General features: G+C 41.2%; 1 protein-coding gene across 2 annotated transcripts; it reads left to right on the forward strand.

The window, feature by feature from the left end:
• Positions 1–44,310: 44,310 nt before the first annotated feature.
• SEPTIN7 (septin 7) lies at positions 44,311–108,027 on the forward strand. Of its 2 annotated transcripts, XM_065628091.1 has the most exons (13): positions 44,311–44,404; positions 79,967–80,073; positions 87,228–87,328; positions 87,912–88,046; positions 90,975–91,092; positions 92,900–92,992; positions 94,196–94,292; positions 96,440–96,491; positions 97,393–97,518; positions 101,389–101,409; positions 104,184–104,319; positions 106,317–106,456; positions 107,009–108,027. In XM_065628091.1, exons 1-13 carry the CDS (start codon positions 44,395–44,397, stop codon positions 107,046–107,048), a joined length of 1,176 nt encoding a protein of 391 aa, XP_065484163.1. In that variant the 5' UTR covers positions 44,311–44,394; the 3' UTR covers positions 107,049–108,027. The 2 variants fall into 2 exon arrangements, with proteins under 2 accessions (XP_065484163.1, XP_065484164.1); XM_065628092.1 differs by lacking the exon at positions 101,389–101,409.
• Positions 108,028–144,179: the final 36,152 nt, after the last annotated feature.

Consider the following 144,179-nt stretch of genomic DNA (forward strand, 5'->3'; position numbering starts at 1 on the left):
TTGGGAAGCAGACGTCTGGAAACCTGCTGTGATTTTTAAAATTTTCCATACAAAGATCGAGTGTAAACTTGCAGTTTATTTTCACTTAGGAAACACTAAAATGCTTTTAGGACTTTTCAGTTAGGATAGTCTTGCTTGGGACATGACCATGAAGTGACAACAGACCCATCCTTTCCCAGCCACATTTCTGCTTTAAAGGACACTCAGGTAAGCACAAGTCTAAAGTTATTACTATCTAATAACTGTATAGTTGTCTGTGTGACATAACTTAATACGCTCATTAGTAAACAGGCATCAGTGTCATAAACTCACAGGCACTGTTAGCGCCTCCTGGCTAGGTTATCGCAGTGACTGACAAATGAAGCGGCGAAGAGAGTGAATTATTTTTCCAAGATGAAGCATTCAGAATAAAACAGACATGTGATGATCAGGATGAAGGAATTTAGAGGATGGCTTCCCCTCTTCTCAGATTAACAGGCTTCAGTCCGCAGGTTTGTCTTCCCGGCTCTATTCTCTGGAACTCACTCAACCATCCAAGGCGTGGACTACGTGAAGCAGCATTTCTAGAGTTCAGCAGGCAGGCTGCCAAAATAATCTCCTCTACTCCTATTTTAACATAAATTTCTATGAGTTGGGGAGACAAAATTAGGCAATCACATAAAAGGGAATTGCTGGCAGAAAATATTGGGGGGCTGGAGGAGGGAAGGAAACTGAAATGTCTCCTTTTGGATTTTAAATAGGAAAAGTATCCCAGAGACTCACAGGCTCAGGGATCCAAAGGTCAGTAGAAACAATAAGTAGTAAGCCTTAAAAAAATAAATAATCTAGCAGGGGAAAAAAGGGAAATTTGTAAAAATAAGCAAAATCAAGTTAAAGGGTAATTAGTGAGAGAAATAATACTGAATTCCAAAAAAATATTTTGGCTGACAACAAAGGGACACAAATATGTTTTTAGTGGAAGCCAACCAAAGATAACTAAAAATTGGTCCATGGGAGCATAATTGGCTTGATTGTCACAGCTATTTAAAGAAGAGTTTTGAGATTATGAACACTGTTGTGTGATACTGCTGAAAGGGCTCATTAAAATAAAGCGGGCATTTCTTGCATGCTGCTAATGAGAGTTTCCTAAGAAAAGGCTTGATTAGAGTTTGTTCTTGAAAACCTCTTTGCACAGCTTTTGGAGACCATTGTACACACTTGCAACCAGAGGAAAGTTGAATTGACTATCTACACTCTTCTCCCACGGTTTCATTGAAACCTTAACAAATCACAGTCTCTTTATAAAATCAGTGCTCATTTAAATTCCCCCTGCAAGTCTCACAAGCACAATCCGTGTTACACAAACAAGGATGACTACAGACACAACAATTATGTCTTAAGAAATATCAAGCTAGATCATCTTTCACCAGGACAAATAAAGACCAGAAAAGATAAAAGAATATAAAAGCACGTTATCCATTTTAGCAGATGTCAAGGAATAATCTGTGTTATAGTAGTAGGGCTAATCTTAAAGTGATTATTGTTGCGCAGAACAATACACTAGCAGACGTGTGGTATGAATTGGAATATACCAGATGCTTGTTCAGATGAATCTCTGCAAAAATGGAGTACGGTGCAATAAATTTTACAGCTTCAGCTTCTCAGAACATGCTTTGAACTACTGCCTGTAAATATTTGGTGGTTACTCTTGCAACATTTCTTACTTCCTGGCTGCAATCCTGTTAGTATGGTGTGATGTTCCCTGAGTCCAGCATCAGAGGGGACTCCCACTTGTTTTGTGCTGGCCCCATGGCAGAACACACTGGTTTTGGATGAGGCAAGCGTCAAAGGCATTTGAATGACAACTGGAAGGACCAGGTGGAAGCCCCTGGCAAAGGAAGGCCTGCAGGGGTGCAGCGGACACACAGAGCCTGAGCAGAAGGCAAGGAAAAGCTAGGGATGGACAGAAGACCAGTCCTGCCGGACTTTGTGCTTTAACATCACCTAAGTAACACCCAATGCTTTTGACTTAACTGTTCTTTCTTACAACTGCAACACAGAGAAGTTTTGCCAAAGCTTCACGTTCTTCATTACTCTTTGCCAGTGGAGAATTTAAACCTCACAGAAGCCAAGACAGTACTGCTGGCAGCAGAGTGGGGCTTGTATCTGATTTTTTTTAACTGTAGATGGAACTAAACTTTTGCTAATGTATATTGTAATTTCCAAAACTGACTAGTTGACTATCATATATTCCAACTTTATTTAATAATAACTCAGGTGTTAAAAACATAGAGCCACTTAACCATCTTGTAGCTTGCAAAGTTGTCTTCCCAACAGTTTATAGTTCATGCCCTCTACAAACATGACAAGAGTAAATCCCCAGAAGTTAAATGAACCACATCCTCTGTGAATATAATAGCCTCCAGCCATCTGCAGAAGGCCTGAGAAAACAGAGCTAGTAGTATAACCCAGAAGGTCAATAAACTGATTCTTTCAGACCTGAACTATGTTGGAGCTGGAGATAAAAGCCAGGATGTGAGCTGAGGCCATTGGTTCTCTGTCTATAGCTGCACATTCATAAACTGTCTAAGGACAATTCAGGGCTATGTAAAGTCTTCAGCTTTTCACACTTATTTGATATTTCCTAATTACAATTCCCCTCAGTGACAGGCCGATTGAAATTCTTATGATCCCTGTTGTAGTTGTTCTGCAGGCTTCCTTTATCTACATAAACATTTCCTGTTCTGCTTTCTCATCCTCCCCCAGTGTCCTATAATGGCTTCCTATCATCGTTTTTTTTACCATTTTTTTCACTTGAGTCCAAATTGTTTTCCACTGGTGACAGCTCCGTCTGATATTTCTTGCTTTAGAAATACATCACAGCTTCTCACCAAGTAAAGATGTTTTCTGTGTGCTACTAAATGCTTTAGATAAAATGTGTAGCATGACACTTAAATTTTTTTATTGCATCTTAATTTGACCAGAGCTTGGGCACATCTGGTTCATTGTAAGGTTGTGAGGGCACCACTTCTGCACGCACACAACATACAGAGGGTTCTTGTTGCACAAGAGATCCTCTCAAAACCAAAATTAACTTTCTCTTACCACTACTTTTTTCCCCAAAAAACTGCTATGCTAGTATTCCAACCCTGTTGCAGGAGGCATTCCACAAGTACAAGTTCTACATAACAGCTCATACTTTTTACATAATGTTCATACATAACGGTTGGACTCGATGATCTTAAAGGTCTTTTCCAATGAAAACAATTATATGATTTTACATCCTACCCTTTTATAATCTATTTATGCAATTCATTTTTACAGCTGGGTATGTTATTAAAATGATGTCAAAGTCAAGCCAAAAGAAAGGAATCTTCAGAAGGATCTTAAGTCTTTTTTACGTGGAATAAGGGAGGTAGTGCATCTTGAGGAAGGCCTGGGTAACTAACCTGAGTGACATTTGTCTATCCTCACCCTTACCGTTGTGCTCTGAACTGAAAATTTGCCTCCAGTGACTGCTTCATCCATTCACCTCTGCTCTCTCTCTTACTTTTATGGCCTTTGCTTCTTATTGTCTTTCTTTCAGCGATAAAATTTATTAATATCCCCCAGCTACCACCATTGGCCCTGTTCTCCTTACCATCTTCCCCAGCCTCTTGGTTTTCTGTGCCTTGCCCTTTGGGTATCATGACCAGGTGCAGTTAGTCTGTAGCACATTTTGCTGCCAGTCACCTAAACCTCAGCTACACTACAGCCCAGGGGGATTCTCCCAGTAGCATTTAAAGGGGCTTTGGGCTCTCTTTGGTGCTTTTCATTGCAAAAATGTACAAGCCCAGTCCTTTTCCCTTCCCTGAAGGCCTTTGATGAAATACTAGTTTGCAGCATGTAACTGCATCCTTCTCTGCGATGGTGAGGGACTCCATAGTATGCAACTGCAGACACTTCTGCTGTCAGGTCTCAGTTCTTAAGTAAGAGTGCTCATCGTTAACTCATATGAATTCCCATCATAATTGTCATTCTTGTGTATGGCCACCAAATAAAAGACACAATTTTCTGCATCACTTTACTAAAACAAGGGCTGGTTTTACCTCAGATGGGAGAGAAGATGTGACATGGCCGCTTTTCAGCATGCCGCATGTCACTTTAGAGGAAGATGTCATAAACATGGCTTCACCTAGCTCTGAGGATTCTGTTGGTCCATCTGCAGCTGGAATGTCTCTCCTATAGCTCTGATCTTCAGAGGAATTAGTGGATACAATATAGTTAAAGTAGGAGAGAAGGGAGGTAATTTAGCAGGCAATATATCACTGCTTCTGTTGAAGGAAGACTTAGAGTAGAACACAGAATAGACTATTTCAGTTGGAAGTGACCTACAACAGTCATGTAGTCCAACTGGCTGACCACTTCAGGGCTGACCAAGTTAAAACACGGTATTCAGGGCATTGTCCAAATGCCTCTTCAACACTGACAGTCATGGGGCATTGACCAGCTCTCCGGGAACCCTGTTCCAGGGTTTGACCACCCGCTTGGTGAAGAAATGCTTCCTAATGTCTAGTCTAAACTCTCACTGGCGAAGCTTTGAGTCATTCCCACACGTTCTGGCACTGAGTACGAGGGAGAAGAGATCAACATCTCCCTCTCCACTTCCCCTCAGAAGCTGTGGAGAGCAATGAGGTTGCCCCTCAGCATCCTCCTCTCCAAAGTAGACAAATCCTATGTCCTCAGCTGTTCCTCAGAGGACACATGCCTCCCAGCCCCTTCACCAGCTTTGGTGCTCTCCTCTGGATGCATTCAAGGACCTTCACATCCTCTTAAATTGTGGAGCCCAGAACTGCACACAACACTCAAAGGGAGGCAGCAATGCTAAATACAGCAGGATAATCACCTCTTTTAACCAGCTGGTTATGCTGTGTTTGATGCCCCCAGGATGTGGTTTGCCCTCTTGTCTGCCAGGGCACACACTGCTGACTCCTCTTGAGCCTCCTGGCAACCAGCACCCCCAGACCAATTTCTGCAGGGCTGCTCTCCAGCCACTCCTCTCCCCATTTAGGCTTGTGTCTGGTGTTACTCCATCCTAAGTGCAGATTCCGGCATTTGGACTTGTTAAATTTCATCCCATTTATCAAAGCTGAATGCTCCAATCTATATAGATCCCTCTGCAAGGCTGCTTCTCCCTCGAGAGAGTCAACAGCACCTCCCAGTTTGGTATCATCAGCAAACTTGCTAATGGTGCATTCAGCTCCTGCATCCATAGCTGTGATAAACATATTGAACAGACCTAGCCCTAGACTTAAACCCTGAGGAACAGCCCTGGTAGTCGGCCACCAGCCAGATGTAGCCTGATTCTCTACAACCCTTTGAGCTCTGCCCATCAGCCAGTTAAATCTTGAGTAAACAATATGCATCTTGCAATCTTTTTTTTTTTTTTTTTAAAAAAAGCAAGCAATGACCTTCTGCTTTTATTTTTTTCTTTGCCAAATGAATTTATGTAGCAAATGCATGTTCTTCACACTCAGGCTCCTCAACTGAACTGAGTTTCATTTCAGTCACGACAATTACATCATCCCCTCTCAGCAAGTACCCTTGAAGTGGTAGGGAGGGAAATACAGTCATTGATGGGGTTGAACCCTATCCTGTGGAAAGCCGAAAAGAGAAAGATCATTGTTCTGGTTTAAAGCAGCTACTGAATGTGGAGTCGCTAAGCTGCAGGGAAATATGTTCTGACATGTTCCCATTTTCTTTTGCAGCTCAAGAGATGCATAACTGCATGGTGGACTGGTTTACAGTTGTGAGCAGCTTTCTGCTCTGTTTTAAAGATAGAGAATTCCCATCTTCCATCTTAGATATAAAGAGTCACAGGGATAAATGCCACAGTCCCAAGAAGCAGGGTGGATTAAGATGGAAGGAGCGTAAAATGGCTTCATAGGTGTTCAAACACTGGTCAGAATTAAGTGTTACCTGAATGCTGATAGTCTTGACACTCTCTTATATATAATCTCTTCTTAGCAGCTGATAGAAGGAGGGGAAAGTCGTGATTTCCTTAAAGTGCTGTACCATCTGTCAGCTCATCTTCAAACTTATTTTGAGTTAGCTTCTTTTCTCCTTCTGACATTCACTATTCCCATGCTTGCCTATAGTTGGATGATTGTAGTGTTCAGTACAGATTATGAGATACATATAACTGTTCATTTAAAAAATCTGAGGTATCTCATCAAGTGGCATCCCATTGATGCAAATATTGACAACTAGCTTTCTACAAGGGGCTGTGAAGGAAGGAAGATAACCAATACGACCCTGGGGAGTGCAGATAGTTTTCATCTTAAGAATTACCCCACTGATCCCAGATAGCTTCTGTGGAAAAGCAGCCAGATCTTAAGTTCATTTGTGTCAAACACTGCTGCTAAACCTTGCAGACTTTTACCAGAGATAAGAGGACCATATTGCACTATGGCCATAAACCATGTTATGCAAGGTTTGGATTCCTCTGAAAGGTGTGCATTACTGAACCTGGATTTTTCATGTTTTTCTTGAACTCAAAAAATACAGTGGTCATACAATGCAACAAATATGATTCTTTCATATCTAAATGTGATTCTTTTGTTGAGTAACATCTGTATTATGTCTGTGGGAAGAAATTATGCAGCTCTTAAAATCCTGTGCCTGTTTTGTTAATTTTAGTTTTGCATATACTTTTTTGTCATTTTAATTTTCTTTTGCTGTCAATAGGACTTTATTTTAGGGTCTTAACTATTGGACTTCCCTCTCTGCAGTCTCTCTCTTCAACAGAGCCCTAACCCTCAAAAGGTTAAAATTACAAAAGACGACATATCCTCATACAATCAAGACGCTAAACCCAGCTGAGCAAAGCAAAGCAGAGTGCAGATGCAAGACAGAAATAAAATATGCAGCAAACTCAGAAGGGAAAGAATAAAGAAGTCAGTATGGCAAACAGTGAGAAACTAAACAAACACATTCAAAACACAGCCCACGAGGGAAACAAACACGCTCCAAATACAATGAGAAAGGAAAAGTCACGCTCAGGCTATCCCCACTCATTGGCAGCACATGAAGAGAGTCAGCAAATGGAAACTGCACGGGTTTCTCTGAAAAGGAAGGCTTGATTTTTCAGAAGCACTTTTGAGGATGGAATTTCCTTCCCTTGGAGCAGCGGATCACTTCATAAAAGTTAATCTCTCCAAAAAGTCAACAAAAATACCAGAATGTGGTTTAGCGTTTTGTCTTCTGGGGAAATATTTACCCCACTAACTGGGGATAATTGAAAAGAAAGTGTTATAAATTACCCATGGAATTTCAAAATTTATCTTTTTCATTGTGTCGTGTGCTGGCAGTAAAGCAGAAGTAACTTAACGGTGGTGGTTTGGGAGGGGAAAGCTGGAACAGGAAACATCAGGAACAGCTAATACATAATACATAATTCCCGATGTATGGATGTTATACACACACCTGGAGCAAAACATGCATATGTATGCACATGTGTATGTATGCACATACCTCTACCATACAGACATGGAGGCAAGAGGCAGAAAGACAGGAGAAACTAATAGCTTAAGCAGTCTAGGCCCATGTCACATGTGTTAGACCTCTGTCCCAAGCCCACCCACACTTCGCTAGTTTTGAAAAATCTGATGAAGAGCCCTGGCATGTGGGAAAAAAAGCTAGTGGTTTGCTAAAGCTCTCATAGGTTGGTCTGCTTTTTTAATTCTTCGCTAAATGTGCTTGCAGTCCAGAATACATACTTTTTGATGTTTTTCAAATTGAAACCAAAATAAATAAATAGCTAAAAGGAACTTGCTGGCAAATTTATATTATCTATGTGTTGTTATAATTCTGCTAGCAAATACGGAGTTTTTCAGAGGAGAGCAACCAGGGCTCAGGGCTTAGAAGAACAAAAAAGCAGAGATTGCCCAGCACCTATTACTAAAATTGTGATACAGAGGCAGCAATGACATCTTCTAAGCTCAGAAAGGTCTCTTATAACTCACATAGATGGAACCAACAAAATTTTAAAATATGTGTCATTTTAAAGGACAGTGAATAAAGATATATGTGCCTTGTTCCATATTCCAGAAACTAGCAGGTATTCAGAACGGGGAGCTGAATAAACCTATCACTTCCCATCAGTTTCAGTTCTTCTTCCACAGGTTTCACAGCCAGAATAGCTTAGTGGGAAAGCAACAGAGGTCACCAACGTAGCAAAAAGCTGAATGTTAGATGGTGAGAAAAAATCATCAGTGGCTGTAACATTATCAAGAAACTCAGAAGCGAATGCTATCTACAACCAGCTCTCACAGCATTTGAGCTAGGGGAACCGCTGATGCAAACGAGCCAAAGCAAAATGAAGTTCAAGTAAGGACCTATTGCCGAGGGGTGGAAAGGTTTAAGCACAACAGACGCCTCAGCTTGACAACGTAAATTCTGCAAAGACTCAAACAGAAAGGGGCAATTACTGCCTTATGTTCCAGTTCTAATCTTAAATTATAGGATAGTTTCCTAATGAGGGGGAACATTGCCGGAGCCAGCTGTGGTGGATGGAAGGGAACACTGCTGTAATTACAGATCCTTGCACATCGGTGACAGAAATTCCCAAACTCCATGGGGAAACACCTTCATAATGTTTGTTTTTGCAGAATCAAATAACGTTCTCAATTTGCAATGGAATGGAAACATTTGAGTATGTGAGCCTCTAAACTGGATTGCAGCCCTACGTGGTGCATGTTAGGAGCTAGACTAACTTGGCAGAGGTGAGCTGGTGTACTGGGATCCTAACTCAGGCTGAGGGTACAATAATGAAGGTCAACTAGAGAAATGCAAGATATGGCAGTGGCAATCGAGGGAGAGAAAACCAAAAAGCAAACAAGGACACAAGTCTTAGACAGAACAACTGATAAGGCAAAATCAAAACAAACTCATTCCCTTCTTTCAAGATTACTGCTAGCAGCAAGGGTGTTGAATGTTTCATATAGTTTCTTATTACACAGAGCACATTACTGGAAAGACCGGGAAAACAATTCTTGGTTTAACAGGGGTTTTTTGCCTTTGTGAGCTATACCGTCAGAGGCAGTAGTTTACAACATGTGGTCTACAGACTCCTAGGGTTCCATAGATGACTTCCAAGGGCTGTAGAAGAGGTAACTAAGGAACAAGCTGCTGTCTTGTCCCCAACAAAGAGCCTGCACCTCTCCTCCAAAGTTTATAGGGATCTGCATGTGAAGAAAGCTCAAGCCCACTACTTTTACACTATTACTATTACATGAAAAGAAATTGATGGTATTTTTCCAATTAGTACTTCCATGGGTGACTCAGCTCCTAGTAACGTGATTTATAACTGTATTTTCAGAGTAGCTCTGCTTCAGCCAGAACAAGAGCTGGGCATGTAATGAGCAACTGTTTAATGATTTGTGTTCTCCTGGTTGTTTAATGGGACTTCAGACTTTACTGTGCTGTATTATTTTATTTTGCTCTGAAGGAATAGTTGTTTGTTCCCCAAGGTACTTATTTACTGGCATTTAACATTATAAAATCTGAGTACGTCACAAATATATATTTTTTTTAAATAAAACTCCAAGCTGAGTAGATGAAAAATGGGGGAAAAGACAAATTAATTTTGGCGTCCAATTTGAGATACTAAAACCTGATCCTTCTAAGCACTTGACTTCTGTGGTTTTTTGGTATGCACAAAAAACATAGCCCCCATTGACTTTAGTCATAGCTCTGAACACTCAGCACTTTCTCACCTCAGGCATCACGTTGATCACCGGGGAAATGAGCTTCAAGGTAACCATATGCAGAGTTTGGCTGGTGTGCAAGGAGTTCTGGAGCAGTGGCACAGAGTCTAAGGCAGCATTTAAACCCCAGGAGCCATTTATCTGCACCACATCTTCTCCATGTCCTCAGCTTTAAGTGCTGTACCTCTGATTGAGCCAGTCCTCACCTCCGCTTCGTAAACTTCCCACCCGGTCCTAATCTTCTTGCTCAGCAAATCCTAGGCCTTAGCAAATCCAAGATAAGTGGACTGCAGACATCAGCCCCATGCACAGCTTGTGGCCTGGACCAGCACCGTTATCCTCTCACTGTCTCGGCATCGCTGTCCCTGCTGCCTTTCTCCTGTGCCACCCTGACAGGTTCAGCCCCCACCTCTGCTTGTGGGTACTTCCCAGGTCCCCCAGCTCTGATACTCCTCCCAGCTACCTCCCAACTTCTGCCTTGCAGTTTGCTTCAGAGTCAGTTTTCTCCTCGCAACTCTACTGCCAGTTTAAACCTCTTGCCCTTCCTCCTGCCACCTCCAGGACCAGTTTCCACCCTTCTGAGGTTCCTTCTCCCCAGCAGCTTCCTCTTCCCTCCACCGTGCCAGCCAGGGGATGCTGTCTGGAAACCAGGCTGTGCCCCCTGCTCAGTTCAGATCTCAACATTAGACTAGAATAGAATCATAGAATCATTTTGGTTTGAAGAGAACCTCAAGATCATCAAGTCCAACCATTAACCTAACAATGGCACTAAACTATGTCCCTAAGAACCTCATCTACGCATATTGTAAACACCTCCAGGGATGGTGACTCTACCACTTCCCTGGGCATCCTGTTCCAAAGCCTGACAACCTTTTCAGTGAAGAAATTTTTCCTAATATCCAGTCTAAATTAAATGTGACCTGCCACAGAGCCTCCTAGAAACTGTATGAGGGGGGAGATTGTCTTAAGTTTGGACTGGGGAATGCTCAAGGCAGACAAAATCATCAGGGAGGTTAGCTGCTAAAATTGTGAAGGTTTCTGTTCAACATGTGTGAGCTGCAAACCGTCAAAGGCCTCTCTCTGCTTGAGTTAACTGTGGCTGGATTTGCTGAAGGAGTGTCAGAGAGCCCTTTCAGAAACACCACTTTTCCCTCCTCCCCCCATACCTCCTGGCTGCAAAGGCCAAATCTTCACTCCAAACCCCTTTGATCTGAGCAAGAAACACGTTTCACTTTTCTCCCGTATCTGAAAAGTACAGCCACGTGTATGTAGGTGTACCCAGTACAGCCAGATGGCTCTGAATGGCTCAATTCTGGGAGCTGAACTCAGAAATTACAGCTGGCTTGAAAGAGAGCTCTGTAATAAAATGTACAGACAACTGTAATAATACCTGGAGCCACATGCCTCACCTACAATAACTGATTTCATTTGGAGAAATCTATACAAAAGCTGTTTTGGTCAAGCTTACAGTAAACAGGCTTTTATTTTATCCTCCTCCTCCCCATGTTCATTGTGACAGATACAGCCTGACATCATTGTAATCTGGTAACCAGATAGTTAGCAGAGGAATTTCAGCCACACCAGCACCTAGCTTTCATCTGACTTCCTTTTGCTCTTTGATCTCTTTAGCTGGCTAATTAAGAAGCTTGAATCAGCACCCTGCTGAAATAGGTTGTGCCTTTTTCCATACCTGTGTCCCTCAGAAAGAGCATCCAGTGTACTCACGTTCAGTAAGAAATGTATTACTTGTGAGCTTTTCAGCTCTGTTCATTTAGGTGACCATATAAATGTGTGCTGTGTTCTACTACGGACCCTCCTCTTTCTGCATTTCCTATTTTAAGATGAATTGAGGGGGGGAAAAATATAAGCCTTGACATCACGTTTTGCAACGGAAGCAAATGCACTCCTCCCTAAAGTCTAAATGAATGGCCTTTTAAGGTGACTGCTGAATTAAATTCCTGAATGATGAAATCAACAGGCATGAGAAGGTTCTTATTTCCGAAAAAGAAAAAAGCTGCAGGAAAAAAAAAACCCAGCCAGTACTGTGATTGCAGGGCTGAGAGCTGAATAGAAGCTGTTTACGCTGACTCAATAAAGATACTTTACTCAGCTTTGGTAGTAATGCAGCTTCGCAGGCTGAAGGGAAATGGGGATATACATATTCTGAGCCTGCTAAGCTTCTCTAATGTAAGACATGTGCATTTAGTTGAAGTCCTGAAATACCTCACTAAGAAGAAAGACGATTGAAACCCCAAGCACATCTTTCTGTTTATCTTACATTACATATTTCTGACATAATTTAAGCTGTACTGTATGCAGCTGACATTGGTCTTTATATATATGATATGCCTGTAAGGTATGCAGCTAAAACCCAGTTTCTGTGGAGACCTAATATACTCCTAAGATAGAGTGAAAATAATCTCATTAGGGGAATGGGGCACGTCTGGACATTCTCAGGACAGAAGCTCTACCTGAGCACAGCCTGTCACTCTACCCTTGCACGGGGAAATCACAGTGGATCGAACCACCATGAAACACAGAAATGAAACAATCTCCCTGTAACCTTGAAAAAAGAGCAGGCGACCTCCATGAAAGCCATAAATTCCGTAGAGCTCAGGAGCACACCGGTAGTTGATTAACGACCAAGCACTTTTATATAATTTTTCACAGGGATATGGCAGAAAGATGAGAACGCAATGGACATGAAATCTAGTTCCAGGATTTTCCCTCTCCTTATACCTGCTGCCCCAGTGTAATTTCAACACTTGGATCTACACCAGAATTTCCTCCATAACATCTTATGTTGTTGGGACTTCCCCTGTGGCTGGAGTGTTGATAGCAATTTGAGCTTTAGGGCAGGAGAGGTACTGTTAGGCATTGATTTTTTTTTTTTATTATTACTATGTCAACCAGACTTGCTTCAAGTAAGGTTAGACCACACTGTGATAAACGTTGATGTCTTATCTTAATTGTTCTCAGTGTTGCTACAGGCAATGGTGCTACACCAGAGATAACTGAATGTTAGGGGAGGGTGGCTATTTTAGACAAGCCTACATCTGCAGGAAGGAAGGGAATGTGACATGTCTGTAGGGATTTTGTTTTAAGGTTAAATGAAGCAGAAAGCAGCGATTTTCCTTTTTTGAACGTAATCCCTCCTACTATCATGGATTTACAGCTGGTAAATGAATTATTTGGACAGTTCAAATAGGGAATGAAGACAGAGCTGAACGATGGTTGAAGACCTTACATAGGTTAGTCACTTCAGTGGACTAGAAGGATGTCAGGGCCAGATTGTCACAATAGGTAGGGGAACCCTGCAGCCAAACCTACTATCTGTGTCATAACCTGGAGCTAACCCTGAACTGGATGTGTCAGCGGGGGACGCGACAGCACTACACTCTTTTAAGTTCTTTTGTCTTCTTTGCTCTCTATCTACTGAAAGAGTGAATTCTGAGTTTTGGACCCTACGTATATTTTATCCATAGCAACCACAACACTTCCCTCAGATTTGCTAAAAACCAAGTCTTTTAATTTAGAACAAGGAAGATGGATCTCCCCTCTGATACTCTGCTTCTGAGCTTGACTGAAATTTAGAAGTCAGCATCTTTGTTAGCATCAGGGTTTCCTGATGGCCCTTCCCATCTTAGAGCCTCCAAACTCTGTCTTAGCAACCCATGACCTTTCCTAGCAATCACTGGGAAAGCGCTGAAGAAAAATTGTTGAGTGATGACTCACTCTACCACAGTTTGGTTGCTTTATCATTTTCTAATGCTGCTGATGGGAAGATATTTTCTATTGTGAGAGGCTTGTTTTCCTGCTCCATAGGAACAATGATCCATAAGGATTTCCTGAGGAGTGACTTCTCCTTAGACTGTGTGAGATTTCTTGTCTCTTAGCTCCTGGAAGGCTAATTTAATTGCCCACCACCCAGTTACTTATTACCTTCCTGTTCCCTCTTGCCTTTTCAACACCTTCTTAAATGCAGAGGGCTCCTCATAGGACACAGGCACTGGGAAACAGGGTGTGACTACTGAAAAGCCATCATAAACAAACAGTGGAGAAGGAAACACATAGAACTGGGCTGAAGCAATCAGAGGCCACATATGGATGACAGTGTGGGGGATTGCACATGGACGGGAGCAACGCTGTGGGTTCAGTCCTGGCTCTGCTGGCCTTTTGTTCCTCCAGCTTGGAATGGCCATGACCCATGATGAGGGTCACAGCAGAGGACTCCTTTCTTCTCCAATCAGAAACAGCACTCGGGGCTTCATAAGAAAGCAAAAGTGCAACAGCAGTCAAAGTTTATCTGCTTGGGCAAAAAGCCCAAAGCCACTACATTCTTCTCCTTTTATTTACAGCCTTTGGTGAGGACTCTTCTCCTCTGATGATTGCAGATTGCAATGTTTCATTGCAAGCACAGCTGGCTGTTTTGGGCAGCTTACAGGCAGAGCTGCACCTGTTAGGCTAGATGCTAAGAAAGAAGACATGTTCTGACAAATACAGGGAGATTGTCTAATCAGTGATGGTTTGTATGGCTGAAAGAGTTCATTAAGACCCTCCTATGTGACCTTCTGCATTGACCATCCATTGGCTCCTGGTTGGGTGACAGGAAGTCTTTTAAGATGATACCAAACTTACAGAAATTGCTCTGATGTGATGGTGAGTATGGGTAAATAGATGTGTGTGCCTTGAAGTTGGCGGGGTAGAAGAGATGTCAGTCACACTGCATAGCTCGCTATTGTCCCCTTCTCTGCACCCAGGAGGCTGGGAGAAGCAGCTGTATTGCAGGGATGCCAACTGTCAGCAAAATACAGCAATTGTTTTATGAGTTTAATGCTCTTTATCTTCTAATTTATTTACCAGGAGCATGTGTAATGCTCAGTGAAAGCCAGTTTGCTGACGAGAAAAGTCTTAAAAACACCCTTCTGTTTGCTAATGTGTTATTTATTAATAAATGTGTTGTGTTTTAGAAAAATAAAGCTTCATTTGAAACAAAACAAACCCTAAGGGTGGGGAAGGAAAGGACAGACAGGCAAACTCCAGAATAGTGAAATACCTCCTCAGCTTACGCTGAGGGAAGACAGCAGCAGGTAGGTGGGGAAGCAGGTCTGCCAGGTCTCATCTTCTTTTTCTAATTACTTGCCCCAGCAAGTAATGCCCAAATGCCCTGGGAGTGTGTGGTCCCTGCCCCAAAGTCTCACATGTTGAAGGGGGAACAGTCGCTTTGTGTGACTGTACCTCAAGGAGTTCAGTCTGATCTCCACGCAAGTGCGAGAAAGCTGCTGGCTTGTTATTTGCTAGCTCAGGTACTGCTACCTCCTTCGTGCTGACGTACAGACTTCTGTAATGGCTGGGACCCCACGGCCAGAGCTGCCAACCTTTCTGCCAAGTGGAATTAATTGCAGGATAGGGGCCCACTGTGGAGCAGATAAGAGGGATCTAGAAAAGCGATGGAGGCCAGACAGCATTAGATAAATAGTGGTGAGAAAGCCTGCATTAATAGCACTAATGTAGCTGTGTTTCCTGAAAAAGAGAGCAAGAAATTCCCCAGTGTAGACATACTTCTTTTTGGCCAAAAAGCATTCTGAATTCCTCAACAATCAGGCAGGAAGTGGTAAAATCCGTCAGACAAAATGACCATTATGTTATTTTTTCCAATATCAAAAATATTTTTTAGGTCATAACTATTAGAGAAAAACATTTTGTGGCCAATCAGATTTATTTTTTCAGCCATACTAAATTCGTTGGTGATGTACAGCAAATGGAATTCCTGTACACAAAAATGTATTTTAAGAACTTTGTTTCAGTCCAGGTCAGTGCTTACCTTATCGGTGCACTATTCATAAGCACTCACTGCTCTTTCAAAAATTTGCACAAATAGAAATGATGTTTCAGTATTTTCCCAGTCAAGTAATCAGAGAGAAAAGCAGAATTATAATAACCACGGGTTTTGTGCTGCCTGTAAACAGCTGGAGTTTTTATCACAAACTGACACAAAACATATAAGGTAATTTCTGATTTAATTTCATCACTTCGTGTTACTGCTTTTGTCTAGTTTCCTCCATGACTGAAGTCCAAGTGTTGACTCTCTGTCACAACAGGTCTAAGGTCTTGTACGTCACTTGCTTTTGGTTGGCCATTCTGAGAACCTCCTGCCAAGATTTCCCATTGTCTCCATTTTAGAGGAGCTCTGTCTTTTCTCTGATGAGTGGAAGTTACTGGGACACACCTGGTGCTGCTGCCCGAGTTCAGTCAGCAGAGTAACACTGTGATTCCTTCCAGCTTCTTTGCTTGTAGATAAAGAGGAAGGAGGATGCTAGCTTAATAACTTCTCCCCACTGTGCCCCAGAGGTTAGGCACCTTGCCAGATACAGATGTTATCAAAAATGGAATCTTTTTATAAATAAACTGTGAATTAACAGCAGTCTAGATAAATGTATGCTTTGGTTCAAGACTGATGTATTCCATTATTTGAGAACATTCTCTAAATAAACTGAATGTTTTGATTTTGTACTTTATTATGATTTATCACATTGTGGTTTATTTAAGTCTTTCAATGCTCTCTCTTCCATTTGCTGAACTTTAGATACGGAATTAAAATACCCTTGACTGCACAGTCTTCCCTCTTTGTTCAAAGGAGAAGCCATGTAGCTATCACAATGGATTAAGACATCCTACATTAAAAACTTGTGTCCCTTTTGCAACTGTGTACATTTATGCAACAAGACATCAGTAGCTAATGGGTCTGCCTAAGACATTAAGTTGAATGGACACTTTTTTCATAGCTGTGGTAATTATGAATACTCTGAAAAAGGCTTCTTTGCCAACAGTAGCCTAAGCAAATTGAATACTGTTCCCTCACAAAAAATCCTCTGCAAGTATTTAGCCATCTTATTCCATTACAAAAACCAGTACTTGTTTATTCATTGGAAGTTACATGTACATACAGTAGATCTTTTGAAGGTCCATAAATGTCATTTTAGCCTGCTTTCTGTCAAAAGCATGGCCTCAAGCTAAGAACCTTCTCCATTTATCTCCTATGGGCAACCCATAGCACTAATAGATCCATGATCATAAAAATTCAATGATCCCAAATTCTTTCATATAGAATTACAACAGCTGCCTTTGCTCTCTGGACTCACCTACAGCAGAGTTGTGGGGTGATCCACCCATCCACAGGGAAAGGGTTTCTTTTGGGGGACATCCCCCAAAACATCAGGACCAAACTCCCAAACGTGCCAAAACCAATTATTTTGAGAACTAGAGTTTTCCAGGGAAGAATATCAATGGTGTTGAGGTATATTCACAATAAACACCTTCTGCTGTTACCAAACATATCAGTTTCCATTTGGTATTTAGTTATGCCTTAAACCATTTATTTACTGCCTAGTTATGATTCATATAACTATATATTGCTGCCAAGTGAATTCCATTACCATGGGGATATTTGCAGACATTTTAAATGGCTGAGATAAATACAATAAACATGAAAAACACCAAGAAATAAATTGGTACAAAATGGGAGATCACTGGCTCGCAAACTGAGATTAAATACAGTGAATTTTTGGACCAGCTAGTCAACACAGCTGTAACTGTATGAGCTACATAATAATATGCTACTGGTAGAACAATACTATGATTCTTTTTGCAATAAAAGTACTCAAAACACTTTTTAAAGAAGGATAACATAGGCAAATATTTGCTTCCCACACAACTGTAGGAAGTAACATTCGATTGTTCAGCTACATATTTCAAGGAAATAAAGAATGCACAGCAACTAGTCTTTAACTGTCATGCCCAATAGACAATTTCTATTGCAGTGTCTTTGGTGAAGACGAGTAATATCTAAAAACGGGCATGGGCACTATAAATGCTTGTGAATTCCTGAAACATGAAGTCATGCTACTAGGCATTCCAGATATTAAAACAATAATGGTTTATTTAGCATATTATGCAACAGAGGTGTTCCCATGCACTCTGTAGAGCACAAGATTAACCATCAAAAAGGACTATCAATGTATAACCAAACAGCACACACTTCACAAATATTCAGCCACAGCTTTTAACCACAGTTTTTACAGAACATTGGGCATTACATTAGACTGTTAGGAAAAAAAAAAAAAAAAAAAAGACATGTTGGCAAGAAGCTTAGAAACATTCTGGGTAGGAAGAGTCCACTCCTTTAGTTAGTCCAAGGACATTTAATGACCCCATGATCCAGAAGTGGGAAAAAACTGTCGTTTCATAAAACACATCTATGATATTATGCAAATAGCCCCAACACTGATTTTTCTACACTAACACAGATTATGTATGTTGCATTAAAATGTATACACTGGAAGAACTGAGCCTGAAGTCTGGCTCTGTAACAAGCACTTAATTTCTCTAAACACTCTCTAACACTCTACCCTTCTGTTATTACAGCAATACAAGAACTTTTCTTATCTAGAACACCAAGGATATGTCTCGGGTTATGCTAATGGATCTACTTTGAAATAAGCTCTTGAAATATTCTTGGCTTATATAGTGGATTCATCATCAAAAAGACCATTATCTTCCATTATAAATCCCAAATGTCTACATAACAGATTCTTTCAGAACTGTGCTCTGTTTCTAGTATTGCCCAGTCATCGTAGCAAAATCACCAAGTACTGTTCTCCTTATGTAAAAAAGCAGTTCAGCGTGATGCAATTCAGAATACGAATATGAAGAAGTAATCCGAGTTAAGTTTCAGCATTTTCCACATTATGGACCTAGAATTTAACTAACTAGGTTGAACTATAATGTGTTTCGAGTATTTCTATACTGTTACATTTATATTTTAGCTGTCATGGTTTTCTCAGAAAATATAGTTTTGAGATTTTTTTTTTTTCCTGATAATAGACAGATTGAACTTGTAGGAGATTATATAACCAATTGCAAAATTCCCTTTGTCATCAGTGGCAGTAGGCTTCGGACTATTCCACATGTAAACAGACACCAATCCTCATACATGGCTTTAAAAAAAAAAATAGGGTTTGCTTTTTTACATATGAATAAGTGTTTCCTATCACCTTTTATTGCAAGGGACAAGTGAGTGGCTCTATTGGATTAACTAGAGCTACATGCATAGGTGTGTTCAGTTTAATGGCTGCTGCTAGATGAACTACCACCAAAGCCCAAAAGACAGGTACAAATAAACCATCCTCTGACAAAAGCAGGAGACAGAGCCAAGCAGTGAACTGTAAAGATTATATTCATTGATTCCAGCCCAAGGGCTCAACAACAGGTTTTAAGCTGGAACCTAAAGATCAAAAGCATATGGAATATCTGAAACTGAAAAGTGCAACTGAATATCTGAAAAGTGACCTCCGGGAAGTGTAGGGCGTGTGTCCTCGTGCTGAGGCACCAGTAATTTTGTTCATACAAAGCAGCTGGTCAGAAAAAGACAGGAAGGATAGTCTGGCTACCTTGAGCAAGTTACATGTGTGTACATGGTGGATTAGACAGGTGTGGGGGTTCAAGTCCTCCTCTCTGTGAAGTGCTGTGCTCCTGATGGTCTCAATTAGCAATTCATTTTGCTTTGTGGATTCATTTTAGTGCCAGGTGCAGCCTCAAAGGGTGGATCTGGGAGCCCAGTCATGTGCCGGTCAGACCAGTAAGTGCAGCGGTGAACTCAAGACCCACCTACCCAGGGTCCAGGCCGGTCTGACTTGCACCACGAAGAGAGACACTCATCACTTGGGGATGAGTTTGGAGAGGACTCCAGGTTGTAGGTAGCCCAGTAACCATGTCAGAAGCTAGAGTCGCATTTTCACAGGTAAACGAAATGGAACAAAGTGACCAAGTGATTTAAATGCCAATAAGTAGCACAATCTGCAACACTTTGCCTCAGTCATTCAACATTTGTACCCAAGGCCTTGATGTGGCATGCTGCTACCTCAAGTCTAAGGTCAAGTACCAGGCTTACTATCGCTTTAGTGTTTGCAAGGACAAAGCCCAATTCAGTGTTCCTAGCATGATGTAGATGTCCTTTAATTGAAAGAGGGCAACTGGAAAATACAAAGCTGGACTGCTGGGACCACAGTGGCACAGGGTACACAGTACTTCTTTCCTATCACAACCTGTCATTGACTTTACTTTTGTAGAAACCATGTTCCGATAAGTAAAGAGAACAAAGAGCTGACTGCTGTACATACAGAATTAATCTGTTTTCGTTCTGTGATATTTTACTATTATTTATTCTATAATATTGTATTTCTGGAATAAAACCCAACCAAACAAAAAACAATCTGTCTAGCATTTACATTTTAAGCTCATTAATTCATTTTAAGAACAATTATTTTTCTTTTGGAAGACCTAACACCCTTCCTCAAATTTTAAAAATAATAATAAAATGCCACATTGCATTAAATGCCTCGTATTTTTTCCTAATGTAATATGCAAAGTATGACAAGCAGTACCTTATGCTACACTGGGAAGCACTCACTCATGCAAATAGGCAGTAAGCCCGACTATCCCAAGGCCTTGCTCTCGCAGTGGTGGCATTATGAGCAAACCCTTCATGCCTGTAGAACTCTGCTCAGACACAACGGTTCATTGGCGTATGTTTGGCTGCAGCACTGGGTATTAATGATTACACATTGGGGTATAAAAAAGGCCCCTAAGGATTTACCAAGACCTGCCCAACCCCAGTGGGGTTTACTTATTAACAAATAAACAAATGGAGGACTGGAATTACAGGACGCACGCCGCACACAATCGCTTCGCTCCTGGTCACTCCAGCAGCCGCTGCTGCTGCCTGCAAGCAGAGGGGTGGAAGGGCGACAAGGGCGTTCGCTCAAGGCTCCGACTCCCTGGTGTAGGAAATGTGTCTTTCAATCTGTCAGCTCACCGGCTTGCGTCTGCGAATGTTGTACAAACAACATATTAAGATGGGCATTTTTCAAATAGTTTAACATTACTGGAAATCTGCTGTGTTTCCCAAGCCACAGGTCCTTCACACGGATGAAGGAAACTACCGGGAAGGTTGTATCTCACCTCGCTTGAGGAAGTAATTGTTGTTGGTATGAGTATATGACTAAGGGTCAGGCTGCCTTCCTGCTTCTACTGATCTATATTCCCTGCCACACAACTATAATTGCACAAAGCAACCATTTTCTACCTTAAACAATAAGTGCATGTGTGTGCCTCTCACAAGGATCACATCATTGGGCCGTAATCTATCAAAGCCTCTTTCTTTAGATAATTGAAGTAATGGATGTATACCAGGACGATACAGTAAACACACTACAAAACAAGAGATGCTGTATTTTTCCCATAGCAATTGTTCAATAGAAGCCTGTGTTCATAACTTTTACAGCATTTTATAAGCATTTGCTGATGAATATAGCTCTTTCTTGTTGTTGCAGAGCATTTTTTTAAAGAGCAAATGGCAGCCTTAAAAGGGGGCCAAGAGGTATATATTTTATGTTGTGTCATCTGCATATTTGTAGAATAATTTTGTAGGTGGCAGACAAAGACAGCAGCCATGATGGCAGCAACGATAGTTAGGACAGTTGGTTACTGTGCTGCTTGTGAGTTTGCAAGGGTTTTCTGTTTCACGACGGCCTTCCTCTGAATACAGAAAAGTGCCACAAATACAGGTCCGATTCTGGAAACCTTTATTCAGGTGGCCCTACTGACTTGGTATGTTTCAAAATAGGAAAGAGTTGATGAACAAGACATCAGGACCGAATTAGATGTGACACCAGATGTCTCATACTATTGTTAGCATTTGTGTTACCATTGCGTTGGGCTGTTTCTTTTGCTAGCGAACACAAGAAAAATGCTGCAAAATGGCAGCATTTACAAAAAGATCACCCAATGTAAAGGGCAATGGATGTCAAAGAGGCAACAAAGTACAAGAGTGGGAAACATTTCTGGTCAGCATGACAAGCAGAGGTCAAAGAGTGGTCAAGATGCTGGTAGCATTACTGCAAAGCTGAGATTTAAGGATGACTATGAAGGAAGATACTGCGCTTATTATTTTGTGTTGAGCATCCTCAGCCTCCTATCTCACAAGAGCTGGATTGCTTATAGGAGTGGGAGTTTAGGACTTCACCCAGTTGGTATAATGAAACTGGTTGTTTCGGCAAGGGATTGCTTGGCATGCAAAGATCTGTTGCACTGCAGCTCAAAAGGATGGCGCCTACATTGTACTGACTGAGCAAGTGCAACTCGGTCTGGAGATGCATCATGTGTCCTACAAACCCAGGAGGTGTTGGCATTGCCATGCAGGAGCACATCAACAGGATATAAGCATGGTAATTCCACCACATCCCATGCTGGAGCTAATACCATGTGCAAATTCACCTAGTGAGTCACACCTGCTTGCATTAAAAAAAAAAAATAAATAAAATAGTCTTCCTATGTCTCACTGGCAAGAAGACACTGAAACTGGCTAGGCTGGTTGGGAATCAACTTGGCGGCAACCGTAGTTAGCAGGTTTTGTAAATAAGGTGAGTGGGGTTTGCTTCTGTATCTGAAGACAACAAGGACACTGATGGGTTCTGAGTTATGGCAGGAAGAGTTTCACATTGAGGTTTGCAAAGCTTTTTATTAATTTCATTAAAAGCAGTCACAAAATTGAATAGTCTTTCAAAAGAATCAAGTAAATAGAAACTAAAGAGTCTTGAAATTTACTTGCTGAGTTCAGTCTTTTAAAGTTAAGTGACAGATTTAGTGAAGTCTTTTCCTTTTGAAGGAAGAACAGCAGATCATTACAGGAGTGGAAAAGTTTGGATTTATTATATTGTACACAGAACACAGTATTCTTCCAGCCTCGGGGACCCATTTGCATTTGCTTTATTTCTTCTCAAAATGAACACAATTTTGCAAAATCTTCCTAACCCTGTAAATTACCGTATGAAAAGAGACCTCCCCCCCCGCAACTATTCACAACACATAAAAATGGGACATTAACCTCAAATAAAACCCATTGGCTTGCATCTTGTTTCCTCATTAAACCTGTGCCAGTTTAGCAGTAGATTTCAAAGGTGCAAGGTCACTTTTGTTTTTCCAGTGATCAATCCACAAAGTAATGTCACGCTTTAAAAAAAATTACTTAAAAAGCATCATTCCCTTTTTGAAGATATCCCCAGCAGTTACATACTATTTTCTCAACATTGCATATCTGAAAACCAAGAAAAATGTTTTTGAGCAATTTGAAGCCCTTACTACAAGACAGAAAACAAGTATTATTTGTATTGTTTTCTCACAATGTATTTTTATGGGAGAGCTGAAGAGACCATATTTTGTATTCAGTGAACAACTTCCGTGGTGTAAAATGTCTCTTTTTGGTATTTAAATAACCACAAATGCAATGTAGCTATATCTCATTGCCATGGACATTACCACCTAAACCAAACAGAATGAAAAAAAGGTTATTTCTTACCTCATCCATTGTGAAAGACACAGATTTATGAGATAACATTTGGCAGTCCTGTGACCAACAATAATAAAAATCTCTTTCCCTTGGGCATCTGAGAACCACAGTATATTGTAACACTTCCAGTTCTTAAACAGTACTAAACCACATTGTGCATACCTTTCTGAAAAGATGATGAGTTTTCCTTGTTTGTCGCAGAAAGGATTTGTTTATCAAATGCACCCAAAAAAGGAAAGTCAGACATTAGACAAGAAAGAACTGGATGGAAATTGGTGATAAACAAGAACAATCTTAGTGTCTTCACAGTTGCTCCTGTCTGCCTTGTAATGACTCTACCAACAGAAATCCTGAATTATTGAAAGTTTCCCTCTTGCTGCTGAAATGAAAATTGTTATTTTCATCCTTCTAGTACCAGGGCATGCTCTTAAAATGTACTCTTAATAACCGCAGAAACAAATTACATCGTAGGAACAATAAGTTTATGTATTTTTCCCTTTTTGCCAAATACCTTTCCCTACTAGAGAAGTGTACTGCGGCTTGCGTGAAAGAAAAGGCAACGAATGGACCATGCCCAGAAATCCTTAACACAAATTAAAGCATGCTAGGTTTCAAATCACACATCATAAATACAGGTCTCCAGTATTTCAGTTTGGGCATAAAATATCCCAGAGTTTAAAAAGACTCCAAAGATATCTGTCCCAAACTCAAAAGGGAAATATAACATTAAGAACTGTATTGGAATAGGAAAGGCAAAAGTCATTTTTTCTGCTTCTCTGGGAGTCTATCTTTTTTCCAGTGTCACTTCTTTACCGCAGCAGATGTTTACCCCGACTTGTACCATTTCAGAGGAGCCAATTCAGGGTCTCGGGGATGTGCCATACCGGCCCAAGCGGTAGGACTTGTCTGCATGACTCCCAGGGCGTACCAGCACCTCTTTAGCCTCCTGGGATTTTGTCTGCTGTCTGCCAACAGCTGCGTTCAAATTGCATTTTATTTTGTTTTTAAATGAGTCCTCCTTCATTCTGGGGGACTTGGGCATCACATTATCACTCGCCGATGGCAAGAAAGGCCCGGCTTTGCGCCCTTTTGCGGGCCCGACGGTGAAGGAAAACGACCAGCCCGGCAGCACCTTCACCGCCCGGCAGAGCCCACACCTGCCGGGGCAGGCCGGCCCCAAAGCCCCCGGTGTCCGGCGGGGAGAAGGGCCTGGTCCCCCGCGCCTCAGCGGGCGCAGGCCGGCGTCCTGGCCGCCGAGGCCCGCAGCCGCGGCGGGGAGCGGCTCCGGGCCCACCGAATGAGGTTATGAACGGAACCCAAGCGCCTCATTCGGGGGCGGGCACGCCGGAGCCGCGCCGGGGGGAACCCCCTCAACCGGGCGGAGGAGCAAAGGGGACGAACGCCCTGACCGCCCGCCCCGGTGCTCAGGGCGGCTGGCGGGCCCTCGCCCCAGCGCCCCCGGCCCCCAGCTGCCGCTGGGCCCCCAGCCCCTTTCTCTCCCCGCTTTCCTGCCGGCCTCTCGCACGCCAACAGCGTGAGCGGGCGGGCGGAGGGAGCGTAAGGCGCCGCAGCGCTGACTGGGCTCCGCGAGGCCCGTACGGAGTAGCGACGCTCCAAGAATCGCCCCGGAGAAGGGAGGGGGCGTCGTAACCGCCTCGCCCGGTCTGTCACAGCCGGCGGACATCTTTGTATCGGGCAAAGCCCCGGGGCCGCCGTGGGGGCTTTCGCGCTCCGGAGCGTGCCCGGTTCCAAAATGGCCGCCGAGCGGTCCCTTTTTTCTCTGACACAGAGCGGGAGGAAGTAACAGTCAGCTCCCGGGCTGGGAGCGGGGCGGGGGCAGGGACGTGGGGATCGCGGCGGAGCCGCACGCCGAGCGGAGGGGCCGAGCCGGAAGCCGCCCGCTGCGTGCTCGGGGAGGCGGGCAAGGAGCGAGACGGCGTGTGAGGAGCAGGGCGGAGGCGGTGAGGGAGAAGGAGGAGCAGCAGCAGCAGCAGGCGGCGGCGAGGGGAGCGGAGCCGCGCCGAGCCGCTAAGTCCGTCTGGCCGCCGGAGCGGGCGCGCGTAGGCGCTGTGCGGAAGGGCCGCGGCCCCTCGGCGGAATCGGCGTGGGGGGCGTTTGAGAATCGCCGCGGCGGCCGCCGGGTTGGCTGGCGGGAGGCGCGCAGGGAGGAGGGGGCGGCCCGCTCGCTGCTGCTCCTGCCGCCGCGGCTGAGGGAGGGAGGGCGGGAGGGACGGAGCGGCAGGCAGCCGGAGCCCAGCGTCAGCAGCGGCAGCGACAGCACCGCCGCCGGCCAGCGCCATGGGTGAGTCTCCAGCCCGGGGCCGAGGCGCGGGAGGGCCGTGACAGTCCGAGGCGGGAGGGAGGCTGCGGCCGCGGGGTCTCCATGATGGGTGGGCTGGGAGGAGCGAGCGGGGAGGGGGGGGGGCGCGCAGCGGGCACCGCCGAGACCTTCCATCCCGGTGGTGGGGACCGGCTGCCGAGCGGCGGCCCCGCCGCGGGGCCCCCCGTCCCTCTCGCTGCCCCCCGCCTTCCTCCTCCTCAGATGCGGCTGCAGCCCCCCCGCCTTCCCTCCCTCCCCACCCCCCCAGTCACTTCCTGCCTCGCCGAAATTGTAGAATGCCTGCGCCGAGCCGAGGAGCCAGGCGGCGAGAATGCCGGAGATATTTCTTCTCCCTCGCTTTTCTCCCCTATCCCCTGCTCCCCCCCCCCAATCCCTGTCCCTCCTCCCCTTTTTCTCCTTTTGCGCCCAAATTTGGGAGGGAGGAATTCGCTGCAGGAATTAAAGCAGGCCTTCAAATATGCGGGAGAGGAGCGGGTGGGACCGAAATCACGGCGCCGGGGGGAGGAGGAGGAGGAGGAGGAGGAAGGGGGCGCCTGTGCGCGGGTGGGTGCGTGTGTGGCAGCGGGAGAGGGCCGAAGGCACCGCGGCGTGCTTGCCCGCCAGCCGCCTACCCGCCTCTGCAGCCTTTTTGATTGATTTATTATTTTTTTTAAGGCTTTTTTTTTTTTTTTTTTTTTTTTGGAGAGCTTTATGCCGCTCGGGTCTGGCTTTCATTTGCTGGCCGCCTCCGCGGGGCGCCCGCTCCGCGCCCGCCCGCGCAGCCCCGGCCGGCTCCTCGGACAGGCAGGGCTTCGGCCGGTCGTTTTCGAAACAAAACGGGGGAAAAAAAAACCAAACAAACAAAAAAACCAACCAACCAAACCCTAAAAATGATAATTTACTAGCAGCTCCTCCGGAAATCTGTATGGAATGCTTTATGGGCCGTTCCTGTGTGATCCCCTCGTTTTGCCAACCAGCCCTGTAAAATAAATTGGAGGGTTGCTTTGTGTTTCATGAGGGTGACTAGGAAAAGGCGTGGTTATATACAAAGATTTTTAACGGGCAACTTAAGGAAAAGCAGCTCAACTGATTTTAGCGTGAAGTTGCTGACTTCATGCTGTACCAGTTATGTACCAGTGTAGTTCTGTGAAAGACAACGTTCAAGAATCTTCTGCGTGCGGTTTGTGTGCCGCCTCCTGCAGATGAAAAATCAGTGAACAGAAGGCTGTCAGAAGTGCCCATTCACTGGTTTGTTTTTTCTTGGACCTAAGAATCTCCCTCTGATTGACAGTGGCTTTAGGTTATGTTCAGTGAAAGAAATGGTTCCATATGTGGAAATCCTTATCAATATTAATATTTGGACCAAAAAAAGCTTGTATGAATATGCAGGCTCAGCTCCCTTGAAAGTTAGATGGGCCACTGCTCTATGTCAGAGAAAAGGTAGAACATGCAAGAGTTTTTTTTGTAGTAGTAGCTTTTCGGTGCTAAGCGGTAACTCAATTTCTGACTAGAACTTCCGCTGAGATATCAAACTAATATTAATTGTAAAGCATTTCTCCTTTATAATTCTACATATATTTTAAAGTTCTTGTCTGCTGAAATGTTAGAACATTGAGGAAGATGTATTTTTGTATAGTTTTTAGCATAATTCATTTAATATCTGCTTAGTTTGTAATGTTTGTGTCTTGTGTGCTCTGTGAGATTACTATCATCTTTAGCTGGTGATTTGTGAATGGAAGAGTGTTATTTTGTCCTGGCATCAGGTGACTGCATGTGTTTTTGTTTTGTTTTTTCTAGTTGACATGTGAATGATGAAAAACAATAAATAGGAATTTTACTTGAGAGAGCAGGTTTCAAAAAGCCATTGCTTTAAAGGCCAATTACTGCCTTGCCTGAATTGAAATACAAGCACATCACCTGTTCTGCATTTGCTACTGTGGGAGAATGGGCTGCTACTTAGTCATTCTGAAATTGAAGGCAAATGCACTCAGGACTGCGTGTATCAGTCTGTGCTGATAATAACTCACAGCGTTTCCTTCAGTTTACCCACAAGGACAAGCGGTTAGTTAAAATGATGCTTCTGATGTATACTCAGTGTGACAAACAAACGTATTTGTGTGTATATAGGGATGAATACTCAGTTGTTTATCTTATGCAGAAATAAAGGATGAGATTTGTCGTCTTTGTATGTTAAAATATAATGGGTTTTGCTTTCTTTTGCACAAAAATGTTTAAACCTGTACAGTAAATCTCTCTTCTTTTTTTCTTCAACTGGCTGGCAACTTAGTGGTACTTTCATTGCTTTCTTCCATGGGTCAGGCTCATACTTCTTGTACTTTGGTTTCTTCAGTTCTAGTAGCTTAACCCAGTGCTGCTGTGGTGGTGTCTTAAAATACCCATTAAGACAACAAATAGTTACAAAACGCAATGGCTACAAGTTCAAAACCTCACTTTAAACACCAAGTCAGTGAAGGAAAATTTGCCTTGCAGAAGGTGTAGGAGAGAGTTTTCTACTCAGAACTGTAGTGTGACATACATTTTTAGTTTTAGTTTATTGCCAGACTACTCACTTATCCTGTCTAGACCAGAGATGCGTATGTATGAGTGATGTTCTGTTTTCTGTAAGTTGGTGCTCTAGCTCCTGAAATAAGCTAGTTAATTGCAAATGTGTTCTCTGTAATTAGAATGGCATTTAGTCACCATTTAAGTAGTTTAGTTAAGTCTCGTTTAAATTAGTAATTCAAATTTGGGGTAGTGTTGAACTGTAGGCGGACACAAACTATTCCCTGGGAGGGTTTTGAATGCCTTGAACTGATGTTTATAGAATAGGTGTCTTACAGAGGCAGGGATGGTGGCATAGGTGAGGCAGGGACATTTCTCAACTGCAAGGGCCAGAAACTCGGCTCACAGAAACCACTGACTTCCTGTTCACCTTGCCAGGGTGAGTTTCACATATGTCGGGGTGAGTCAAATTGGATTTTTTTTCCAGCCCTGGTTTAATGGTAGTGTCGTGATAGCTCTGTAATGTCATCAGGTAGCTCTTCTCTATTTGTGTAATTTTTTTTTTTTTTTTTAGTGAGAATCAAATCAATATTTACTTGCATAACTTGTAGTTTTGCCTTCTGCTTTAGTTTAGTGCAGCTGCCCTGCAAAACCAGGTATTTGCTGCGTTGCATGAGCACGGCTGTGAAGCTACTGTAAGTTATAACATTCTTTGTGTTACATTAAAAAATTGAAAAGTAACCAGCAGGCTCATAAGCACTTCAGAAGACAGTATGTATCCACTTTCCTTTTGACAGAGTTTGGGCTAGAGGTATGTAAAACACATGCCTGGCGGTACCTTGTTCTGATGTGCATCCTGGACTTCCTTCCTGCAAAAGCCACTTCATCTTACTTTTGCTTTTTGTGCATCAGCGCTGTTCCACGCTTCTAAGTGTGCCTTACAGAAACCTGCTGGTCGCACACCGACCTCAGTGCCTGTGCGCAGAGCGGTGTGCTGCTCGGCAGTGCGTCTTAAAGCCGCCTATGGGAAGTCCGTTCCTCAGTGGTTCTAGCTCTGTATCTCATCTTCAAATAGCTCTTTGTGTGGCCATTTTCATGCCAGATTTCTGTCATTTCACGCGATGGTAGTTCGGAACGCATTTGCAAATAATTTTGAAAGTAGTATTACAGAACAATAACGCTATGGGTGTTACACTCAGAAGCACTTAAGCAACTAAAATAGAGCTGGATAATTTCTTAGTAGCACAGAAGATTTATAATTTTTTTTGGTCAATGTTGAAGATTGTGTCTCAAGATGTAGGTCTTTCAATTTCTTCTTTTTTCTTTCCTCTTTCACACTTAATGGTTGTGTGCTTTTTGTTTGTTTGGGTTTTCTTAACCTGAACAATAAAGATGCTAGGACTTACAAGCAGGGAGAGGATTGATTAAAACCTCAGGGAGCATTTCTCCCTCCTTTGACCCAGTGTAGCTTTAGAGGGATCGATATTAAGATACAGCACCTACTTTTGGTATCAGCATTTTTAAAACAGAGCTTTTAAAATGGAAAGATTGCATCATACAAAAGATGCAAGACCTGAAGAAATAACAAAAAAGAATTACTTTAGACTCATCTTTCATTTGACCACAAAAAAGACCAAGGGGTGACAGTGTTCTTAGAAGCCTGTTCTCAAAGGAGATAATATCACGTACTAAGCTTTTTCCAGTGCTATGGGGTAAAACATGACAGGAACACTGGCCAGGAAAAGATAAATGTAAACTAGATATACAAGGCATCCTCTTTAACATTGGTGAGCGTTGAACTGCAAAGTAGCAGTTTATAAAATTCCTGTAGAAATAGTCTTATTACATGTAGAAATCAGTCTATCATACAGTAACGTTATTACAAAGAGACCTTTCAGAAAGGCTGCAGAAGTCATTGATGGCAGAATTTCTGGTGTGACATTTGTCTGAAAAAAGCATTGCAGGTCATTGCAGTTGATGCTGAAAAAAATGCAAGATGTCATGAATGTTGGTTCTGGTGCCAATGGTCGCTGTATTATGGGCAGGCAGATTAATGGAAGAATAGTGTGTGAAAGATTACCTGTTTTTATATCTCGTACATTAAAAGACTATTCATGTAATGATTCAAGTTGAACTCAAAATGAAATTTGACCTACTGAGGTGGTCAAAATTGCCAAGAATGCTTAAGTTAATGTCAACATAAAACTTTAATCAAACCTTTGCCAGTGTTGGCCAGTTGGAGAGTTTTAATCTTATGTGTAATTCTTTCCCAGTTTGCAGGAAGTTTTAGTGTGTCCAGCAAAATTTTCAAGCAGTATCCTGTGCTAGCCTTTTTGTTCGTTCTTAAGAACCCTATCATGCAATTTCATAGCTTGTGCTGGTAGCTGGCCTGCAGCTGAAAAATCCCGTCTTGATGGTGTATTTTTTCTCTGTTGTGTTACCTCTAGTGTTTATACATTGGAATGATTAGATGAGCTTGCTGATGTAACAAAGTTAACCTTAGGGTAGAGTAGTTTTCAGCTGGATATGTGAGCTAATCTGGCTTGTTCCCTGGCTGCACAGTTAATAGAACTGGGATGTGAGGGAAGCTTAAGCTTACCCCAGATGGTACAGTTTTTGGGTGAATCTGTTTGTCAGCTGCTTGAAATGAGGCAATTCTGCTGCTCTCACCATCCTTGCAGTGGTGCCTCTTTGACCTGACAGTGAGTCAGTTCATGGAGCTCAGCTCACAGGAGCTGCCCGGTTTTTCTTTCTCAAGATTATTTTTCTTTGAGTTGAGCTTCCTGAAGCTTTCATATTACAGGATCATGGAAGCGTTGCCATAAAAAATAAAACATCAGTTGTGGTTTAGGTAAGAGATTGAGCTTCAGCAGACCATTTCAGTGGTAGACAGGTGTGTGCAATCCTGGTTTAGTGCCTGTTTTAGACTGGTGTAACATGGCACTGCTGCAAAAACAAGCAAGGTTGATTTGCTGTTCCTACCCTAACAATGAATCTTTAATTTAGGCTGAAGGTTGCGGTAGGTGTGCCCAAGGCAGAAAAGATACATGGTAGTTGATCTAGTTGTACAACTTGCTTATTTCTACCCTACCAGTGGTTAGGATAGGCAGAGAGGAAAACCCCATTCTGCTGGAGGAATGAATGCTGGTGGTTGAGAAGGTAGTGTTCTCCCCTCAGTGCTGAGCTGGTGGTGACTTAGATCAAGATAAACGCAACTGGGCAAAGTTTAATGGCCCTTGTTTCAGCCGCTGTCATTTACTCCTTGAGAACTGAATGGGTGAGGTGACTTGCTTTTTTATTATCTGCTGTTGCATCATTACCAGAGGTGTTCATGGTAATACTAATATTAGCATTAGGGCTTTCTTGAGTGATGTGCAAAACTAAAGCCCTGACTAATGATGGTTGCAGAAATCTGGCCGTGCAGAGGGTCTTGTGGTCCAGACCTAACTGTGATGATATCTTAAGTAAGTTGAGATACCAGCTTTAGCTGACTTGTCAAAGAAAAAAAGGCAGTTGTGAAGCATTAAAAACTGTTGCTGGAGAAATGTAATTTTTCTGGCAGCTTTCTGACAGCAAAGACGTTTCTGGCTGTGCAATCTTACCAATACTCTTTGTATCTTTTTAAAACAAGAATGCTAAACTTGGAGTACATGACTCAAAATCTGAGTTCCAGATGCTGGCCTAAATGTAATTGAACGGTTTCAAGTTTAGGACAGTGAGAATTTCCCAAGTAGAAGACGGCCAAGAAACCCATCTTGTTTTTCCCCTCCACCCCTGCTTCTGGAAACAAATTCTTCCTAATTGTGGTTAGTAAAGGTGTACTAACAAACCAAGAGATTCAAGATTAAATTAGTTTCCTCTTGGGAGGCTTTGCCAGATGGTGCGAAATCAAGGTCTGAGTAATCACTTGCTGCTGGGTAAAGGGGAGCCGTCCTGTTGCCGCCTTCTGTGCTCTTTATATTTTTAGCACTTAGTTGAGGGAGAACTTAAAGAGGGGAATAGTCTGCAGACTGCTGCAGCATTAGTTACTGAAGCTCACGGTTATCTCCTACTGTTCAGCTGTGCCAAGTATTGACCTTCAGTGCTCTTATTTGTGATTCTGTGGGCATCTGGAAACCCGTAAGTTTTCAGAGCAGTGGAAGGAACCTGTGGTTTGTAAACGACAGACTGAAGCACTGGGGCATAAGACCTTGAAGAGACTGGGGCAGAAACTAGAGGATATGGTTGCGGATTGTGAATAAAAGGAATCTCCTTTTTAATCAGTTGAAAGAAAAATGTCTTAATGTTACAAGTTCAAGACAATACTGAAGACTAGGTGTTTGAAAGGAGGAGAAGGTAGGAGTAATGAGCCCTCATCCTATAAAAAAATTGCAGGGAAAGCTGGGAATTTCAGCAGGGGAGTTTTTCCTTATCAGCACTTTCGAATTTAATTAGCAAGTTATTTTTGAGCTGGTTGATGTTTGCTCCTTTTTGTAAGACCTCTGTAAAAGGTCTTTAAGATTTGTTGTGTTCTGAATCCTTAAATCATTGAAGTTTTCAGCAGGTGATTTCAAAATTATATAGTACTTAGTATTATATATAGTATTATATATATAGTATATAGTGTGTGTATATATATAGTATATATAGTGTATATATATAGTATATATATATAGTATTATATAGAAAAGTTCAAAATTATATAGTGTTTTATGCAGATCAAGTGAAGTTACTTTGAGTGTTAATACCTTAGTAATGAAGAGACACTGACATCTTGCTTGTCCAGACATACGCAAGCATTGATTTTGGACAAGACTTTGAAAGTGATTAAGACACAGTGTCTCCAAATATATGCTCAATGGATGGCCTCTAACCTGGTCACTAAATGAATTTCACTTGGCCTTTGCTTTGTGTCTCTGGCTTCTTGCCTAGCAATATGCCTGCAAGACAGCCAATATCCCCTTAGCTAAAGGTATGTTTAAGTCTTTGTTGCTGTGGGTAGCAAAAATTACTCTGGATTTCTTGTTCTTTTGAATTGTGTTTCCACTTGTGAATCTTGGCCATCAAGTACCCTGGTGTGGCAGCCAGGTATGGAGGGGAGTTAACTCCTGCTCAGGAATTTTGCGTGCTGATCACACAGGGCGGCTGCTCTGCTGGTGTATGCATTGGACCACGTAACGCCTGGTCTTCACAGCCAGCTTTGTTGCTAATGCCAAAAACAACAGTACTTGGGAAGCTGAGAAATGAACAGATTTGGTGCTGTTCATCACCAGGGTGGTTCGCTTTCAAGCTGTGGCTTCAGTCCTCACAGTTGTTAGTTTTGTCACCCAAGGCAATTAGAGCGCTGGTGTTCTGGATGCTCTCAAGTGGGTTGCATTCCTCTTTGGAAAACATATGCAGTTAATGCCAAGTTAAAAATGAATTCCTTGACATGGAATAAATGAAATAAAAACTTGAGTTTTCTAACTGCCGACTTATACTACAGATGAGTGGTAATAACACCAGCTATATGTTGTAATAGTCTTAATATTAAACCTGGATGATACATTGTATTATCAGTATGGACCATTCTTTTGTATCAGTTGCCATTGCAACCCACAGGGAAACAATCTTAAGTTTTACTTACTGTCTTCCTTATACAGTAATAGGAGCTATCTTTCTGTGGTATCTCTCTAGCTTAAAAATAAAGACAATTAAAAACAATGCAGCCAGCCAGCTGTGTTTCAAAACATCTAAGTTTAACACGTGGAGAGATTTTTATTAGCTGGCATAATTCTTTAAAATAGCACCTGCATCTCTTTTTTTATCTTCTTGGTCTCATTAGAGTTCTTTATATTATAAATACAGAACTCCTCAGACAGTGTGGAAATACTTAAAACATAAAATCTTCTTAAGTATCAGTAACTTAATAATATCCTTAAGCACCTCTCTTGGTTGTGTTTGAACCTCGAAGTAGAAGTATCGAAACATAAAAATAAACATGATTTCAGACTATCTTGAAAATTCAGTTTATAATTATAAGTGTAACTTCTTTTTGTGTCATTAAAATAGTCTATTGTGCGGGCAAATAAATGCTGTGGAAAAATATGTAACCTGCTTCAAGTGATATAAAAATACAGTAACTTCCAACTACCACTATGCTTTTTTTCATAAAAATGTGTTTTAAATGATTAGTTGATAACAGCTTGTTAACAACGAGATAGTCTCAAGATGTATTTTAATTTTTCCAGAGAAATTGCTTGTCTGAGACAGAAGGATTGGTGCTTTCGGAAGCGCTTGGGTTTCACTATTCTGGGGTGCCAGTTTTTTAAGGTTTATTGTATTTTTGTGCTGTAGCAGACAAGTGACAGTGACATGTCTCTTAGAAGATTTTAGCTCCAAATGTCTTACATGGTGAAACCTGCAGGACTTCTGAAGGCTTCTAGAAGTCAGAGCTTGAAGTGTTCAGCATAGAAACTAGTACAGGAAAATAAGAGAATATACAGAAAAACAGATGGCTTCCATCCAGAATGAGTTGCCTCCACCATATAGAAAGGTGTGGTAAGAGCCCTTCACCCCAGTTACTTTAAATGAATATTCCTCATGTTAACAGAACCACCAGAGATGAAATACTGTAATTTCTCTCATGATTTTAAGGGCAACACACTTCACAGAGTATGCTGAACATACATTGGCTATTTCTGCGTGAATGATTCACCTCTCATTAGCATTTCTGCACCTACATATTCAGGAAATTTTGCTGGATCTGATAGTTGCCCGTGAGGCTAGAAATGTAACAGTATGATTTCTTGTATTGCCATCCTTATGGCTGCTTGATGAGGAGGATGGGACAGCCTGCTGGGGACTTCACTGCTGTCAGTATTTCAAGGTGTAGAACAGAAGGTAGCGCAGAGCGCACGCCTGCCAGTGCCTCTTTCTGAGTCCTGGGTTGAAATACTGCCAGTGGCATTGCAGCAATCCCCCTTCTTCCCCAAAAATTCACTCTTGTGCTTGCGTGGGTGTAAGGTGCTGTTGCTTCACCCAGAGATTCAGAATGGGAGAGGGAGTGAATTAGGTTTTTTGTGTGTGTTTTGTTGTTAGTTTTGTGTGTTTGTGTGTTGTGGGTTTTTTTTTTTCCCCTCCTTTTGTTTGTTTTATTTTGTTTTTTAATAGGTCTAAACCTGTAAACCACAACTTACCACCACCTGCTGAGGCTTTGTCTTAACTGACCAACCTGTATGCAAATTTTGAAGGAAAATGCAATGTTAAGGTGAACCTGAAGGAACTGAAAAATGCTGAGCAGTAACTTAGATTGAAAGGAAATGTCAAAGGAACTAAATGATGCATTACAGCATGATACTTTAATGTGTTTTTGAATACCTACTATGCTTTGTTGCTTCTTTCTACTATGTTTCCAGTGTTAAATAAGACTCTTGAAATGGTCTCCAGGTTGAGGCACTAACCTACTTTATAGAACATTTGTGTTTTTAAAAACTGCTCTTTCCAAACCCATGGTTTAGTTGATTTCACAGGAGGTGAAAGTAGTGTGAGGTAAAACTGCCTGAAAGTTCCCACCAGCTTTTTTTTAAAAAAATTACTTTTATATATATATATATATTTTTTTTTTTAAAATATTTTTAAACCTTTTATTTGCATCTCTTCAGGAAACTTCCACAAACTAAATAGACAAGAGACGTGCTAAATATGAAATGGAGTATATATACCTTTTAATTTTGTTTGTTGTTAGTGTGTTGTGGTTTTTGTTTGTTTGTTTGTTTGGGTGCTTTTTTTGTGTGTGTGTGTGTTGTGGATGTCTCACCCCCCCCTTCCCCCCGCCTTGGAGGTTTTGTAACAAGGAACCTTTCATAGCGTTTTTCAAAACATTTTTCCTTTGCATCTTTCATCTTCAACCCTTGTCTCAGCGTTAGCACTACAATAAACATTCATGGATAGCAAATCTGAGGAGGAAGTTAGGAAGGAAGGTTAAAAGTGGTGATAGACACACCAAGTGATGTGTGGTTGGTTCTTGACCTGCTGCTGTTTCTGACACTAGTTCCCTGTTTCCCGTTTTGGTGACCTCTTTCTGTAAGCTTTCCTGTCTCCTGTGCCGTTTCTTACTGTAGTCATTTTGACCCCTGCTTTCTGGAGTGGAAGATAATCGGTCACTTTACTGTCAAATTTGATTTCGAGTTGGTCATTTCAGTTAGACGCAAGTTGTTACGTGATGGTGGTTAGCATGCTGCTTTCCGCAAGGCTTTTTTAAAAGCCAGAATAAAGGGGAAAATGCATGAAAAGAACAAGAAGCTTTAAAATTGTATTATTATACTTTTAAATTGTATTCAAAGTGCACAAAAAAGGTTTACTTTTTCTTCAAGGAATTAGTTGTCTAGCTAATTCTAGTGGAGGATGAACTGTTACATAAAAACTGTCCATATGTGTGACTGGCCTGAATGTTTCATAAAGTCATCTAATATTTTGTGCTGTAGTTATTATACACGCTTGCTTTAGTAGTTGGACAGCCTGATGCAGTTTGTTTGTGCTTTTGGTTTTGTTTGGTGTGGTGGTTTTGGTAGTTCGTGTGTGTTTGGTTTTTTTCCCCTCCTCTCTCTCTCTTCTATCTATAGTTGGTTTTGTTTTTTCTAAATAGTTGACTGCCTTCATTTTCCCATAGTCGTCTGCTTTCTTGCACTTCTTTGGCCACTGTAAGGACTGCAGCACTGGCTGTGTTCCCTATAGCTGCTGTGGTCTGCACAGTTTGCTCAGGCATGCCCTTGTGTACTGTATACTGGCTCTGAAGGCTGCCCTTTTTTATTTTTGGGGTTTTGTTTTAAATATATAAGGTTTAGTAGCGTGCCTGCTACATCCACTTTTTTTTTGTTCAGAGTTTTCTGCTTTCTTTCTGGACACGCTGCCTGTAACTCATCAGATGGACCGTGCTGTCTGCTCTTTCTGATCTTTCAACAGTGCAGAATCCTTTTGCTCTTGGACATCACACATGTTTCTACAGTATCTGTTAATAAAACAGATAATAGTGTCTGGCATAGGAAAAGAGAGTTTAAAACCCACTCTTCACCTGTACTAACTCACTATGCATGGTGAGATTTTTGACGAACAGTGGAATTAAGAGTGCATTCACTGGATCAGCAAAGTTATCCATTATTGGCTTTATCAGCTTGCTCCTGGAGACTGAAAGATATTTCTTAATCATGGTTACACATTAAAAAAAAATATTTTGTGGGCTCCTTTTTGAGGATAGTTTTAATTTTTTATGATGTAGGCCAAGACCCTAGGTTCGCGCTTGGAAGCAAAGTTGTCTTATTATAAAAGAAGCATTTAGCAGGTACTGCCTGCAATTGATGCCTGTTTGAGGAAAAAAAAGTGCTGCTTTCCTTTCCATCAGTAGTAGACTTCTATCACACAGATTATAGTAGATGTTATTGACTTGAAAGATGTTTTACTTTAAATAGTGAAAGGAGAAACCTGTTTGTAGGTGTTCAGCATAAGCTTAACCTCACAGCTAGAGCTGATGAGTTTCCCCCTTTTGTATTGTTATTTCCATACTTTTAAAATTCAGGTTTTATTTTTCTTTAATGTGGATATGTTAATCTATTGTACTAACGAGTGCTCAGGGCTTGTAGAAGCACTGCCACACTAAATACTGCTACCTAAACCTCCTATTTTAACAGGTAACAAAACCTGTCAGTTGCAAGATGTGCAGTTGCTGTCTGCCTCTGGAATGTGACAGGACAAGATGGGGATATGTATTAGCTGGATCTTTTATCTATTGCCTCTGTATTGAAAATTGGAAAAAAATGCAGATTTTGTTAAACTGTAGAAAGGTTTTTAGGGATTTTGAAGACGTTGGCAAGGTAGATCCCTTGGTCTTCTTGCAGGTTTTGGAGGCTTGTAGTTACTTATGTGGAGACTTCAAAGAGCTAGCACTGGTAGAAAGAAGGAAATAAAAAGTGACTATGTCAGGTACTTTGGAGGAAATATAAGTACACAGTGTTTTATTGACTAGTCTTCCTGTGTAAAACTACAAACTCTGTCAAACTGATCTTACTCCTAGTATGATGGTATAAATACTGTGGCTAAAGAGCATGAAAAATTAGCTAAATGTTCTGAAAAGATGCCTAATGCAGTGGGTGTCTGTGCCCTTTCTAAGACTTTTATGTTCCTTATAGTTGTGGTCAAATTTCAACAATTCTTAGGTTTCCTGTGATGCTTCTGGAGGTTTTAAAAATAATGTTGTAGGACACTGGGGAAAAAATGTATTGCCTGTCCTTTTAGAATAAGTTTGATTGAGAAACTCCAAAGGGAACTTCAGTTGGGAAGTTCAGTGACTCCCCTGATGTCAGACTACTTTTCTGTTTTGTCTTTTTTTTTCTCTCCAGCTGTCCTCATTAGTATTTGCTGCTAGTTTGGCTAAGTCATAAATCATTGAAGAGTTTTCATAACATCACTTAACAGTCTGACGGTTACTACCAGCACACAGCAGCTGTGCTTAGCCCTGTAGGGTGTGAGCTGAGCTCTCAAATTCCGAGTAGTAGAGGTAAAAAATGGCTTTACCTCACCTTGGATTTGCATCCCCTCTTGCTGAGAGGGTTAAGGTATGTTGTTTTGTCAGGCAATGGACCTTATGCCAGAGACTGTCACCTTTTGGCCCAGATGGTATTACCTGAAGAATGAATTTTGAGTTATTGTTTCTGGACGCAGCACAGAATAAAGGGGAGATGTAAATTATGGTGCCTGGTCAATAATAAACATGATAGACTTGATAGAAAACAAGGAAAAGACTTTTTGGTTGACAGTGTTTTTCCTGAAAACTCCTTGGAAAGCCACCAATGGTGCCTCCTTTCTCTCTTTTTGCTCATTTGCGTAGTTGCAGCAGCCTGCTTCTGGCTATTAGTCCATTGATTCAGATGATGGATCTAAAACCACCATCTCTGCAGCTGCTTAATGTGGGCTTTGACATTTTGCTTGAGGGAAACCTAAATTAAAGTAACATTGAGCACACAGAGTGGACGCATCGGAAGTCAGCTAAGGCCAAAATTATAATTGCTTATATGGCTTGCCTTCATTCCTGCTAAGTTAGAGCAGAAATGATGGAAAACTACGAGGACTTAAAAATGTTAGAAGACTTGATATACAGTGATAGCTAAAATGCAGCCTAGGTGAACGTAAAGCGATATATATGCGGATTGCTTTCGTATGCTCAGTGATAAGCTGCGAACATCCATTAAAGCTCAGGAACAAAGTCTTGTGCCTGTGTACAGTTCACAGTATCATCAGCTCAATACTCAGGAGCAGTCAAAAAAACAAGTGACATGTTGGGAATCAGTAAGATAGGAACAGAGAACAAGATACTACATGATCAGACTGTGGATCTGAGACTTGTTTTGCATCTTGGATACTGTGTGTAGCTCTCACCCTGGCTTCTCTGGAAGGCTACAGAGCTAGAAGAGTGTTACGGCAGAGCAGCAGAGGTGATCAGAGGCATGAAACATCTTGTTTTCAGTGAATTATACTAGTTTATTAAGACGGTTTTCCAACACAGACAGTATTGTGCAGCAATGAAGCTAACAGGGAGTGATTTTGAAATGATAAAGTCCTCCCTTTAACAATGTACAGGAAATCAGAGGGAGCCCTTGGTACAGGGGCTTTTGTGGATGCTCTGTTTGTGTGATGCTAAGATGAACATACAAGTGCATGGAAGAGGAATCAATCAAGTCCTATTTGAGTGGAAAATTTCCCCCATCTTATCAAATACCTGAGAGGCAGATTTTGGTGCCTACAAAAGTGTTTAGAGAAATACCGCTGTCTGTTTACTCAGCTGTATGTGCTATCTTAGATGTATGGTTTTGGGTACTGTTGAAGGCAGGAAATTTGGCCTGATCCATATGGTGGTTCTTGCAGGATGATGGTTTTAAAACCATGCTGTTTAATATAATACTGTTTTCAACTAGAGAACCAGGCCTTGCTGTGTACTTGGTGAACTGATTGAGAAGTTCTCTGTGCTTGACAACACTACCTCATTTCAAAGTTGAAAGCAGCGATGTGCAACGTGATAAATGATAGTAGTATAGTGCTTAAGGTGGTTGATAGCAAAATGTTTGGGCATTCATACTGCCACAGGATTTTCAGTGTTAGTTGTATTCCAGCCTCTACAGCTTGCTGTAATTCTGCTGCATATGCATCTGTCCTCATAAAGCTGAGTGAAATGTCTTGTGCCACCTTTCTGCAGGGCACAGAGAGTGACTGGAACTGATTGGCAGTGCTTTGCTTTTTTTGTCCTCTCGAAGAGTGCAGCAGCAACATACCCAACGTGCTGAATTGTTATGGTTCTGGACACTGGCAGGATATGGAGGGACCGTAAGAACAGAAGGCTCGTATCCTATTAGTAAAGGAGAAGGGGACTTCAGTGCTACTTTGAACTGTAGTCTCCATCACAGTGTAAATTTTCTAAAAATAGGCTCTGAACCTCTGGGAGAATGGCATTGATTTGAAAAATTGGAAGTTAGGGCTTAGAAGCATCATTGACTACTGGCTTAGGATTTGGTATTGAGATTTTTTTTCTTTTTTTCTTTTTTTTTTTTTGTGTCGGTGTCTTGAATACTCAAGCACAGGAAGATGTTTAGTGAAAAACAGAAATAGAAAAGGTCTTTTTGATATGGGTTTGTAGTTAAAGTATTTTAAGTGCCATGTTGGAGAACTAGCATAGGTCACTTGTAATCCAAAGTTAGATGATGCCGAACAGACGCTTAACTTGTGCCCCCTAATTTGTTCTTTATTTTCTGGCTTTTCAGCAAAGTTATGCCCAAATGCGCAGCAATACTCTAATGCTGAGGATTGCAAATCAAGTGAATTGACACTGTTCACTGAATGTATGAAGTGCCATATAAATACAAAATCCTGAGAGACATTTACAATAATGATGGCTTTGATCTTTAGATCTTTTCCACTCTAAAATAAAAATACTGTGGAGTAGCTGGTGAAATGAGATTACATGTTCTGGTGAGCACCTGTGAAGAAAATAAATGCCCTTGAACCTATTACAGGTTCAGATAGCATGTGGTAAACAAAAAGCATGCTGAATAACTAGAATAAAAAGAACAATCAAATAGCTACCTGTATTGATCGTTAAATGGTGCGGAGGTCATGTAGTGTATTACTGTGAAATGAAGCTGTTGTATGTATAAAGCAAACTAAATGAAGGTTTCATAAAACACTGTATGCTAAGCATACTGGATTAAAAGTATTGTGGGTAACTTTGGTCAAATGTAATTAACTTTTTCTTTCCTTTTCTTTCTCTCCTCACACTGCCCCTCTTCCTTTGTCTGGAATGCTGCTGCACCTGTGTGGTCTCGTTGCTGCAATGGTTCAAATTCATCGTGTTACTGGACTATTTTGGATGTATTCTACTGATACCTTCAACCCTGGAAATGGTGGAAATGTGTTGTTTACAAAGTAGCTGTAAGTATTACTCTGATAAAAATGTATTACAGCTATTGTGGAAATAAAAGAAGCATTAGGGGTTTAATAGGTGGACTGAACTTGAGCTTAGGTAGCAGCTGGTTGAAAATCAGGAAGGGATAAAAGTTAAGGGGAAGCTATTGTAAGTATTAGAAACATGAGATCTCACCTGGCACAATGACCCAAAAAAAAAAAAAAAGTAACTTATTTTAAAAGCCATTGCAGGAATTTAAGTAACCTCAATTCGTAGTTTGCTTTAGTCTGTTTAAAAGTAGCACGTTATGAAACAATGCAACCTTTTAAAATCGGTATGTTGAAAGCTTCAATTTTAATTGGTATTGGTGGATCACAAATGTGAATCTGGCATTTACCTTGTGCAGTATAAATGCTTACATTAAATACAGCATTTATGCCAAGTGTAACACTTCATAAATCTTTCTGGTTAGTAACATTAATATGTCATGATCTAAAATTGTGGATGTAAATGCTATAGACCCACTTAACAGAGCAAACAACCTGTAAGTTGCCATCTATTCTTCTTTAGCATTTCATACTGAGCATTCTTAAAGTTCTTAGTAGTAAAGCTGTCCTAAATGTGGATCTCTATGTGAAGGGGAAGAGAAAGAAAATCAATTTAAATGAAGAATTACATTTAAACCTATTCTTTTAAGCAAAAGAACTATTACCTAGATTGAATGAGGGGGTGAGCTGTTTCTGGTAAGCATGACATACGTTAAAAGGTATGTAGACATTGAAAGATGCAGGTGGTTGACAAGTAGAACTATAAGGAGTGTCAGACTGTGGTTAGATATTTTACATCTGGTAAGATGAATAGCAGTTGCGTATTCTTAATAGTTAAGGACCTGCACTGTTAACGAGCTCTTTAGTATCTTAAAGAGCACTCATCATGTAATACCTTTGAAGCATTGGCTCCTGCTCAGGGTTTTGGAATGTGTTAAATTGTATTCCTCACATGTAGTTGTAGTAATAGTTTGGAAAAGTAAAACAATATTTTGATTTTTTTAAATTCCCAGCTGATTTTTTTTATCTTTTGAGGCCTTTTCGATGAGACTAATGCTGCACCTGGGGCTGAATTGAAACAAAAGCATCTTAAAAAAAAAAAGTTTCTCGATGACATAATGCAAACATTCCTATATTTAGAGAAGTAATAACATTAGTTGCATTGTGTGTATTTGAACTTGAAGCCATAACACCTAGTTTTAGCTGGCTGTCCTTAGATGTTACTTTCTTATTTTGTATGAGTTAATGAGTTCAAAGATACCACCTTTTTTTAAAACTTGAAAGATAATTGATACAGTGTATTGTGACTAAATGAGAACTGGTAATAATTTGCCCTAGGATTAAATCGGTCTTTTCAAAGTAATCCTGCTAAGTTTGGATTTTTCAGGTTTATTTACATTCGATGATGGCACCAGTATATCTTTGTAGGGGTGTGGCATTACGTGAGAAAAATAGTTTGTTTGGCAAATGGAGAAATAAGTTACGTGACTTAAAGCAGGATGTCAGTTCATTGACTAGTGCTGTTGGATTGCAAAGAAGCTAGTAGTTCTGGCATTTAAAGCTTTAAAAGGGATAGTATTTTTTTATATCTTTGAGAGGAAAGTTTGCTTTAATTTTAGAAAACTTAAGAATTGTTTTTTAACTCTAGGAGTTATTACTGTAAAAATTCATTCTGTCGATTCAGTATTTAGAAAAACATCCAAATAAGTATAAGGCAATCAAATATCAAATGTAAATAAACTGTACTCTATCCCATACAGAGCAGTTCTGAGGCAATAGTGCCTGTAGTAGACAGATTTTTTTTTTAAAAGTTTTTATTTATAATTCCTCTCTCCTCTCGAAGATAATATTAAGGAGGAGAGTTCAAACTTGTAGACAGCACTTCAGCTCTGTGGATGCATGTAACTCTTTTAAGCTCTGAAACGGAGGTAGTATTAGATCACATCCTCTCAACTTTGTATGGTCGTAAATCCTATGGTTTTAAAGGCTGAAGTCATTCCTCATGAGAAATGGAACCTTGTGTTGCATTTAGACAGTTGTCTCCAAAAATATTTTCAGATTCGCTGTAAAAGAACTAAATTGTCTCATCTCATGAAAAGATCAGCCCTGCTGTGGCATCAAACACATTTCTATGTTTCTACTAGAAGAATGGTTTAAAAGTATCATGGCTGATCTCTGGAGGGTTGCAGGGTCTGGTACCGAGAGGGAAAGGTATTTTAAGCACTTTCGATATTTTCATTAGTGTGGTGAGAAGGACTAATGGTGAACATCCAGAATTCTCATCTCTTTTCATAGTAGGCAATATTTTTAATAACTGCTTCAAAGTACCAAGTGACTGAAGTTTTCCCTTTTTGAAGGGTTTGTTGTGATGCATGCTGCCTTAGTGTAGGTCTAGATTTACCTTGAAAGAATTAAAAAAAAAAAAAATCCTTCAGTTGTGTGACTTTGAAGGAGAGGGTGTCATCTTAGTTCCCCTAATATTGAGTCAGTACCACCATGAGTCTTAGGAGTAATAGGAAAGGTACACTGGTGCTACTTGCCTGTGTTTCAAATAGGCATTGGAACAAAGTTGATTATATTTTAATCTGTTTGTTCTTGTACACTCTCGTTCTTGCACTGTCATAAATAATGTGGTAATTGCACTTGCTCAAAATAATGTCAGCGTAGCTAACTTTCTGTACTAGTCCTTTGTCAATTTTTCCTACTTATTGTTGCAATTCATTGCACTCTTTGATTTAGACAGCTTAGGTTGTTGAGAGGTTGGGTAGATACACCTTTCTGTAAATGTGAAAATGAAGTGAACATTTTAATAACTAAAAAAGCATACAAGCAAAGTTAAGTAGTTACAGGCTTTTATTTTAACTTTTTTTTTTTCCCCCTAATATCTCTTCCTTTAGCAACAGAAGAACCTTGAAGGATATGTGGGGTTTGCAAATCTTCCAAATCAAGTTTACCGGAAGTCTGTGAAGAGGGGATTTGAATTCACACTCATGGTAGTAGGTAAGTTTGAGTGTTCATCATTGAAAGTGTATTGACATAGTTCTTAAAATCTACGATGGTGGTGTAAATATGTTTTTCGTGATCTTGTGACAAAATGTGGATCTTCTTATTCAACACCAGGGGTGCCAAACTCTTTTTCACTGGGGGCCACATCAGCCTGGCGGTTGCCTTCAAAGGGCCGAATGTAATTTTAGGACTGTATAAATGTCGGAGAAGTTACATTTATACAGTCCTAAAATTACAATCTGCCCTTTGAAGGTGTCCGCCAGGCTGATGTGGCCCTGAATGAAAATGAGTTTGACACCCCTGGTCTACACTGTTAAATTTCTGGTGTTTAAAACAAACAAACAAAAACAAAAAATAACCCACAAAAAACACCCACAAAACCAAAAACCAAACAAATGCCAACCAACCGAAAAAAAACCCCCTGAAAACAACAACAAAAAACCAACCAAACAAAAACAAACAAAAAACCCCCACAAAAAACAATCAACCAAACAAAAAACAAACCAACTAAACAAACAAAAAACAAACCAAACAAACAAACAACAAGACCAAAAACCAAACCAAAAAAGCCCACCAAGATTTTGTCTGATGTCCAAGTAGGTGAGGAGGAGAATAATAAAGAATGAGAACTGTATAGTTCATACAGTCTAAGAAGGAAGTTTGGTATGGATCTAGTCTAAAATGTGACTTTCAAGTATGACATAATAGAAGTAATTTTAATGTGGATTTTCATTTGAATAAAAAAATGGAAATGCTTTTACAGTTGTGAGTACAATATGGCAAACTGGGGTCCAGAAGTAAAGTTGGAATCTTTCCTTGTGCATAACCAGGCAACAGAATCCTGTATATTTTGCAGTCCTGTGGCCGCAATACTTTGCTACGAAATCAAAGCTTTAATTTAAACAAACCTTTCTAGTTTGTATGGTTGCAAAGAAAACCAAATGTAAACAGTGTGTTCCCTATGGGCTACAGAGAATGGGAAACTATAGTTAGCATGGATGAATAATGCCATGCAGAACGGTTCATTTAGGCTTCAGTGATGACCCAAATTGTCACCTGTCCTGCTAGGACATCTGATTTCCTTTATTCTTCCTGTTTTAAGCACTTGTGTGATAGTACACCATTATTAAGGTTGGGTACATTTGTGTGTGACTGATACATACACACTGGATGTGTGACTCAGTTTTAACATGCTAATGGCTATAATAATGATGATAAAGGTGTTTTTATAATAGCCACTTGTCTCTTTGTTGATGTCTAGCTTTATCTTTTGTAATTTGGATAGCTTGATAATGCTTTGATGTTTTGTCATCAATACAATGGATATCTTTTACAGTCATTACACGCATGTAGCATGTTACGTAATAGTACTATTGACAGTTAGAAATCAAGGTCAAATTGGTGAAAACTCCTTGTAGGTCACTTATAATTTTCTTTTAATTACAAAGTGAGTTAGAATTTTGAAGTATGAGAGTTGCTTTTTTCCTTTGGAACTCAATTACATGTTCCTTTGTTATCTAGCATCCAAGTACATAATATATTATTTGGTACAAAACTGTTTAGTCGTAAAGAAAATTTAGTTTTCTGCTATCTACAGGAAAAAGGAAAGAGGGAGAGAACTGTCTTCATAAAGTATTCCAGAATGGGGTATAATTTGTACTTCCAAGTTTCATTCTCACAAAAAGCAAATCACTTAAAGCGCAACTAGTAGATGTGGTGATATATTACGACTGGAGAAAGTGTGTAAAATTACCTTAGTGTTCTTATGTTTGCCTGTAGTATGGCCTAATGCAGTTGCTTTTAGGGGAACTGTAGAAAATTGGGGCCACTGAGAAGAAAAGTTGGTCCAAAATTAGATTGAAAGTGAAATGTTGATCAGAAAAACTTGTTACTAGTTTTACTTGTAATATTTTTGTACTTATTACTAAGACTTCATTTATTTCCATGTGAGTTCGTGCCATTGTCTGAAAGTTTACTGATGGAACTGGCAGTAGTTTTCTAAATTAAAAATACATCTAGTTCTCTCCTTCCAGCCCCTGACTATAGAAATCAGATATTAGAAAGTGTTTAAACAAACTGATAGCTGATCTCTTGGTACTCTTAACATCTCGGGAGGGGCAGGGGGGAGAAATTTTTTTGTTCTGGGACTTCAAAGTGATGTGTCTGGTAATAGGATTTCCTGAAAAATGTATCTATTTTAAATACAAAGATGAAAAAGCTTGTGTATTATTGATTACTTTTGCTGGTAAACATTGTATTGTAATGTGCAATTAGATTCTTAGAATTGTAATTATCTATTACTGTGTACATCCTTTGAACATACTATGACTTGAAGTCTTTAGCTGACCTTATGATGTCATTCTGTAATAGTAAAGGGAATTACTGATAATCTATTTACTAAAACTTAAAAGTAGTGCTAATCTGTATATGGTCAGTGCTGGCTGAATAAGAATACTTTATATATCGTCTCTTGGAGATAATCTAAAATATTCGCTTGCTCTTTGTACTACCAAGAACCATGCACATATGGCTGCCTTTTGCTGTAGATCACACAATGACTAGTCTGCTGGTGCTGCTTTACTCATAGGTTCTTCAGTGCCAGCACGTTACCTGTTCTGAAATGAAAAATGTGAAAGCCAATACTTGTGGTTGCTAAACAGATACAAGGAAGAAAGCAGATTATGTTAGGAATCTGCAGTCTCTGTGTCCAGCTGTTTTCGGGAGTTTGTAAGGCTTGATGTTGCAGCTACTGCATTTGTATGGCAACTATTTTCCAGTTGTCCATTTAGTCTGGAATTATCAGTTAAACTTAATAGATGTGCATAGTGTGACATCTGGCTTCTGTGTCTTGAAATGTGTAGTATTCAAAAGTCATAGGACCAGTGTTTTGGAGGGGCATGCCAATATGGTTGTACAGCTGTACTGACTGTTGTAGAAACAGTTCAGTTCTCACTTTAACAATGTATTTGTCACTGAGGAAATAGTAAGTACAACATCCAACAGATCTGATATAGTTTCCAGTAAGAACTTTTGCAGGGAGATCAGTGTTACAGAATCTTTTCTGTGCATAAAGCATGAATGTACTCCATCAGATTCATGTTCCCCAGGCTGCTGAGTTACTGTCATTGCCCTGGAGATCGTGGCGCTGCCCATAGTAGCGTGTGGTGAAACCACCTCATGTCCCACACTTCTATTGTGCCAGCGAAGCTGGGGAGAGGGCTTTTAAATTTGGGTGTGCACGAGGCTGAGTAGTTGTTGAATAGCTTTGGAGCGTGGTTTCTGGAGCAGGTTTAGGACATGTGTGCTCCTTAGCTGATCTGGTCTAAGTTGATTGGGGGCATTACTTTGGAAGTGGCTCCATTTCAGCCACGTGTCCTGTAACTTCCTTTTGAGTCAGGACTCAGTAAGATTACTTTATGAGAGGCTTATAATACTTGTGAAGTCTTTCCTGTAAATATAGTTATAGATTTCAAGGTGTTCTGATGTTTACATTAAATGTAACTGAAGGGTGAAGTGTTTATGGACTGCACACATGTAAATATAAAAAGTCGATGTTGAGGTATCCTTTTTATATTTAACGTTTTAAGAATCATTGAAAAGTTAACCTTAATAGGAACTGTGGTTACTCTATAATATTTAGCCATAATAAACATATTAACATTTCTATCTCATTAACTGAACTTACGTTTTCTCTAGGTTCTGTTGTTTCCTTTGGTAGTATTTCTAAATTTTTCTTAAGAAACTGAAAACTGAGATAGCCCTTTGATTTTTTTCTTACTGATCAGTTGTCACTGGACATGGATTTCTCTTTAAAATCTTCATGAGACAATGCATTTCATATTGGTCACATTCTTAAAGGCTAATCAGTAGTTTAAATCACACGACTTCTGAAATGACTTGGTTTTGTAGAATAAAAACTAACAAGTGCCTCCTCTGAAGATAACACAAAGTAAGCAGAAGTATACATTAAACTGAGCTTCATCCTTGATGCTTTCAAAAGATGACATTGAAATAGTGGTTTAAAGCAAGTAATTCTACATCTGAAATATTAAAGCTCACCAGTGGAATAAACGTCAAGTTTGTCTCAGTAAGATGCTTCCTTCGTTATCTTGTGTAATCTCTTCAGGAATAAGATCATTGTTGAAGCACTTCAAAACCTGACTTAAATATTTAGTCTGTTTGAAATCCAAAGTGTAGTGTCTGTGTTTGTCTGCTGTATATATATTTTTTTTTTTGGAGGAAAGTACATGCTCAAGTCAGATGCTTAAGAAAACTTCCAAAAGTAGTACTACCATAGTTAATAGCTCACAGTTAAAGAAAATCTTAATTGTGAAATAGTTATGTCTGTTTATTAAAATAATTACAGTTGCGTAAGTAGTGGGCGTGTGTTTTTGTTTTAATGTAATGAGGTGTGGAACAGACAGAGTTGCTTTTCAGTGTGTCTTTTTTTTTCTAAACACTGAATCAGGAAATCCCTCTTTTGTTGTTCTTACATTGAAATTACATTGGTAATATATGATTTGAACCAACACCCAAGTAGATGCAAAGTCATAGTTTTAAAAAATTCTTTTTTCCTATAGACTTTATGTACTTCAGAACAAGTATTTGGGCTGGCTTTTCCTAGAGCTGTATACTTTAAGGTGATCAGGTGTCATGGCCTTATGAGAGGTTGGACTCTTAATATTTTTTTTTTTTTTTTTAAATCATCTGATTTGCAAGGTGCAGAACACTTACAGTCAAGTGACTTTCCAGAGGACCTTTCCACACAGTTCCTATTTCTCAAACAATTGTTTGGTAGCTTTCACTCTGAAAGCTGTTTTGAAACCTCTCCTGTAGTAAATTGTCTGTTTTGTTTTCTAATTGTCACTTTAGTCTTGTAGATCACCTGTAGATTACAACTTTAAGGAAAATGTCATGCAGTATTGTCATAGCATTTCATTTGTAATTATATGCACACTCAAATGTTTTGGTTTAAACATGGCTTTTTGGCATGGAATGGAAAGGGCTGTATTTTGCAAGACTTGAAGTTACGTTAAAGGAAAAGCACAATCAGATTTTAAAAAGCTTTTATTGTTCACTGAAGAAAACTTGGACTGGTTTAATACTGGTATTTTCTGGTGATGGATCGTGTTCTGATTAGAACTACACCTTTCATTTATTCACTTTCTGGGGCAGTTCATTTATCAAGCCAAACAGTGATGCCAAGAGCCTCAGATGCTCACAGCTACTTGTTCTTTGCATGTCTGATATCCTCCCCCTAATTTTAAAGCCAAACGACAATGACAAAGTCATTAAACATATGGCAGGAGAGGAAGAATAATTAAGTGAAAAATACCCTGTGGATGGGTAGTACAGTTTAGTAGGAAGCGTTTTGGGATGTTTAAGGTTCTTGTTGACCTGCCGTGATTTGAAATCCTCTTAATGTTTCTGTAGCTCCCCACTGCCACAGTATCTGAGTATGTTTGGCCTTCGTGACCTTCATACTTGGCTTCTTACAAGCAGTGAAGTATTGTTACTGAGTATTTGTTGCCTAACTTTGCCATTATTTTAAAGGTCTCTCAGCTCCCAGGATATTCTTTATGTAAGGAACAGTAGTAGTCTGGGTTCAACTGTTGTGTAGCAGATATGGCTCCCTTACGAAACTAGATTAAAATAAGGAGAGGGGGGAAAAAAAAAAAGGAACAAAATAAAAAAACCCCAAACAAACAATAAACCCCACCCAAATGCAAACACAGACAAAAACAAACAAAAAATCCCCCCAAACCAAAACACACCCAAACAAAACCCCAAACCAACCAAACAAAAAACAACAAAAAACAAACAAGAAAACAAACACACCTCCCCCCCCAAACAAAAACAAAAAGGAAACCAAACACACACACACAAAACCCAACCAACCAAAAACCAACCACAAACCAAACAAAAACCACAAGCCCCCCTTTCCCTACCAGTATTTCAAGTTGCAGGTATTCTGTTGACAGGGTTATGAGGTTTCAGTGAAGTACAGGAATAAGAAAAGTTCTTTGAAGAATTTTGTAACCTTAAAAAAAAAAAAAAGTTACTGCATTTCATGTACTGGTTCTGTGGATATGTGTTCCAGCAATGATGTCTACAGAGTACCAAAACTGATAGCTTAATACTTACATGTACCTAATGGGGCTGTCAAAGCAAAATATGTTGATTTCAGAAGAATAGGCAGAGATAAAAATGAAAGAAATAGAAAACTGGTGAAATTCAAAGTGGGGCCAGGGTATTCCTAGAGATGACACATTCCTCTGGAGTAACCTCTATTGATGGAATAATGCCTCAGCAATAGCACATCACTCCTTTTTGTGGAAAAAAGTTGATAAAGGTTTATTGAGAAGGCGGATAAGTTGAACTTTGAAGATCTTTCTGTGGAAAAGAATTGAATATCTCTTCAAGATGTGAAAGGTCAGTAATCTAACAGTCAGTTTACTGGCCTGCAATGCATAATGTGTGGTTTTCCACTGAGTTACTTTCAGGTGAGAGATCGAAGTATAGATCGATGTGACTATTTGGCTTCATTTAGAAAATCTTCTCTCATATGTCTTTGGTTATATAGGTGTTGTGTGGTTTGTGTGTTGTGTGGGGTTTTTTTATTTGTGGTGGGTTTTTTTGTTTTGGTTTGGTTTTTTGGTGTGGTGGTGGTGGTGTTTTCCTCTTTCTTTTGTATTGTAATGAAATACAGTTTGCAATGTGCGTGCTCTTGCCACTTTTATGGTATTCTCCTGTGCTTTTCTAGTGTTGGGGAAAGAAACCTGTGCAAAGTCTCACAACTGATGGAGGAAGAGAATCTTTTTAGAGTTTATTGTTGTTGAAACTTAGTGTTGGGGAAAGTAAGTTACTCTACCTGTTTGAGCTTATTTAGAAACCACAGCTCTTCAAATATTCTCACAAGTCGCTCCTAGTGTAGTAGTTTTTAATCACTCAATATGAAAAATAAAAAACCCAAACATTTTTTAATCTTTTTTTAAGCTCATTTTAAACATGTCCCTCACTGTGCAATAGCTTAGACTTGTAGTGAAGGATGCTTGAAGAGTCTAATGGCCAGAACTGAAGCTAGTATTTAAAATGATTGCTTTTCAATTCTTAATTTGTCATTGTTTGCAACTACAATGTTAATTGAAATTACAGTGCTTACTGGACAACTTTTAAAGAACTTTTGGGTTTTTATTTTCTTTATTAACTATATGGATGCAAAGCTTCTTGAGTAGATTGTATGAAAGCTGACTTGAGTATGGTATCTCTTGCTGGATGTTTGCTGTCATATGAATCTTGATTTCTGACAACTAACCTTAAGTACCAAGTATTATTATTTTAAAATATTGCTTTGAAAAAAATAAGGAAAGGTTTTGTAAAGCTTTGGTGGTTGTTCTGAACTGTTTCTTGTGTGGCAGCATTTTGGTCAGACTCTAATTTATCTTTTAAAATTCCTTGTTCCCTGGCAAAGGTTTTTGAGGGAAGAGACTTCTACCTAAGTGTGTGGATGTGAACCCATAGTTTGGCAAAAGTCTGCCTGTAACCTAATTGGCTTTTATTTCTTTAAATAAGTGATGATTCTGTTGGAAACATTTTTTTTCCTATTTCATATATAATTTCCTTGTCAGTCTCATAACAAATGGTATGAATTATTTTACGTCTGTCTGTATTTAAAACTGGGTCTCTAACAGATGAATTCAGGGAATTTAATGAAAACCATCTAATGAGATACTGTGCTCTGCATTGTGTAGGTGTTATCTTCACTGCCTTTTTTTAAGCCTTGTGGACTTTTTTCATTACCTACCTACATAATTAATCCTGTCATGGTATTAACTGTCTTAAGGTCAGTTGTAACTTTTGCTGTGTTTCTAAGTACATAAGTATTTTTTCTCTAGGGGGATTTTCTTATCCTAGCTTACCAGTTTTTCACTTTATTTCTAAATGAAAATGTCCTTGCTGATTTTACGCATCTGAATATGTGCACACATGCACACAAACACAGTTACTCTGTTGGTATTTCATATATATATGCTTGTTCATTATGGTGAGATCAGCATTTAAAGCTGATCCTTGTTCCTATTGGTGACAGATTTGTAGGTGCAATTTAACTGAAATGTATGAATTTTTTTTAATATTAGAATAAGAATAATTAGTCACTGCATGATGTTCTAGTTATGCTTTTGTAGATGCTTAGATGTAATGGTGTTTAATGTAATGCGTGAACTTAAACACTATCTTGGGGAAGGTACCTGACTAGTGGATACGTTTTACTTGTTAAATTGGTTATCAGCTGGCCAACACTTGTTTTGATTCTACCCTCAAAAGTCAACGGATTGTCCTGAGCTGTCATGGTCCATTGGTAGGATGTGAGCTGAGTGTTGCACGTCTTGTAAGGAGTGACCTGTTGTAAGTTGCGACTGCTGTTTTCTTAGACTTGGATAATCAGGTGCAAGTTTACTGCAGGGGTCTGGTTTTGGGGGCATCTTATAAGCCCAGAGCGAGATTCAAAGTACAAATCAGGTTTTTTTAATAGATAAATATGCTGTATGAGTTGAAAACTGCTTTTTTCTTCCTGTTGGCTGAAAATGTTAGGCTTGCCTGCTGTATCAAGAGATGCTGACAATTTCATGAATGAATAGGTGAATACTGTAACCAAAGTGGTATTCTTGGATGGAGTATTTTTGGTCTTAATATCCAATTGTAGTAAAGCCACTGTGACCTATTAAATGTAACTCTTCTGATTCACTACCCATGTTTTCCTTCTGGCTGATTTTGCAATAGTCATTTCAGATCTTCACTTTGAATCTGTTTGAAGCTGTTAAATTTTGTTGCCTTTTCTAGTGTTTTTCTGTATGTGGTATGGCCGTTGCACACAACTGTTACACTTTGGTTTTTGCATGTTTTTCTATTGAGCTTCTGAGCACATTTACTGACAAATTAGAGTTTATAACATACTCTTGCTAGTGTTTTTTTTTTTTTTTTAAAGAGGATTAACATCTAGGAAGAATTTTTTCTTACTTCTTTTGTAGTTGTAATCTGTTTTTTCCAGTCATTTACTGGAATTATCATAATACTGGAATTACCATAATACTTAAGGCGAAATATTTAGATTTTTCGGTAGTTGGAGGTGAGAAAGTCTGCTGAAGCTGGCTGTTTCATCAGATTAGTTTTTGTGTTTGAGTTCTTGTCAGCCTTTACTTCCATCCCAATTTTTCACTGTAGGTGGTTTTGTTACACATACCAAGAGCACAAATGTAAGAACTTTTACACTCTGTCTTGGAATGGTGCAAAGTTTCTGTCAAAGTGTTGATATAAGCTGTATTAAGTGTGTGATAATGCCAGTCAATGTAGTTCCTTCCCTCTATTCAGCTTGAAGTTTTTTGGAGGGTCCCATTTCCTAATTTCACAAGCAATTCTGGCTTCATGTCGCTGAAGTTTTGACTTCTGTCATTGATGAGGCTTTGAGCCAGAAATTCTACTGACATAAGTGAAACTATAAGTGTGTCAAAGCTAACGCAAAGTGCATCATTCTGATACTTCTGTCAAGGCTAAACAAGTGTTTTATCATGGGAAGATGCCTCTTCAGAAGGGCAAAAATGGTTTGGAATTTAAGAGAATTAAACTCTTGGCTTTCCACAGAATGAGAAGCGATGCAACAGAAGGACACAAATAAATGAGGGACGGATAAGGACAACAAGTGTCAGTTCTAACAGCATCTGACTCTAGTATTTTGCTGCTTGGGATGAGTGTAGTGGTGCCGCTTTATGTAAGGTGACAGCCTGCTGATTTGAATAGAACAGAATCTGAAGCATTCCAGGTAACATCTCTAAGTGCAAACAGCAGTGCTTTTTAAAATAACAATTTTGCACTCTAAAGTCATGATATGTTACATTTTGAATTTATAGGCTAATCTTGAGTCCATTTTCTGTTGCTATGTCAATTAAAAAATAGTAATTCAGTGGTCAGAAAGCACTTGTTGGATGTCTGTGGAGCACTTGGCAGTACAGGCCAATGAGCATTGTGTTAAAATGAAGAACTGTGAAACAGACCACTGCTAAAAAATATAATTGTCAGCTAAGCAGTTGGTGGCACTTGATAAGCTCGAATGGCATGGAGCAACAAAGGGAGTTAATTGCACATGCGCATCAATTGTTATTACTGCCTTGATCCACATTGCCCACCTCTTCTGTCTTTCAAGACAGAAATATTCTGCTTTGTATTCAAAAGCACGGTAGGAACCGGGTGTTCTAGAAGCAACTGGTGTTGATCTTCAGTTTGTTCCAGTGTTATAGAACTTGCTGCCCTTGATCTATTCTCGTTTAAAACCTGTATTTTTTTGATCTTAAGCATTGCTTGCCAGTGATGTAACGAAAGGTTATGTTGATCTCCTGTGATGGAAATGCCCATTATCAGGGCTCTGGTTGTCGCCACTCAGACCCAACAGTTCGCTAAGTTAAAGGATTTTGAACTGTTGCACCAAATGTAGTTGGATTGTTCTTTTGGAATAATCTGATTTTTGTTACAAATGAGGTAATCTCAGGAATATTCTGAAGTCATCTCATGAAAGATCTGAATGGTTCAACTGTGATACAATATTCTGGTAAAGCGCTAGTTGAGCTTTCGTTTATACCTATCTCCTCAAACCCTATGATGTAAATCCATAAAACATTTACTTTGTATTAAACTGTGATCCATTAATTTGCTTTCACATCTGCATGATTTTTCTCATGAGGAGATAATGGTAAAGTTTCTGTCCCACGCTGCAGAGTTAAAAGGGAGCGGTAGATTTTCTGAGAGTCAGCTTTTTTGTTTGTCTTGAAAGTAAGCAAGTCTCTTTTACCATCTGTTCCTCCTTGGTTTTAGGTATGAGAAAGTTTATTGTCAGTTTCCGGTTATTTTTGCTTCACTGTTTTCCTTAATAGCTATTTACATCTGCCATCGATGAAGAGGATTTGGTTTGTTTTCTTTTCTTCACCCCTGGGAAATGCTTTAGATAGCAAGTGGCACAGTCTTGTGAAAGAGGCCTTTGAGCAATTAATGTAGGACCTTGAAGTGAAAATACCATCGTCTTCATGGCACAAGTAAATAACAGGAGCTCTTTAAAGGACCTGAAGACAAGCTTGACTCTGAACATCAGTTTTCTTGGATAATGTGTGATGGTGTTTTGCTTAATGACTTGTGGAGGGGCTAGCAACATAAAATAGTGTTCAAGTTTAATTGTAATTATTTTTAGGGAGATTTCCCTTCTTATTACATTTTGGCCACCAGAATTCCAATCTTGTATCTCTAGACTTCTGGAAAAAGACTCGGGGAATGTAGAAACCTTTGAGATGGTTGCACAGGTTTGTGGCTAACAGTTCTGCTGTGTTCCCAGTAACAGAACTGAAGTCATGAAAAGGAATTATATCATCTCTTTGTGGACATTTACTAAATGGCATCCCTTGCTCTGAAAATGCCAAAGGTAACCATACAGTATTGAGTCTTCTGATGCAGAGTGTTGAACAAAATCCTGACCACCTTGTTTCCTTGTACTCTGAAGTCTCCGTGAGGGCACAGGCAGGGGTTGGCCTGAGCAGGATGAGTGAAGCCTCTTGTCCCACAGCCCAGGTATGTTCCACAGCGCTGCCGTTTATCGCCCACTGATTAACGTGAGTCAGACCCAGGCAATGTCTGACCTCAGGGAGCCCCATCTTGCCTGCTACACCGAATCGCCTTCTGTATGTAGATTTCTGTATCAATAAAAATAGCATTCAATGTTCGCTTGGTCTGTAAAGTTGTGCTGGAATTTTTCCATTTTTATTCTTATGATCTGGGGTGCTTACAGTATGTAAAATTTTTGTTTGACTGGTTATTTCAAGGGTATATTTTATTTCCTACTTTTTCCAGAGTAACTGGGGTTAAAAAACTAAAACGAGTTACCACTGCAGGGAAGTCTCTTCTATCAGTGATTTTCAAAATCAATACCTGTATCCGATACAATGCAGGTAGAGCTTAATCCAATAATGCACATTACTTATTAATTCACTTCATAGACTAACACAATCTAGTGTCTGGAAAACTAAGTCCATGTACTTTATTTCTGAGGAAGTACTGTGTTTCTAAAATACAGTTCTCAATCTGTACATTTTGGTCCTTTTGCCTGCTGCTGTTGAACTATTTAATAGTGAGGTCACTATGATCAAACATTTTTAGTGGCTGAATGCAAAGAAATGAGTTGAGTCTTGGATGATCGGGCCAGATTTTAGCCTCAGGTTTTCCTTGAATTGGAACAGTTTGGCTTGAATTATCACAGCTATTTCAATCTATACAATAAGTAAAACATGTGATTTTTATACACTGTTAGACTGTGGTTTGAACAGAGGGCAGTGTCCAAATTTTTATTAAACGGTGAATTTATCTACTTGGATCAATTTTTGTCAAATGGAAAAGCATTCAGATAACTGAATAAAATAAAACTGTCTCAGAGAAAGTATTTTGTGAACTTTGCAGGTACTTGGACTGTTGGAGGTTCTACTTAAAAAACAGCTTCTGGTTTAAATGACAACAAAAGCATTTATTCTATAACTAACTGCAAAAATGTTTTTATACACCTGTCTAATTAGGAAGGAGTTGAGACCTTCAAGTTCAAAATATCAACTATGTTAAGTAATCAACAAACAGACTTCTAAGCAGTGTGCGTATATGTGTATATATATCTATATATATATATATATATCTTCTTGTCCCTCAGTTTTGGTAATCTTCTCAAGTTTTCCATCTGTGTTTGTTTTTTTAAAATGTATTTTGTAATGCCTTTAAAATTGTGTTGAGTGGCTGACTGAGACCAGGCAAGGATAGAGACAGCAGGATAAGCAGAAAATACAGGAAGTTGGAAGGAGGATCAACATAAATGACAGTATCTGAAATCATGATGTGGTAATAATTTGGAGAAAGCAGGTATCTGTAGAGATACAAACTTTCAGAGAGAAATGGTATTTCAAGGAAATATCACTGCTTACTTGCATGGCTTTTTACAGAATCGTGTAATAGTTCAAGTTGGATGGGATCTCTCAAAGTTGTGTGATCCAGCCCCTGTTTGAGATGATTTCATGAGCTTTTTCATGAGGATGTGCTTTTGCCCTCTGTCAGCAGGAGGATCTTGGGTTAGAAAAAATACACTTGGTCCCATTCTGAAGTCAGAGTTGAAGACAATTTATGAGGTGCTGGTATATGGAACATTTGGTCAGACCAAAGGTTTTAAACTTTGTACATAGCCTTTTATTGAAAAGGGTTATTGAATTATTTTAAAATGTTAGTGAGCAATTGTCTAACTTTACGTTCATGCTGAAAGAACAGTTGTGCTTCAGGCTAGGTTTTTTTTTTTCTTTGTACTTGGGGTCACATTTGATACTGGAGTTTTCTGAAAGGTCTCTTGTATGTTACTTATAGCTACATAGTGTCTGGGGAAGCAACATAGGTTTTAAGTGGAGGAAGGCAAGGAAAAAGCAAAATCTGGAGTTTGTGTACCACATCGGTTCATTGTTCTATAGGTTATTTTGTTGTTGTACACCACTGTTTGGAAAGCCAAGGGTCAAATCCAGCAGGATCATCCTGCTGATGTTCACTGCAGAGTCATTCTTTCATACTATAGGCATGGTAGAGCATATTTGATCCAACATGTGCACATGTCTTACTGGATCGATTAATGTATACAGTGGTCTGGCATCTGTTGTGTTCTTGAACTTCTGATGACTCATAGGCTCTCCAGCGTGGTTATTAAAATTACTTGACAAATGTTTCTGTCAAATCAGTTTGTCATGTTAACTTGATAGTCCAAGTGTGTTCAGATACAGACAACATTATAATATAGAGATTCATCGGATGGATGAGATGCTGCGTAGGAGTCTTTACCATTCAGCTTTCTCATTTTACTCTTTAGGCAGTTTAATTTTGCCTCAAAAAAGGCTGAACTACAAAAATGCTTTTATACCATTTCAATCAGAAGTAGAGTTCAGGAAGATGGAAGTCATTGTTAGTTTTAAAGGACTCTGAAATCTTTGTGAATCTAATACCCTTTAGAATTTTTCTCTGGCTAAATTTCTGTCCTGACATGCTTTGCAGTTGCTAATCAGCTGAACTTAGGCCATTTCCAGTTTCTGGATACCATGAATATCTCATTTAAAAGTAGGTTTTTAACCAAAGATTACATAGGGTTGCCTCAGATAGAAACTAGCATTTGATTAAATTGCATATAATGACGGTGCCTATTTGAATGACACTAATTTGAATATGCAGAATGTGAAGACCTTTGGTATGTCTTTTTTAATAAACTGTTAGAGATCTTACAATTAATGAGTAAACCTGTAGTTGATTATCTTATTCACTTAACATTTTAAAACTGATGTGTTAGTGCATCATTTTTTGTGCAATTGGAAAGCAGGACAAGAAAGGCTTCTCTCTGACTACTAAGATGAGCTGATGGCAGATGCAGAGAATTTTTTTTCTGCTTATTCATTTAAGGTTATGTTTGTCAACATTGTTTATTTGCCAGTTTCCTTAACTGACAGCTGCTGTCAGCTTTAAAAAAAAAAGTAAAATCAATTTCATGAATGTTAAATGTGATTAATATTTAAATAGTTCATTACAATGAAATAATAATAAAGAAATAAAAAGCTCAACAACCGTGCTTCACTAAAGATGTTTTGTTCTTGTTTACATGCTTCTAAGTTGTCTAATTTAGATATCTTTCTAAGGTTAGACTATCCTTGACTTGCTGAGTGCAAAAATAAGCACTGAGTTTAGGGCCTAAGCCTCAGTAAAGATGAATCTAGACTGACTGCATTTTGTGGTTTTGGGGAGGCATTTCATAACTTGTTCCATGCACTGTTCATATTTGTGCTTTATGGAATGCTCCCCCTTAAGAAGTCATCCTCTCTCCCCAGGTAACTGGTTAAAGGCTTAATTTGCATTTTCATTCATATCTGTGGCGGTAAAACTTTTTAATTCTCCAAAACCACCCTCCTTGTCCAATGAATGAAGTGGTGGGATTTTTTTTGTTTTGTTTTGCCCTTTTCTTGTTGTTTTTCATATGCTTTCAATAAGGAGGAGAAAGCTGCTTGCTAATTGTCCAGCTACTGAGAACTCGACATTTGCAGATGTACTAAAGAGTCAGTACTTCTAAAAAAAGTGTCCTAAAAACTGGCTGGTTTTGTCAGGTAGACACATTGTTGTAACAACACCCATTGTTAATGTGCTGTAGATGAAGCTTGAGGCTGGGTCTTGTTGGATAAGGATTTGAGAGCCTCCAGTAGTATTAACTCTATAGAAAAGATAGAAGATTGACACAATTAGAAATATTGTGGGTAGTGGTATCTTTCAGAGAGGTGGATGTATATGCCAAATTTAGGTTGGTAGTAATTGTGGTGTATTTTCTCTCCTGAGTATTTTCTGTGTGAAGTATCTATCTTTTAAAAATACCTGTTTTTTCATGTAACACATTTCCGGTGCATATACTAGTACTGGCTGTATTGTCTTGAGTGACATGAACACCTCAGTAAATGTTACCTATTTCTTACAAAGAGGCATAAATACGCAGCTGCTTTTACTTGTAATGGACTGCAGTCTCATTTTGCCGTGTAAGATTTCTTCCCTGCCCCCTATTTTGGCTTTTTATATAAAGCCTCTTTATAGCTGAAGTTTTATTATAGGTTTTGTTACATAATAGACCAAAATGATTAAAAAAACTCAGCCGGGTTTTCTTGATACAGTGAGAAGCTTTTAAATGAGGTGTCTTTTTTTAAAACAATCAAACAAAACCCCCACAAACAGGAGAAATGAGCAACTGAATGAACTTTTATTTTTCAGCTAAGAAGACTAAGAGAACTAAAAGGACTATTTTTGTTTCCGTAGATGATCACGTGTGACTTTTTAGTTAATTAAGCCTTGATTATGTTCATATTTCTGAGAATGGAAGATCAAGGGCCATATTTTAGATGCCTTTCTACCTGTTTTGCTCAAGCTGCTGTGTCATAGCAGAACTGTTGAGTATATTTAGCATCAATTCAGGTCTAGTAAATTGTAGAGATCTTGTTTCTGATGCTTCTGGCTGCAGCCTTTTTGTTGATGTACTTTGGACCATTTCCGGAAGGCTTTTTGTTACTTATTGTTCAGAAACATCTTTAGCTCTTTCCACGTTTCTAACAAACTGACTGCAAATGTCAAAACATATGTATAGCTCCAGAGTTGTCTGCTTCTAGAAGCAAGCAAAAGCTGTGGTTCTTGAAGCTATTATTGGAGAAAGTGAGGGCTCGATATGCTGGGTGTGAAGGTGGGAAAGTACTGAAAGGGAAGGTGAAAACAGAAGACAAAAGAAGCTTCTTGTGTTGCTTGTACTCTTGAGATGTAAATTTTGATTTGCAAAAATAATTTGTAATTGAATTTCCATGGATAAAAAGGTGGAAAAATGTGACTGGGACAGATATTCCTGCTGTGTGCTGCCTTCTCGGATTGAATCCCACAATTCAGAATTATCACTGGGTGCTGCTGAAGAAGCGGAAACCGTGTGGCTGCCTCACGATAAGACAGGCAGGGACAGCAGAGAGCTGTGGTTCATGAAGAAGTTTCCTTGGTCAGGTCTGCTAACAAAGGTGAATTTCTGTTCAGCCTCTTGCAACGTGCTACAAGAGATGGTCAGATAGTACCTTGCTACCCAACAAGGTTTTCTCTGATCTCAAACCTGCTGAATGTCAGAGCTTCTTGTGAAGTTTCTTTGAGGTGCCTGAAGTCCTTGCAAATGAGGATAAGAGGGCACATCGGAATCAAGCAGTTCAATGAGGTAGAGGTAATACATAGTGTTTCCCAGAAAAGGTTGGGATAAATAGGTTGCCACTTAATGCAGTTTGCTACAAAGCAGATCTGTTAGGGGAGGCTTGTTGGGCCGAGTCGGGTGGGTACCGTGTCTGGGATATTGTGCATAGACACCGCTCAGAATGAGTGTGATCGCTGATGTTCCACTTAAGCTTTTGGAATTGGTCATATTGTATCATAAGCCCTTTTTGTAAGCATATATTCTTCTTCTTACCTCTTTCATCAGAAGCTTTTTTGCCATTTTTGTTCTATGTGAGCTCATTGGGTGTTTCCTCTTGAAGGCTTAAATGTGTTTTGGTCCTGCCCTTTCTGTTGTCAAAATATCACTGAGTACATTTGGTAATCCTCTGGCTAACTTTTTCTGACTTACATGATTCATATCTAACAAAGGTTAAGTGCAGAATTAATTCTTGCACAGATGCAGTGGTCTATTTTTTCACGATCTGAATCATGCTATGGATCTATTCACCGCTGCCACTCTGAAGGGTTTCTGGCTTTTTGCCTTATAGCTTGTCGAGAAGCTGCGTCAGTTTACTGGCTTCAAAGAAGGGTGTTTGGAATAAAACTTCAATCTGAAGTCTCCAGCTCAAACTGTAGATCATAATAAATCAGCTGCATCCAGAACACCAGAGCATACTGGTTTTCCTTTCAGAGTCCAAGATGGCCGTAAAGAATACAACAGAATACAGGGAAGTTATTCTAAGCTCTTGCCTGCCTTCAACTATTTTGAGATATCTAATTGCACTCTAAGCTAGTTATAAAGACCTTCAGTATAGGAGTATCGACTTTATATTTTTTCAGAAACAAAACCTAGATGTGGAAATTATGGTTCTGTGTTTTGGCTGTTTGTGGTTGTGTGTGTGTGTGTGGTTTTTATTTATTTTTTAAAGAATCTTGCAAAGTAGCAAAGAAAACTTTGAAGACTTTATACGCAAGAAAAAAGTTCCCAACAAAGTATAAGTTTTGCTAAAATATCGTAAAATTTTACCCTTGTTTTGTGTGTATAAGTTGTTCTGTGGTGCTGGTTTTGAAAGCTGAGTTTATGCATAGTGACTATGACTTGTACTATGTTGATAATTTAATTACTCAAGCTTGTCAAAACTCGCTTGCCTTTCAGAACAGGCTTCTTAATATTTCAGTTCTAAACCTAACTAATTAGTAGTTAGCATTGGTCATATATCAAAACTAGGGACTGTTTGTGTATGCTATGACTATGAACAGGATGAATTAATAGAGCTTTCTGTCTTGCTACATGCATGTTTTTCTTGGCACTTTTTGTTTGAGGGTATATGAAATGCAGTAATTGTTAGTGTTGATCCTACTCAGTTAAATGCACTGAGGTATTTTATATATGCTTTGAGTCCAATAGTGCTTTTGGAAAGAAGCAAGTGAAAAAGATAACCTTAAAGCTGCAAAATGGTATGGAGTTTTTTGGTTTTGTTTTTCAGTAATACTGATTTATTGAGTTTTATATAAAGCCTGTAGGTTCTCAGGTATGTTTTTAGGAAGTCATGAGAGATCTGGTGCATAATAACACATTTAAGGTAGGAGTATGTTTGCTATCCGTACTTTATTTTCAGAACTGTAAGGACAGAGTTTACATTAAGTTTCCTCCCCTATGATCCAAAGGTGCTAAATTCATTTTCTTGTAAGACATTCATATACACTTGCCAACATACTACTCAAAATAGCCTAACCATATTCTGCAGCTTGTTGCTACCTGGGTCAAGGAACTAATGTTAGAATTGTAAATAAAATGTATTCAGTGGGTTATGAAATCTCTGAGTGTAGGAATGTGGTTGCAAAAATTGCATGGTTTTACATAGGCTATTTCAGGTGTGTTTTCTTGGGTGCGATTCCTAAATAGAAGGTCAAGAGAACTGTTTCCTTGTCCCTTTTTGATAGTGCACTCAACTGGTTGCTCCCGATTCCACTGCCAAGGCACCAACACAATAATTTTCAGCTGTGGCTCTGGAAAGAGGAGCATCTCCTCTTTTCTTCGTGAATCCCGCTTCCGTGCTTGGCAAACACCATCGTGTTTTGATGGGGTTGGCGAAAGTGGCTCTTGACTCAACGAGGGCTTTAGGTAGTCTGAGGGGATGAGGACTAGAAAGTGCTGCTCTGCTGTAGGAGAAACAATGCTGCTACACTTGAAGGGAAAAGGAGTAAACAGACCAACAACAGGGCTCTGTGTAAGGAAGCTGGAGTCCAAAAGCATTAATACAGATGTATATAAAATACAATATAAGGAAAAAACTGTTTGGGGTGTGTTCCTCTCTTGGTTGAATAAAAGCTTACTTCTTCACTCCCATCTCTGGTTGTGAGAAGACAGACCCTTAGGTTTTGAGGAAAAGTGGAGAAGGAAGGATAGTTTCTCTTCTGGATTGAATATAAATTATACCCCTGTAATAGTTTGTCTAGGAGAAAGCTTTTAGATAACTAAGGCCAGCGGTGATCATGCATAAGAGCCCCTTGAGACTGGGAAAGTATTCTGCTTTCAAATTTTAAAATTAGTGCATTTATAGCCTAACTCCGGACTGTTGATGTCGGTGTAAAGTATCAGTGCTGTTTTTCCCCAGTGCCTTTTGTCTGGCACCAGGACACTTGTTCTTCCTCATGGGTGGAAGACACAGGAATCATGCTCCCTGTTGTCAGATGCCTTTTTACTCCACCACCTCACTAGGTGACACTGGGACCTCTGGAAGAATTTCAAAAGATGCCAAAGACTAGAAATGTCATGTAATGATACAGACACTGGTTTTGCAAGATTTTTATAGGATTGTTCAACTTTCTCTCCCTAGAGGACAACATAAACAAGCTTTATCTATTCTACAGTTGGTGTTAGCTGGCTGATTAGTTAGCACAAGTGTTACTACTGGCTAGTAAGTCTTGCTTGTGTTTCAGGTCAGGCAAAACAGTGTGCTACGTGGTTGCATCAACATGGGAGTTTTAGTTCTGATCTTCATTCCATTTTTGAAGTCAGTCTCCCAGTTGTTCCTATTTACTGAGCTTTCATTCACATCATGGGGCAGTCTGGCAGCATGCGAACTCAATTTCTTTGGGAAGAAATACTAAATCAGAATATTCTGTCCAGGATTACATTCAATAGGGTCCATTAGCTAATTAGCACTCAGTCTGTCTGCCTTGAGGCTTATGCCGAGGTTGCTTTTCAGGAAGATGAAGAGAGGCCAGAGGGCTGGAAGCGGAACCTGCAGTAACTGCCTGATGAGAAGTGACAGGCACTGGTACCTAGAAAACCTAACTTGGTTCTGCCAGCTATGGAACAACTCGTATGAGAATTATACATAAAATTTATAAATATTTTTGTAAGTATATACTTGCAATTAAGCCTGTTTTAACTGTTTACAAATTAAGACAATTCTTCTGAGCATAGCTCTTGTTCCATTAAAAGCGTAAATGTGCCCTTAGGTGTAGTCAAGTCTTAGTTCCTGTAGTACAACTTTTAATGTAAATTTTGCAGCATTTGGTTTTTCTTGTACATAGGAAGTAGTTAATATTTTCTGTGAAATGATACTGATTTCTATAAAAGGAGAAAAAGAAACAAGGTGCCTAGTAGCAAGTTTTACAAGTGTGGGGTTTTTTGTATGTGGAAATCTTTGAGAATACATAAAAGCACATGATGTATTGAAAGTGCTGGCTGTAAGATATAACTTCAACATTCCAAGTTAACTCGAATTAGCCAGACTAGTTCTGACCACTTTTTACCAGTATATTGCTTTGTCAACTGTTGCGAACTTTTCAGCAGTAAAAGCTTCAAGCTTGTTTGTCTGAATTCATAAATGTTGAGGTGTTTAGCATGGCCAGGTAGTACTTGAGGATCTGCGGTGGGCAGAGGAAATTAGCAGGTAGTTCTGTTTCCTTTTTGATGGATGGTGTTTTTTATTGGTTTCTACCTCCCGCACCGCCAACCCCCCAAATGGTTCCCATTTGTGACATCTGAAAATGGTCGGTTAAGCATGTAGAAGGGACAGGAGGAATGTACGTGTATTATGTCTGTAGCAGACTTGAGGGGCTTCCAAACATTTGCTGAATAAAGGCCGATAGGTGTAACGATCTTGAAGAGCAGGAAGTTGGTCCCAACTGCAAAAAGAAACCAATGGAATATCTTTAAAATCTGGTCGGTAATAAGGACGTGACCAATTTTTTTTTTTTTTTTTTTTAAATGCTTCTATACAAATGCTGTGAAATCAATGTAGCTTTGAGCAAATCTGACCTGCTGTAAAATAACAAATTGAATGCTAAGGAGTATCTTGTATCTGCTGTCAGAGACACTATAGCTGAGAATGACCTTTATATTTCTTCCTGTGCTGCAGACATTACTGTTGTCTGATCACTTTAAAGATTTTAATGTAGGTTTTTATGGGCTATTTATGTTTAAATAAATAAAGAATTATTTTTTTAAAAAAGTATACTTTGGGACTGGAAGAAGCCATCCAGGTCCTTTTATCTGGTCTCCCTCACTCATGATAACTTGTCCTTTTAAACATTGCAATGAAGCCTTTCAAATTAAAAAACACACGCCCTCCCTCCAAACAAAACAAAACACCCAACAAACAACCCACAAACAAACAAACCCACAAACCCAACAACAACAAAACCAAGCTTGGCCTATGCTTTTTTCTGAAGTACCTTCAGTAGGCCTGGTACAAGCACTTCAGGAGTGGCTGGTTTCAACTCAAATCTTTCTTGAATATGTGTTAAATGACTCCTTTCAGAATCATAGCTTGGTGTGTTTGAGGAAAAATTTTGACCCAGAAATATGCTGATTTTTATGTCCAGTCCTTCAGGATTGTTCGAAGCAGCAGAAAAAACTACAGCTCATGGTCATGATGGGGAAAGGGGAAGCCCTTAAACCTAAGAAGAGGCAAGAGTATGCTCTTTTTTTTTCTTTTTTTCTTTTTTTTCTTTTTTTTTTTTTTGCAGGGGGAACTAGGGTGAGGAGGGTGCTCCTTTTCCAGTAATTAGGAAGTTAGGTCATAGAAAAGAGTGGTGTTTGGTGTTTGTGTGGGGTTTTTTTGTTTGCTGGTTTTTTTGTTTGTTTTGTTTGTTTCATTTTGGTTTGGTTTGGTTTTTTTTTTTTAATGAGCTTACCTGTATAGTTGACAGAAAGTACAGTGTCCTGATAGAGGTTGCAGTGCTGCTTCTTCAGTTGAGGGGGTGGAGGATGTTGTGAAACATAATTCTAGTGGCAAAAGTAGCAAGTTATGTCCAATAATGAATAAATCTGTTGGTCATTTCAGTACCTGAAATATCTTTGGAGCAATTTAGGCCTATAATTCAAACGAAGCATTACTAGAGATGAGTGGGAAGTATAAAAAAAAAAAAAACAAACAAAAAACCAACAAAAAAACCCACCAAACAAACAACAAAAAACAAACCAAAAAACAAAAAAAACCCCAAAAACCCAAACAAAAAAAACTTCATGGAAATTTGGAAGGAAACATGATGTTTCGGAGAGGTGGTAGTGACAACCTTGATCTTTATTTTACAGTATAGATGAATTTAGATCAACCCGTAAAAAGTAGTTAACCTGAAACGCATACTGTAAAGAGGAAGTTTGTTGTGGTTGTTTATGGTAAGTTTATTTTTGGAAGGAATATTCTTGGGAGACCAGAGGGCTTATTGACGTACACTGTATCACAGCTCAGTGCAGCAGAGGTTTTTGCCGAAGTCTGAATCTTGCCTAAAACCATTTTCCACAGCTTTCTGATTGATTTTTGTGTAGGACAATTTCACTCCAGCATAATTGGGTGCTGTGGTGACTAATACTGCTTTCCTCGTATGATACTCAGTTTGAGACTCTCTTCCTTGCTTTCTTTCTGGCCAGCCTGCATGTCTTAAGTACGTCACTGTTGAGAAGTTTTGTGCAAAAGCATCGTAAATTGGGACTGCCTGTGTATAGCTATTATTTTCAGATACAGCTAGCGGTTTATTTTTCAATTTTATTCCAACTTCTTTGTACTTTTTGAAGACTTTCCAACTTTCTCTTCTCTCGATTCCCCTCATCCTGACCCCAGGTCTTCTGTTGATTCTGTTCTGTGCTTGTGTGCTCATTTTCCTCCCGATGAGTATCGGTGTTTGAGACACCTTACAGTGCAATTTAACTACTGAATGCAATGGCTTCTTCCATGTCATTCCCTGTTTTTTAGGCCGCTTCATTTAGGCCTTTATTTTTGTGATCTTGACTTGGCTGTTGTCTTTCCCTTTGCTTTTGAGAACCAAGTTCCCAGTAACACTCTGGATATCCAAGTCCAAAAAAACTTGCTCTGTTTTTTTCATCGTAGTAAGTTTGGACAATAACCGATGTTACTGAAACTGTAAAAGTACCCCTCCCTCTAACAATGACCTATTTTAGCCATAGCATTTGGAAACGGCTAGGAAAGAATCCAGACTTCCATCTTCCTTTTCAAAAATATTATAATCAATGCAAATTCCTTGGCAGTTGCTGCCTTAGCCATGACTCTGTTTTGCAGTTCTTTACCTCATCTGGCTCCTTTTTTTTTTTTCTCATATCAATACTAGTGAATTTCTTTGACATGGTTCTTTTTCCACTGACCAATCTGATGTGGCAAACCATCTTTTTCTAGTCCTACTTACATCATTTTAGTGTCCGTAGGGCTGTAATGTGACCAGCTTAAAGTTACCACTGGAAAATAACTAGAGCTGCTGTCTCCAAGATCACAGGTTTCCCATCGGAACATGGCAAGGATGATTAGCGTCACAGATGTTAATGGATAAAACACTGTACAGAAAACCACTTTTTTAGTATGGCACTGGAGTCAGTATTAGACTTATTTATTTGAAGGTGTTTTTTTTTCCCCCCCTAGCTTTCCGGTAATTGCAAATCATTAAAAATTGTAAAATTTCAATGAGTATTTTCATTTCAATATTGTGTGCTTGTGCAGCTATTTTCCCAAACCAGGTTATGGTGACTTTTAGGAAAATGAGACTTGAGTACTTTTTGTTGCTGGATGGAAAGGGGGAAAAACCAACCGGAAGGGTTTTCTTGCTTTAATGAACAACAGAACAAAGTGAAGGGGAAGACATTAAACAGTGTGTTTCATATGTCGTCAACCTCTTTTTGACTAGTTCTACTGTCGAGCTTTTTTTAACTGATTCTTCTGGTTTTTACAGTTTCTGGAATTCCCTTTTCATACTGTTTCTTAATATAGCAGGCAACCTTTTGAAGATACTTGAATGGGAAAATTTGGTTGATGTAGAGGGTGTCACTTGCGTAAATAGGAGTATGGAAATTATTCTCCATCACTTTTAAATACTTGAAGAGGCATACTGGCTTCAGCGGCATTTATGAAGTGTTGTTCTGGTTTAATTAGGAAAAACTGTGGTCTAGCAATAGCAGCTGTTCCTCTAGGCTGAAGTTCAGATTTCGACCTGGCGTAAGTTTGTGCTGCTGCTGCAAGAACTAATAGCGCTTGCCCCAAATTGGATTAGTGTGCAAATCCAGCTGGACAATTTTCTGGAGCTGCAAGGAAGGTTAGTCCTCAGTCTGTTTGTGGCATGGCAAAAGAAAAACCTTGTGTCAGCACAAAGAGGGGGTGGCATGGAGGCTGGCAATTTTATTTTATTTTTTTTTTGGTGGCAGTACTCTTCGATTGACTGTGATGAAGCATTTGTTTCAGCCACTTGTCAAAATTAGCCTTGGTCGCACTAAAATAACGCTTGCTTTTGGCTAAAAATCTTCAGCATTGTTATTATTGACTATATAGTGGTGTTTGTAATGAAGGAACTATTAATATGTTTATGTCCGAGATACCTTTCCTTAAAATTCCTCAAGACATCTATAGTTGGAAGAGCAGCTTATCCTCTGGATGCCTTCATACTAAGAGTACGAAATGAAGCTGTGCACAAGTCAGTCTTGTAGGATCTGAATGAAAAATATTCTTATGTTTAAAAGTTGTTGTTTGTGGATTCTGTATGTGTCTGTAATTTTTGAGAGCCCAGTGGAAGAGCACAACATGTGGCACTGCTCAGCTGAAGTCATGCGTCAGGTCAGCTGATGTTAATGGACGCATAACTCTACACTTTGACAAGATGCTTTTTGAGTTGACACTTCTTTGAAGCCCTGGTTGTTGCAGCTGCCCAGTGTGGTCTGGAATGAGGGAAGGTCTTTGTTCCTTGGCTTAAAAGTTTTGGAAATGACACATCATTTAGCAAACATACAGTCTTGGCTTTAAATCAATTGTTTAGGACGTGTGTTTCAAATGAAACATTTGTGGGGTATGAAAATTTCATGTCTTTGTATTTTTCGAATGAAAATGATTATTAAATGGGGAGATTTCATGTATGTTAAATTGTAAATAAATAAATGCATGTTAATTAGATGTATCCTATTTGGATATCCATGCATCACTGAAGCTTTTAATATTTTTTATAGTCTTACTAGTAGAATTATTATTTCAGTATGAACAAGTCTATTATGTACCACTTTCAACACAAACTTGAAGAGGAGTCTGACAACTACTCAAGTTCTTAAAGATGGAATGTGAGGAGTAGGAAGCACTTTTTGCTGTGGGAGAGTAACATGAGACTCTTTCAATTCAGATTTTGAAGTTCAGATAAAATGAAAATCCATAGTACTGCAAAGGCGGAATTCTCATATTCTAATTTATGGAATGTAGAAATTACTAGAATATTTTATGTGCTCGTAACACTACAAAAGGAAGTAACTTTAAAATTCAAAGTGAACTCAGAGCCTTAGAGGAGCATAAATATTGAAGTTGGAGATGAGGTGAGATTTTGTGACGTTTTGTATTAAAAAGACTCATTTAAAGGGATACTGTTACACTGTAGTGGAGGAGAAATTCTAAGATTTATTTTTGTAGGTCTTGGAGGCATACACTGCTGACAAAAATGTGGAATATATACAGAGCTGCTAATTTAGAGGAAACTGACTATTGACAAGTATTTATTCACCACTTTTCTGCTACATCAGTGCCAGGCATAGCAGAAATGAATAGCTGACCACTCAGCAGATGTTGAGAGAGAAAAGAGGATGTCAGATTTTCACTAACTTACCAAGTCAGTATTTTTTTTTTTTCACATTGCGTTTGACTGAACAATTGAAGAATTTATGTGAGAAAACATTTTAAGAATTGATTTTTTGTATTTATTTTTCCCATATTCATTGTTATATCATCCTCACCCTCTGTAAAGGACAAGCCTGTGACTTAACCGGTCCTGCGTCCTTGGCTCTGGGCTGTGTCCTCCCAAGCTGGCAGGAGCTCCAGAAGGAGCCCTGGTCCTCCTCCTGTGTCTGTCCTTCACACTCGTCTGCTGCAATACAGCAAGCTCACCGAACAGGTCCTAGGATTTCACCTTATCATCAGACCTATCCATTTTCCTTTCAGCTTTGTAAATATATGCTCCTGTTGTTGGCTACAAAAGCAGCTCAGTTTCCCACTAAGTAACTACTAGAAAACTAAATACTGGTGGCAGCAATTTGGAAGCAGTGGCTTAGCACTTGAGCAGAACAGTTTTTCTCACCATCTTAAAAAGGATGTAGTCTTGACAACACAAGATTATTCCAACCTATGTCAGCCTTCGTTAGAAATAAAATACCCATTTTTAAGATTACAGTAGAATCTGTCTCATGGAAACAAATGCATGTAACCGCCCTCACGTAATTGAGGTATCAAATTTGTGTATTTTTCCATGGTTGCCGAGAAGTGGCAGCAGCTTATCCAGCAGAGCACATCTCATGATCCTTGTGCTCCTTGTTTGACTAACACTAGACCAAATATTGAAAAGCAGAATTATCCTAACTTGCAGATAGTGTTGGCCTAACTTTTCATTCCTTATTGCCCAAAAATAATATCAGTGGGGTAAATTTGCAGAATTCTGTCAAGCTATCTGTAAGTTTCTCTTGCTACTTTTGCCAGTGAAGTGTCTCATCCTAACACAGTTTCCTTTGTGCTGCCTGCAAGAACAAGTGCTTCCAAAGACATTATGGAGAGAAGGCATCAAGAGACAAGGTATAAGGTGTTGAAAGAAATTTTGACTAGCAGTTGAAATCTTCTAAATTCAGTCCTCTGACAGATTTTTGTGCACTGGTTTAATAGCAGAATGTCCCACCTGGGATATTTTGAGAGTGCTCAACACTCACTTCCAGTAGGTTTTATTTAGTTAATGCATACATTTTCAAGGGAAGAGGTCATGCAGTGTTGAGTAAGTCAATCTAGGTGCTCTTTGTAGAGTTATGTAGAGACTCATTAGTTTCCATATAAACAAAAATAATTTTCTTTTTTGTACTTTTGAAATTTTCTGTGATATTCATGTCTTAGATGTATCAGTCGTTGGTTTGTTGTTGGTTTTGTTTGGTTGGTTTGTTTGGTTTTGGCTAATATCTTGCTTAATGTGCTTCACCTTTCTCTCCTTTTGGTTGAGTAGTTACAATACTACTTGTTATTAAGTATAATGTGAGTAATGCAAGCTGTACTGTCTTTAAGATGTTGACCCTGTATCTGTACCAAGTATTTTAGTCTTAAAAATTAAGGAAACCCAATCACACTTTAGTTTTCTCATCAGCACGTAGATAGCTCTGTGGGTTTTATTTCTGCCCAAGTAATGAAAGATCCTACTGTGACTAATAATCTGTGATCTGTTGGTTAATATACCTTTCATTTGCGAGTCAGCAAAATGTAAAAAAATATGTTCTAGAAAACCTGTACAATTTGTTGTCAGTAGTAATATCTTATTTCTTATATCCTATCTTGTTTCTCTCTCTTTATTTTAATTAAGGTAATTGGGGAATTTAATCAATTATATTTGTCACTTTTTCTCCAGAGGGCAGGTCCAGCTCTGCAGCTTTCTCTGGGCAGATAATTCTTACAGACCAAGCAGTGGTGGTCTCAGTTATATTTTTTCTTAGGAGCACCCTCCTTTAGCATCTTTCACAGCAGTGTTTGTTCCTTTTTCATTTTGAAGCAATACATTTGGGTTTTTTTCTTCACTTGGGAAGTCTCTTCGTTTTGCCTTCCTTAAAGCCTGTAAAAATGCAAGGTCCATGCTGGTTATGGGGTTTAACCACAGGAGATTTGTTGTCCTGAAGCTCTGCAGCTTCTGTCATTTCCCATTGAATCCCTTAACCCAGTTCTTTCACGGATAGCTTGTGCATTCAGATTTTCTATGTAGGTCAGTTTTGACAACTTCTTGTTGCTTGTAATGTCTCTGAAGCTGCATTACAGTATGACTACAGCTTGATCAGACACAGGAGTTTGCTTTTAACTAATGCAGAAAACAGAGTGAGGTAAGCTTTGGCAAGCCTGGGCTGCAGCCGCTAATTGCATACCTGTAATTCCATGCAAGCTTGGATGCTGAATCCCAGGTTGTCACATTGCAGCTGTTGTTGGTACTAGATATGAGTGAACTAATGCTGTGGGGTATTTTTTCATCTGCAGACATGTTGAAGAACTAAAAATGAGGAGAAAGTTGCGATTTTCGTTCCTTGGTTTTACTAGACTAGAACTTTTTTCTTTAAATGCTGGCAACTTGCTTGCTTTGCCTCATATTTGATTAAGATATGCTGTTTTAAATGGCTGCTTTCCAGATATGCTGTTTATCAAGAGCAAGCTCTGTATACACAATTAAATTAAATGTGACTTTCTTTGTGAAGTGCCATAAATTCTTTTACTTGTGAATTGTTGGTGGTTGTTTTCCTGCAGAGAAGAAGTCTGGTTTTAAATGCAGATTTTTGCATTTACCCTTCCCTCTTCTTGGAAACCTGTGGATTTGACTTCCTCGTCTGTCCGGTGTCTATTTTCCCATTCTCAAGCCCCTCGTGCCCTGGTTTGCTGGATCACTTCTTGCCTCATCATGCTGCATTATGAATTCTAGTGCAAGTGGTGGGTTGGGAGTTGGGGGCCATTTCTCTTGGCAGCAGCCAAAATCTCACCTGTGGAGTTAAGACATTGTTTCATGGCCATGTTAATCTGTCAGCTGTAGACAGCTAGAACTGCCTCTGCTTTGAGGGGAAATAATATTACTTAAAAAATGCTGGCTAGAATCTGTTACAATATTCTTCTGAAGTACTTCTCTTCCCTGCTTTTAATGGCTTTTCTGAATTATTTAAATGGCATCTGTGACAAGAATGATATGCCAAGAGTCTGTCTTCAGTTATTGCACTTCACATTTAAATTTTGCTCTAAGAAAGCTGATGAAATTGTCTTATTGTATCCTGAATGCTGAAATTTTGTTGCTGTTGATGCATTTGCTGATGGGCAAAAGTGACTTTATGGCTGGTAGACTTCCCTATCACTCTGTTTTTCTAGGATCAGCTTTGTGGTTCTAACAGATGTTATTCCCATAATTTATGCTCCAAATTCAAGTTGTGAAATGGTGCAGCTTTGTCTGTCTTTCCTTTATAAATGTCAATAACAGACAAAGTTGAACTTTTTGCAAGATTTCACATGACACTGTCCCACGTGGAGCTGTAAATACGTGGGAGCAGCTGTGCAGCATTGTGCTGCTCCTACCCCTCCTCCTGATGGGTTTCATTTGAGTGTTCTTGTATGTTTATTGAGATGTTGGTTTGTATTTTGTAGAGTGCTGAAGGCAGGAACTAACCTTTACGAAAGCTTCTAAAATCAGAATTAAAATTAAAAGCATCTTGTAGCCTCCATTTTTGTGGTCATCTATAATCACATGGCAGAGCATCATTCCTCCTTGGCGAGAGGACAGTTCCATCATACCACTTGGTGTAGTTCAGGCTCCTTGATTATTCATGTAGCTTCCCTTCTGTATAAAAGCAAAAAAACTGCATGTGACAGTGCCATCAAAGCTGCAGGTGCTGTCATGCGCATAAACTGTGAATTGGACAAGGATGAAAGAAGATGAAATACATTATTTTTATGTCTTCTGACAAGCCTTTTACCCCTTTTTGAGTCACCAGCATCAAACTGATGGGATTGTATTTTAAGCAAAAGCTGTCACAATAATTAGAATTTAGAAGATTGAAAAAATCCATGGAAAAAAATGGCTCACCTGCTAAAAATAAAATGTGCTTTGATGTAAACATTCTGTATATGTAAGTTGTGGAGAAGTACAGCATTTTTTTGTTGAATTTGATCTCTTTGTAATAACTTTTTGGGGATATCAAATACACTAAAAATCTCTGCCCCCTCACATCAGAGAAGAAACGTATTTTTGGATATCTTCATTCTGATAAAGTGGTAAAGCATCCACAGCTTGTGTTTGACTGTTTATATCAAGTAACTCTAAATGCAGGCTTTTACTTCGAATGCAGTGGAAGCTTTGGAAAAAAACAAATGTGTGATTTGTAGAAAACTCATTTACTGTGGGACAATAAGGTGTTGGTGCCTTGTCTCTAATAAGCTACAAGCCCCACTGGGATGAGTTACCTTACCTTCTCTCACCCACCGGAGCTGTTAGCACTTAATGCACTTTCTGAATCTGCAGTTCCTACCATTTTCATTTAATAGGTAAAGCAATAGAGACTGAGTCCTCTTCTTGATGACAATACACGAAGCAATTTAACTGAAGTCTCGGTTTATGATGCTGCGATCACCAAAAGTGTTTTCCTTGCAGGTGGGTTGGTCCTTGGCAGTCTTGTAGTCCCACCTGGGGCTTGGGAAAGCAACTTGAAATTCCTGAGTACAGGTAGCACCTGCAGTCACGTTCCCAGTGGTGCAATTGATTGTCACGGGGCAAGAGCATGAAATACTATTTGACGGGTAGGTGGCCAAGTAATTGTTAGTGAAGACCAGAAAAACTTCTGGTGATTTCTGCAAGAGGAATTTCTTTCCTACTTAATGAAAAGATAGGAAATAAAACATCGAGAGAGCACACTGAGGATGTTCACTATTGGATAGTGATCTTGATCACTTGATATGTTTCATGAGCTCTCACACGAGGTTGCAAATCTAAGAACGTAAGCCATGCTTTTAAGTTCAAGGCTTTGATTTTTAGAAAATAAGATCCTAAAAATACAAAGAAATCACAGCAGAAAAATGATCCTGGATTTTCAGAGTCATGTGGTAGCTAGAAGATGTAGTGTGGTGCATTGTCAGGAAACGTAATATATGAATGAGAAAATAGCAGCCTCCAATAGGAGTTACATGAAAAGCCGAAAACGGAGTTGCGCTGAACTGCTTCTGCATTTCTGCTGTAGGTATTTGAGTAGGAATGGTGGAGGCTGAAAAGTTGGAAGTTGGAAATATGCCACATTTTCAACATGCCACTACAATGAACAGTGACAAAAGGAGCATCATTATGATTTAACAGTTCACTTCTATTATCATAGGGAGGAGATCCTCACAGTTCAAGTTTTTGTAGTAATAAAGTTGTAACAAGAGCTGATGGATAGAAGTCAAACAGAAAAAAACCCCCCCATGTATTCGACACTTGTAACTTGGGTAGATTCTCTAACTGGTTATCACAGATGAGGATTTCTGATTCATTGATAGGGAGTGATTTGGAAATGAAGGTGGAAGACTTAGGTATTTCAGTTGAGAACAAACTGAGTTACTTATTTTTCATCTCTGGAACACTGCCTTCCCCCACTTCCCATGGATTGCTCTTCATTGTTCCAGTCTTTTAATTGTTAATTCCCTGTGCGTATCTGCTTTAACATTATTCTGGAGACTATTTACCATGGTTTGCAAATCATTCCAGTGGTTTTCAGTGGTCTCTTCTGACCCCGAAAAATGTGTTGGAGATATAAAAGCTGAGTGTATTGGGGTGTTGGTGTGTTGTGGTTTTTTTTCTGATGTGTGTTTAGTGTTGGTTGGTTGTTTTGTTGTTTGTTTTGTTGGTGTTTTGGAGGTTTTTTTGCCTCTCTTCTTATATTACAGCTAGTGTCATCTCTGTAGAGAGAAAAAGGGACATACTTGATCAGTGTTTTCTTCATGGAAGAAGAAGTTTTGCTATCCAAGGTTAATTTTAAATGATGTACCATGGTACATCTGTATAGAGATGCTAATTGTCAGTGGGTAATTGTTAACCCAAGTGTATAAGAAAAGCTACAATATTTGTACAGCTGTTTAGAAATTCACAGGCTTGAGAAGAGTTGGAACTTCTCCTGGTCCTGTAAGGGCTGACAAGAGATCCTGTCAGTCTTGCAAATGACAGAAGTATGTTAGTAATTACGTGCTTATTTCTACCGAGAAGAGTGTCCAGCTCCATGTATTTAAATGTGACCATAGAGGAAAAATAGCTGGAGAAAATGTTGACATTTTAAACCACTAATTTCCTATAAACATGAGACAAAAATATTGAAGAAAAAGAACTGTATATTTATTCAGAAGAACTTGAAGTGTATATGAAACATGTAGTGGGAAAGTGAGGGCAAGGTAAAAGCAGTAGGTGGATACCAAAAAATAATTAAAGTCTTGGATTCAGGATTACCCTGCAAAGTCAAAATTTCTTTTTTTTTCCTGAAACAAAACATTTCATACTGAAAACAGGAGACATAGGGTATTTCTAAAAATCACTCTCTAAATTAGGCAGCTGCATCTAACTGCATCATGATGCATTGAGTGTTTGGAGGTTATTACTGCTGAAATGGTTCTATTACATTCCATTTTATGCCACTTCATGTAATGGTGAAGGGACAAAATCTCATCAGAAATGCTTACTGAGAGTGGGAAGATGAATTCTGTTTGAGATGTGTCTTTTTTCATGTTAAGGCAAAGTAAATTCCACTTGTTTTCCTTGTTCTCTTGTGTGTTGTTTGTATTCATAGCCCATTGCATCCTTGGAAGCTGCCTTCCCAGCCTTTCCACTAGGCAACACTTTCAGATGAATTTGTGTTGAGCAGGGTTCTTTACGGGAAGAATAGAGGGTTTGTTTGGTGCTTGGGGCTATTTTTGGTGGTGTGGTATTTTTTTCCTTACCATATTTCTAGCAAAGATCAGAATATTGTAATGTGTCCAAAAAGGCTACTGGAATTGTTCAAATACACTTGGTTTCTCTATTTCTGCTTGCTCTGTAGAGAAATTCCTGTTTGATTACAGTGGAAGCAGCCTGACTCCCCATAGTATAGGATTGAATGTTCCGGTTATGGTTTTACCTACAGTTTCAGTGTAATTGTTTTATTTGATATTATACCCTTTTACTGCCATCATAGGTGTTGACTGTTACATGGTCTAAGACAACTGCATTGAGGGTTGGTGTATTGATGCACACCTTTACATCTAAGACCTCAATTACTGGTAGCAGTTAAGCAATTTAATTGTTACAATCTGCACTGGCTGGTTAAAGTTAGCATGAGTGTGAGCACCTAGGAGGCTGGGCACCTTTGGGAACAAGGTGGTGCACAGATATCCTTAGTATTCTTATCTTTTCACTAATTTCAGCTCAAAACTGCTTTTCCTTGCAGCTGTAAGGGAGTGAGGGGCAGGGAACAAACCTAAAATCTATCAGGGCTTAATGCTTCAGCAGTTCAGGAGCTACTTGGTATGGAGTGCCACAGCTGCAGGAATTATCTGGGCAGACCTGCTGGTTTTCCATCACATTCTTTCAAAGCTGAAAATCTTATTTCCATATATTGCATTTCAATGGCAACTTGACAAGCACTGCGATTTTTGGGAGAAGTGGTTGTTTCTAGTGTTTTCCACTTCAAATTCTGCAGCATATTGAGACCAGCAATAACCTTATTGAAAGGGAGAAGAAGCAATGACCCCTTTTGTACAGAGAAGTAGCATCTGATACAGAAATCATTTTTCATTAGTGCGGTAGAGAGCCTTTTGCAAGATTATGGTAAAAAAAAAAGTTATGTTCGCTGAAGGGATATAAATCACACATTGCAAAATCGGAGCTCTCCTCTTGAGGGGTTCAGTAGGGTGGATAGAAAACTTCAGTTAACTGGAATGATATGTACATGTTGAGCAGAGTTGTGAGATGGAGTAGGTTAAGCTCTACACCAGCTGCAGCTATGAGGTTGGAAAGCTGTGCTTTTCAGAAGCTACTTTCTGTTGCAAATTTGGTAGGGAAGCCTCTCAGCTGCAGCTGACTCAGCCCTAAAGGTGTTGCAAGTGCAGAGTAGAACACGAGTCCCTTAGGACCAGATGTTTTTAGGCACTGTATTTACCGCCTAGTTCTGAAATGTCTGATGCATCTGACTGCAGAAAAAGGCAAAATCTGCAGGGGTAGTGACAAAATGCTTGTTGGCGAGCCTGTTCCTCTTGGTTCACACACAGCTGTTGTGTTGGGGTTTGCGTTCCTAGCACTGCTGTCTGGAGGTTATGATGGGAGTATCTCCTTGTCCCTTGGCTGCCGCGGCCCCTCTGCCTGCAGCACGGGGCAGCTCATCTGTCAGGCCAGCCGGGCTGTGGAGAGCGAGCGCTACTAATAGCGCGGGCAGCCTGCGGGAGCTCTGGTTGCAATGTTTTATCAGCTGCTAATCCCTTTACGGTGTCGCTAATCAGATTGCGCCGCTCGGTGCTGCAGAGACTTTGAGCTACACCGCTGTAACCGAGACGGCTGATGTGCGTAAGCCAGCTCGTGTATGAAATCGAGCTGGCTATTACAGTGGAGACAAGGTCTTGTCTGCTGAGGTTCATAAGGACTTTGTTTTGTAACTCTTTATTATTTGCATTAATCCAGGACATCCACCTCAAGATAAATTGTGAAGCTGAGTTTTGGTCTTTAAATCAACCAGTGTTCGTTTAGGCATGGGGAGGATTAGTGGGTTAGTTTTTGGTTTTGTTTTTTCTTCAAAGCATGGGGGCAGAGCAGCTCATTCTCCTCACCTGGTAAAAGTATGTCACCAGTACTTTGCACCCAAATTCATTAGCTTAAGAGCAAATTTCTATGTGACTGCTCCTGTTTAGGTCAAGGTACTAACAGAACTGCATATGAAAACTTAAACAGAAAGTATCACTTCTGTATACTTTTTTCCATTGTGCGAATTGTCCAGTCAAAGTAGTTTCTTTACAATAGGAAGCTAAGGAAAAGACTTGCCTTTTAAAATACTGGAATAAGCAGTTGATCTGAAATTCTTTCTCCTGTCTCTGTAGAGCTGTCAATAGGGATAATTTTTGCTGTGGGAATTGTAACTGTATTTGCTTGGATTGCCATGGTAGTGGTGTCTCCAGATGCTTTAGCAGGGCTGACTTATTGTTGCTCATGAACAAATTACCAAAAAAACCCCAAACAAACAAAATGCAACCCCCCCTTCCCTGCCCAATGAACAACAAAATTCCCAGGCAAACCACATAGTTTTGGAACTGCATTTTAGCTTTTGTGTCTGTAGGAGTTAGACCAAAATAATCTCAGTCTCCTTTTTTGTTGTTGGTTTTTGTTTTTCCTGTTTCCCCCCCACGACAAGAAGACCTTCAAATAATACTTGAAATAAAGGAGATGGGTTAGTCTGCTTTGTCATCATGATAGGAAGTAATACTAAGAAGACATATTGTTTATAAACTTCAACATGGGGCAATCTAATCTTTGTGTCTTGTAATGAGAGTGATGGAGAAGTGCTAAGTGTGTTCAGTACTTAATGTGATCAGAAAAATGAATGTCTATAGAATCCAGCAGTGACACTTTCATTTGCAAGGTTTTCCTTAAGTCGGAAAAGGTTATAGATTCTAAAAGCCCAAGAGTGCAGTAAGTGTTTTCAGGTAGTGTGTTTCAAGAGTAATGAAATACAGATCTAAATGTATATACTCCGCGTGATACCCCTGGTTTTACTGAAACTGTTCTGTTTTCTTCTAGGTGAATCTGGACTGGGAAAATCAACATTAATCAACTCATTATTCTTAACAGAACTGTATTCCCCAGAGTATCCAGGTCCTTCTCACAGAATTAAAAAGACTGTACAGGTATGTCTGGGTGAAAAAACTGCAGCTTGAAGGATGTAACTTGCAATTTAGTAACGTAAGGGAGTACTGTTGTCATATAAGCACCTGTATTTCAAATAAATTTAGCGAGGATTTGAGCCACTAAGAAATATTCAGTATGTCTTACAGGATAGCTTAGCTACACAAAACTTCCAGGTTATGGAGCTTGTAGCCTGTTGAAGTGTGGGAGCCCTGAAGTGAAGTACTTTGTGTGCTACATGTACTTTGGAAACATCACATGAGTGCAGTCCTGCTCAGAAATGGAATGTTTTTTTATCAATTAAAGTATTGAGTACATCTGTAGAAACAGTAGATGTGTACTAAACCCTCTATGCAAGGGTTTGAGACGCTGGATATTAGAGGATTTGACGAAGTGCAAGGACATAATGTGTAAAAGTATCCAACAGTCTTCTGCAACCTGTATCCTTTGTGGTACTATTTTTCACCCCCCTATTGTCAGTTATTCTGAAACATATCTGGGATCAGGGTGAATCTGGGTGACTTTAAGCACTAGACTTATATAGGCAGAGAAGATGTTCCTGCAAGTACCTGATACAACTGAAATATTTAGTCAGATTGAAAAACTGAACTTGATCCATTTGGTTTGTGTTATAATTTTCTACTGATAAATTATATTTTCTCTCAAGAAAAGGAGCGTGCTTTTTGTATTACAAAATACGAGAGTCTCAGACCACCTCAGCTATGGCTGAAGTGACTGTGCAAGTACAGAGTCGTCATAAAGTGATTAAGCCTTGTGCTGAGTTAAGAGGATTATACAAGGTGCTAAGTAGAAGCTGTAAGATTGGATGCTTCATTTTATTCAGTGGGGTCAAATAACTGTGCTCCAGTGCTGTGATCCACTGACCTTAGTGTTTTGTGGCTGTTTTGGTTTGGTTTTGTTTGAGGTTTTAGGTAAGGGTTTTTTTAATCCAATCTCAGAACACTGAATAATTAACAGAGGACCAGGAAAAAGTTATGCTGGTACTAAGAAGGTTAAATGACATTACTTGTCAGATAGCTCAACATCAAAGGCTTTAATACTAATACAAAATGCATTTATTGCAGATTTTTTTATTATTATTATTATTTGGAAGAAAGCTTTTGAACATGTGGAGTTTGATTAACAATGTATTTAAATTCCTCTAAGCTTTGGTCACGTCTATTAGGGTATTTTATCAGTTGAATGTTAGACCATAGTGACTCTGACAAAATAGACTTAAAAGCTTGTTAGTGGGGCATTAGCCCATTTGAATTGGAAGGGTTGAATTGATGTACCTGTTTCAAAGACATGTGAAGTAGGGTGAAAAAGGTGTGCAAATAGTTAAGGTCTGGTATACTAATTAATGAAATATCAGTGAATGTTAGAAAACTAAGTAGAAGAGTGACTTCATTTTTATTCAAAGAGGGACTTAGCGTGATTTCATTACTGTTAATTACACAATGGTTTAGCTGAAACTAAACCAATTCAGGCTATTTTCATTAAATTATAATTTAAATAATGGTGGGTTGGATCCCCTGTCATTAGAAGATCTTTTTTTAAATTGGGAGAAATAATACATAGAATCTACACACAAACTAACAAACAAACAAAAACCAAACCAAAACACACACAAAAAACCCTAACAAAAAAACCCCCCACAAAACAAGCAAAAAAACCCAACCCAACCAACACCACAAACACACACCAAGACATCTTTCAAAGATAACTCAGTCCCACTCTGGCTAAAGGTGGATCAGTGTAAGAAAAATGAAATTAAAACTCTGTATGTGTGGTGTATCTTTTGGAATCTGAGTTAAGTACTTTCATCTGTTAGGTGGCAAGGTTAGATGGTCTATTCATCCTGACCTTTTGAGTTCATCAGAGATGGTTTGATTTTGATTGATTTACTGGTTGAAGAAAAGCCCCTATACTTTTCAGGAAGCTTCACTTAAATATTTATTTTTAAGGCATGTAAACTCGAAGGGCAGGGGGAAGGCTTGATCAGTGCCCTGGCTGAAAAGCTGTTGCATTTTTTTCTCAATTCCACCATGTGGGCTAAAGCCTGAGGGTGGCCAAGAGCAAAAGCTAGCCAAAACTATTTTCAGAAGCAAATTGGGGTCTGTCATGACTTAGGAAATAATATGATTGAAATAAAATATATTTAAAGACCACCTTCCCCCTTAGAAACTATTGCTTACTTTACCTAATAAGTATTTTTTTTGTTTGAGTATACTTGCAGTGCACCATTGCTTTGATTTCAGTTACTTCTTGTGATGAATGATAAGTTAGTAAGTGTAGCACTTTAAAAAGGAAACTGAAACTGTCTTATTTCTGTGTCAGTGTCTGAGAATAAAACTATTTCTCCCTACAACCTTGAAAATTATGTGTGCTAGAAACTATGCTTATGATGTAGAGGTGATTCCAGTCAAATAGGAAATTGAAGAATTAACAGTTGGAGCTGCTGTTTGGATCCATGGAATTTGTGCTTTTTACCAGAGTAAACTTTTCTAAGTTGAGGATGTCAAGAGTTTTGCAGGTTAGAGGTGAGACAGATCACCGTGAGCATCCTAAAATCTTGGTGGTAGTAATTGCCTACTTTTATATGGTGGGAATAACTTATTGGTCAGGAATTGCATAGGAGAGTCTCACATAGATTAATACAAACCGTGGTTTGGGCTTGAAAACAATTGCAGTTTGAAGTTTTGTGGGGCAGGTCCTTTGTATTAATTTAATGGAAAACGCAGAAAAACAGTTCATAGTGACTTGATGTCAGATGAATTCAAAGGAAACTTCCTCAGAAAAAGATAGGTATGAAATCTTTTCTCTGGTCATTATTTGACTCTCTTAAATGGGGTTTGGTAAGGGCTGGTTTAATCCTTTACAAGTAGTCAAGCTGTGACAAGCATCACGACATGAATGCAGCGTAGTGACTGCCAAGAAGACCCGTGTGACCCAGCTGACTGGAGTGCATGGGAAAATAGCCATTTGGAGGAGACTTTTAATCAAAAGTTTTAAATTCCAAGACTTGAACTAATGCTTTCCACGAATCCATTGGGAATACTTGTAAATCAGATGATAGGATGCAGTTGGATGCTTAACTGTGAATGACACTAGTTTACAGGGATTTTTCTGGATCTTTTCCAGATGTTGCTGCTTTCTGTGCCTTTGACCATGTATGGACACATCCACTTAAGTTAGAAAAATGCAGCTTTTCAGAGGCTTTATGGCAGTTTTTTCAACTACTGTCTCTACAGCTTACAATGTATGGTGGATATGGTCTGATTGCCCACGACAGGAGCATAGGACATCTAGTTTGATCAACTAATGCTTCTTACTCTGTAGGTTTTTGAAAACCCTGACCTGATAGCAAGATACCTACATGACTTTCTGAAAAGTAAGAATAAACTTAAATCCTCACCACCCAGTAAGGTATTAGAACTGTCAGCAGATTCAGTTACTACAGACTGTTTGTTAGGAGGTGACTGTATAAATTCAGCCACACTGACATCCTACAAGCATACAGAATCAGGAAAAATGTTTGGTGTGGCGTTTCTTGAGGATCTTCTGACCTTCCTTTTCCTTTGTTATAAACACAGGTTCAAGATAATGTTTTATTAATTGCTTCTTTTGTAAAAGCATTCCGCTGTGAGTGCTTAATAATTTAAATGTTCTTGCTGGGAATTTTTGTGCTGGAGAATAAAGCTGATACCTTGTAGCACTTGGCAAGAGTACAGTAACATTATCATTTCTAGTACTTTGGATGTGTTACGGGTTTCTTATACTTCCAAGAGAGCTTGGTTATAGGAGGGTTCTGTGGTCGCTATGTGCAAGATAGCAAAAAGAATGCGAGGAATCAGAAGTTAATCTCCTGTGTGCTGAAGCTTGTGAGTAGTAAACTCTTGGCTGAGTTGACTGTGTGGCTGGGAATTACTCTCTTGAGTTCTGGCACTGATGGTGTGCAATAAAATTTCTCCATAGAACTCTTAAGGGGGGAAAAAATACGTTCACCACAATTAAGCCAAGTTTTTAAAGCACTGCATGTATTCCTATGTTCTCATGGCTTCGGACTGGACACTTTCGGAAGGATGGGAGTTGCACAGTTAGTGAAGGGGTAACTTGGTGGTGTCTTAAGCTGGTGGATGTGTTGGTTTTGGTTTTTTGAGTTTTTTGGTTTTGTTTGTTTGTTTTTTGTTTTAAACTTCCTAACCTTGCAGTAAGGCCTGCTTGCATTGGGTTTGCATGGCAAGGTTTTGGTAGTGCGGGGGCTACAGGGGTAGTTTCTGTGAGAAGCTGCTAGAAGCTTCCACCACGTCTGACAGAGCCAGTGCTGTCTGGCTCCAAGATGGATCTGCTGCTGGCCAAGCCTGAGCCCGTCAGTGATGGTGGTAGCACCTCTGGGATAACGTAGTTAAGAAGCGGGGGGGGAAACCTACACAACTGCAGTCAGAAGAGAGGAGTGAGAATATGTGAGAGAAACAACTCCAAGGTCAGCGAAGAAGGGGGGCAGGAGGTGCTCCAGGTGCTGGAGCAGAGGTTCCCCTGCAGACCGTGGTGCAGACCATGGTGAGGTCGGCTGTCCCGTTGCAGCCCGTGGAGGTCCACAATGCATCAGAGATCCACCTCCAGCCCATGGAGGACTCCATGGCAGAGCAGGATGTTGTGCCCAAAGGAGACTGTGACCCTGTGGGAAGCCAGCGCTAGAGCTGGCTCCTGGCAGGACCTGTGAACCCATGGAGAGAGGAGCCCAGGCTGGAGCAGGTTTGCTAGAAGGACTTCTAACCTTGTGGAGGACCCGTGCTGGGGCAGTCTGTTCCTGAAGGACTGCACCTCATGGAAGGGACCCACACTGGAGCAGTTAGTGAAGAACTGCAGCCTGTGGGAGGGACTCAGGTTGGAGAAGTTCATGGAGGACTGTCTCCTGGGGGAGGGACCCCAGCCTGGAGCAAGGGAAGGGTGTGAGGAGTTCTTCTCTGAGGAGGAAGGAGTGGCAGAGATGACGTGTGATGAACTGACCGCATTCCCCGTCCCCCTGCACCCCTGGGTGGAGGAGGTAGAGAAATTGGGAGTAAAGTTAAGCATGGAAAGAAGGATGGGGTGGGGAGAAGCTGTTTTTAAGATGCAGTGTATTTCTTGTTACCCTACTCTGATTTGGTTGGTAACAAATTAGATTAATTTTTTTCCCCTGGGTGGAGTCTGTTTTGCCTGTTGACAGTAACTGGTGAGTGATCTCTCCCTGTCCTTATCTTGACCCGTGAGCTTTTTGTTACATTTTTCTCTCCCCTACCCAGCTAAGGAGAGGAGTAATAGAGCAGCTTTGGTGGGTATCCAGCAAGGGTTAACCCAACACTCTGCTCAAGTAGGCAATTGAATTGGCTGGCCTTGAAGTCCACTCAAACCTGGCTTCTACTGTGACTAGCATCCAGGTAGCCCAGTGTTGGGGACTCTTGTTTTATGAAGCTGCCTTACTGGTGGTGTTTGGGTTTTTCGGGGGGTTTTTTTTGGTGTTTTTTGGTCTGTTGGGTGAGGAACCAGCTCATGATAACTGCATGCTGTAGACAGCCATAGTATAGTTAATTGTTTGAGACCTAGTAGCTAAAGAAATTGATCTGGCTCAGATAGGCTCCATACTGATGAGTAGATAAAAATAGCATCCTGCATACCCAGAAGTGAAATAGAGAGCTTTCTTTGCAGTTAGTTACTGTTTTCTGTGTTTCTATATATTCTTTTCTGAATCAGAATCAATGTTTTGCTTGTGCAAGAGGTATGTAGTTTGACTTTCTGCAGAGTGGTAATTTATCTTGTAGACTTACATTGCATCACATAACCAGTGATTCCAAAGTGTTTGCAGGAATGTTCAGGTGTGGCTGTGCGTCTGTTTCACCTGTGTAACTAGGGATGTGCAAGCACTTAAGCAGCATTGATATGATCTCTCTCAAATCTTGAGCTGGCTGAGAGACCATCCAGATAGTATTTATTATCCAAGTTTCTACTCCCTCTTGAGAGTTCATTACTGAACGTGCATGCAGCTGTGCATCTAGTTAAATGTAACTTTTTCTTTCCCCAGTTAGGGTTCAGGAGGCTTAAGAAATGTTAAGCAATGAGCAGTAAAGTGGCATCATTGTCTTCCAGCTTGTATGTGACTCTGAATGGCTCAGAGGGCTGACTTCTTGAATCTGTATCTAGCAAAAGGTGTTACTAGTGTTTTAGTAGAAATTGTTTTAATATCGGGGGAAAAAAACCCAAAATCATCAAGCTATGCTTAAATGTTTGAGCAATTGGAAGGAGCCAACATGATAACATGAGTTTGTCATTTCTTGCTGTCGTGGATCAGACTGGCTGATATGTCAGTGGTGCCCAGGACTTTCTCAGGCAGGTACCCCTGTCACAGGCATCATCAATAATTACTGAGCTACTATTAGGAAAAGTGGGGTGGCAGTCCATTTGCTCTTTAGCCTAAATTTTCAGCATCTTGATGTGCTCAATCTGTCTGATGCGCTGACTGGGCTGCGCGGTGGATGGGTGGTCACGGCGGGAGGGACGCGTTCCCACGCCCAGCCCTTGCGTCACGCCTGGTGCTGGTGCAGCTGCCTCCCGAGCCAGGTTTCCATCGCTGACCTGAGCTCGCAGGAACCCAATCCACTGCGGTCACGTGAGGTCTGGCTCAGCAGATTGCAGCTAGATTGTGTTACCTTCAACAGGAAACCATCACTTGCGCTGTGATTCCTTTCCCAAGCATTGTGTTAGCTGAAGAATAAATGTATTCTTAAAAATGCCTTAGCAGGACTAGAAGTGTAGTATCCAAGGTACTTGGGAGGATGATTAGTTCTGAAAAGCCTAATTTTCTTTGACCAAAGTTCAAGTATAATGCCTGGTTTATCAGACTGTCTGGATAGCTCAGATTTTTTTTTTTTTTTTCTTAATATCCTATATATTTAGCTGAGTTCTTTTATCACTGACTTTATTTAAATTATGACCTTTTTTTCCTTTTGAAAATAGTTGTTATAAAATTTTAGAAGCAAAACAGACTCAGTATCCCTCTGAAGCAGTAAAGTTAGCAATTCTTTGTCAGACGTTTTATTCATTGAATGCTTTTCCCAGTGTTTAAGATGGGTGACTGAATCGCTGAAAATTTAATCTTACCTTATCAATTTTACAGGTTGAGCAGTCAAAAGTTTTAATCAAAGAGGGTGGTGTTCAGTTACTACTTACAATAGTTGACACACCAGGATTTGGAGATGCTGTGGATAATAGTAATTGGTAAGACATTCTTTGTATGTTCTCCCACAATAATTCTGAATTGTATTTTGTGTGTATGTGAGATATAATAACTTGTGTGGTTTTTTTTTTTTAATGCAAGCTTCGACCTTCAGTTAAAATATTAACACTTCTAAACTTTTCAGTTAGCTGAAAACTTTAACTACTGCAGTTCCAAGTACCTTTATAATTCGATTGAGTTGCTGTCAGCTTTTCCCTTTAAACTGGAGCATTTGGCTCTTTATCCACACATGCAACATGCGGAACTGACTTCATTGCTATCACAAGATGTGACCAGTAAAGCGTATTCCTTTGGCTACTGTTCTTAAGTGTTCTATTTAATGCTATTACAATGAAGGTAATTGTGTTTTAAAAGGTTATTCAGTGAACTCACAGATTGTATCTTCAGAGCTGTGTAACTTGGTTTTATGTTGAAGAGCTGGTCACTTAAAATGTGCTATATGCTCTTAAAAAAAAAAAAAAGAGCAAGCCATGGGGGAGTAATGTACATCTATTTCTTAGCAAAGACAGACTTTTTTACATCAATGATATAACTTACAGGTTTTTATTCATGTAACCTCTGCAGTTGGCAGCCAGTTATCGACTACATTGACAGTAAATTTGAGGACTACCTGAATGCAGAGTCTCGAGTGAACAGACGTCAGATGCCAGATAATAGAGTGCAGTGTTGTTTATACTTCATTGCTCCTTCAGGACATGGGTTCGTATGAGTGTATTTTATGTTTCCTTTCTCTGTCTCTTATCTCTGATAAATATTCAAGTTTGTCATTTTTGGTTATGTGAAGTTCCAGACAGGATTTTTTAATGGCCTACGGACCATGCTTAATTTCAAGATGAGCTTACTTCAGCTTGTCAGACGTCAACAAGCCGAACAAGTAATAAGTTGAAACACCAGGAAACATGATTGTACATTAATTACATACAATAAAAATAGTGTTAGAACAATTAAAAATACACAGGTGTTCACAAGTGCCAGGTCTGTCATCTATGTCTTTTGTTCACACACTCCTGTTTAGAAGGAGAAACTGGTTCATGCTTTCAGCAGCAGGATTTTTTCCTTCCACTCTTCCTCTCTTCTTTTAATTTCAGTGATGAAGATGGGAAGTGTCATGCATCCTTATAAGCATGTTTTAATTCACTTGAGGTGTAATCCTTTGTCTAGTGACAATTCCAGTACACATATTCTGGATTTTTTTCCAATTATTATGCAGTGTTCCACCCCTGCTTAGTTTTTAACTTGATCAGACTTCTATCTAGTGGTAGGGAGAGAGAACTGCATTTTCAGGGTGTACTAGATACTGATTGACTATATCTGAAATTGGTTCCTTAGCATTTTATCACTGTATTATAACTGATTAAATTTGTCAGAGACTCCTAAGTTATACCTTCAAAACCAGAAGGAGAAGATAAGCAGTGTCTTCTATTGTATGAGACAAAAGTAGTAGAACTTGTTGAAGGTAATAATGAAGGAATTCTGAGAAGTATTCCTCAGGTAGTAAAAAGTGTCCACTTATTACACTCAGCTTCTCTAGCCAGCATTGGAATGTTTCTAATAATTTTGAACTAGACAGAGTTCTCAAATTTGGAAAGGAATACTGGGAGATGGAGAAGTGTTTTTCTTATGTAGACTTGCCTTAACGGAACATTTTGTTGTTGTTCAACATGTGTGTTTGTGATGTCAATTTTGCTCAACGTTGCGTTTTAATTTTAAATGAAAACACTTGAGTCTTTGGCATATACTATTTTACTAGTGTGCAAAATCAAAATGTCATTTAAATAAAGGGAAAAGGACCCATTGTTTGTGTTAGTCAATCTTTTCTGAGCTAACTCTCAGATTCTGCAAAACACATTCGTCTTACCTTCACACCCTCACACTTCCCTGTTATCTGTTAAAACTTGCTAAACCAGTGGGAGGCACTAATTGTTCATAAGGAAAAATAAAGGTAAAGCTTCACATAAGAGCTGGAAAAGTATGTTCCTTGTACAGGTATTTCATGTTGTTCGTGGAGAAAAGTGTTAAGTTGAGCTAGATTTGCAAAATGTCTCTCAATTACTGGAGTAAATACTTGGAATTGTGATGAACAGGATGAGAAGAAATGGCTGCAAGTTGCGCCAAGGAAGATTTAGATTGGATATTAGGAAAATTTATGCACGAGAGGGCTTATCAAGCATTGGAGCAGGCTGCCCAGGGAAGTGGTGAAGTCAGCATCCCTGGAGGTGTTTAAAAGACGTGTAGATGAGGTTCTTAGGGACATGGTTTAGTGGTGGAATTGGCAGTGTTAGGTTAATGCTCTTAAAGGTCTTTTCCAACCTAAATGATTCTATGATTTAACACATCATCCCACCATTTTTAGCTGGTATCCCCACAAACATCTGAACTGATGGCTTAGTTTGTGTGGGGGGAGAGACAGAGAGAGTGAAGGGGTGTGAGGAGCCTCCCAGGTAAGTGAATGGGGTCATAATGAATCATAGACTCTTTCTGCAATTCTGGGATCTTTATGTAAAGGCTCCTGCTTCAGTCTCGACTGTAAACTCCAGCCCCTGAGGTGAGCACGATTGTCGTTCTGAGCTATTCTGCTTTGGCAACTGCCCTTCCAACTGGTGTTGCCCTGGAGCAGCTTTTCGAAGCGAGGAGAGGGAAAGCATGTGAAGGTGAATGGATAGCCAGACCAGCGTTCTTAATCTAGATGTGCATTCATGTTAGCTATTTAATGGAAACATGTTGAGAAGCTGAGAAGTTCAGTGGCAGATGGAAAATGTTAAAGTGAAGTTAAATACGTGTTCTATAATGTTTTCTTTATTCTTTTAGATATGTTTTAGAGAAGCAGCTAAATTTGACTACCAAATGAATCTGGTTTTAATGTTCCTAATTCTAATTTATTTTATATGAGAAATAATCCTGTTAAATCCTTTAAGTGAATCCTTTAAGCCTGACTAAACTTGCTATAATTCTGAAGTATGAATGCATCAAAACCTCTGTGGCTTTTCTTTAGCAAGCAGGAAACATTCACCACTTTGATCCACATCAATGGTTTTATATACCCATATGGTGTGTGTTTTAGTTTTATGTCATTGTCATCCACTTTCACAATGGTATTTTTGTTATACATAGTGGTTTAGAGATGGGATATTTCTACTTCATTTGTACCCAGGCCACAGAGTTTACTGTCTTAGCAATGTAATGTATAAAAAAGACCTCACAGCCCCCTCTCAGGAAGAAGCATACAAATAAACATGACTTTCAGAAACTGAAACTGTGTATTTGAACAGAGCCTGAATCACGTCTGTACATTCTTACCAGTCAGGCTTTAAATGGAACTGGCTTCCAGCAAATGACATGAGCTTTTACTATCTTCATAAGAGAGTTCTTATCACTTGCTTAAATAGTGTAATTTCAGCTAGCGAAAGTCTCATGACTGCTAACAATATTAATTTACAACTTTTTTCTCTGGTAGTATACAAACTAGGGGATTTCCTATAGCAGTTGCAGGTAGCCTTTTGAATTTCATTCAAGCATCTATCACTCATAAATCATTATCTTAATAGTAGTTGTCAGGACAAATCTCAAGTCATTTGTACATTCTTGTTTAATGAATATAAATTGCAAAGCTCTAATGCTGTCTTTCAGACTTAAGCCTTTGGATATAGAGTTTATGAAGCGCCTGCATGAAAAAGTGAATATCATTCCACTTATTGCCAAAGCAGACACACTTACACCTGAGGAATGCCAACAGTTTAAAAAACAGGTGAGTTGAAAGATTAATATTTACAACATGGGATAATTTAGTAAGTTGATCCCTATGGAAATGGTGAGATTTAACTTCTTACATGCAAAGTTTAAAGCCTGAAGCAACAACTCGAGACAGCAAAGCTAAGTAATTTATATCTCTAGATTTAATTATATTTCTTGGTGAAATAATCTTGTTTCTGTCCTTAGGGGAAGAGTTTTCAAGTGTAGCATGATTCTTGGCAAGTGAAATAATTCACTGCTGAGATAAAAATCGGTAAGGAAAGAAGGGTGCTTTCAAGATTTAGGTGCCTAACAGAAGTTGTGTGGTTTTTTTTAAAAAAAAAAAAAAGGTATTTAACAGTATTACAGTATTATTGATTGTACTGTGGTATTGACTTTCATGTTGATGTGCTATATTTATTAAAGATGCCTCAGGTATTAGATGAGAATCGGTATACCTGTTCTTCAATTTTGGGCTGTGGTAATGCATTTTAAAGATGGTGAGATAATTCTAACATTGATACAACTGATACAATTTCTTTGTACTTGTAGAATAAATTTGGTATTAGTGTCTCCAAGTGGTTTATGTTTTATTTCAACTACATGCTGTATTGTATGAAGAGGATAAGGCGGACCCAAAACAGGACAAGACAAGGCATGAAGTTTGTTTTTTGAACTGTGTCCAGTCCTAGTTTAGAAGAACATAGGTTCTGAAAAGAAGTTGGCACTAAGAGATGCTATATGCAAAGCTCTTGATTTAAGAATAAAAATTAAAGGACATTTTCTGCCTTGGAGAAACTTAAGCAAGGTGCTATAGACCTGAAGTCTGTTTTGCTTGCATTTCGTGGGGTTTTCTTGATGTAAAGGAGGAAAAACAGTAGAAAGCAGAATATTTCTTAAAATATAAGCAGTTTTATCAATAAGTTGATGTTAAATAGGGGAGACTTTCCCAAATCAAATTTTGAAAATAAGTCCTTGCATGAATTGGAAACTTAGGTTCTTGTATGATTGCAAACCCATGAACCAGAAATATTCCCCAGGGCTCTGCAGTGTAGCTTGTCAGCTAAGTGGTCTAATGCTTTTCTATTCTAAAATTCTGGAAAACTAATCAGCATGTTTTTAAAAATACCCTTCAGACAAATCGAGCACCAAAACAGTACAGTCTCGTTTTTATCACGCTGTCAGTTATTCTTAAATTTTCATTAGTGCTTGCAAATATTTTTCAACACAGCTAACCAGTAGTGTCAGTCTGCCAGTCACAAGCTCTATTAAAGTAGGCAGGTGATCCTGCTTCAAGCAACTGATGCTCAGGTGAGCTAGAAACAGAAAAGAAAAGGAGTGACAGCAGTAGCTATTGTGGGAACTCAAAGGGCTGAAGTATGCCTGCAGTTATCTATTCAAATAATTTTTTTTGAGAGAGAGAGAGACACTCAGATGTGTGACTGGTCTGAGAATTTAAGCTGTCTTGTATTAGTTTTTGCATGTGCAGTTAGAATTCCCATTAGCGTAAATCTCTGTTTGCCCTGTTGTAGAAAACTGATGTTCATTTTTGCTGCCTTGTGCTGATGGACAGTATTCTGTCAGCTGTGAGGCTCTGGCTCTGATCCTGTCTTCTCCTGGCTAGGGAGAGATGGTCGTGCTCATAATTCTCTGTGGTCACCTGATGGTGTTAAAGATGTGCAAGTTTTATGATGTAGCTTGGTCACCTTGCTATGCAAGGATTTTGCATATGAAACAAAAGGAGGGACAATCTGATGGCAGCAAGAAGGAGAGTTATTACAAAGTATGAATTCCTCAAACAAATAACATGTTTTTGGTTTTAGATAATGAAAGAAATCCAAGAACACAAAATTAAAATATATGAATTTCCAGAAACGGATGATGAAGAAGAAAATAAGATTGTTAAAAAGATAAAGGTAAATAATTTTCTTTTGAAAAACTACCTACTGGGTGGGGAGGGTAGAGAGTGAAAAGCTTTTTGTCATTAATGAAGAGCCTACCAATATGTTTAGAAGATAAAAATCAGCTGTAAAACTGTTTTGAGGGTCACTGTTCCTCAGCAGGGGCAATGGATGACAGTCTTAGGTGACTTGAGTACATTAATGGCTAAAATGCAGAATGAGAGCACTAGATTACATGCTTATTTAATAAACTCTTAAAAGATCTTTTTCTTTTTATTCCACCCCTATTTGACGTTTATCCACCTACCACATTTTGTTTGATTCTGATCCTTGAAGGAGACAAAGGTGGTCTTTCAGACAGAGGTGTGCAGTGGCACAGAGTCTGTATGTTATAGCTTAAAGCTGTCTGACTAATTGATATACTGGAACCTTAATGGAGACAAATGACTCAAGAAAATCAGAAGGGCTGTCAGGCAGTTGAAAGGCTCTTTCTTTGTTTACTCACGTTTGTTGGTTTGTTGTTTTATGTTGGAGTCCATCTTGTATATGTTCCTTGAGCATTGCTTCTGTTTGTTCAGTAGCTTTAACAGCCTGTAAGAGCTTTCTTACTGTGGGAATCGCCTAGGATGGATACACACAAATAGCACAAACAGAAGATATTCTGGGACTGAGCCTGAAGGAGAAGAGCAGAATAAAAGCAAGGACAAGAGTCCAAAATACTTTGTACACTGTTCCTTTCAGCTACTTGAAGCTGCTCTTGGCTCTTTTGTTGCTTGTTACACTAGATGGATTTTTGGTTCAGCTGGAAACAAAAAAAATGGTGTAGTTCTTTGCCAAACCTTTGAAAACTGGGTACAAGATCCAGTCAAAGTTAACAGTCCTGTAGCCAGTGGGAATATGAATTGATAAATAATTACTGTGCAATCAATTAAATAGGAAGTGGTTTGCCTGTTGCTTAGCTTACTAAGTAACAGTAATGTCTGTTTCTTAACTAAATTTACAGAATACAACAGTGTAAGGAATTTAAAAGGGTTGTGTGTATATACATGCCATTAAACTAGACAGAGGTCAGTAAACATAACTATTCTTGCACTTTGGGTAAGCTGCATTGCAGTGTTATAGCACTAAGTAGCTTACATGAAGTTTATACATGGGCATGCTTTCAGTGTCGTTTGGCAGTAGAAATTTTTATTTTAAAAGTGACACTTTATCTTGCAGGACCGTTTACCTCTTGCTGTGGTAGGTAGTAATACGATCATTGAAGTCAATGGCAAGAGAGTGAGAGGAAGGCAGTACCCCTGGGGTGTTGCAGAAGGTAAGGGTTTCCCATTATTTTTATCCATTTAAAACTAACCAGACATTAGTCGGTATTCGAAATGTTTGAAATGCTTAATTTTGAATGTGCTTTGGCCTGGAAATTTATTGAATATACCATTTTGTTGTTCTGACAGTGTTGGAATAAGGTAAAGGTTCAGTAACACTTAACTTTGCGAGCAGGTTCCTGTTGAAGCCTCACTGAGGAATCGTAAAATCTGTAGTAACTTACTAGAGTAGATGATGAGGCTTAGATTTACAACTGTTTGCTAGCATTCTTCTTGTAATTTTGCTCATATAAAAACTATGTTTCTTAAATTCTTCTTTCCAAAGTGTTCACATTATAAATGTTAATTTGGTCAGCTTGACTAGCACAAATTAAGTTTAAAGTTTCTGGAACATTCCCCCCCCCCAAAAAAAAAAAAAAAAAAATCTGAGTTTTAATTACTGGGGTGTAGCAAGAGGAAGGTAACTGGATTAACTGGTAATGAATTGATTACTTCTGATCGTGTCTTCTCTTGTGGTGGGGTTTTTTGTGTTGGTTTTGTTTTTTGGTTTTTTTTTTAATTCATTTAAAACTTACTTTCTACTGTTATAGAGACCTGAAGATAATTGCACGATGTTCTGGCAAACAATTCTTGTGCTTTAATGCTGTTCAAGTGGCACATAGCGTGGCTTGCACCATGCTGTATAGTGAAACAATCACTATTAAAATGTTTTTCCATTGTGATTGAACTTTTTCCTTGTAGTGTACATGTATTGAAAAAAGAGAAGATTTTTTTTCTCGCTATTTCTGCCTTCCAAAGGCAATCGACTATAAATTCGATGCAGTGTAAAACAGACCAAAAAAACCCCCCACCAGCAAGCAGAGTATGGACGAATACTTTAAAGAGAAATGCTGTAGCACTTTGAAGTGCCTGTCTGGCAGGAAATGAGGTTTGGCAGAAAGTAAAAACCAGCTGCACCAGAGAGGCTCAAGCTTTATTTTAAGGCTCTCGTGTTAGCATTTGGAAATGGACAAAATGATGCCGCTTTATTTTAAAACAAAACTTTTAAAATGTTTCACACTCATGTGATTGTACAACTTTTGGAAGGGAATAACTACAGCCTATCTAAAAAGGAACATCTTTAAGTGGCTTTGAGTTTGTCAGCTACGGACAGAATACCCAGAGTCGATGCTTTTTTGGGAGTATGGCTTCATGTACTGAGTGGAACTTACCAGTTTGTGTGAAACCATAGAATAAAATAACACAGGAGTGCATATAGAAGAGGCTGTGTGCTTCATTTTTTGTAGGATTCACTGAACTTATGTGGGTCCTTTTAATTCCTTCATTTTGTTTTTCTTCTTCCTTCCCATGAAAATGTCATTCACCACTTCAGGGACACCCTGGAACCTGCTTCGTGGTTTTATGTGTGCAAAGAGCTTTGTGTGTTGCCTTCTCTGTCTGCATGCCAGAGTGGTCTGGGGTGTGCATTTTTCTCCAGTGCCATTTCATTATCTGTCAGGGAAAAGCCACCCACAGCATCAGCCTCCTCTACAGTGATGCAATGAGAGGCACAGCTGGAATAGGTGGCATCTAATGACAGCTGCCAACCCTCTCTTTTGATCTGTAGGCAGGTGCATCAAATTAAATGTAGGACCTTCCTTTGCTTGGTTAGTAAAGAACTAAATCCACGTTAAAGTTAAAATGAAGATTTTGGGAAATCGTTTGGTGGGGCAAGGAGAAATATATTGTGTTAATTCTGTCCTGTGAAGGTTTTGGATATAGCCAGATCTATGCTGAGGTCATCACTTGGTGTCTGATCCTCATGCAGCTGTGCTGGCAGGGCCTCCAAAGGATCGTAAAGTTAGTTAAACTGGCAAAACTGTGTTTCTGTTGTGGTAGCTTATTCTGCTGTATTGACTCAGAGTACAGTTTGCCAGCATGTCTTAGGGGAGCATAGGAACTTTGCTGGTAAGATATATTGATATAGTTATATTGTTAATACTCTCCTACTGTTAATGCACATACTGTTTGAGTAAGGAAAGGCTGGAAGTAATCTGGTGTTGGAATGAGCGTAGGAGATGGGTGACATCTCAAAATCATGCCTCTTTGTAAGGTACTTACTTTGGCTAGGATCTCAATAAAAATTTGCTTCTTTCTGTAGTTGAAAACGGTGAACACTGTGACTTCACAATTCTGAGGAACATGTTGATAAGGTAAGTAATGTACAGGTAACATTTGGTTTTCTAGTATGCCTGGGAGATTACAAAGTCATATATTGGAGAAAAAAAGGATTTGAGCTAGTGAGTTCATATTAATACTCATATTTTTAATTGTAAATAGTATCTTACACTTTATTGTCTTGTTTAACCACATATTTAGCAAGTGGTAGTAGTAATGATTTTTTTTATGTAGTTCTCCGTGCTTTCTGATTGCTTGTTCTTAAAAATTGTGATAAACCATAGGAACCCAAGTTGTCAGTGCTGATGTGTACTTAGTTGTAGGCATTTTTTTAAAAAATTTTCAGTGCTGCAGTTGTATAAAGCAAGACTGCCCGTGCTTCATTGTATTAGGCGCTGAGTCCTATACTCACAGCAGTTCAGTGAGTGACATCTGCTGTAACAACCCTTGGTTATTAAGCTTTGCTTTTCTCCAAGCTGATGGTGGAAAATTGTTGAACGAAGCTGAAGTCTTAGTCTTGAACTTTACATTTAGCTTTTGCAGACTTAAAAGATAGAAAAGAGGAAGTTTTGGCTTATTAATTGTTTCTTGCCTGACATGGTGCACCTGCTACAGTAGTAATGCACACTTTTCATATCTGTTCTCCAAATACTTGCAAGTTTATCCACAGAACTCAAAATTTTCTGAAGATTGGTCCCGTAAGTTAATGTTTGCAATATTGCAAACTTGAGATAGTTCATTGCAAAATAATCTGCTATTTCTGTGACTATGCTGTCTTGCCAAGTTTAATTTAAATGGAAGAATGACAACATTGTGAGCAATGGGACATTAATGGAGGGGTATAATTTAAGTCAATTTACAAAATGAACAGGGACTGATGTTTCAGTCAGTATTTTGTATTTGTGCACTAAGCTGATAAATTACACTTATTGACAGAACTCATATGCAGGACCTGAAGGATGTCACTAACAATGTACATTATGAGAACTATAGAAGCAGAAAACTGGCAGCTGTTACATACAACGGCGTTGACAACAACAAAAATAAAGGGCAGCTAACAAAGTAAGTTCTTGTTAAGGTTGTATTGCACTGTAACCTTTTTGCTTTGTGTTGTTTTCTTTGGTTGGTTTTGTGTATGTGCGGTGGGTTTTTGGGGTTTTTTGGGAGGTGGTGGTTTTGTTCCTATTTATCCTCCAATCGGTTGCCTTTTCACTGTGTTCTGATCTGAACACTGTATGTTTCTGGTTTACTTAGGATTTTTTTTTCCTCTTTTGTTAAGGTTTGAACACATTAAATAACTGGGTTTTAGTTTCAGTTCTGAAGAGAATCATTTACTATTTCTGTTCATAAGTTTTATGTCTCTGGTATTTATTGCAAAGTTTTTGTTCATTAAGGTTTCTATTTTGGTATGTGTACTACTTTTGGAATTACTGGCTCTTTCAGTATGAATGCTCAATACTCAGTGTCAGGGATGTTTTTGAGAAGAACGGGTTAATATTTGTTTAGAAACTTTGAAAATCCAGATGCACTACTGTCATCTTTGAAATGCTGCCCTGGCTACTTCTAGGGTTGCTTATCATGTAAGGGAAATTATTGCAACATCTTTATCTTTTGTGAGAGGAGGGTTGCAATGCATGGGTTTGGGTTTTGTTGCTGTTGAGTTTTTTTTAACCCTGGCATGTCATTTTATTTGCCTCTGACAGCAAGTTGTTTACCAATCTGATGCAATTAATAGAAGATTTAAAAGTAGGCTCTACTGTATTTTTCATTTTGTAATGCTACTTGAGAACATCTACACTCTTGAATTTAAGTATTTTTACTGCTCAGATCTTCAAATGCGTGTATCCATAACACAGTGATGAATTTTTCTCACTGCTGTGTTTCTTGCCATCACATTATCCCTGACTTGCATCTCAAGGCTTCTGAATGCAAGTATGTTAGAAATATTTCTCAAGCTACACTTGTCCTCATAACAGTACAGTGGTGTTGGTAGAGAGAGGAGGAGTTCTGAGAACTAAAGTTACTAAATGAGGTAATCAGTGTGGAAAAATTGGGGTGAGGGGCCTGTGAGGTAGTTTGCACGTTTGGGAAGAAAAGGGTGCAGGTGGCCACATCAGAGAAGAAAATGTGCTTGAGCACAAGAACTTGAACCAACTTCCTCTTTGCTGAGGCAATAATGTATTAATAGTAGAGCAGAACAGAAAAAAATCTATATTTCCTCCAGGACTTCTAAGTTGCTATTACTACACTTTTTACTGTATTGTTATTTGCTATTACTATATTGAAAAGTGAAATGTTTTCATTGCGATTTTGGATGTTGGAGGAAGTTGTTTGGATTTTGTTGTTGTTGTTTAATACTGTTATCCCTTTCCAAATCTTAGTATGTTTTCCTTAGATTCAGAAAAGTCTTAATTTTAGTGATTACACTTTCACCACTTCTTGTGCCTGCTCAGATTTGTGCTGGTCTGCATCTACAGACTTTGTCTGTTGGCTAATTGAAGTAAGGATTAGTTATTCTGCGTTCTTATTTGAAAGAATAACGCGGTAATGATTTTTATTTATTCCCAAATTAAAAACATAACAGGAAACGTTTTTGTATAAATGCATCTACCAGAAAGTTTAAAAACTGGTTTTGTATTGTTCATTCGGCCCCCTCCCCACCTTCCCTGGTCAGCATTGCTGGGATTTCCTTTTTAGCTAGAATTTATGCTGAGAGGGTCTGGGATTACTCTTTCTGAAACATGCTGATTTTTGCATCTCCTGCCATCTCAGGTCACTCTGCTGTCCCACCTGAGTATTTCTATGTAAAGATGCCTTTTGGAACAATTTTCTCCATAAGAAATCTGTCACTCAGAACACTGCAGTGCTGCATCTCAGAAGGGAATAAACACGACTGGTGCTCTTAGCAAGCAGGTTTTCTTTTTTTTTTTCTCAAGAGAATAAATAAGTTATCGCAGTTTGTTTGATTCAGCCATCTGAAAGATGGCAAAATCTATTGCAAACTTGTAAGAAATATTTTGAATCTTTCCTTACAGCTCGTTCCTCCAAACGCAGGGTGACTTAATAAGTAGATAAATAAAATTTCTGAATGCATATACTGGTTATTAAGCAGCTGATGCTGTTCTTGTTACCTTATCCATATGTTGATTTGCAGCATTTTTTTTAAAGCCTTAACAGGCTTTTTTGGCTTCAGTGTGGTTTTGTACTTTGAAATCTAGCATCATTGAAGCAGCATAGAAGGAATTTTCCTAATAACCATGTGCCTTGCTGGAAATGAGTTGAAAGAGAGAAGAGCAGATATTAACAGCTTATCTGTGCGCCCCCTGAGGAATTCTAATGCTTGCCTGCTTGCCTTTTGAAAGAAGTGTCTGTGTCTCAAAATGGAGCAATATTTGACTTGTCCTCTGGAAATCTGATTCTTTCACCGCTGTTCTTTTGGAAGCTGGGAGGGTACATGTAAAAAAAGAGATGTACACGCAGTGGTTCCTGCGCTTTTCCAAAAGTATCTCCTACTGGCAGCTGTTGGAGACTGGATTGACCTTTTGTACTTTTAAAACAGCTGTATTTTTACGATCTTAGCAGATCTTTGCTTTTTCATGCAACTGTGAACATATTTCCTCAAACAAAAATGCAAACGTGAAAACAAATACAAGTATGCGCTACAAGTTTTTAATAATACTGTGCAGATTTATTGACACAGTTTCTTCAGTTGATCATTTTCTCTCTGATTTGTCTCCTTCGATTTGGTGAAACTCTGTTCTACAAGTAACTCGTTGACGTAAGAGCAATCCAAAGCATGTATTTTCCATGGTTATGTAGATTTGTTGTGTTTTAGGTTTGGTGTCTGATTTCTTCAAATTTTCAACCTCATTCCATCCATTAAAAAAATAACCTAATATGTCAAGGGTAATCTTCACATACATGAGTAATTTGTGTCTTCAAACTATGTGGTAATTGTAATTTCACATGTGTACTACATGACATGCGTGAAAATTGACATTTGCTGTGAAATTTAAAATTTTTCATTTGATAAGTCTTTTCAGTTTTCTGTATGAAGCTGGTATCTTCAGTGAGTTTAAAATTAAAACCTTATTTTGTTGGAAGTCATATTGCACAGTGTAAAGATGAGCCTTATCCCTCTACTGATCTGTTCAATAACCTGTCACACAGGGTAACAAAATCCACGATGCGTAGAGATCCTTCTAACTGCTTAGCTTAGTCTACTTCTAACTCCTTTTCTCTATATTCTTAGTGAATTCTGTGAAATAGTTTTAATGTTCTTAAGCCCATCTTACTAGATGGTGAGGCTTAATATCCAAATCTTGGTTTCAGACTTTTTTTCCCCCTTCCTGTAGTACTAGTGAAGAGCTAACACAAGGTATGTTGGGGTTAAGCCCCAGGCTCTGGGAAGGTGACCTTGCAGCCAAACCTTCTCCTGAGCCCAGCCCAGCCCCGGTGAGACCTCTGCTGGCCATGCAAGTCAAGTGCTCTTTTTGCGGCACAGGAACATTCGTGAGGTTTTAATATCGTGCCCTCTCCTAGGTGACAATTTTTTTAAATGAACAGAGAAGCCTCGATACTGCATTGGTTTCCAAAAACCCGTTTAGAGCAAGTGATTGTTCGTGTCACTAAAAGATTTAAAACCGCTTTAAAAGCATGTGTATTCTAGGGAAACTATTCCTGGAAGTATCTGCACATCAAACCTACATTAATATTTACATGGTATAGTGATTTACTAACTGAATTTGAAATAAATATAACAAGCTTTAACTAACAGTCTTTCCTTGTACTGTGAAAAACTTGCTTTTGGGGAAGCACATAATTAGCTTTAGGAATCTATTAATAATGAATTTACTTTTTTAATTATTGCTTTTGGTTTTGTGGTTTTATTTAAGCATGCTAAGCTAAGCTTCTGTATTTTTTGTTTTTTAGATTTGACACAGTTGAAGGCATGTAAGTGGTCATTTAAATTTTTCCAGAAAACTTAAAGACAAAAATTTTATAAAAACAAAAAAGATTTCTCTGTTTAATGTTTCAAATTTAAACCAATTTCCTGTTATCCCACTCTTGGCATTGTTTTTCTCCCTAGCAGTTCTTTTTTTGTTCTAAAGTTGTGCTAATGTAAATCTTAAGAAATTATAAATACTTTCAGTGACAAAATCTCTCTTTAAAAACCCATCCTCTTTAGAAACTTTTTGGCTAAACCTCAAGACAAATTTGGTCTAATGTCAACAGTGAGCGGAAGTCCATAAATTATGACATACCCCCAATTTCTGTCCGTAGCTCCATCATCTTCATGTAGATCCTTGTAAAGGATCAGTGGAATTTTCTTTCTTATCTGTAAATTTACGACTTTTCATAGGATTGGGGAATTAGTTACTTTAATCTTTCCTGGCCATGGTTTTATCCTATTACTGGCTTGCAGAGGTTCCACTTTGTGCGTATCTAGAATAATTTTTAATTTTTGCAGATTAATTTAGAGGGCTGTTTTAACATGCGTCTTGTTAAATCACTTAAATGTTTTATATCTTTGTTTAGTGGTTTGTGGGGGTTTTGTTTGTTTTGTGGTTTGTTTTTGTTGTTGTTTGTTTTGTGGTTTTTGTTGTTTCTTGGGTTTTTTTTTTTCAGCTCTTTTTTTTTTTGTTGTTCAAGTCCCTTGTATAGTTTCATCCTGAAATGCAGGATGGTGTGCGTTTACCCACGTCACATGCTTAAGACCTGACAAAACCAGTTGTGACCTAAGTTGTAAAGCTCTTAGCTGTAAATGCTCACTTGTTAGTTTATTAAATGTTCTGTGCAGACTGATTTTTACCAGTTTCTCAAACAGATATGACATCCCCATTAGATTATTATGTTGTCAATAGAAGGGATGGTTCTGTTCCCCTTTCAAGTCTGTAGAAACTGCAGCCGTGATTCCTCAGTATTCAGATCTGCTGCTTAGGTTAATTTTTGAAGAGCAGATACATTTGAGAACTTTACACTTCTAATAGGTACCAAAAAGAAAATAGTCTTGACAGCTGGTTAGCTTCCACAAGTACTGTTACTCATCTCTTCTTTCATTTTCCTTCTTATTTTTGTGTTTTATTGTACTTCACCTGTGTTTGACCATTTTATTTTCCTTGACAAAAGTTGCTAGCAGTTGGCCTTTTGAAGGCCCAAAGTAAACATTGGACTAAGGATCATTTTCAGTTGTGTATATTATACAGCATTTTACTCACCAATCCAAGCGTTGCAACTATTAGTTCAGATTCAATTTAATTTTTTTTTAAACAGAAATGGCATTTTCTTCTTCCTCACCCCACACCAATTGCCACCTTCAAAATACTGGTATTTGAGGCAAAAGTTCATATTACATCAATTACTTTCAGTGTATGGTTAGTTGGTGAAAATGGGCAAGCAGGAAGGATAAAATGAGCCATTAATAGTTGAACCAGATCTTAACTATATTTGATATATAACCTTCACTCCTCTAAGAATGAATGGCAAATTCTGAATCAAAATAGACATTGCTAATTATGTTTCAGTCATCACTGAAAGTTAGTCAATCCTTTTCTCCTTTTAGAATGCTTTTTTTTTTTTGCATTATTTGATTCGGAACAGGGTTTTTCTTTTTGTCTGGTTGTTTTTTCCAAGAAACGAAAACAAAAACAGTTTTGCCTGTCAAAAAATGTGGCTTAGACTTGCCACATCTATTTTACGATTTGCTGGTCTGAGTGGCTTTTGCATACATTACAGTAGATATCCTCTGCTGGCTGGTTGTAACATGTTCCAAATACATCCAGTTCTTCATTTTTACCAACACGATAGTCAAAACTTTGTCATTTTAAGCTGTACGTACTCAAAACTGACACAAGAGGCCAGTGATTTGTTTTCATTGCCCTTTGCTGAACAGCAGAAAAGTCCTACAGGACTGTATGTAGCAATCATCATTAGATCAAAATCATCCTGGTTTATTGGATATCTAATGTGAAACTTGCATTTTAAAGCCTGTCTCACCACAACATGGATAGCAGGCTTATACAGCTTTAAAAATTCAGAAGAATCCAGGAAAGTAGTTACCATGGAGCCTATAGAAAAATTAAAACCAATGTATGTTATTTTTATACACTAAGTTTATTAGTAGCTTTCTAAAGGAAAATCTTCCAATTAACACTTTCATGAAATAATAATGTTCGGTTGCCCAAACTTTTTTTTGCAAAGTTGCTGTCTCTTCAGAAGTATGACCACAGCATTCAACACAACTGTAGTATTAATTTAATCTTGGGCTCACTTGGAACAATGAAGACTTAGAGAGGAAATGGGACTGTTGTCTGCAGCACTCTTAAAATTATTATGTCCATTAATTTTTGGTATATATTTGAATGGGAAAGAAAAAGACGCCTGAGGATCACTTGGAATATGCTAATATTTTTTGTCATAACTTTGATTTCCTCTCTTCCCATGACCAGGTTCTACTAAAAATAGAAAGTCAAGAGCTTCTGTTAACTTAAATGTAATTTAAATCAATTGTGGGGAAGGAAAAGATATTGTATGAAATGTCTTTTTGAGGAAAGTTTAACTAAACAGTTAGTATAATAATGCAAATCGAGTTTAAGCTAGCCGTGCATACAGCGATGTTTTTTATCTTTATACTTCAGCATTTTTATCTTGTTTTTTGCAGATGCCCTAATGTAATAGACAGGAAAAAAGTTCTTCTTAGCTAACTGCTTCTTCTGGATTTATGGCAGGAGCCCATTGGCACAGATGGAGGAGGAAAGGAGGGAGCACGTAGCCAAAATGAAAAAAATGGAAATGGAAATGGAACAGGTGTTCGAGATGAAAGTCAAAGAAAAAGTTCAGAAACTGAAGGACTCTGAAGCTGAGGTAATCAAAATGTCTTAAAGCCCAATATGCTTGAGGCTGAACAAGTGCAGAGGTGGTCCTGTTTGCCAAGACTTTGCAACATAACCTCTGACTAGGAATTGATTCCATAGTTGAATTTTATGGTTAAAGACAACTCAGTTATTCTTTCTCAGTTTGTTTTCTTTGCTGAAATTGTATAAGCCCAAACTTAAAATAATTTGCGTGTTGACATGGATTCTCTTTTTGTTTTCACAGTATGTTAAAATACGCCTTAATTTTCTTACTCATCCTCTTTTCTCTTACTTTGGAATGTTTTATGCCTGTTTTCTTCCACGTGCTTTAAAAGGTTCTTGTGCTTTTCATGCTTTACATAAGCTAATGTAGTAACAATAATTTGCTTTATATATCAAAAGCATTTTGGGAATTTGACATGATGTTTGTAAGAAATCACCTACATGAGAATTATTAGACTAAGAGCAAATCAGGGATATATTGTTGTCAGTGATTTGGTTTCATTTTAACATGGATAAATTTTATGGATATTTAACTCCAATTTCTGTCATCTCCAGGTGAAGTCCTTACAGTGAAACTGCTTTTTATGGGCTTCAAGAAGCTTTTGAAGTGATTTTTTTTTTTTAAGAGACTATTGTAAAATTATATTTAAGCAGAAAATTAAGTTTAAGTTTTGAGAAGGCAGCTTCTCACAAGAAGCATAATAGAGAAGTTCAAAGTTGTCGCAAGTTCCTATAGAAAATTTGGCTCCAAATTTGAGGCAATGTGAGGAAACTTGGCAGAATAGTTGGAATGCTTGCCAGCCCAGGCATTGTAAGGAGCCAAGGCATAGTGGATCAGAGGAAAAAAGAAACTATATCAATCTAGATTTCTTTTTTCTTTTGGAGAAGCGAATAGATAAGGATGTAAATGCTAAGATGCACCAGTCAGCAATTCGAGGATTTTAAAGCTAGGTGTTTTATCTGGATCAAGGTGTTTAGTTATTCACTGGATTTATCCTTTCTCAGTTTCTGTCTCTACTCTTTTTGAACCCACTTACACTTCCGGCCTCCACTATCTGCTTGATGTATGAAAACCAACCAGAATTTTTTTTTATGTACTACCTCATGACTTTCTGACTGAGTGCATCTTGTGTTATCAATTTTTAAACATTCATGGAATTCATTCTTTTTTCTTCACCATTCATGACTGCAAACTTCTGGTTTATTTCTCTAAATGCAGAAGAGTAGGCAATAGACAGTGCTGAACATAAAGCATAAAAAAAAAAAAAAAAACAAACAACTGTGAAAGGAAATATGTTTTAAAGGGTTTGTGTAAGACTTAGAAAAGAGTAAGAAAAGAGGGAGTTTTATTTAACTCAATTAAAAAACATGCTACACCACACAAAATGAATCAGTTTTCCTGGCAGTGTCACCATTCTCACATATAACACATTTGATTGTCAGTCTGACCCATCAACTCGCAGGAGAGACTTCTTATACTGTTCTGGCAGCGTAGACAGTTCAATAATAATAAATTTAGTAAGTGAATAAGTTAATCCACTTAATGTTTTCCTAGATAGATCCTTACTATACTTAATAGTATAGGACGAAATCAATGTTTGGGTTTTTTTCCGCACACAAAGTCAATGATGATGCTAATTTATGCATTACTGACACTCAAATGCTCTGCGATTTGCTTCTTAACATTTGCATCAAATACCAAAGTAGTCTTGAATTTCCTTTTGTTTGCCATATGTAGCCGCTTACAACTCCTGTTTCTAACTTGGGCAGCGTTTGGGGAGTTTTCTGTTCATCCCATAGCCTCATTTTACAGTTAATACCCTCTTTGTTTCTGTTACCGGCAATATCTATAACCTTATAGTTTTTGGTCTAAGAGTTACTTTTCTCTGTAGAGAAAATACAATACTGTATTTTCTTGCGTTAGTTGCTGATGTTTATTACTACAGCTCCAAAAGTTGCTGTGTTTTCTGCGCTTACCGACTCTGTTCATAACTTTTTCTACAGCTGCAGCGACGCCACGAGCAAATGAAAAAGAATTTGGAGGCACAACACAAAGAATTAGAGGAAAAGCGTCGCCAGTTTGAGGAAGAGAAAGCGAACTGGGAAGCTCAACAACGTATTTTGGAACAACAGAATTCCTCCAGGTAAATTGGAGTCTTGTCCTGCAGTTCACAGTCAACGTTCTGCAGCTTTCTGCTAAAAGGCGGTTTCTGTGGTAATAATGGTCAGTGGTGGTTGACCACCAAGGAAGTGTCACTTAAAAGCCAAGAAAAATCTTGAACTGCGTTTAGTTATAAATGAGTATATATCATCAATATTGAGAAGATTATTAGCTTCTAAAGCGGGTTTTAACCTGCAAAAACATTGTATCCATACATAACGAGATCTATGTAGAAAAAATTTTGTCTTTGAAAGCTAGATTGCATCAGACTTCTGTAAGATGAAGAATTAAAACTTTGAGAATGAAGGTGTTCAATTCTCCTAGTCTTTGGAATGGGAAATCTAGTGATAAATGCATTGTTTGATTTCATGTAGCACAAGTACTGTGTACATAATAATTTCTATGCACTGTATTCCAACCAGTAAAGCTTTGTAAAATGCTTATTTTAAAAGATGTATATTACTGATTTTTTTTTTCTTTTTTAAACCAGAGCATGTATGCATTATTTAACAAACTTTTTTTAATATCATTTTAGAACCTTGGAAAAGAATAAGAAGAAAGGGAAGATATTTTAAATACATCATTTTGACCACCAGTTATGTATTAGTTGCCAATATGCCAGCCTGGACATCAGTGTTTGTTGGATCCGTTCGACCAATTTTGCACCAGTTGTATCCATAGTAATGGATTTAACAGCATGACAAATTTTTGTTAATTTTGATGGAGAATGAGATGCCTTGAATTGTCTAGGGTGTTGTGTACTTGGAAAAATAAAACAGCTCTAAGTACCTTTTTTCTTTTTTTTTTTTAATAAACAGATGTCATTTTAATGCAAAAGGAAACATTTTACTGTTGTACAATCATGTTCTGGTGGTTTGACAGTTTACAGGATATTAAAAAATGCAAGGACTCTAGACGGTTTTTAGTGAGGATAAATTGCCATAATATGATGCAAACAATGCTTCTCTATTATTATAATACAAGAATTCCATTCAGTGCAGCATATACAATAATGTAATTTAGTCTAACACAGTTGACCCTATTTTTGACACTTCCATTGTTTAAAAGTACACATGGAAAAACAAAAGTTGTAGTCTTACAGTGCACCTAAGCTTTTTATAACAACCCTTTTATGTTTTGGATTCTTTAAATATATGCTATTCTCATTTAGTAACTTCTTTAGCCAGGAGGATCTCATTACTGCTTCATTTTTTGTAATAACATTTAATTTAGATATTTTTCCATATATTGGCCCTCCTAAATAGAATATAGCTTCTTTCATATGGTAGGAACCAGTGAGTAAAGCTTTTCCTTTAACTCCCTTTTTACATTTTATGGTAAGTAGCAGGAAAATGCATTTATAGGTCATTTCTAGGCAAAATTGTGGAGTTAACTTCCAACCTGTTTCTACCTGTGTGCAGTCTTTCTTTATTTTACTAGAAATGGGAATATGGCCTCAAGAAAAACATCACCATTTTGCATTTAGCTGTATTCATATACTGCATTTCTGTATTTTTTTTTGTTTGTATTGTAAAAAGTCACATAATAAACAATGTTGTGATGTAACACGCTGCTGCGTTGGAAATTTTAAAGGAGTTGAAACAGCCGAGCGCTTCTCTGGGAGGTGTTTGAAGTTTCTCTCTTCTGTCTGATTTGATTGACCCCGTGTCTTTGACGTGCCCGAGGAGCGAGTTCAAGGTATAGAAAATGCTTGTGTACTGTGGAATGGTTATGATATGATAGAAAATGAAGTTTTCAGTGTCTGTGCTCTGGCTTGGCAAGAGCAGGGCCTGTCTTGCCCAGGAGAGGGCACCAAGCGTCCGCGGCCCTGGGCTGCGTTCTGCTCGCTCCGGCTTTGGTTTTCTCTGTCTCGGGAGGTTCTGGTGTGACAAGGCATTTGCAGCCTCCTCGGAGGCCTCTGTGTGGGTCATCGACAAGGGTGGAAGGGGTTTGTTTTGTCTTTTTTAGTTAGTTGCATGAGTTCTAATAAATGTAATAGCTGGGAACTTGATAGTTAAAAATACAGCCTGTAAGTTGCTAAAAAGTCGATGGGGGCTTTTTATGTCTGTCTTTGCCTGTGCAACAATGAAGCGTGTCTAATTTTTTGCAGGCATCCCTTGTGTTACCGCTGCTATCACTCCGTCGTGCTTCGCTTTTCTTTTACATAAGTTACACTTACCAGAAATACCATTTATTCAGCTGGCTTCCCAAAGAAGCGAGGACATTTTCGGTAGTCTATATAACGGCCTCCTTCTAACTCATTTCAAATATACTGCCTATCTCTTTCCAGTGGTTATCAGTAAGTGGACATAGCTTTCCCTTTCAAGTAAACAGAATTGTGAAATCTGATCTTTTAATGTATTATGGAGACTGGACACTGCCTGCATCTGCCCCTTTCCCCCTCCCATTTCAGTTCAATAAACTGAATAATGTAAAGAGCAGGCAAGAGTTCCCATCTAGGACAGAAGCTGCAGATTCTGAATTGCCTTTAGGACTCATCAAAACTCAGGAGATACTGTCTGTGGGTACAATAGTGCTTCAGTGTCCCCATTTGCTCTGAAATAGAGATCTCATTTATCAGGAAACTTTTGATCACGCTTGTCGTCTTTTTCCCCACTCCTATTCTCTATCCTCCCCCACATACCCCCAGGATAATCAGAGATTAGTATGAGCTCTTGTTAGATCTCGTGTGAGGAATCATATGTATTCTATAACATAGCATTTGTATTTGAATTAAAATTCAGAGCATATAGAAATCAAGTGTTCTGAGTTCTTTTCTGAAATGGAGCATTGTCCCTTTGGGAAAACTTTTGTCACCTCTTGTTTCCTCAGTGCTTTGGCTTTTTATGGGCTGCACCAGAAGAGTATGAGTTTGCCACAAATTAGAATTCTTTTTCAGACTTTGCACTCTGTAGTGGGAAAGGGGGGTGATAGTAAAAAATGAATAAAAATAATGAGACTAGGAGGTGTGAACCTGTGCAGCTTGTGATATAGTAGCTGTGTAGCAACTAAGAAGTCTGTAACCTAAAGAGGTACTGTGATAAAGCCAAGGATTTTTCTTCCACTGAATAAATAGTAATTTAAGTGTGTCAAGATTTATTTTACTTCCTAATAAATAGGTACTTAAATCTCCCTGTATTTGTCTCACAACTCAAAGACCGTGTGGCAGAGGTTTTGTGGTGTAGATGGTAGTTGGGTCAGAAACCTGTTGCATCCAGATGTCACTGGAAAGCACTGGACTTGCCTCTTGTTTCCCTTACGGTGTGTGTGCTGGGAAACGTTGCTGCTCTGCTGAGGCACAAAGGAAGAGGTATTAAAAGTGCAGTTCTGTACATCTGCTGCATGTTTCTATAACAGCAGTTGTTAGAACGATATAGTTTAGTCTTCAGGCAGTCATGAGGCTGGAAGTTTTGCTACTCTTGTTTTAGAATGAAGATCTCGGTCCAGCTTAGAGTGTGTTCTGCGAAAGAGGTAGTGAGCAAGGGGAAATGATCCTGGTCCTGTCAGGCATGGACCTGCAAACAGCACTAGCCCATACATTTATATGGGAGTGTGGGTATTTTTATGTTTATGTAGAAATATGAAAATGCATCTATATTTATGAAAAAGTGAATAAAGACTGCAAACTGATACAAAACACAGTCCCATATTGGGTTGCTTATCTTGACTGGCCACAATTCAGGTTCAGCATCCTGAGTATCTGGATGCTAATATTACTGCTTCCAGTATGAAATAAGAAGGGCTAAGTTTTGAAAGTGCTGGTGTAATTCTTTCTGTTTTAACTGTGGTTTTCCCATTTGGTAGTTGGTGACCAGCTGATGCTCTTTCTGGCTCCTCGTAAGGCCACGTGTTGGACCTCTTGAGTTCAAGTGACCTTTGTATAACCAGAGTTCTCCTTGTGGTCAGGATGCTCAAGCCATACCAAAAGCATTCCTCAATTTGGCACCCCAGGGAGTGAGGCGATCTACGTTTCCCCCTTCATAATTCCCAGGCTAAGCATAAAGAAGAGATTCTTAATTGTTTGAGGACTGGTTTTGCCTTCATTGATTCAAGAAACCCCTCAGTCTGATTTAAGTATAAATGACTTAAAATATTAATGCTTTTAAAGGTTTTGATACAAATAAAACAAAATGGAAATCAAGAACTGGGCTGGATTACCTGTTCGTGCCTTAGAAATATGCAGAAAAGTGTAGCTGAACTTGTGGAGCAGACCAGTGTATTAAGGGTTCATCTTCCTTGTGCAGCATTGTCAAGCTTCATTTATCTGTGGGTAGCCGGGACAGGCCGAGTTACGTGCCCAGGGTGAGGATGCGCTTTTCCCTGAGGGCCACTTGCTGAGGTTGCTTTCATGTGTGCTTCTTGGGTTTCCTGCCTGCTTAACCTTAATGTTTACAAGCCTCTCTCAATGCAGTTTATATTTCTCCACTGCCAGCATCTCCGTTTCCTGACCTGACGCTGTCAAAGGCTCAGCAAAGGCAACTATTCCCTTCTCTGCAGCCCATGCCCGCTTCATCCTGTCTTCTCTTGTGTATCCTGTTCTGCCAGGGGGCTGGTGGGTTTGGTGGCCAGCCACCACGATTCGCCTGCCCCGACACCAGGATCTGCTGTGTCAATCTTCCTGAAACGAGCTGCCCGTGCCAGCACCTTCAGGAATGGAGCGCATTGGAAGCTTTGCACTGTGGTGTGGTTTTTCCCACCCCCGCCTTCCTGTTGCCACATGGTTACTTCTCCCAGGAACTCCTCAGCTGTTGCTTCTGGCTAGTCGCAAATGTTCATCTTGAGAAATGGGTGCAATCTCCTGGTAGAAATGTCAGAGGTCTTCTTTAAAGGGTGCAAGTGCAATTCCTCCCCCACACCCAGATCTAACCACCTGCTGATGCCAGAACAAAGCACTATTCCCATCATCTTTTGTTGCTACACGTTATCGGCCATCTCTGGCTACTGGCAGCAGTGAGGAAGCACAGTAAATAGGTTTTCCCCTTCCTGCAGTCACCAGGGATATATACAGCTGTGAGATCAGTGAGTTTGACCCATTCATCAGCTATCCACAGCTGCCTGGGGCATCCCCATGTGAGCAGGAGGGGATGCAGGAGGCCATCTGTGACTGCAGGCAGGGATCCAGCGGCTGTGCTGTGGGACCTGCAAGCAAGCGGACAGGGATGCCAGGCAGTGCCGCTGCAGGTGCAGATAACCCCTGTGTGCTGTATCCTGTTTTCTTCTAATGAGCTTTCAAAAGCAGATGACTGGGGAAACAGATTTTTCAAGCAATATCATGAGAAGAAACTGCTGACTGACATTAAAAAAAAAAAAGTACAAATCTTTATCCATTCCCCTCATGCCTGGGAAGGCAGCTCTGGTTCTCTTTCTGTAGTATATCATCTCTGTGCTGTCATCCAGAGGGGTCGCCAAGGCAGCCAAGATACTTATTTTGTGCAGCCAGAGCAATTTTTAAATGAAAGTGATCATCTTTCAGCTTGCCCTGGGACAGCTAAACTGCATAAGTGGGGATAACAAAGCAAACCAGCAAGTTTTAAGAGAATATTATTCCCCTGGCTTCTCTGACCTGCCCCCCCCCCCCTTTAGTCTGCTAGCAATCATCTTCATGGAAGGCAATGAAAGGAAATGGAAAAAGCAGTCATGTCACAATGACCAAGGCAGATTTTTGTAGTTTATCAAGATTACTGAGAGGCAAGAGGAATCCCTTTCCTTCTTGCAAGAGCTTCTCATTTAGATACACTGAGAATAATTTTTTCTTTTCCTTTGGGAGCTGCTCAGTCACTTCTCTCCAGACTTGGTTCATCCATATAGTTCTCCCAAGGCAAGTGCGATGGTGAAGTTTTGAAATCTTTGCTGATTTGAACTTCACTTATGCTTGAGGAGAGGTTGTTAAATTCAGAAACAATATATCGCCCTCTTCTTCCCAGCAAAAGCTGCTCAGGTCTGTGGGCTTTAGCAGAGATTAACTGGAGCAGTGTGAGAACACCAGCACACCACTGGTTCCTCACTAAGAGGAAGGAATTACTTTGAACGTGCCAAGTTTTAGAATTGCGCTGACAGCCTTTGGGCTTTCACTTGGCCAACAAAGGCCTCTAGGATCTTGGGAAAGTCACCTAAATTGTTCAGTTTACTATGTGGAAAACAGAAATGCTGGTCTCTCTGCAGAAGTAAAAAATATGTTTCTGGCAGGGGTGGAGGCAGAGGTATGAGTCTTGGCAAAATGGATGAAATGGGTTTGGCCAGTTTTGGTGGCTGAATGTCCTGCCACCTGGTGTGGCATGAGCTCCTCTCTGCTGCTGCTCTGGTGGTTTTAGACCCCGCATGGAGCTGATTCAACTCCCAGAAAACTAAGAAAAGAAGTAGCAGTGTAATTTCAATCCTGTCTGGAGACCCTACACAAGGTAACCAGGTGAATTCAGACTGAATCAGCGTGATTCCCAAGACTTTGCAGCTCCATTCCCCCCAGGACACTGCACCAAACTCCAGCGGGGTTTCTCCCCTGGCCCCACGGAGGGATGTGGCATCGTCACCACGTGCTGTCCCTTCCTGTCCACAGCACTGGTCTGGCTGCTCAGCCCTGGCCCCAGCTCTGTCCTGCTATCCCCTCTGCAGTATCATGACTGCATCTGCAGCTGAGACTCTTTTTCCAGATGGTTGTAATTAATAGATCTTTCCCCAAAGGCATTTCACCAGGGGGAAAAGCAGTCCAGTGTTGCGGCTTCATCGGCCCTGCCTGCAGAGCAACCTTGGCTGGTTTTACCTCGCTTCTCTCTGCCTGCCAAGCCGCTCTCTTGCAGAAACGTGGCCCTTTTTATTTAATCCTGTACAACGTATATGCTCTAATCCTCAGTACCCTGACCTAATTCTTTGAATTGCAAATAAGGGCAGCAGTTCAAGACCTGTTCCTAGTGTGTTTAGATTATGCACTTTTTACAGTTCTTTAAAAATAATTTTAAAAGCCTCTCCTGTCTCGATTTTGCCACCCATGAACCTCACCATCCCCGAAGATTTGCACCTTGTACTAAGAGGCACCAGGGAAGAAGTGGCAGCTGAGCGCTTATGGGGGCTCCTCTGAACGCTTTGCAGGTGGCGTTTGCTTGCTGTGGTAGCCCGCCTGATTTGCAAACCTGTTTACAGTGAAGAAACTGCAGAGAAGGGGTTGTTTTGTCGTCCACTGTGTTCATCAGCAGTACAATGGAAGAGGAGTCGCTGACAGCTGAGTTACAAACACGAAAAACCCCAGCTGTTAGAAAACAGTTTAAAACGCAGAAATGGACCCGAACTCCAAGAAAACGAATATCTACCCGTATTTAAGCAGTAGGTGGCAACATTCTCTGCCTTATGAAATTCAACTGATGGGTTCACGAAGGGTCTATTTTTCCTCCTCTGGGAGCGGGAGAAACTTCAGGCTCTGTTTGCAGCCTCTGTCTTTCTCAGGAGCACCTTGCCAGTGCCTCAGATAAAAATCTTCAGAATCACAGTAGGGAAGCACCTTGAATTTAGAGCTATGGTTCCTGTTTAGGGAAGGTGTTTTGTTCCCCAGTGTCTTTCAGTGAGCACAACCTGAAGAGAACTGGTGGTGTGTGAGTGTGTGCAGGAATGTCTCCATGTGTACTGACACGTGCTTTCCCTGTATGGTGGCATTAGTAGGTTTGGGAAAGATGCAGAAAAAAAGCTTTCCCTGAATACAGGGATGTGCATGGGTATGTGTTTTAATGGTTTCTCAAAGGGGAAATTTAGAAAAACATCCCCACTTTCCTGTTCGCAGCATGTCCCCGCAGGGCAGCTTAGTGACAGCTCACTTCCAGGACCTTCCTCCTGCCTTCCCCACGGCTGCACGCTGCTCCCCCAGCCCTGGTCTCTCCTTCTGCTCCTACAGTGACTGTGGGAAAAGACCCCATGGGTCTGCCCCCATGGCCTCATGCCCCCTCCCACACTGTCCTGCCCTTCTCCTCCACCTCTCCACCATCCCCTCCTGCCATTCACCTCATCTCCTTTTCCCACCACACAAGAGCTCCTTGTACTGAGGTTTTTGTTGCTCTGGTGAGCGAGGGGATAATGAGGCAAAGCCAGTCAGTAATTCCCATACTGGGTGAGCAGCGTTCAGCCCCCATGTTCATGGCTGTTCCTCTTGTACTTTAGCTCTGCATTTGCTTTCTGCAGCTGATGGGCGCAGGGATTGCTCGGCCGCCACAGCTGAGACTGTCTCTGGCCTGCAGAGAGGGGTGTCCCGGTGCTGAGATGGGGCAAAGCAAAGCTGTAGTCCCATGCATTTGGGATGCATTGGATTGCAAGCTGGGTATTCACGCTGCATGAATTTTAAAAGTGTGACCCGGTGTTGCTCATGTTGCCTTTAATGGTGCATCGAGTTTCTGTTTTACAGGATGTTGCTGCTACTGTTTTTCTTTCTGGCTCCCACCACTAAATCTCAGCATCCTCCTGAAGTCTTGCGTGGGCCTTAGTGAGTCACAAGCAAACCACCTTAAATATCAGTTCAAGCTTTGCCTTGAAATGTCCTGGCTCCCCACTGATATCACAGCAATTAGACCTGAGATACACTGGCTCCACCACGTATAGCTCTTCAGCTTTACTGCCATCCTTGGGACCACAAACTCATAGCTAGTCCACAGCTGATAACTCGAGCATCTTTTAACCTCAACATCTAGAAAAGCTGCTCTAAACCCGTTGAGTCACTTCACTGTTTGTTTCTGTGTGGTCCATCCACTGCATTGCTCAGCTGCAGACTGGTGGGATGGGGAAGGACATTTGGGACTAATCCCAAAAGGGAGAAGGCTAAAGCTAATTTTTAAATGGGAGCTACTTGAAGAAGTCTAAAATTATAGCACTCCTGGCACCTGAGGATACAGGCGAAGGGCCCAGGGTCCAGATAGTGTGGTTTAATGGTATTATTTCTAATTAATCAAAGAGAATGCCAGTTAAATTATTCTATGTGCTGCCTTCACCTTACATCTGTTGTTCTTCTGAGACATACTCAGTCTCTACTGTGCAAGCTCTTCCATGCCTCTGGCTAGCAAAAGCAAAATGGTCGTAGTATCAGGCATGAGGTAGGTTGTGATGTCCAAAAATGCAGTGATTTTAAACAAACAAACGAAACCCCAAAACCCCCAACAAAATCCCCTTCTGACCATGGCGCAATTCTGTCTGGCACTTCCAGATTTCAAATCTGTGAGTAGCTGCTTATGGTGAAGCAGATGAGCTGCTGCATAGACTGGTGCAAAATCTACAACATGAAGTTGATCTCTAAAAAAAAAAAAAGGAGAAAAATATTTAGTAAAAAATACATTCTGCAAAGTTATCTTGTTTGGGTCATGGGTGAATGATGTTGAAGGCCAAAGGTAAGGACACATTGTTTAAAATGTAGGAGAACTAACAAAATAAGGGGGCCTATTATGGAGAAAGAAGCAGCCAGAAAATTAAGTCAGATCACAAGATTTTGGTAAACCACAAGATCATCTCTGTAGCTGTGCAGACAGTAAATGCTAGCCCAGAAATTCCTGGAAATAGTGCAAGAGGCACACATGACACCGATTTAAAAGATACTAAAAAATTTCTATCTGTAAAGACAGATGGTCAAGAGTAGATGCCTGAAAGCCTGCGGAGTTTCATTTGATATGGATGAGGAGGCCAGTTTATTAAGTCACGAAGTGATTATAAGTAGTGAGGTTCATCATGGGCATTGGCAATAGGCTTCCACTTTCTATTTCTTCTACTGCTCTTGTCACAGTCATCATTCTGTCCTGTGATTCGTATTATTCTTTGATCAATTTTTTTCATTAGCCTCACACGCTTTTAAAATCTGCTCTTACTATTAATGTTGTTTTTTCTAAATACCAGGTTTGCATGTCTTCCGGTCTTTCCATCTACAAGGACAATCCCCATCCACATGAAGCTACGGAAATGCAGTTGCATGGAGGAAGCATGCAAACGAACAGTTCCATTTACTTAGAAATTTAATTTCCCATGGCCAGAAAAGGCCTGAGCTTAACACCTGCTCCTTCCTACTCAATGATTTCAGTTCCTCTTCCATGTGCTCTTCCTGCATCAGCATTTGAAATTCATAGTCCTGGCTGGATGTGATGGTCCCATTTTGTGGGAGTCTGGAGGAGCTGGATCAGGCCTGGGCTTATGGCAGAGAACGTGATCCACGCACGTCCGCCTGAGCACCCAGGCTGCATCTGTGCCCAAGGATGCGGGGAAGACTGGCTACTGTCTTTGCATAAATGCTGTCTCTCACCTTTGGAAGGTCTTGAAGACCAAGGGAGGCCCCAGTGAGTGGAGAAAGGCTGATGGCACACCTGGTGTCAACAAATGCTGGAAGGATCCTTATGCAATTCATCAAGGACAAGCGCCAAGTGCTGCAAGTGGGAAGGATTAACCCCTGACAGTGATACTGGGGAGGGACTGGCCAGGGACCAGCTCTGGGGGAAAGGCCTGGGGGTGGTGGGACAGGAGCTGAGCTTGAGCCCTCACCGTGCCCTGGCAGCGATGGAGACCAGCAGCATCCCACCCTAAGTCCAGGAGTATGGCCCGTAGGTCAAGGGGAGGGGTTATCTCCCTCTACTTGGCACTCATGAAACCATGTGTGGATGCTGCATCCTCCCCAGTACATGATGGATGTCAGTGAACTGCAGAGAGTTCCGAGGAGGCCCCAGGGTGGCTGTGCAGGTGCCCAGGACTCTGCAAGGTCCATCCCTGGAGGTTTTACAGCCCGGCTGGTTACAGTCCTGAGCACCCTGCCCTGAGCTTTGAGCAGGAGGTTGGACCAGAGACCTCCCTACCATCCCTTCCCACCTGAATTATTCAGTGCCTTTGGGCATCTCCAGTAGCAGTGGAAAAGACAAAACCCTGAACTATACTGTTCTGAAATCCATAGCCATATGGAGCACCCCAGACTGGTGTGAGCATCACAACATGCCAAGAAGGGACCACCTGACAGTGTTCCTGCTGCCTCTGTGTGCACTTAAATAAAAAACACACAGAAAATGAAATTGCTTCATAAAGATATCTTGTGACTCAGAAACAAGGATTTTTAATGCTGCTTGAAGTTCTAATTGAGACTGATGTCTCCAAAACAGCAAGTTGTTCTGCATGTCTTTATAAGAGGGACATGGACCTGCTGGAGAGGGTCCAGAGGAGGCCACGAAGTTGATTAGAGGGCTGGAACATCTCTCCTATGAAGACAGGCTGAGAGAGTTGTTGTTCAGTCTGGAGAATAGAAGGCTCTGGGGAGACCTTATAGCAGCCTTACAGTACCTAAAGGAGACTTAGAAGAAAGCTGGAGAAGGATTTTTCACCAGAACATGTAGTGATAGGATGAGGGGTAGTGGCTTAAAACTGAATGAGGGTAGATTTAGATGAGATATAAGGAAGAAATTCTTCTCCATGAGGGTGGTGAGGCACTGGGATAGGTTGCCCAGAGCAGCTGTGGATGCCCCATCCCTGGGAGTGTTCAAGGCCAGGTTGGAGGAGGCTTTGAGCAACCTGGTCTAGTGGAAGGTGTCCCTGTCCATGGCAAGAGGGTTGGAACTGGATGATCTCTAAGGTCCCTGCCAACCCAAACCATTCTATGATTGACGTGAGCTTATGTAGAGATACTGTTTGCTTATATGTGCGATAAAAAAGCTGGGCCTGCTTTTGCACGGTGAATAGGAATGCGCCTCAGCAGCTGATGTCCCCGCTGGCCATGACCTCATCTCAGGACTGAGCTGGGTTTCCTGAGCAACTAGGGTAGCTCTCAGCTGTTTCAGATAACTGCCTCATTACTGGCAAGTTTCTCCTGGTTTCCTGGGGGAGGTTCGCCTGCATTCGCGGCTGAGATTACTCCCACGCTGCTGCAGTGCCTCCCAGGTACCTGACCCAGCAGCCACCCCCAGGGAGGGCAATGCCTTTTGGGGAGGCCGAGGCCATGGCCGGGAGAGGCGCGTGGGAGGGATGACCACAGGCTCTCTCCTCTCCAGGCCCCTGGAGCAGCCCCCCAACCTCTTGGCTGCAGGGAGAGCACAGATGTTCAGACCAGCATCCACGAGCTGCATCTTGGGGCTTTTATGTCACAGTGTCCGAGTGGCGCTTGCGCCTAATCCCTGTGGAAAGGCAGCTGCAGAGCCAGATGTTACAAATCCACTGACCTAATTCGGGATCTGGGGGCTGGTGCCTGCCATCCCTGCTGCATTTCGTAGAACTGTAGAATCATTTTGGTTGGAAGAGACCCTCAAGATCATTGAGTCCAATCATAACCTAACTGGCACTAAACCATGCCCCTAAGAACCTTGTCTAAACGCCTTTTAAACACCTCCAGGGATGGTGACTCCACCACTTCCCTGGGCAGCCTGTTCCAATGCCTGACAACCCTTTCCATTAATAAATTTTTCCTTATATTTAATCTGAACCTCCCCTGGTGCAACTTGATGCCATTTGCCCTTGTCCTATCACTTGCTACTTGGGAGAAGAGACCAACCCCCTCCATGCTACAACCTCCTTTCAGGTAGTTGTAGACAGCGATAAGGTCTCCTCTCAGCCTCCTTTTCTCCAGGCTGAACAGCCCCAGTTCCCTCAGCCGCTCCTCATCAGACTTGTGCTCCAGGCCCCTCACCAGCTTCATCACCCTCCTCTGAACTCTCTCCAGCACCCCAATGTCTTTCCTGTAGTGAGGGGCCCAAAACTGAACATAGTATTTGAGGTGGGGCCTCACCAGCTCCATGTACAATGAGGCAATCACTTCCCTAGACCTGATGGCCACACTATTCTTGATACTTTCCTGGCATCCTGAAGCAGCAGCCGCTGCAGGCAGGAGCATACGCCTCAGCTTCGGGCCCGGGCAGAGCACCTTGTTCCCAGGTGCCAATTGTGTCTGCACAGGGCAGTGGTGCCCGAATTTTCAGCCAGCAGCATCCCACCTGTGGTGTCAGCTGTGCTCCAGGCCCTGCTGAGCACCGGAGGATGGGCTCACGACTTGGTTTTCAGCCTGCTGAGCCGGTTTGCTGCGCACCGTGAAGGGACAGCATGCTGAGGTTTCATTGAGGGATTTCTCTCAGGGATATTAACTCCCTGCTGGTTCAAGCCAAGTGCTTTGAGTGGCTCTCACTGTTGTCTTAAAAATAGAGATACCCTTATGAATATATCAAGGAGGCTGAAAAAGTCTTTGCTCTCCAGCAAAATTTGTGGTTGCCCACACACCGAGCACCTGCCTTCCTACCACAGCCTTGCCAGCATTTGGCTTTGTCCAAGGGAGAGTCAGGAGGTTGCATCCTTTTTCCTCAGTTGACCATCACTTTGTCAAACAAGAGTTTGAGCTCATTGGAACCCCAAGGGATTTCATGCACTTTGGATTTATTTTGATACATGCCAAGAAATTTGATGAGCTATGGGTCACCCACTGAGGAGCAGGTGCGCGGGCAGGCCTTCAGACCTGGACTACTTGCAGGTGGCAAGATGTTGGTGAATTAGCTGTGCATAAAGCACTATCTGCCTTCTCTGCCCAGACTGTATCCAGGATCAGCCCAAGCTCCAGGTGCTGCCAGGGATGGGGAGGGCTCAGGGGAAATGTCACTGGCACTGAAGGGGCAGAAATGCCAGTGACTTTCAGGTTGCTCCAGAGCTTCAGATGTCTCCTCTGACTCTGAGCTGAACCAAATGGAAATTAAGTCTCTGTCACATGCAAAATCACCTGTTGACTGAAAAGCTAAAGGCTTTGCTTGCTCTCTTGGCTCCTACCCGACTGCAATTTATTTCATTTTCTCAGGTGGAAAAGAGTGACCTGTTGCCTTGGCCCAGTCCCAGTCTCAACAACGTCTCTTCTGCCTGCATGGGGACTCAGCTGAAAGTATTTTTTCCTTATATACTAAGGCAGGGTGCTGCTGCCATGTGTCTGGCCCGCACTAACGGGTCTGCTGGGGAAAGCAGTGGCTCCCAGCTCTGCAGGGAAGATCCCCAGACCCAGCCTGGACCATGGGACACTTCTGTTTCATTTGCCTCATTTTCTGTTTCACCACACCAAGTTACTTCAGACCAGGTTTTCCTGGTCCAAAAATGCTGGCGGATGAAAATGCTTCGTGTGGTTTTCATCAAAAGCTTGGCCAACCCTGGTCATGGATTGTCACTGGAAGCTGTGCTAGCATCCAGATGTGCCTGCTTGCCTCTTCCAGGCATGCAAAACCCTCCTCACCCCTGAATATCGATGCCAGTGTGCCAGGGATGCCCACAGAGATTTTTCCGCATGAAAACTGACTTGGAGGATGGAAATGCATGTGAAGGTCCCAGTGGCTGTCAGGCAGGGTTCGGTCCCCCAGTAGCCCCCTCAAGGCTTGGTTTTCTCTGTCACACAATGGAGAGCAGTGGCATGGGGATGGTGAGGCAGGGTTTTAGGTGCCGAATGCCGCTGGAAGTCCATCTCCCTGTCTCACACTTGCTGGTTTTTGGCCAGCTCTGCATCTGGGTGAGTCCTCAAGAGCCTGACTCTGGGTTTAGGGGCTTGGGCGTGCATGGGAAAGGGCTCTGCATAGCAGAATAGCTGTGGCCAGCCTCCACACATGGTTTATCAGAAAAAAACCCAAACCAACCAACCAAACAAAAAAAACCAAACCCCAACCAACAAACAAAAAATCCCATCAAAAAACCACCATGATTTTGCATTATTTTTGTCTTCAATCTGCATTTGCTGTCCCTTCTAATCTTCTCTGCTGTTGCTTACAGAAGCACTGAGCGGGGGATTTCAAGCACCCAGCTGTGAATCTGACCCCGGAGACTAAATCTCCCTGAGAAACACCATGGTTGGGTCAGCTGTGGGCTCCGTGGGCATCAAGAGCTGGAAATCGGCAATCCCGGCGGTGGGCCAGCTCCTGTTCCTGGCTCACAGTGGCCACTGGTGACCAGCTCACGCTGCAGAGGCACCAGCTGTCCCACCTGGAACGCCGAGGGAGGAAGGCAAAAACACCTCCTCAGTCACACGCTTGCGAGATTCTCGTATGGAAGATGCTAAAAATGGAACGATGGTTTTGTGCAGTTGGGATTCTTGGCGATGCTGTCAGCAATTAGTCTTCCTCCTGGCCTTGCACCCAAACGGCGGCATTGGGTTAGGGCTCGGGGGGAGAAAGCAGTGCTGGCCCAGGGCTGTGTGCCAGGACCTGTGTGGGAAAATGTGCCTGTTTCCAGCTTTCTTCCTGCCAGAAAGCCTGTGTGGGCAAAGAGGGTGCCCTGAAAGCGAGGCTCCGTTTCCTGGAATCATGAGGATGGACAGGAGCAGAGCAAAGGCAGGGCTGGACCAGCCTCCACTGGTCTAGGACACCGATGCTTTATATGAGAAAGAGTGTTTTGATGGTCAGAAATGACCTGAAGAGACTCATCCCATGCATATAACAAAAGGAAACTTCCAAGGAAATAATATAGCGGGGAAAAGGCTGCTTTATTTTTTCCTCACAGGGTGGGTAGGCAGGGGAGTCTCTACCCTCCCAGAGCTGCTGGTGCTTTTCACTTTCCTGAAGAAGTACATCAGTTTGGGACACCCCAGGAAATGCCTGGGAGTGAGGGCGAGTTTGCCCTGCCCGGAATGAAAGATGCTCAGCAAATGCAGAGGTTGCACATCTCTGGATTGTTGCCTAAAATGAGGGAAAATGAGGGATGCTACACCTATTACAGGCAAACCCAGAGTAAAAGTTTGGGAAAATCTTTTACATAGGAAACCAAGAGAGCTGTGGAGTTTCTTTCCTGTTGTACAAATAGCCTTTTGTAAACCATGAGCTTCATCCATGTTTATTTTGGTCATAACTACTTTCTAGCAATACTAAAATGAAGATGGCAGGAGAAGAAAAGCTAGCCTCTGAAATAAACAGTGGGTGAGAGCAGTCAGAAAGACTCGTGTGATCTGGTCCTGATGAGTTACTGGGGCTGTGGCAGGCAAACCAGGCATCCTGCAGTCCTCGTCCCCATCCCCAGCTCGTCAGGTCCCCCCCCACACGCCTGCGCCGGGGGCTGGCAGGAGCCTGGCTGTAGGCAACTGCCTTCAAGCCATGGGTCGGACCTGGTGGGGAGGCCAGGAATCTGCATAGGGTAGGATGAGTCCCATAAATAGAGCAGAAACCCCAGTGTGGCCTTGGCTTTGCTTAACTCTGGCTTTCTGCAAACGCTTCCTCCGGCTGCTCCGAGCCCTGCAGCAGCCGTGTTCCTCCCCGCTATAAATGCAAACAGATTTGGTAGGTGCTTGGCCAAATAACCTCCGAAGCAGTTGGGTTGTGCTCAGACCTCAGTGGCTTGGCCGGCAGCGAGAGGTGTTGTATCTCACCAGTGCTGCCCAAAACCAGCAGTGGTTGTTGAACTCTCCCCCACTGATGCTGGTGCGTCTTCTGTGGTCGCTTCCCAAGGCCCACCAAGGAGCATGAAGCAACAAGAAGCATTGGGAAGCAAATTCATTAGTTGTAAGCCCCTCATTAACTCCTGGAAGAGGAGCTTGGCCCCTTCCTCAGCTGGGGAGGGCAGCAGCCATGGGAACAACAGATTGAACACCCTGTCCTTGGCAGCTCTGGATTTTGAGTTACTGCCTTAGGGAGGCATCAGCCTGTGAAAAATGCCTTTGAAATCCATTTGACAGATAACCATCAGGTGAAGCATGATGCAGCTTGGGTCACCTGCCTTTGAGTTGAGTACCAGGGCCGCCCCCATTGCTGATCCTCACACAGCAGGTGTGCAGCTCCGTTTTGGCCAGATGGGGCTGCAGCCAGGGCTGCTGCAGGGTGCTTGGCTCCCAGCAGTGCTGCTGCTCTCCCAGCTCCACCACCTCCTTGTGAGTCAAGCTGGCTGCTCCCCACGCAGGGACAAAAGTCTCTTCTCCCAGCCAAGGCGACTGAGATACCCGTAACAGGGCAGGGGGGAGACAGCCCCCCTGACCCTCCTCTGTACTTAGATGTGAGGTCTCTCGACAGCGCTTGCCCGTGTTATCTTGGCTGACGTGCAAGGACAGGGGAAGCCAAATAACTTTAAAAATATCTATCTACATGCCGTGCAATGTCAGCTTGTTGGGAACAGCTGCTGCGGGAAGCCGTCCATCCCAGGGAGCTGCTCTCACAGCACCAGCATGAGCCTGGTGGATGGGAAATCACAGGAAGGAATAATAAAATTCAGAAATAGCACCCTTCCCATCTAATTTTAGCAGCAGCCAGTGGTGTTTACAGGAATTTCTTCTTCTTCCTCCATGTTTCTGTTGACTTCCGTCTTGGTGATGTTATGGCTTCGGTCAGCATGACTTGCAGGCAGATGAAAAGCAATGAACAAGCCCTTGCCTGGCCATGGTAAGGCATGGGAGGAGGAGATCTGGCATGGTTACTGGTGCGGGTTGCTTTTGCCTTTTGGGTACCCTCACTTAGACTGAAGGGCATAATCCTCAGTGGGGCTGATTACAGCTTTCCACAAATCAGACCTTGCTAAGAGTTCGAATCATCTCCCTGAAATTTTAATTGTTCCCAAATCTCCATCCCCACCTGCTCATGAGAGGCAGCGAGCCAAAGTGAGTGCTGGCTGCAGGAGCTGCCTGTGTGCTGGCCCTCAGGCACCGGTGGTGCCAGGGGATGCTCTGTGAGGATGCTCTCTCCAGGCACAAATGGAAAAGCAATCACAATTTTCCATTGCTTTGGGCCCAGCTGGGAGGCTATCATGCTGCTCCAGATCATGCATCTTCTTTACCATTCAATGGCATGGCCTGTTTAATTAGCCCACCTGCTCAGCAGCAGGAAAGGGATGGCATTCCAAAGTCTTGTGCATCACCTTTCCTGATCTGAGAGGGGCCAGGGCTCTGCAAAGCCTTCGGGTGTGAGAGCTGGCAAGGAGCTTGCCAGGTAGCGTCCCGCTCTCTGTCCCACAGCAAGATGACGTTCCTGCTCTTCCTTCACTGGCCGGCCGTGGCAAGCCTTGCCTTCCCCCTCTGCCAGCACTCCTTAGACCCATAGGGCACAAACCTCTCAGCAGGGCCATCACAGAGGGGACAAGGCTGCTCTGGATATGCACCTCCAGCTGCCCTGGACCTGCCCCTGATCCCATCCCCCTGGGGACAGGGTGCTCACCTGCTGCTTTCTGGCTCAGGGCATTCCCTCCCAACACCTTTCTGAGGTGGTAATTGTGAATTACTGCTGACCCTCACTTTCTGAGACTTAATCCCCAACAGCTGCCAGTTGTGAGGTCAGGTTATATAGGGACCTGAAGGCCCTCTCCCAGGTTGGAGGTTGTTTTAGTGTGGTTGGTGAATTTTCAGTCTATTCAGAATGCTGTTGCACTGGGGACATCAGAAGAGGTATTTCAGCATCCGAGAATGGGGATGGCAGGAAAGTCATGCTGCAGCAAGTGGAGGTGTCGGGGCAAAGGGAAATTTTAAACCAAAAATGTTGCTTTTCATGTTTATTCCCTGTAGACTGAGCTGTAAAATTCTAGATGCTTATGTTCCTGGTTTAAATGCTTCTTTATGAAAAATTTGGGATCTAAGCTGTTGTGTTAAAGCTCCTCATGCAGCATGTTTTATCTCCTAAGTGTGCCTGAGGGTTGTTATCCCTGCAATGGAAACCGAAACACAAGCAAGTTATGGGGCTTGGTGGTAAAATGAAGCAGCAAGGTCTGAGGTTTTAAATTCCCCTGCCGTGGGGCAGTTGGCATGCAGCTCCATGCCTGGCCCATGGGGAGAAAAAGGATTTGTCTGGGCAGCCCTCAGGAGGGGAGGGATGGAGGGAAGGTGTGGTGAGATACTCTGTGGCTTGCTGGGAATCCATTTCAGACAGGTGTAAACTGTAACGATCTTCTGTCTGCAGGAGGGACTGAAAATAATTGTTCAGAAAACAACCTTTGGGGATGGATGGATGGGAGGTTTCTTGATGTGTCAAACCCCTGGTAGGAACGCAGTGTGGCTGGAGGAGTGTTTGAAGAGGGTTTGGCAGCGCTCCTGAGCGAGGGGTGTGTGAGAAGCTGCATACCTGGATGCATATTTCTGTGTGGCTGAACTTGGGAAGCCAGCGGTTCATCTGCTCTTATGACCTGTCCCAGCTGGTTCATGTGGCTGTGCAAACTCACAGTGGCTTTCTGTTCCCTGGAGACTCCTTTCTTTCTTTCTTTCATCCTGCAGTAAACCAGTAAAAGAACAGCTTCCATCATAGTGGTTTGAATGGCAAAGGGTGGGTGAGGAGTCCCAGATGGGATTTTGGGGTGAAAGTCATCTGCACCAGTGCTTTTGTCTCTGCTCCTTGTCTCTCATCTCTGGACAGATTGGGGAAAGCATGGCTGCGTTTTCATGCCATGAATTACACAACACTTGTGTAAATCACAGGGTATTCCTGCAGCGTTCAGCTCAGCAGATCCTCTTACCAATTCGAGCCTTTGGAGACAAGAAGTTATGTTGGTGTTGATGGCTGTGTCCTCTCTGCTATTGAGGTTTTTGTTCACTAGGCTTGCATACAGCTCTTAGACTCTGTTTTTGGGTGATGTTTTTAAGCTGCTTTTGGAATAGCAACAATGACCAGATGCTTCTGGTATTGCACAGAGTGAAAACCCACCCTCTTGCCCAGCCTTCAAGGAGAGAAAAGGGAGTAGTAGCTTGTCTTTTATTCAAACATTGCAATGGCAAAGCTCACCACTGCGGTAGGCAATTCTCATGTGCCTCCCTTGCTCACTGGGGGACAAGGGCACATAGAGTTGTTTTGATGGGAGATGCTGGCCAAGTTATTCCGTTTCCTTGAAGCTGTTTGGGATCATTGTGTGGGAAGTTGCTACTGATTTGAGGGCAAGTGACTTAAAAAGTCCCCGTGCTGTGGCGACGCACCTCCTAACTGAGTGGGTGACGACACAAGCTGCCCCTGAGCCTGCTTGGGGAGGCTGTGATCAAATACTGCCTCACCCACTGTGCCCAGGGGGCCTCTGCTGTCCCTCTCCCTACAAATGTGTGCAGGACTACGGTGACCTTGCATCTTTTCTTGGGAGCAATAATAGCAAAACAGCCCTTCCCCCTAGGTCTTGTCTGGGCAAGAACTGAAGTCTTTCTTCATCTCCACCACTCACCAGCTTCTGGCTTCTTCCCACCTTTCTCACAAGCGAGCTGCACAGACTTGTTTTTTGGAAAACACTGGCGTTTTGTAATTGTTTTTGGCAAGTGAGACAAGTTCTTTACAGTTGTCTGAACTTTGCATTTGTTTAAGCAATTCACAGCCGTGTCCCTTGGAGGGGTCATTTGTCCAAACCTGAATAGTCGTGGGGTCAGAGAGCAGCTGCTGGCCTCTCCACTTTCCCTTCTACCTGGGTATTGGCTGCCCACAGGTGATGTGAGATAAGCTTAACTTCACCCTGTTTGCTTAACGAGTCAATGAACCCTGTATCTCTCCTGACTTCTGGGCTGACCTTTAAAATGAAGGCTGATCTCCCTGGTCTCTCCTGCTGCTGCCTGTCCCTTGGGTGCAAGCAGCAGCAGGAACTGGGCATCTGTGCCCCCCTGCAACAGTGGGGCAAACGGAGAGCCTGGCCCTGTGGTCCCAGGGAGGGGGATAGTTGCACAGTGACCTGTCCCCAGAGACCCTGTAACAGTTGTTTTTATTCTAAATAAAGCTGCTTTGGAGATGGCAACAGGCAGTGCTGTCGGGTGCCTGTGGGTGGGACGGGCTTGTGCTGGAGCTGGGATGGGAGCAGCTCTCTCCCTATTCTGAGGCTTCTTCCAAGTGTGTAGAGATCCTTGGAATAGGGCTTTTTCTGAAACCTAGGGTGAGGGACCAGGTGAAACACCTGTGAGGTGGAAATAACATTAGCTAGCACAGGGGTGTTCGCTATTTATAGATGCATAAATAATTGCTGATGTTGTTGAGCACTACTACTACTTCCTAGAGGTCAGGCAGCTTTAGGAATTGTGAGTGTCCTGCTGCTTCAACCCCAAAATAGCTGCCTCAGCTCAACAGCATGTCTCGACGCACGTAGGCAGGGCTCCTGTTTGTTTGTGATCTTTTACTAGCAGAACCCTGATGATAGTCGCTTCTGGGCTTAAAATGAAAGAGGGAACCACCTGAAGCTGGAAGGCTGTGCTGGGCAGTGAACTCTGCAGATTTGGTGGTGCAATACACCTTGCTGTCTGGCAAGAGGTGTGTTTGTTGGGTTGGCAGCCTGAGCATCCCGGCCCTGCTGCAGAGCCCAACTTGGGGGTGATGCTCTGTGGTTGAAAAGTGAAAGACTGGCTGCCCTGAGCACTGCCGGGCTGCTCGGCTGATTTACATGAAAAGGGGAGGCTCGGCTTCCCAAAAATACCTTCAGTGCATCTCTTGGCAGCCACTGCAGGGAAATGAAACCTTTCTCAGATGCTGATGCTTTCATGTGTATAAATATGTGCGCACACGTGCATCTCCTGCCCGCCCCAGCAGCCTGAGCTGAGTGAAACATGGACTCGGGCCTCTTGCTTTCTGCTGGTGCAAGCCCAAATTTCTGCTTCCCACCATGCTAGGTAGCACTGCTCTGCTGTCTGGCTTGGGGACCCTAAACATGTAGTGCAGGCCAGGGGAGAAACAAACCTAAAGCCTGTAAAACCCTCACAGCTGGCTGATGCTCTTTGCTTGCAGTTCAGCTCCATTTGGGTTCATGAAGCAGCACGGTTGCAGCACCTCTACAGGTGCCTCTTTGAGGCTGTGTGCAGTCTGCAGTGTTATGCCCTGTGTTTTTAGGTTTCCAATGTGGAGCGGCACAAAAGCAGAGGCACAGCTTCATTATGGGTTTGTTAAAACATGGCAGAAGCTGCACAGACCCTTTTGCTCTCTAGAAATGCCTCGAGATGCCTGTGATTGGCAAAGAGGAGTTTGGGAGGTGTTGCTGGCTCTCATGGTACAGCCACGATGTCATTGGTGAGTGTACAGAGCTCCCCATGCTGCTGGCGGCAGGGTCAGAGCCTCCAGCGTGACTCAGGGCTGTGGAAACAGCCCAAACCACTGGCTGGGTGGGAGCTCAGACTGTGCTGTGTCTTGATGGGGCAAGAAGGAGATCACGTGAGCACTCACCTTATTAAAACCCCCTAGAAAAAGTCCCGGAATTTTTTTTCTAGCGAAGCTGAAACCCCAATGTGTAGAGTGCAACTCCATCCTGGCTCGTTGCCCAGCAATGTGTTGGCAAGCCCTCAACTGCCAGGAAAGCCCCACTACCCTGGAGCATCTCTCCATGCAGGCGAGTGGTCCAGCCAGGCAGCCTTTCACCTGCGGGCAGCCTTCTTGCAGACTCTCTACCATGGACATGTACCTGTAACACCTGACTCCAGATCTCCAGCCTCCCATGTGCCACAAATTGAGCCCTTGGCTTTACCACATCAAAAAAAAAAAAAAAGCGTTCTGGTTTTGGCAAACTGGGGTTTCTGTTCCAGCCCTGGTGGGGTTTGTGACTCATGATCCTGCTTTGAAAACTGTGGCTGGATTAACAGCAATGGGCTAGTCATTCTCACTTGTCCTTGGTTGCCTTATTTACCATTTTATAGGCTTTCCTTTTATTCCCTCCTCTTTTCATAATCCCGAAACTTGCAGAGCCCTTTGCCCACGTATTCCTGCCTTGGCTTTGCCTTGATAAATCTTGTTTACTCCATTCACTCCGATTTGTTGACTCTTTCACATCATGGCCTGGATCATTCTAATCAAAACCCAGTTTTGAGGCTTCTACTATAGAAACCCTTCTGGGAAAACAGGGAATCGGGGTGCATCTGTCCACCTCCAGCCCCATGCAGGGACATGCACACACCACCCTACATGTGGTCCTGGCAGGGTATGTGCGGTGCCATATGGGCTGATGTGCTGGCAGGGCTCTTGGGGAGGTTAAGTCTGGTTTGCTCATGTAGGGTTTAATAGCAAGGACTACCAGGTTTGCTCTGCTGAGGGCAAATTGTTACTTTTACTGCCACCTTTCCCCCACACCACCTCCTTGATGGCTGTGGCGGTGAAACAAGCTGCCATCTAGTCTTTCAGATTTTCTTATGTGTAATTGTATGGCAAAAACAAGCTATGCTGTCATTCGGGAAGAGGAATCGGACATTTCTCATTGCAACCCCCTTCATGAGCAGAGCTGCCAGTCCTGTGCTATGTATTTTGCTACTTCAGCAGAGCAGGAAAGAGAATGGCTGCCCAAAGGGCTGCTTCAGTGCATCTGGCCTCCTGGAGAGGGAAAACTCACATGATTTAAAGATGGGGGAGAAAAAAAAAAAGGCAAATGCAATGGTGCACCTGGAGGCCTAGTGCCCATGGAAACAGCAGCAAGAGCCAGCCCATGCTGTTCCTGCTCCCCAGGACCAAAGTCTCCAGATGCTGGGGCATGTCCCCCATCAGTGGCTGAGATGGAGCATGGAGGTGGTTGCCCAGGCCACCATCAGGGCCCCAGGGCTCACAGGGGACATGCTTCCCACCTCACATGTATAACCCCTGTGCTTTAGGTCCCCTATAGCAAATGGAACTGACACTCTTGCAATAACCCAGGAAGGTTGTTGCCCTTGGTCTGAAGCAGAGTCAGTGGTCAGCTACAGATGATTAATGAGCTTTTCGGAAGATAAATGTGCCATTTGGTGACTGGCCAGATCATTATTTAGCATTTATGTGAAGGAAGTTCAGCCTGGCAGAAGGCGGTGCATGACAGGAATAACCAAAAGCGTGAGAATGGCCAGACCCCAAAAGATGGGCTGCTGCCTCTGCCTGCAGGAGGGTTTTCTCTGCAGCTGGAACACCTCAGGTAGCTTGTACTTTCAGAATGACTGGATCAGTAGTGTTGAGATATTGGATCTGGAAACACAATATGGGGGAGTAAAGGCCCTTTTAAGCTGAAAAAAGCTGTTAGAGAGAAGCCAGACGCCTGTGTTACAGCAAGGTTTAGCGAGCTTGTGTTTTGGGAGTCCTTATTTCATAAACCACATGCTACCCTGCCTGAGCAATAAGTTAGGAGTGCACCAGCCTCTTGCAAGGAAGACCCACCTATGTTATTGTTGTTACTATGATTATCCTCCCTAGTTAGTAGCTGTGTGCAGGTTTGCAGCAGCAGAGCTCAGAGATGCTGCAGAAGAGGAGAGGCACGTTTCACAGCTGGGGAAGCCAAAGCAGGCAGGAAGGCTGGTGCTCAAGGGTCGCTGAACTCATCTCTCCCACATCTCCATCCTCTGCTCTGCCTGATGGGCCCTACTGCTGGCTGCTGCTCTAAAGCTACAGCAGCTGTTGCCTGTCATGGGAGCAGGAGAGGAGGGCAGGGTATCGATGCTTTTTAATTAACAGAATTGTCTGAGTTTCTTTGCTGATATTGAAATGTATTCTTCACATAGCTGTGCTCTCTGCACATATGTGTTTTCCCAACCAGTTTACATTTTTCTGAGCATCTGCTCCTTGCTTGATCTTTCTGGGTAGCCAGGAGTGAGGATGAAGTAAGAAAAGGGAAAATGCTCCTGTTTTCTATTTGGGCAGCCGTCTGGAGGCTTTCTCAAAACATTAAACACTCCCTGCAACTTTGATGTTTTTGCTGTGTTTATGCTAGACGCTCCCCCAAATGTCATCATCTTAAATCACTGCTCTCTTTAGAAAGTGAAGGCATCTGTGGCAGCTAACAGAGGTGGCTGGCAGCAGGCACAGTAACTGGTGCAAACCTCCCTCCAGAGCCCCCACAACCCCTCTGCTTCTCCTGCTTTCTCCTTGCTCTTCTCCAGCAGCTGTTGCATGAAGGGGTGGAGATGGGGTGAATTTGTTGTAACCCATTTAATCTTACCTCCTTGCTCAGAGCAACTCTCCAATGTGATGACTTGCTCTCATCAAAAGAAAGAGTTGTGTGATGAAGGGCCTTTCCATTTGCGTGCTGTGGTTCTGCAAGGTGGGAACTGGACTTCAAACTTAATTCAGAGCATGTGGAAAACCTAGACAGAAAGATGAGAGTGTCTTTAGCATAACCCCTATCTCAGCTGAGCTCAGAGATGGACTTTTTCCCCCTTCTCTGCCTTTTATGGCTTTTTTGCACTCCCTGTGAGCAGAACACAAGCACTCTTGGGTCGCATTCTTTCTTTGTCTCTTCAGAGCTGTGCACAAAGTCTGTTTTGTTCCCTTAAGACAAAAGGACAAAGAAACTAAAGTTCCTCAGCCGCAGACCATATACAGTGTCACTCAAACTCAGCTTTTTCCTTGCTGGTATTTCCAGCATTGGGATTGGGCTGGTTCACAAGCCAAAGATTCAATGCAGGCTTTGGTCCTGGAGGACTTCAGCAGTTTAACTTATCTTCTTGCTGCCTTAGAGGGAAGGGATAAAAGCCTGTCCTCTGAGTGCCATGCTGTGCAAAGCTCCCCATGTTTGGGTTGTAAAGACAGGAGGGTAGCAAGTTCCTAAACTCAAGGAAAGAGTCTGGATAGCATGAAGCATTGGCTTCACTCTGGTCCCACAAGTCAGGTATAAAACTCCAGCTGACCTTCCTGGAAACAGTGTTAGACCAAGGCCTAGTAGTTTTGAAAAATGTTACCCATTTAAAACAATCTTCACTTTGGGCATCTCTGGTCATCATAAAGTCATTCAAGCCTTGCCAGACTTAGAGTGGTGAGCAACATGTGGTTTCTGTGGTCACGGGAATGCTTGAGGCTAGTGGGCTTATGTGCTTATCTCCGTGTGGTGTGGCAAGAGCTCAGCTCTGGGAGCCACATGGCTGGTGAGGCTGAACAGGCCTCATGGAGCTGCTGCTGAGGACCTCTGTGTCTGAAAGACCAAGGGCCAAAACCTTCCCAATAAATATCAGGCTCTTGTGGCAGTGGGTTGCCCTGTGCTGTTTTGAACATGCCTACTTTAACGAGAGATGGGGATGGTCTAAAGGCATCCTTCAACATGGCATTTCTCTTGGTAGCAAATCAACTCAACAATGCAATGTCTGGAGCAGGAAGGAGAAAAGGGGATACCCTGCCTGTTTGAAAGGAAAGCTGAGTTTCACTGGGCTTTATTTAATCAAGAATGATTAATGTTGCCCTCCTGCTATAGCTCCTCTGGGGCTATTCCTCTCTGCCTTGGTTCTCATTCAACAGGTTTTCAATGCACTCTTTGTATACCTGCTATCCATAATCGGAAAGGCATCCCTGCAATATATAACAAATAGGTGAGTGAAAGAGTGGAAAGGAGGATGGAAGATAAGAGCACAGATGCCTTTTCAGCATACATGGGGTGGCTGGCTCTGAAAAGGACTGGCTGGCAGGTAGTGCTGGGAAGCTGGTGAAAGGCTTCCCGTATAGTGTGCTGTGCTGTAAGCCAGCAGGCAGGGAGCTGGGAGGATGGCAGGCATTTCAGTGTGTCCCAGTTGACATCTGGTGCAGGGAAAGAGTGGGAGGGGAAGAGGGAAAAAGGCATCCTGATTTCTCAGATTTAGATGCCAGCTGCTTCTTCAACTTCACCGCCTTGCCAGCTCCTAGTGTTCAAAGTTGTGAGGCAGCCCATCCTTTGCCTGAAACCATGAGATGTTTTTACACTACAAAAACACCCTAATCTCCCCAGCAAAAGAGCAATAGTAAATGCCTGGCTCTTTCTGGGGCAAGGGTAAGGGCACGTCTTGAAGTGCTGTTCTGCAAGCAGGAGGGCCATAAATGCAGGGGTGATAAGCAAGAGTTGGTGCCCTCCCAGCATGGTTGTGGGCACCAAGCATCTCCTCCTGGGATGCTGCCTGTCAGCCAGGGAGGCAGCACAGATTTCAAGCAGCATGTGTTGCATCGGCATCCAGATCCTCCACATTTCCTTTGGACATCTTGGGTTTGGATAGCCCCAACCCAAAAGTCTGCCCTAGTAGAACTCCAAAGTCATGTATAGAATGTACTCCAAGCTGGGCCGAGGGGGAAAATGTGACCTTGCTTCTGTACTTGTAACACCAACACAAGTTCTGACTGTGTTGTGGGGGTTTTTTTTGTATTAAAATTTCTCTTTGCTCTCAATGAAAGCTAAAGAGAATAGGATTGGATTTTTCGTGTGTTTGGGCCTACCTACCCTGTCATATTTTGTTTCTAAGCAGTAAACACTGTGCCTGCTCAACTGTTCCTGCCTACTGCTGCCTCCTCCTCATCTCACATTTCTAGCACCTGCTAGCTCAGCCAATATCTGTCAGCAGAAGTCCAAGTGCACTTCCTGGCCTGCCAGCCCACCCAAAACATCCTAGACATCCCAGCTGGCTTTCCTTGACCTTCACACAGGGCTTATTGGAGCAGATAAATCTTTCCGTCAGTGACAGGGTGTCTATATCTATATGACACACTTGTGTGAGCCTTAAAATTGTTAGCAAAAAAACCAAAAATGCATTGGCCACTGGGAGAAGAGGGTTTCCCTGGTAATTCCAGTCACAGTCCAACATTACAACACACTCCCTTTGGAAAATGCATCAGTGGTCAAATTTGCGCCCACAGCACAGGGTTGTTAAGTACCTGTCATCGCCCTTTCCCATTCCCTGCCAGAAGGGACAAGGCAAGAGGCTCTCAGTCTTCATGTGCAGTCTGAGTTCCACCTGCACCTAAAAATCTGTTGATGTTATAGATGTTTCTCTACAGTTTTTCCTCCTCTTCACCTCCTTGAATACGTGATGTGTTTTATGCTGTATTATAGATCAACTCTGTATACAGAACTGAGCTGCAGGCAATATGACCAACCTGTTATGCAGATAATCATACCACTGGAATATAAGGCAGCTTTTGAGAGAAGAGTCTTCAAAAATATCTCCAGGATAAATGAATTTTGTAAAGGATTTGCTGCCCCCTGTAAGAAAATCAGCAGTAGCCTTATGTTCCCCATTGTTTTCTGGGATGAAGTACTGAGAGGAAGATTTGGTTCAAGGGACCATGGTGTTTATAGTTGTTGGATGCATACTGAAAAACAAGCCTATTTGGTCATTCATTAAACAGAAAGAAGCAAACAAAATAGAAGATCATTCATTCAAGAGGCAGTTTGTGCTTATCGAGTTGAAACAAATGTCTTTATTTCATTTTGTGAAGTAATTTTCTAAGCAATTAGCTTCATCCTTAGCCCTTATAGTTGTGATATGCTGAAAAATATTTTCCCACAGCCCAGGTATTTATCATTGGCAAATGACATTTCCATAAACCCCCAGCTGGCTTTCTGGGATTCTTGTGTTGCGAAGAGATGATAGTTGACTAAAATGTGCTTCCCAAACCCTTTTTACAATTTTAGCTTGGTTGGACACCATCACTGGAGACGATAAATTTGTTGACTGGAGTTTTAAGAAAGCCTGTGTTAGCTTGTGGGATAACGAGTAATTTGGTTTAAAGTGGTTGCACCCGCCAGAGCTACCTATTGTTACTCTTGTCTGACCTTTGGGATGTGGGAAAAGATTTGGAGTTTGTTCATCTGTGTGTAACTTGTGCATTGAATAAGGTCTTGGAGTAATGAAGCACTTGAGTGTGTTCATTGACCAAAGTCTTAGTCAAAATATGTCAGGTTGTGTTTAATATCAAGGTGGGCTCCAAGAAACATTTATTTCTAAGAAATCTGATGAGACACCGCTGGAAACCCAGACTCCCTGTCCATAGGGAGGCCACTGCACTTTCAGACTTTGTGGCTCTGAGAAGACAAGCCTTGAACATGCAGTCCTCTTGGTTTTGGTGTGACCACAGGCATCCTTGAAGGCCAGTGTGTGCTCAAGTGTTGTGTTTGTTCAGGCCTGTGCAGGATCTTTCTGAGAAGAAGGCTTTTATTACTGAAGATCTGTTGCTACTGAAGACCTGTTGCAGTAGCTCTTACAGGGAAGCTGTGTATTGTACGAAGCTTGTGGGTATGGTTAGGAAAATGTTAGTTCTTGCAGGCCAGACACCAGTGTCGCCTAAGGAATAGTGGCCTTGTCAGAGGCAGTCTGTTGAATATTGATAGTATAATAGCAGAGGCTTCTTGTAAATCACACATATCTGTCCTTTAAGAAGATTAATGTGGGCAAGTTTTGATGGAGGAAAGCAGAAGAGAAAGGGTTGGATCAAGCACTAACAGTGTTTCACTATGTAAGTTTTAATTTACTTGATTTTGGGAAACTACCAGTGTTTTAACTGTTTCCTAGAGGCTGGCAAAGATGGTGCTTGTGCCTGAGGCATTTCCAGGATTCCTGTCTGTCTTTAATGGAGAAAAATTAACAAATAAGACAGTCCCTAGCAATTTCTTAAGTTGGTACTGATATATGAACAGCAGCAGAAGACAAACGTCTTGGTCTCTTCCTGACATTTGTGGTAATGAGTCACCTAAGGAATGGACCAGCCCCATGTCAGCTAACTCTGCATGGGCAGCCAGGTACTGGTAGCTGCTGGGAGCCACCCAGGATGGGTTTAATCTGATGGCATGGGGAGGAATGGTAACGGGGCAGTGAGATTTGGGCTCCTTGCTGAAGAGCCTGTCCTGCACAGCTCATCTCCAGCTGTGCACCCCCCAGGCTCATCCTCCAGCCCTTGCCTTTGGTCTCACTATCTGCAACCATCGGGTCACCCATCCCCACGTTCCATGATGCTCAGCAAACTGAAATCAGGTAGCGATGACTCTGTAAGAGTAGCTGAGATCTGTTCTCGGGGAGAGGGTCAGATTTATGTGTGCAAGCGCGTTGGTTCCCTGTGTGCGTCTGCCAGGGCAAAGCCCCGCGGATGGGCTGACATTTCAGTGCATCCTGTTTACAATGCAGCCCAGACAGTGGGAGAAGTATTTTTAAACAAAAATGCAGATCACATTGTAATCACCCTGTGTTAAGGAAACAAACATTTTTGCCAGAATGCAAAAACAAATATTTGCTCAAGATTCAGGATTCCTTTCCCTTAAGCTATCTGCAAAACATAAACTCTGACTTTTTCCCTCCTCTTCCACTTATTTCCTCATCGTGGTCCTGTGATACATCCAATGGAGAAATGTTTGCCATAGGTGACAGTTTCACATGTTTACATTTTTCAGCATGCCAAGAATTTGATTGCTGAGCATTTCTTGTTTTGAAATGTCAAACGTGTCTACCCAAATCGACTGACTGCTGCTTGCACTGTGAGCAATGCCTGTATTTTGACAGTCTTTATACTGAAAAAAAAAAAAACCACCCACACAACAAAGGCTAAAAACGATCCTGCTTGCTAAAAATACTATGGACAGGAATAGAGAATTCATCGTGCTGTTTTGCAGGCTCACGTGTTTTTTGGGTTTTATTATAGGATTAGAGCTGTCAAACTATGCCAAAGGCTATGGTTGAGTTTCCATTATAAGTCTGCTTTTGGCTCCTCCCCAAAACCACAAAAGGCTTCATAGATGCTGCAAAATCTGTAGGTAGGCAGTCTTTAAGACGAAGGTGTGAGTGTATGGCAGTTGATTTGTTTTCTCTAGCTAGATGTTGAACCAGGGTGCCTGGAGCAGCCCAGCTGTGGGCAGCATTGTGTCCTGGAGCGTCACCTTCCTGGTGGCCTCTTGACTTGAGACCAGCTGCAGTTGGCTACCTTGGCTAGAAAGAGCTGTCATCCCCATGATGGGGAAAAAATAGTCTGAGAATTGATTTTTGTCCTAACAAAGATTTTTGTACTCCTAATGATGGTGAAGAAGACTAAGAGGCAGGTTGGTCAAAAGACCCTTTTGTAGAAGGCATTTAATTAGAAAACAGTGGCATATAGCAAGAAAAAAAAATACCAAACCCTCAACCCATTGTTGCCTTTTCATATGATAAAGTTGAAGGAGTAAAAGTTTTAGGATGGCTTCCAAGCAGGGATCCCCTCAGGGTACTGTATTGGGCTGGTGCTGCCTCATCATCCTTCCTGCTTTCCTTTTTTTTTTTTTTTTTTTTTTCAAATGTGGTTTTATTCTTCAACAAGCAGAATACATTATTTTGCAAGAGCTTAATCTATAAAAAGCAACAAGTATGTCGAAGCCTGCCTCAGCTGGGAGCAGCTCTGTCACTCCGAGTTATCAAACTGTGTTTGCAGAGCCTGCTTTGGGAAGGGAAGCAGCAACACCTGAGGGGACTAACCCAGATAATTTGGACAGCACTGTCTCCTTTGCTACCAACAATGAAAAATAGCTGCTGCAGGTCATTATTGTAAAGACCTGAGCAGGCAGACAATGGCCATCAGCTTTTCCAGTGACAAATTGGACAGAGAGGCCAGCTCATCACCCTTGCTTGCACCATTGTGTCTCTTGGTTGGGCTACATCTGCAACGCACGAGGGATTCGAAACACCTTGCAGCTGGCTGTAATGGTAATAAGGCTAATAAATAGATCGGTTGCTTGCAAAATGATAATTTGTTCCAAAATAGTCCTTATTAATAGCACAGGGATGGCAGTGGCCATCTGGGGCCTCAGCTATGCAAACTGCTACAAGAATTCGCTCAGGCTTTGCTTTGCTCTGTGGCTGGTGGGGAGCTCCGCTGATACTGGTTTTGTCCTAGGTCAAATGGGTGCTAAAATTGAGGAACGTTTCCTTGGTGAAATCTATTTCCAGTCAAAGCATCTATTTTCTGCTCTACGTGTTTCATAGCATGACCACAAAGAGCATGAAGGAGAATATTGACACTTTGGGTAACATGACTGACTCCAGGACACTTACCCCCTTGATGAACTCAGCCTGCTTTATTAATGGCATTTCAGAGCTAATTAAAACCCTCCCATGCAGATAAGCAAGAAGAAAAAGAAAAATAAAACAAAAAAAATCCCTGAGCCTTCCCCAAATGTCAAGCAACACCACAAGCTGTGATGAATGTTTCTGTTTGTCACCTCGGGTGTGAGGCTATCCAGAGCTGTGACATTTCCCTGGTAAAGTCAATAGCAGCTCCTAGGTTTGTAACGCAGCATGCAGTTTGCCTGCCTTTTTTCCTTCTCCCATTTCCACTTTAAGGATGTGATGGTCTGTAGTAATCCACATCTCTGTACCAATGCTTCAGCTGGTCCCGTGCATGTGGGGTGCAGAGAACTGCAGGACAACCCCAATAAGACCTGCCCTATCTGGGAGATGGGGGGGACCGAGGTTCCAGCTGCTGGGAGAGGGCAGATGCGTGCCTGCAGTTTAATTGTGGATGCTGGCACAGTTACCTGCCTGCGCCGCATGTTAGCAACAGGACAGAGCCAGGGCCCCCATCTTTGTGCTTGACTCTGATTTTTCTCCAGCGCAGAGGTGCAAGCCTGAGAGCCTGGGGCTGCACCTCCTCACCTCCCACTCGCCCTGTTGCTCAGAGCAGCTGTGTATCGAGTTGTGAGCGCTGGATATGTCACTGGGGTGCTTTGGCATATGTGGCCCAGCTGCCTGAGGGGGAAACCAAACCAGAAGCTGCTTCCATGTCCGCAGTGAAACCAAACCAACCTGCTCTGGGGTGGCCCAGACCAACTCTTGGTCCTTGTGGCAGGGATGCTCGGCCCAGGGGACCAGCCCAGACCTGATCTGAAATAAAATCTCTGAACCGCTTATAGTACAGAGGCAGCAGATGCTTTGATCCACCGACCCATTCCTATTGTGCTGAATTACTTGCTATTTATAGCCAAGAGGCAGACCTTTCCCCCTGCTGCCCTGCTGAGCTATGCCAGTCCTCCCAGCGAGCTGCTGGTAAGACTTACTGGTATCTGTTACCGTCAAGTGCCAGGACTTCATCCTAGCACACAGCTGGCTCCAGGAGCACTGTGCCAGCGAGGGTCTGTTATGTATAAAGCTTGCCAAGTTTCAGAAACAAAGGCTGAAGCTATGAGGCCCTCCTGCACCCCCTGCTTCCCCCGGGATATGCCTATTGGGGTGCCTGCTTCACGGACAAGCGATCGCACAAGGGGACACCACGCGTCCCCACCACCGCTGGTGCATGCGGATGGAAAAAAAATTCAACAGAGTCATGTGCAAGCAAATCCAGAGCTGCTTTGCTGCCTCCCTTCTGTGCACCCTTGGTGACTGTTTTTTGAGATGTTAAGAGATGCAAGCTCTTCTATAGTTGAAGTAAAGGCTGCCTGCCAATAATAGATATGTTCTTTCTCTGATAATTCACCCACGCAGGTTGATCTGTGGGGTTTTTTTAAATGAAAAATTAGGGAAGGCATTTTAAAGTTATAATTGGGAAAGAAGACATAGCTATTCCTCGTGTTGTTGGGTTTGGGGGTTTATTTGGCTCAACCGTATTATTGACTTGGCTTAGAAAATCTGTGCTTGTCTGCTCTGCTTTGTTGGCCTTTCTGAGAATATCTGTTTAGTACATGTGGGGGAAGAATTAGTAGCAAAATGTAGTTTTTCCTAGGGTTTCTGAACCAGGTGGGAGAGCCTTTGACCTGACCTGTGAAAAGATCCCATGCTGTGTGTTAGCTGCTGCATCAAACTGGCAGGAGGCAATATCTTTATTTTCCCTTCCATCTGTGGCTGCTGCCTCTGCCGCAGGTGTAGGGAGCTGCTTTTGGGCACACAGCATCACTGAGGAGTTGTTTAAAGGGGGTGCAAGATGTGATAGATGGGAGCCTAGACAGGGATGAAAGGGATGAAATTGGGGAATAAGGTAGGTGAAGTGAAAAGGAAGGAGATGTGGGTGGGAGGATAAAGAAATTGGGACCTCAGAGCTGAATACCACGTTTTTTAAGAAGAGGCTAATGGAGGTGCCAAGTAGACAGAGAACTATATATAGACACACCTACAGACACGCACAGATAAGTATCTCTTAAGAGGTTATAAATAATATGAGCATCTATATACGTGCACATCATCTAACAACAAATGACTTCTGAAATCAGTACTTGTCAGCACTCATGTCAGTACTGATCTATACATCTAGCACAACAGGTCCATTGTTCTCTAAACAGCCTGTTATTTTGATCCACAAAAATCAGGAGACAAAAATGTAACATAGGTAAGTGAAGTAAATTGCATAGGAACAAGGATGAATGATGCGCTACAGGGCACATGCTGGAGGAAACTCAGTACTTGCAACTCTTCGTCTCTGGACACTCTGAAGATCAGGTCTCTAATTGCATTAAACACTTTGTGAGGGAAGGACCTATTTAGGAAATTTGCTGGGTACTTTCATCTTCCCCACTGAAGTCTGTTCTCTGGCAGCACACCTTGTTCACTTGAGTATCCCCAGAAATTAGAGAAATTAAAATCATTGCAGGGGGGCAAAAATAGCAAAGCAAAGAAAAAAGCTCTGAAGCACTAGCCTAGGCCGAACACACTTTTCAGATGTCCTCTACTGTTTGCTGATGAGGAGTTACACTAGAAAAAGGTGAAACAAGGGGCTCAAATACCAGTGTGGGGCATGTACTCTACGAAAAAATCCCTGCAACGGTGGTGAAGCCGTCCCTCATCATGGGGACGCTCTGTGCTGGAGCAGACAGCCATTTGTAAATAAGGACATCAAATTCAGTGGGATTTGAGTTCTTTTCACAGGATTCAAGGAAACTCCCAAGCCAGTACTAAATTACTACTCAAATTCAAAGGTTTGTTACTTATTGCATGTGTCACAGTAGGATGTATGAACTTTGCCAGAGCTCTAAGCAAGGAAAATAAGATGGCTTGTACCTCCAAGAGCTTATCTGGGGATAAAAACGTACTGGTATATGCAATATTACCTGCAGAGAGCCACAAACTCACAGAGAAGTTTAATCCATGTGTGTGCAGAGTAAGATGTTATAGGAAGTGGAAAGATGTTTTTGCTAAGTCCCACTTTCTGGGCTATGGAGATGATGTGCCTCAGGGAACTGAATTCTTGATTTTGACCAAATAGTTTCACAGCAGAGCCTGAAGCAGGCACTGGGGCTCAGAGGATGCCCCATGCCAGGCTCCCTTGCAGAGGGAGAAGCATATACCAGGGCACAGGTACCATCTGCAGCAGAGTGTGGACTACGATTTAAATTTGGTTTGCTTTGTGGGCTTTATTTCTTTATGGAGAAACCCTCCAATTGAGGACTTTGTTGTTACAAACCTATGTTCTGATCCTATACCTACTTCTGCAGAGAAGAATTTGAATGCCTAGCTGATGCCTTTATTTCTTTACCAGCTGAAGGTAGCACTAAAACATTGGAATTAGACTGGAAGTCACAGGGTAATCCTGACCCAGCATCTGCCCGCTTGTCACTAAGATAATATGGAAGTGCTTCAATTAAATATGAAAGCCTCCTGGTGTCCTTAATTCAGTAGCTTATGACTCTTTTTATTTATATATATAAAATATGTATTTCTAAAATATATACTTTTTAATGCATGTCCAAAGCAATCTGCCACCCTGTTTTTGCTTTTTGGCCATGGGTCAGCATTTCCCTCCTGGCTCAAGAAAGCCTAATAAGACATCAAAATCTGGGCTGCAGCCCAGGTAATCAGGTCACCAAGGCAAAATTCAATCAAATGTCTTTTCGGTCAGTGTCACTCTGGCCTGAACAGCCCCTGGAGCCACAGCTGCCTGGCAGCTCTTGCTCCCTGGATAAGCTCAGGACTGATCTGCACACAGTTTTGAGATCCATTTAACCATTTTTTGTCTTGTTGTGTGGGTTTGGGTGATGGGCTTGCCTTGCTCTGCCCGTGCGGGTGGCTGGCAGCAGGCACAGTCCCTGTTTGGGGCTACACTGTCCCGTCTCTGGTGTAGCTCATGGCTCTCACCTGACGTGTCTCGTGGGCTATCTGGGCATCCCTTGAGTCCTTGTGAACTGATGGGGTCTGTACCATTAGGCACCAAAAGGTGATGTAGCTTGATGACACTTTGTGTGAAGCCTGGGATGCATGAGGAAAAGTGTGTCCAGCAGGTTGAGGGAGGTTATCCTCCCCTCTAGTTTGCCCTGGTGTGGTCACATGTGGAGTACTGCATCCAGTTCTGGGCTCCTCAGTGTAAGTAGGACAAGGAATTACTGGAGGGAATCCAGTGGAGGGCTACAAAGATGATCAGGAGTGTGGAGCATCTTGCTTATGAGGAGAGCCTGAGAGAGCTGTCTGTTCAGCTTGGAGAAGAGAAGGCTGAGAGGGGATCTTATCAATGTTTTTAAATATCTCAAGGGTGGGTGTCAAGAGGATGGGACCAGACTCCTTTCAGTGGTGCCCAACAATAAGATGAGGGGCAACAGGTACAGACTGAAGCACAGGAGGTTCCACCTGGATATGAGGAGGAACTTCTTTACTTTGAGTGTGCCAGAGCACTGGAACAGGCTGCCCAGAGAGGTGGTGGAGTCTCCTTTTCTGGAGACATTCAAAACCCACCTGGAGACATTTCTGTGCAATCTGCTCTGGGTGAACCTGCTTTAGTAGGTGGGTTGGACTAGATGATCTCCAGAGGTCCCTTCCAACCCCAACCATTCTGTGATCCTGTGGAGGACTGCTGCTTTTACTTCACTTTAAACTTGTCATCTTCACTTAACATCCAGAAAAAAAGTAGCAAAGGGGCTGCATGGGTCATATGGCTCAACAGATTTCCAAGCGATGCTTTCTTCCCGTCAGTGACTGAGTTTTTCTCTCCAGGCTGGCCTCGACAGCAAAATTAGCTTCTCTTGCTAGCATCTAATCCAGAGCCAAAGCTGAAAGATGAGACAAGTCAATTTTCCACTGGGTGCGTCTTAATATTTCATTGCCAGCATTGCACAAACCATGGTTCCCTTGCACTATAAAATTGTATAAGAAGGATGCAGATCCCAGAAACAGGCTTTCTTAATTTACATCTCACAAGTATTGTTTGCCAAATACAACTGCAGTAATTGCTTGCTTTCCATTTCTAAAATGTGCTAGCAATAAATTGAAAATATAATAGGATACAAATATTTGGTAAGCTCTTTTCCTGGGTTTTGTGTCAGACTCAAAGCTAGATTAAATAACTACAGATGATTTAAATTTTTCACTCAATTTCTTACTTCCTAAAAGTGTGTCCCTTCAAAATCAAAACACCCAAAATAATTTGTGAAAACTCTTAAGGTGTTTGAAGTTTTCTTCCAAAATTTTCCACGTAGTGTGAAATTGGATTTTTTTGGTAAGCAGAAAATGTTCTTGTTGGATTAAAACATCTCCAGTGTTTCTGGTTAAATGGGTCTGTACTGAGCCAGAGCAAAATTGTATTAATTTCTTAACATCCTTCTCTAGAGCATTGGAATAAAATAGCCAGTCAGTATCAAGCAGCTCTGCTCATTGCAGCTTGAGCACTGTCCAGACAGATACTTTCCGAAATTAATTCTCATAAAACCCAAAGGTGAAGAGAGAAAACAAAGAGCACAGGATTAAAGGACAGCTTTTCAAGGCTTGAAGATTTTTCACTTGCAAAAAAAGCAGCTGATAGGATTCTGAAAAGCATTAGAACTTCTACTGAAATAGATAATACCACTGGGAAGCATGCATTGGGCCACGTAACTGTTTATCGCAACTCCTTGAGCGTGGCTTGGAGGACATCAGAAGGATTATGGTTTGCTTATCCTTCTGGTTTTCCTCCTTAGGCTTTGGGTTAAGTTTCTTTCCTAAAAAATGTTGTTTTAAATGAATGAAGCAGTCATAACTCATCCTAATTAATTGTAGCAAAAGTTAACAGTGCTAATTCTCTCTTTCACACCTCCTTCCTATTTTTACCCACTGCTGTTGAACGCAGCAGAGAAGATATCGGATGAAAGTGGTGGATTTCTCTGTGAAATCCTCTCCTGTGCAGCCTGGGGATTAATAGTAGGTGATGCTATTAGCTGTAAATCCAGGTCCCTAGGCTGTCTCCACTTTGGTGTGTGATTGAATGTTCTCTCTTCCCGTTTGGTAATTTCTGACTAATGCCACCCCACCCCTTGCTGATCCTCTTTTATAACGGGCTGTCAATCAA

The sequence above is a fragment of the Caloenas nicobarica genome, chromosome 2 (genome assembly GCF_036013445.1).
Source record: "Caloenas nicobarica isolate bCalNic1 chromosome 2, bCalNic1.hap1, whole genome shotgun sequence".
Taxonomy (NCBI): domain Eukaryota; kingdom Metazoa; phylum Chordata; class Aves; order Columbiformes; family Columbidae; genus Caloenas; species Caloenas nicobarica.

What these genes read in the sequence shown, in the direction of transcription:
- SEPTIN7 (XM_065628091.1), top strand. An exon ending in GAATTAAAAAGACTGTACAG is followed by an intron (nt 80,074 to 87,227) that starts GTATGTCTGGGT and finishes TCAATTTTACAG; the next exon opens with GTTGAGCAGTCAAAAGTTTT. An exon ending in TTTGACACAGTTGAAGGCAT is followed by an intron (nt 101,410 to 104,183) that starts GTAAGTGGTCAT and finishes GATTTATGGCAG; the next exon opens with GAGCCCATTGGCACAGATGG.